Genomic DNA, 144,179 nt, shown 5'->3' on the forward strand with positions numbered 1-144,179 from the left:
CTCTCAAAGGGGCCACACACAATGATGCTCTGGCCATCCTTCGCCAAGCTCGGGACCCCAGGCAAGCCGTGATTGTCACAAGGAAGCCAACCCCGGAGACCACGCCCGACCTCAACTCTTCCACAGATTCTGCAGCCTCAGCCTCTGTGGCCAGTGACGTTTCCATAGATTCCAGTAAGTTCTCCCCACATGGTGGAAGCCCCGTGGGCCACATCACCTTTGGACAGGTGAGGCCCATGCCGGCAGGGCTGCGCAGTCGTTTGTGGCCCCCAGAACACGTGGCCTGCCTTGTATGCCGCCCGGCATGCATGGCTGGGTTTATCCGTACACATGCACAAGTTTGCCGGGAGCATCAGCCAGGCTCGCTTGAGAGCATCCCTAACAGTCCCCCTGTGTTTTCTCAGCAGCGGAGGCCACAGTCTGCACAGTGACCCTGGAGAAGACCTCTGCAGGCCTGGGCTTCAGTCTGGAAGGAGGGAAGGGCTCCCTGCAAGGGGACAAGCCTCTGACAGTTAACAGGATCTTCAAAGGTGCGGTGTGCGTCTGCCTCTCAGCCTTCGCTCCAGTTGCGGGTGTCCGGCCAGGCCCCCCAAAGGCTTCTGAGCACCTTCTAGGCCATGTCGGTTTTCCACAACCCCAGGCCCTTTTGGGAGGCAGGCAGGCCTGTTAAGGACTCCACTTTGCTTTTTCTCCCTGTTCTCCTTGGCTCGGACATCCCCTTAATCCCCCTATTTTACTGGGTCCTTGTACGTGACCCAGCCCTGGGCTTGGTTCAGCTTGGCAGGGCCGGGGCTAGGGTGAGGCAAGTGAGGCACTGCCCTGGGTGCAAAATTGAAGGCGGCACCGAAATATTCAGTAATCAAGATGCATACTGTTTCAGTGTAGTATTTTTAAAACTCGAAATTAATTCAAAAAGTCCACAATGAACAAAATATCAAGCTGTAAAACAAAGACAGAGTCTGACTTTCCAGGTGCACAACTCAGCCTTACTCACCTCACCCTAATCCTGGACCTGTCAGCTCCTACCTTTATTCAGAATTTTGAGATTTTGTTCATCATGGATTGGGGAGCAAGCCAGCCTCTAGTGGGGGGCCACTTGGGTTTTCCTGTGAAAATCATGAATGGTCTGCAGTTGTCACATGCAATCACCCTGATTCTTCACTGCCTCTCATGCTGGACCCCCCTGAGTCACAGAGCAAGGAACTGTGGACAGGGGGTCACGTGGCCTGGGCTCTGGTCTAGCTCTGCTTCTAACTTGCTGAGTGACTGTTGCCTTCTGGGCCTGAGGCTCCTTATCTATAAGAGGTGTGGGTGTGTGTCTGAGGGCTCTTGGTACTGGGACCCAGAGGCCCTCTCAGTTCTGCTCCCCGTCCCCCAGGAGCCCCCACTGCGGACTGGTTTTGTTAGCGGGAAATCTGTTACAGCTGCTGAAAGCCAGGGGGCGGACCAAGGCTCACGTGGAGCTTCCCCAGAAATCCATGTTGACTCCAATTCTGCGAAAGATTTTTTTAACTTCGAAGGTCAACTTGGAATGAGCGTAGGGCTCAAAGTCGAGAGACCTGGATTCCGGTGTTAGTTCTGCCCCTAACGGCAGCATGACCCTGGGCAAGTCCCTTCACCATCTTGGTCCCATTTGCTTACATGGGGATGTAAGGGACCAAGGGAGGTGGATTCGACAGCTGCACCACTCAGCAGCTTTGGAGCTTGTGTGAGCTACTTGAGTCCTTGGTTTCCTCCCACGTGAAAAGGGAATACTAACAGAGCATACATACCTTATAGGACTATTGCCATAAACGCCAAGTGTTAACACAACGCCTGTTATATATAATTGCCCAATATATTTTAGATAATGTTTTTTTTTGAGAAATGTGTTTAGATACTTGGCCCATTTTATTTAGTTATTTATTTATTTCTCGACTGCGCTGCACAGCACGTGGGATCATAGTTCCCCGACCAGGGATCAAACCCACGCCCCCCGCAATGGAAGCGCGGAGTCCTAACCACTGGACCGCCAGGGAAGTCCCTATTTTTTTATTATGATCATCATTACTATTATATTTATTTATTTATTTATTTATGGCTGTGTTGGGTCTTCGTTTCTGCGCGAGGGCTTTCTCTAGTTGCGGCAAACAGGGGCCACTCTTCATCGCGGTGCGTGGGCCTCTCACTATCGCAGCCTCTCTTGTTGCGGAGCACAGGCTCCAGACGCACAGGCTCAGTAGCTGTGGCTCACGGGCCTAGTTGCTCCGCGGCATGTGGGATCTTCCCAGACCAGGGCTCGAACCCGTGTCCCCTGCATTGGCAGGCAGATTCTCAACCACTGCAGCACCAGGGAAGCCCCTACTATTATCTTTTCCTCTTATTAAATATTTGCAGATATCATTGTATCAAACAGATGGGAAATTTTCTTTCAACATCAGCAGTAAAAGAGCACTCTTTCCCTACGTCACTCTGAAAGAGTGGGAGCCGTATGTGATTATGTCCTCTTTATGTGGACCCAGGGGTCTTCTCCAGGCCATTCAGAGCCAAAAGTACTGTGAAGATTGTTCCGTGGACGTCCCACCAGCTCCATTCCCACACCACCCAATGCCCGGCCATCCCATTAGGAGTAGAGAGACCACATGTGCGGGGGAGGGGTATTGGGGTGCTATCCAAGGAGGCTTAGAGGAGGACCCAGTTCCCCGGGGAAGTCTCCCCAGCCAGGCTCTGGCTTGGAGCTGCCCGAAATCTCCCTTCTCTGGGGACAGCATGGGCCTCACCTCTCCCAAGGGCCACGGAGAGCTGGAGCCTGGTGTGCCAGCCTTGAAGTCACCGTTTTAGGAGATGTCTCATTTCAGAACGACCACTGAGTTCCAGAGGGATGGGCGCCAGTTCCCTTCTGAGCTGTCCCAGCTCCTCAGAGACCAAGGGTAGGAAGTAACTGCTTGTTCCACTGTCACTTGTGGGACCCATTCTCTTCTCTCTCATCCCAGGGGCGGCCTCAGAACAAAGTGAGACGGTCCAGCCAGGAGATGAAATCTTACACTTGGCCAGCACTGCCGTGCAGGGCCTCACACGGTTTGAAGCCTGGAACATCATCAAGGCGCTGCCTGATGGACCTGTCACTATCGTCCTCAGGAGGAAGAGCCCCCGGTCCAAGGGGACCACAGCTGCTGGAGACCCCTAGGCCCAGCACCAGAGCTGACACCAGAGCCAACTGCATGCAGCTCCCCATAACCGCTAATTCTCAGGGTCACTGCTAACCCCACCCCGATGGGGGAAAGCACAGGCGTGCTTCCTGGTGGCTGCTTGCCCATGTCTGGACGGACCTTCTGGAACATCACCCAACAAGCGGGTTGTCCCAGAAAGTTAGGGCAGAGTCACACTGGGGTGGCTGATACAAACTACAGACTATGTCTAGAGAGAGCTTACTGATAATATTGTGGTGCTGTAAATAAAATGGATATATGACAATTGGATATGAAATCCATGTTTTGCTTTGCAGATTTTCTAAGGACTATCACTGTGTCTTGATCCACCCCAAACAGCACCCTTTGTTTCTCTCATGACTCTGCAGTGGTGGCAGATTTGCAGGGGGACAGTTCATCCTGCTCCACTTGACATCAGCTGGCCCAACTCAAAGGCCGGAGGCTGGAACCCCCCGAAGAGTCGCTCACTCACTCACACATCGGGCCGCTGATGTTGGCTGCTGGCTGGGAACTCAGCTGGAGCTGCAGGCCTACCCATTGCAGGAGGCCTCTCCCTGTGGCCTGGGCGTCCTCACAACATGGTAGCTGGGTGTCCCCCGGAGAGTGTGAGAGCCACGTAGGAGCTGCATCCTTTTTAAGACCTTGCCTCTGACATCAAATAGCATCGCTTCTCCTATGCTCTATCAGTTAGAGCTGGCACAAACCTGCCCCGGTTTAAGGGGAAGGGAAAGATTGCTGGGGCTGTTTTTGGAAAATACAATCTAGCACACAAAACATTTGCAAAACTGGATTTGGTTGGGTTAGAGAAGTGCTCCTAGCCAGGGTGGTACCCGGTGGCAGAGCGAGTAAGCAAACAACGGAAACTCCACGTGTGCTCAGCTGTGCCAACAGAATGGACTAGCGTGAGTCGGAGAGAGTACAACACAGTGGCTGCCGTTTAACTCCCACGAGCCAAGCACCGTGCTGGGTTAAGTGGACACTGTCTTTAGTAATCACAGCAGTGTCTACAGAGCGTGGTATTGTCCCACTGTATAGATGAGGGTACTGAGACCCAGAGATAAGAGGCAACTTGTCCAGCTGGTAAATGATACGGAGAGTGAGTCCTTTCTTCTGTGGTCTGGGAGAGACTAACAGGCCAAGGTGCTTTTAAGTTTGGTCACCGCTTAACGCCTGATTGTCAAGCTCGGGACAAGGAAATGCATTAGCAACACCCGGCAGCCCCTGACGAAGCCTGGACAGTGTGTCAGCCCTGCTCCTGCCCCTGCTCCTGTGAATAAGGGTGTGAGGGAGGACCCGGCAAGGACCACAGACACGACACAAAAAGTCCTTACTCCCAGGCCAGTATCAGAGGGGCCATCTTAATGTCATCCAATAGCTTCTCCAGGGTCCATAGGAAGCTAAGAATCTGTTTCCTGGCCGTGAACTCTTAGAAAACTCTCCTGGGGAATCATAATCTTCATGCAAGCCCCTTTAGTGACTTCACCACAGTGGGTGCCAGCTCAGTGCCCTATTCTTCCTGAGAAATAATGTGCTCAGAGTCATCTGTGTCGAGCTCTAGAGTAGACAAGAACTTGGAGATAACCATTTGTGTCAGCTCCTTAGACTTAAGAGAAATGCTGAAATTGAACATGGTCTGACAATGAAAAGTATGACCCCATTCAACACCCACCCTACCGGATCGTACTGTGTGCCTGTCCAGGGCTGGGCACCCAGGCCATGGGATTCAGCGGGCACAGCCCTCGCCCCCACAATCTCATGTCTGCACACAGTGATGTTTCCTATGATCGGGTTATTGTTCTGAGTCTTATCAAGCAGCCAGGTGATGAAGGTGGCCCAGCCAGGTGATGAAGGTGGACCAGCCTGGGGAAGGAGAAAGAGTCTTTCCATCAGGACTGGGAGGTGGTGACATGGATGAGCACAGTGCCAGCCATGGGCCTGGGACACGGAGAAAGCCTCCTTGGGAGCTCAGATGAATCAAGTGAGTGAGTGGGGTTGTATGAGGACTCACATGCAGCCAGGGCACGCCCAGGCCCTCCCAGGAACCCCTTCTGTCTCTGAAGACCCCCTTCTCCCCCAGCTCAAATAGAATCACTGAGGACGCTGCCACTGCCAGCTTTCCAGTTTCAAATCAAGAATCAGCAAGAAAGGGACTTCCCCGGTGGCGCAGTGGTTTAAGAATCCGCCTGCCAATGCAGGGGACGCGGGTTCGAGCCCTGGTCCGGGAAGATCCCACATGCCATGGTGCAACTAAGCCCGTGCACCAGAACTACTGAAGCCCGCACGCTGCAACTACTGTAGCCTGCGTGCCTAGAGCCCGTGCTCCGCAACAAGAGAAGCCACCGCAATGAGAAGCCTGTGCACTGCAACACTCGCTGCAACTAGAGAAAGCCTGCACACAGCAACGAAGACCCAACACAGCCAAAAAATACATAAATAAATTTATTAAAAAAAAAAAAAAAGAATCAGCAAGAAGGTCTTAAAACGAAAGCTCATCCATTTGAGCATCATGATGCTGCAGTTTACAGGTGAGGTTTAGTGCGCCTTGGCCACCTTCTTCAGAGCTGACAACAGGCAGAGAAAACAGTGCCTTTGCAAACAATGATTCCAGTCATCCCCAACACCGCAAACACACAAACAACAATCCCGGATCTACTTTAACTCTCCAGGGAAATAAGTCCATCCAAGAGTCTCTCCCAGGCAGCCCTTGTTCCTGGCTTTGTACAGCACCTCACTGATTCATCATCATCATCTCATTTGCATGGACTCTTAAGCAAGCTACCCCAGGATTGGTATTCACGCCCCCAGATTTTCTTTAAAGACAGGAAGCCAAAGCACAGGAGTGTTAAGTGACTGTCCGAGAGCATCATTTCTAACTGGCAGGGATGGGACCACTTGCACGTTTTCTGACTCTTGGTCCAGTGCTCAAACCAGTTTAACCCACTGCCGGCAGATGCACGTAGGAGCAGTGCAGGTGCACTCCATGCAGTGGGCCCAGTGAGACGTGTTCTTGGGAGGCTGACCTCCCCTCCTGGCCAGATGGGGCAGCACAGGTGGCTCCATCTTGGTAAGACCACCACCTTCCTGGGTCTCCTGGGCTGGCGTGCCCAGAATTGGCTGGGTTTGGGAGATCAAATTGTGATGAGTTGATACAGAACGACGTCTGGCACAAGGTAAGGACCCATTAAGTACTTGGCGAATGAATGAATGAAATCTAAGAACATGTAAGAGTCCTGTGAAGATTTCTTGATGAGAAGAGGGAGTTAGCTGGATGATCTTCATGGCATGATTGTGGGATCTGCAGCTGCATTAGAGCCCAGAAAGGCTTTCTAACCCCCTGACACTGAGCTTTCACGTTTTAAAGCTTACTCAGACCTCGGCACATTCAGAAGACAGGCACCCCAGGACTCAAAGGTGGGGAAGCAAGATACTCTGATACAAGGGGAATGTTTTCCATCTGGAGGCGCAAAGGCTGAGGACTCTGGAAATTTTCTGCTAGTAACCTGAGAAACTGCAATACGAGTGCACTCTGGTCAAACACACGTGGGGCCTCCCTCACCAGCAAGTTGGTGGGCCCATGGAGGAGCTTGTGAGGGAATGTTGGAGAATTCCACACAGGACTGTGTGGCCCTGACCGGAGAGAAGGAAAGGGAGTCGTGTGCCCGCTGAAGCCCCTTCCAGGTGGCAAGGCCATGCTCCCTGGTTCCGATGATGCACCGGGTTGGGCATAGCCCGTTCGGGGTCGTTTCATCTTGCAGCAGAGCCTTTGGGGGGGGGGAGATTTTAGCCAGCACTGCTGGGGGTGGGGCATCTGCTCTTCCGTCCTTCCCGCTGACAGCAGTACGGGCTCACCAGGTCCTGGAGGCCAGAGGACTCCTGCTCCATCTTCTATAAGAGAACACAAGAACAGGCAAATGCCCAGGGGAGAGGAGGCTCTCCTCCAAGTTCCCCTTGTAGGTGCCCTGAGCCCAGAATCAATTCCAGAGCGCTGCCTGGGCAGATTCAAACTGCCAGGTTTCACTGGGGCGCCTGAAATTTAACTCATGCAGGGGAAAAAGAGAGAAAAATGATTTGAATAGAAGTGACAACAAAAGGAGTACTGAAAGTGTTTTTTCCTGAATGCTTATCTCATTTTTTAAGCATCATTTTGCCAAGCTGACGTCTTTTAAGGGAGAAAGTCTGGCACGGTATCAGAAACACACATCCGGGGGTCTGTGGTACAGGACTGAGAGCTCCAATGCCACCAAGGGGCTGGGCCAGGTTTTCGGGATTGATGCTGATTCTTCTCGACAAGTGGGGAAACATGGTCTCTGAGAGCGATCGGCACAGAAAGGCTTTGAACCCGAGAGCATCGCACGGTGCCCAGGCAGAGTCCCTGTCCGGTGGCCGGGGGGGCTTGGGGGGCACCCTGCTCGAAGAGGGGTGCTTGGGTAACGGCAGCCCCGCTCAAGTGGAAGGAGGAGCAGGAGGGGCCGGGGCTGCCTCTGGCTGATGTCCCTGGAGATGAACTGGTCATTGGTGGGTTCCAAAGGTAGAGCGGTTCCAAAGGAGCCCGTGTTCTCCCAGGCTCTCCAGCTGCGTCCCAACAATGGCAGCTCCGCACGAGTCATGGCAGTTCTCGACCCACCAGCCAGGATGTCAGCCGTAGAATTTCTTCACTGCTTTCTGGAGGTTGGCGTAAAACCCGGCCATGCTGCGGGGAAAGAAGGAGTCCACCACGCCCTGCGGAAGGTAACCGCTGAGGTCGGTCTGGAAGAACGTGACCAGGCTGGTCTTGTCGGGCTCCCTGTGAAAGCAAGGCCAGGGCTGTTATGTGTCTGGAGCAGAGAGCCCACCCAGGGAAATGGTCCAGACACAGGGGTTTCGCTGGGTTCACTGCCCAGGGCGTCCCTCTGGACCTGCTTCTTTTCAGGATGGAAGCGGGTCCTCTCGTGGATGCTTCCATGGCCCCGCCAGGCCGTTGAGCGAGGACGACCCCCCACTTCCAGCCCAGGAAGGTCATTCGTTCCCTGTGCCCGATTCACTCGGCAAAGTCTTTCAGAGAACTCACTCCTGTACCGGGTCCTGGGAGGAACAGACACGATGCTGCCCTCTGTCCATTTAGGGCAGCGGTTCTCCAAATGGCCTGGCAGCTCCTGGGGGTTCCTGACACCCTTTTCAAGGGGTCTGCAAGGTCAGAGCTATTTTCATCACAGCACTAAGATGTGATTTGCCTTTTCCACTCCCATTCTCTCAGCGTGTACTTCATTCTCACAAGTTTTTTCTTGGCCAGGACCATGAAGGCATGGGCTTCGTGGAGACCACTGAGCATTTTATTTGAATGGAGCTGTCAACAGCTTCCGGGGGAGGTTTCCAGAGGCTACATGAGGTGTGATATCACAACAGACTGAATGCAGAAGCAGATATGAGCTTCTGTTAAACCTGACATTAAAGACATTTCCTAAAATGTCAAACAGGGCCACTCTTCACTATTTTTCCTCTTTTGAAAAATACGGTTACTTTTCACAAAAATATTTATGTGAACATATAATACACGTATTATCATTATTTTAAAATAAATGTTTTTTAAATGTCCCAGTTTTAATTTCAAATATAGTAAATACTGATGGATATAATCCACATGAACAAAAGCGCTTTGATGCCCTGAATAATATTTAAGAGTGTAATGGAGCCTCAGACCAAAAATGTGAGAATGGCTGACTTAGAGACCTGACACATAACTTGCGCACATGTGAAGGGGCTTCGGCTGGGGGTGGCAGAAGCCCCAAGGGAGGCCACAACATGGAACATGGCACAGACCTGTGCTGAAGTCGAGAGGCAGCGTCCGGTCATCAACCTTGCAACTCAGCGGACCTCCCTGGGCTGCAGACGTAGTGGCCTCATGCTCAGGGGCACAAGGGCAGTGAAGCCCACCAGCAAGAGTCAGATTCAGTGAGGGGCACGCACGGGACGAGATGGGACCCAACTTGGTAGGGACAAGGGGTCTTCAGTGTCACAAACTTCCCAATTGCCAGGACCACAAAGGCACAGGCTTTGCGGGGACCATTTGGCGTTTCATTTGAATGGAGCTGTCAGCAGCCTCAGAGTCTCATCAGGAACCCCACAGAGCATTGCACCTGCCCATCAAGTGTTTCCTGACATCCTGGAGGTCAAGGGCTGAGAAGTGAAGACCTTTTAGAACCTCGCCCTCCCTCCCAGATGCACAGACGGGGCCGGGGGCCAGCAGATGAACGACAGTGCAGGACGGTGCTGGCTGGGCAGGCTCCTCTCCTCTGCTCATGCCTTCTCTGCACAGAGCCTGAACTTGGGGGGCGGGGGCACAGACTGCCTTCCATCCCAAAGCCTCAGCATCATCGGACTCTATTCCTTGCTCACCAAGCCCCAGCCCCTCCACCTGTGCTGGGACCTTCTCTCTTCTCCCTGCTCCTCCTGCCCTGGGCTCACTCAAGCCCCCATACTTCTCAGTGCTGTCCTCTTTGGCCTGAACAGGTGAGGGAGAAAGTCTGCTAAGGGACCATGCTTTCCTCCGGGTGAGGACGGGGCTAGGTAGGAGGTAAACACGCAAGAGGCCGGGTGGAAGAGGCAAACTCGGTACCTTACAGAGTGGTCACGGTGAAGAGCGCTTCTCGCTTGGACGTCATGAACAGAGCGGGCAAAGGGGGGCTCAGAGAGATGTCGGAATCACCTGGTCTCCCCATGGAGAAGGCTGGGCTAGACAACGGCGTCCGCCACTGGTCCTTGTTGTAAGGATTCGTGAGATAATAGTGCAGAGCACGCAGCAGACTCGCTGGGCACAGAGCAGGGCTGCATTCACGATGTGATTATGCTGCCCCTGCTGCAAGCACCAGCCCCCCGCCCCCGCCCCGCCTGGAGAACAAGCAGAGCCCAACAGCTCTGCCCTATCCGCTGCAGCCACTCGACTCAGGCACCACCATCCCTCACCTCCAATTAGCCCCCTTGCTCTGGCTCACAACCTCGCCCACTCCAGAGGCATCACAGCACTGGGCACCCAGCTCAGAGCACATCCTGCTCCAGACTCCCCACCAGCTCCCCATTCGATTCCGACGACAGCGCCCATGACTCCAAGGTGTGGGCCCTGCTACCTCGGTGACCAGATCTCCTTGCCTTTCCCCCTGCTCACTGCCATCTGGCACAATGGCCTCCATGCCATTCCCTAAATGCCCCTTGCCTGCCCCCACCTCAGGGACTATGGACCTGCTTATCCCTCTGCCAGGAACACACTTCCCCCAGCCCCCTTCCATCCCCAAGGCTCCCTGTGCTGTGCTTTGGTCAAACGTCCTATCAGGGGGGCCTTTGGTGACCCCCCCAGATATCTAGCTCCCCCATCCCTCCCCGGCACCTTTATCTGGTTTCAGTTTTCTCCAAATCATTTAAAATCTGATCATTACAAGCGTGTACATCTGATATAATTATGGTGTTTGTGTTTTGTCTGTCTACCCTGCTCCCACTGGAATCTAAGTTCCAAGAAGGCTTATCTGTTTTGAGGGGTCAATATCTAGATTAAGAGCATAGATTTTGGAGTCAGATGCTATAGCTTGACCAGCTCCTGGCTGTGTGATCTTGAGTAAGTTAGACAACCTCTCTGTGCCCAGAGTCCTCATATAAAAAATGAAGGTAATAACAGTACCTTAGAATTGTTATAAGAATAAAAATGAGTTAAATTATAAAATATAAAGAATAGAAGAGTGCCTGACACACAGGAGTGATGTATAAACATTTGCTGCTGTTCCTGTCACGATTAGTATCATTTCTTGAATCCATAGCACCTAGAACAGGCCTATATTCATAGAGTGATGGGAACCATCTTTGTCACAGGTTTCAGATCCACATAAAATGCTTTCAAGCGAGCTGAGTCAAAACCTCCACACTAGGGACTTCCCTGGTGGTCCAGGGGTTAAGACCCCACGCTTCCACTGCAGCGGAGGCAGGTTCCATCCCTGGTCAGGGAACTAAGATCCTGCATGCTGTGCGGTGCGGCCAAAAGATAAAACAACAAGAAATATATATATATATATATGGAACATATTGGGAAGAAATATTTGTAACATACATAATAAAAAATGTTTTAAAAATGTCTTAAGAAAAGCACCTCCACACTAGCTGGGTTTTGTGGGATCTTTCTGGTGCTAAGTGACCCAGCTACAAAGTCTGTGCAATCAACTCTTGCTATCTGGAATGAGGCATAATGATACTCATCATATCGTGCGTTCTCCCCAAGGAAGATATCCATAGAATTCAGCCCCTAAGGGGAAAGTGCTCTGACTCTTATTCTGAAAATTCCTCTGTGTGTGTGTGTGTGTGTGTGGGTGGGTGGGTGGGTGGGTGTGCGTGCATGGTGAGGGGAGCTGTGTTGGATTGCAGCTATGCTATTATTTTCAAACTCATAAAGTTTTGCTACGTTTAAAGAAGTCTGCCACAAGATGTTTGAAAAGCCAGCTTAGTCAAAAGTGTTACGTGGAGGTGTGGGATGTGGGTTTTCGGTACAATGCCATGGCACCAAAACCCCTCTCCTGGGATTGTGCGGTGACAGCATCGATGTTTCCCCTGCTGGTGTCTGTTTGTGGGTTGCACGGTGACAGGGACATACCCTCAGGTACAGTTTCTTTCTTTGTCAACTTGAGTGGTTCCCAGGATAAACCAGTGACCTTCGGGTTATTACTACACGGAAAGCTCCTGGTAAAAACCTGGCCCTGGTGGTCCAGTGGTTAAGACTCCGTGCTTCCACTGCAAGGGGCGTGGGTTCGATCCCTGGTCAGAGAACTAAGATCCTGCACGCTGCTCGGTGAGGCCAAAAACAAAAACCCAAAAAACCAAAAAGAATCTGGCCATGACCTGCGAGAAAATGGGGCCAGAACCATTTCTGAGCTCAGTTCTGGGGCTGACTCACGGTGTGCTCTGAGAACCGCCCTTTAGCCCCGAGCATCTCCACCCCATTCCTCGGTGAGGCGTGAAGAGCACCGTGTGGGATGCGGGGTGAGGCCAGCTAAGCTCTTGGCTGCTCCAGGCTGGTGGAGGAGAAGACTGGGTGCCCAGGGCCCGCACGGCCTGCCTGGGACCCTGCACAGACCACCTAACTTCCCCAAGCCTCAGTTTCCTCATTTGCTAAATGCGACCGTGACATTTGCCCAGCTTGCCTGGGGCCGGAGGGAGGGTTCCCCACATCAGAAATAATGACACCTCCCCACAATTCTTTCCCAAGTGCCTAGAACTTTGGCGTGTTACGTCACCAATGCATATGTATAGGGTTCTGTAACATCAAGGCCTACAGAGTGGTGAGGCATTTTTATTACTGCGAATCATCACTAATGTTGCCATTGAGTAGAATGTCCTCAGTTAAGCCACAGTTAGGTCTGGGCACATCATTCAATCCAAGAGGTTATCCTTACCCTGGCAGAGGTCCACAGAAGCAACCGCAAGGATGGTTAAATCCTCTCACGTAACCTGGCTTTGGGGGACATAACAGATGCTCCACACTGGTAGCTGGAAGACAGAGAAAGACGGTCAGTGAGCTACAACTTCGGGCAGTTGGGCCACTGCCGCTGAAGGGCCTTACTGGGCACCCACGGTGGGTACAGACCAGTCACCTGGAGCCCAGGCGTCAGAGGACGACCCTGCCACTTGGCCCTGAGCTCTTCCTACTGCCACCCCCCCGTCCCTCACACTCACACACACGTTCACACATACTCGTGCTCACACACACACGCACACACTCATGTCCACAGCTTCCCCAAGCCTGCTGGAATATTAGAGAAAAGAACATTTCAGACTATGAGGCTTGGGGGCAGGAGAACGAAGGGACCCCTCTCAAATCGCAGCCGAGAGAGGTGTGGATGGACACACAACCTACCCCCATGTGGAAGATTCAGAGGAGTGGCAGGCGCTGTGGCTTTCAGCGGGAGGCACCATAGAAAGTGCAGAGGCAGGAACTCTGCTCCTCGCGGGAAGGAGGGGAGCGGACAGCCCCACAGCCCTCTCGGGAAGGTGCTCCGTGGGTGCAGGGAATCACCGCACCCTGGGGTTCCCTGAAGCCAAACCATACCCCGCATGTCTAGGGTACAAACTATGCGCCTCAGCAGGGATGAAAAAGGGGTGCTGACGAAATCTGTGATTTATAACTAAAATTACTAGTGTGTGGACTCCCCCACCTCAGACCTCCCTGGCACAGAATCTCCCCAAACCTGACAAGGGGAGGCTGGCACAGAAAAAGGGACCCAGGCTGTGAGTGCTCCAGGGATTTCCAGCTGGTCGTCTTTCCTTGAGGAGCTGGGCGGGTGTGGAGGAGACAGAGCCCAGCATCCCACGAAGGCTTTGCAGCAGCCCTGCCGTCACTCACCATTGGAACTGATGGTCCCATCCTCATACGTCTTGACCAGCACCAGGTCCACAAAGTCTCTGGGAGAGATGAGCTTCATGACGGCCGAGGGGGTCGTGGTTCTGCTGATGCACTGCGTCTGTCAGAGCAAAGGGGGATCCAGCTGCGTCTGATGGCCGCGCATCTGCTCCCCGCCCCAACTCGACTCGGAGCTCGTCCACTCTGTCCCAATACCCCAGGGTCTGGAAAATGGGAAGAGCACTGACAGCAGGGTGGCACTGTGACCTGGAGGGTCTAGAATGAACTTTCCTGGACGGGCCAAGGGTCATGGCAACACATCCAGCTCGTAGAATCTAGGGTTGTGACACGGGCTGCCCATGGCTGATCAGGACCACTCTGAGTTTATGTCTCAAAAGATCATGAGAGTTGCCATTAATTGAGCACGTAGTTAAGAGCCTGGCTGGACAAAGCTCTCAGTGGTCCTTTGCAACTGAGAAATAGGTTTCATGAACCCATTTGACAGGTGAGGAAACTGAGGCTTGGAGAGATGAAGGAATTCACCACAAAGCTCAGGGTGGAGATGAGGCTTGAACAGGGCCAGAAGTAGGGTGAGGCAAGAGAGGCCATTCCTTTCTAAGGCCGTCCCGGTACTTGCCTAACCCTGAGAGCAGTGCCTCCTTAAATGTGTGTCCTGGGCAGCTTTCTGGTTTCTCCCAGCCCCAGCCCTGGGAGGGAGCACCCCTTGAACTGCACCCCATCTCAGAATATCCCACCAAGTCCATTCTCCCACTTTACAAGCCAAGGGCCCTTCAAACCCACCCCATGCTTTACCCCATGATTCCCCTCCTCCAGCAGGACCCCAGTCCTTTCAAGGTCACAAGGTACAGGTGAGGCCCAAGGATGAGACAGTCCTGGGGAGACCTCTGGGGAGCAGGCGAGAAGGTCTCTTGCCTCTTTGGCTATTAAGACTAGGGGCACCGTGTGTGACTGAGAAAACTCTGACCCTGGGTATGAGTCTTCCAGGTGGGCGTGCAATCCCTGGGGGCACTTGAGAACTTTCCAGTGGGCTCTGGGAGCACTGGGAATCAGTTTCCAGATGGCTCATCCTCCACGTGTCCTTCCTAGAATGACCTGCCTGAGAACAGCCTGCACCTTCATGCAGGTTTCCCTTTCCCACTTGAAAAAGGTGCCACATACCCCACCCATCTGGAATCTTCCAATCATACACTGTCCTAGGGTGTAAAATCCCCCAGGGGGCCAAAGGGACACTGAGGGATGCTGATTTCAATATTTAACCAAGACACTGCACACTGGAGTTAGAATTTCTATGTTTTCCCCTCTCTTAAAGCATATATTCTTTTTAAAGGCCAAAGCTTGCTAGAAACAAGGTAATTTTGCCTTTTCTGAATTCCAGTAGTTCGTCGTAGGAATGGCAGAAGTGATGAGATTTAAAAAAAAATAACTATACAGCTTCCACTCCTGATTATTGCTACAAAACGCATCAATTCTGAAGGAGAGTGTCTGGAGAACAAGATGAAGAGGACATATTGGTAAGAAATGCTGACAGCGGCAGCACGTGTTGTAACTGCCACAAACTTGTGGCATGGCTCTGTATCTCATCCATCCATCCATCCATCTACTATCTATCAATCTTAGAATTAGGATATTTGAGATTTGTCAAAATCACGCTGTCATTCTGTTACTACATTTCCATTATGTTTCAAAGGGCATTAATCCATGTTTCCTCAACTTCAAGCATTTGTGTATAATTATTTGTATACTATCTTCACAATTTTTTCCTATCTCTGGTAGCACCTATCCTGTTATTCACTTAATATTTTTATCTAAATGTACTCACTTTTTAAAACTTAAACTTATTTTAAAAAGGAAGCTATTTAACTACTGGAAATGAAAAAAAGGTACCACTTGGCATAAATAAAAGACAACTGCAAATATATATATATATATATACACACACACACACACATATACACACACACAAGGGATTTTTGGGTTCTAATTCTGAGCCTGAGGCCAGCTGTCTGTTTGTTATAATGGAGATTCGCAAGTGTTAAACAGGTGTCAAGGGCACATTAGCACCTATCCCAGACTTTTCCCTTCAAGTTATCAGAGAGATTGAAGAAGATTTGAAATGGGGTGACCTCGCTATGTGTGATTCAATTTCAGCTTTGACTGTTAAAGACCTACTACACTGTATCACCTAGTGCCCCAACATTATGTGCCCCACCCTTCAGGAAACACTGACATAATTTGTGATAATGAACTGAAATGTGAATTCTTGGTCAAGGTTAAGAACACTTGGGTCCTACGGATTGACCAGTAAAGAACTATGGCTTGAGGTTTCACAGCACCATCTACAGAAACACCCAAGAGGGTATCATGTCCACAGATGTCAAAATCAAGGCACCATTCAAATCAAAAAAAGCTGGCAACATTTCCCCAGGGCAACTTTTTAATTTGTTTTGGCTATGTTTTGTTTGTTTTTTTCTCCTCAACTTCTATAATCAAAAGGAGGTGGATACTTAATACTACAGAGGATCCCAGGGCAGGACAAACTAGATCTTTGCTGCCCATTATGGTAGCCACTAGTTCCATGTGGCTATTTAAATTTACATCGAGTCATGAAAATTAAATAAAATTAGCAATTTATTTCTTCAAACTAGACACCTTTCAAATGCTCTGTGGCCACGTGGGGCTAGTGGCTACCGTATTGAACAGCGCTGTTGTAGAATATTTCCGTCATAGCAGAAAGTTCTCCTAGGCAGCGCCAGAGTAGATACCACACATTTTACCAGTGGAGCAACTGTCATCCGGCATCTGCCACCTGGCACAGCGTCACAGCTGGCAGAGAATCCTGACTCTTTGGCCAGGACTCAATTCATTACCATGGTCCCAGTAACGGGAAATACTTCAAACTAGAGCTGATGTGTCCAACCCAGGCACTGCTTCAGCATCCTCAGAGCTCACGTTCACTCTGCACTCCTGCTTTCATCATCCGCTGCTATGTTCTCTCAGCTCTGTTTAGGGCAGCTCTACCTCTCTGGGTCTCATCGTTACCTACCTGTACCTGGGCCGAGGCTGGGTTTGAGTGTCAAGCAGTGGGCAACCTGTTTGCTGGGCATCAGGGGCTCACAGTGTACTCCTCTTGCCTAAAGGTGTCATTGACCCCCCGCAGAGGGAACAGAGTCTAGCGATACTGTCTAGCGATAACAGTGCTTGGAAAGACTTACATCAGTGATGCTTTCGATAATTTCAAAACTGTTCACATTCTCATCCCACTTATCTCGTAGGGTCCCAGCAAGTGGCTTCACACAGTCCCACACCTGCTCTGGTGTCCCATTCACAATGCCTTCTCCTCGGTACCTGGAGCACAAAGAGGAATGTGACCCCAAGGCATCAAACTTGTTTATCCTGGGATTACATATAAGGACTAGAAGTCATGTCTGTCACTGTTAAGACAGCCTTGCAGAGAAGGGGCTGACGTTTACCAGCCCACCTCCCCTGAGGCCTGCAGAAATGGACGGACGGCAAGCTTTCATAAGAATATAGTTTGAGGAAATGATGTAGTTAAACACGGAAACTTTTCTGGAAGATAACTGGCAAGTTGATTCCAGGTGCTAGGGTTGACTGGAGTCTCTTAGGAAGCAAACCCACAGAAACAGCAGGAAAGGTGTGGCACCTTTGACAAGCTTTGAACAAGGGGTGCACTTACAGGTTCCCTGGAAACTCCACAGACGGCCTCCAGGAAACTGAAACTCCGTTCTGTCAAAAGGCACAGAATCGCAAATTTTTAGAGCTAGAAGGGCCCTTGGGAGATCACCAGGCCCAATCCCCTGTTTTATGGAAGAAAAGTCGAGAGCCCCAAGAGATGCAAATCTCCAAGGTACCCAACTGACATGTAGCAGAGTGGGGACTGGTCCAGGACAAAGCTGCCCCCAGGAGGATGTGATGGACAAAGGGATCTTATGTGGCTTACTTGAAGAGCGCTGGGGAGTTTTCAAACCACCTTAAAAACCACCGTGCATCTTGTTTCCTTGGGCAATTTTGGTCTGTTTGTTAAAAATCCTAAGTGTCCAGTGAGCAGCACCATCCCTCTGCCACCCTCCTGGGAACGCAGAGAGGGGCTCCTGCTCCGAGGAACGGAGTAAAGGCTTTGGAGCCTGGTGCTTCCGGTTCCATTCTAATCATTTACCAGCCAGGTGACCTTGGCCAAGTCTTTTAAAGAAAGGGACGGATACTTATCTCTCGGGGGTGGGGTGGGGGTGTCATTGTGTGCAAAACAGGCCGGAGGATGGAACGCAGAAAACCTCCAGGAGAGGGGCAGCCTGGGGGCTTTTGGAACCCCGGCCCCACGGAGCAAAGGCCCTTCGTCCCCTTCCTGCCCAGCTCCTCACTCACGCCTTCCCGGCAAATCTTCCATCCTGACTCGTCTCGCCGGTACTGGAACATCTTCTCCGCCACCGCCTCGCTTATCTGCGCGGCCAACGCCGGGTCCATTGCGCCGAGAGCTGCGCGAGGTTGCTGGGGAGCAGGTGCGGTGTGCGGTGGCTACCCGGGCACTCAGGTATGGGAGGCCGGAAAGCCCGGGCCAGCAGAGGAGCCCGGAGTCCCGCCCCAGCCCCGCCCCCGTTCTAGGATTGGCCTAAACCGTCAGACAGACCCCGCCCCGCTCTGAGATTGGCAGGGCCGGAGATCCACCGGCCGGTCACTGCAGGACGCCCTCCGCCCCGAGGGGTCCAAGGCGCGCCCCGTAGGTCCTGCAGGACCTGCTTTTCGCCTGTCCCAGCTCAAGGAGGGGCTTGGGACGCCGGAACTTGAGAAGGCCAGTGGTGGAGAGCCAAGTGGGCCGGGCCAGGTCGTGGGCAACGTCGTAGACTTGTATAAGGAGCGTGGAGCTCTGTTTTGAATGCACAGAGGCTTTCAGCCAGGCTGGACGATGGAGAAATTTCCATCCGAAATACCTTTCTAGGGCGGCTGTTGCAGGGGTTCAAGAGGAAATGAGCGTAGAGACTGGGTGGCCCGTTAGGAAGCTGCAGCGATAGTGGGAGAGATGGGGGTGGCCTGGAGCAGGGGCTGGGTGGTGGAGGTGGAGAGAAGAGGACCCCTCGTAAAGCGCTTAGAAGGTAGAACGTAGAGATCTCTGTGACAGATGGTGGAGGCCGGAGAAGCAGGAAGCATCGTGACTCCCACCTTCTGGCTTGAGCCACGGGTGGCTTAGCTGAGCTGGGGACAAGACAGGCTGGAGGGGGAACATGGTGCGTTCAGTTCTGGGCATGTTCAGTTGGAGGTGCCTGAAAGACCACTATGTGATGTCCGGGAGACAGTGGGATACGCTGGCATCTGGGAGAGAGCTGGGCTCCAGATAAGAGGTCGCAGGGTTCTGTGCCTCTGGGTGGCGTCTACCTTGGAGGGTGAGTGGGGGGGTCACATCCCTCCAGCCTCCTATCCTATCCTCCTCTTCAGCACTATAACCAACTAAATATTTGAAAAGGTCAACACTGAGATCAGTTTGTATTTTCTGTTGTGTGTGCTTATTATTTCATTTAAAGGTTTGAAACAAAATGGTGTAAAGAAAATGACTACTTGATACCCCTTTTTGGAAGATGTGATGGGCTGCCAGGTGTTAAGAAGCCGGATGGGGAATTAGGGAGTCCAAGTTTTAGACCTGGTTTCACCCACACTTTGCCGTGTGCTTTTGAGCAAGTCACTTAGCCTGTTTGCTTGTAGGTGAAATGGGACCATAATGAATGTCTCCCCATGCCACTGTGATAGGCAAGTGAAGAAATGCATGTGAATGTACCTTGGAGCCATTAAAAAAAAAAAAAAGGACCAATAAGTTAACCATGGTTAAAAAATTAAGCACATCAAAATCTCATAAAAAGTCAGATCATAGTCTGAGGGAAAAATCAGAGCATATTTTAACTAAAAGGAAGTTTTCTTAATGTACCAAGTGCTCTTACAAATCACTAAGTCATTTTCAAATAACCCAACAGACAAAAAGAACCCATCAGATATGAACAGACACTTTGCAGAAAAATAAATTAGCATGGCTAACAAGGATACGAGAAGATACAGAACCACCCTCATAGTTAGGGAATTACAAATTAAAACAAGGGGACACTTTTTACACCTATCTGAGGGACAGATTTGAAGAGGTTTGTCCCTCAGAGGACAAACAAAGGACAAACAAGAGGCTGACAAATCTGACAGCGGTTAATTCCATGTTGGTGAGTGTATGGAGAAACAGTTGTTTTTACACAACTTTATACAGTTGTTTTTACACTCTGTGGGTGAGAGTGTAAATTTATGTAACCTTCTGGGAGCAAAATAATATGTATTAAAATTTTAATTTACTTGTTTTCTGACCCAGCAACTCCTGCACAGAGATGTATAAGATTGATCTTGCAACTGGAAACAACCTAGTGTTTGTCAATAGATTAAACAAAGTTACAGGATATCCATTTATTAGATTATTATGTAGCCATTAATATAGTGTGGCCCAGATGAAAAAAGGTGGGGCTGGAACAGACAGGAAATGCTCAGTAGAGCCTAGGGAACTAGAAGTATGAACGGATATGAGTGGACGGTTTTAATCAAGAGCAATTCAGTGTCTATGAAGGAAACAAATGGTATTTTCAAACTTAACTTTAAAATAACTTAAAATTATTTAAATTCTTACCCCGCCAAATAAAATGTTTATATGTGTACTAACAGGAAAAATATACACTATATATATTTTAAAAATGTAAATTGAAGGACAGCAGTACTGTAGATAAGAATAAGAGTCAGGGCTCAAGTCAGAGTGCCCTGGTTCAAATCCCAGTGTCACCATTTACTAGCTGTGACCTTGGTGAATAACTGACCATTCCAGACCTTTGCATCCTCATTTGGAAAATGAGAAAAATAGTAGTACTAACTCATAGGGTTGACATGTGGGTTAAAGGATTTAATGAATGAATAGCAATGAGAATGGTGCTTGGTATACAGTAAATAAATATTTATATATAATATCATAGTATGATATATATCATATATCATAAATATATATCTTGAGTGAGAAAGAGAAATAACTAGAGATGTGCTTATATATGATTATATTTTTATGTTTACATATATGTTATGTATGTTTACATATATGTTATGTATAGGTTTGGAATATTCACTTCTAGAAAGGTATAGAATAAACTGTTAACAGGAGGGGGTAATGCCACAGGACACTTCTTTTTCATTTTATACCATCATATACTGCTTAATATATTAATTACTAACATGTAGGTTTTCTTAAATTTAAAAAGCGTTATTGGGACTTCCCTGGTGGCACGGTGGTTAAGAATCTGTCTGCCAATGCAGGAGACACGGGTTCGAGCCCTGGTCCAGGAAGATCCCACATGCCGTGCAGCAACTAAGCCCGTGCGCCGCAACTACTGAGCCTGTGCTCTAGAGCCCGCGAGCCACAACTGCTGAGCCCGTGTGCCACGACTACTGAAGCCCGCGCGCCTAGGGCCGGTACTCCGCAACAAGAGAAGCCACCACAATGAGAAGCCCGCGCACCTCAAGGAAGAGTGGCCCCCGCTTGCTGCAACTAGAGATAGCCCACATGCAGCAACGAAGACCCAATGTGCCCCAAAATTAAAAATATAAATAAATAAATTTTTTAAAAAATTATTAAAAAAATAAAAATAAAAAACGTCATTAAAAAATTCAATGTAGAATATTTCTAGAAAGCTGCAGCTCCGTACCCTCTCAGTCTGGAGCCTATTAGAATTTTGTTTGCGGATAAAACACTATGAAACAAAGCTGCGGGAAAGTCTTGCTGTAGAAAGCAACTTTTGTTAGACATCGAACGTTTAAGAGATTTTTATACTTACAAAATGGAGCATGGGTTTTAAAATTTTTCTAGCATTATAAGAGACTTTAATCTTTGCATATGAAATATTTGGAGAAGCAAACTGTTTACCCCTGAGGCCGGTACACACTGGCAGCAGGAGACGGGTGAAGTTGGGACAGCTGTAGGCAGGCCTCTGGTCTGTTTTGCTTCTGGAGGCCAGGACAGGGCAGGGTGAGCATCTGGCTAGAGCTGGGGAGGGTGGGAGCTGCCCACAGAGCTGCTCAGCCCAGCTTGGGGTCGCTCTTTATTTAGCAATCTCCTTGAGGCTGCAGTTCAGAGCTGACAGGGTAGAAGGAATAACTGACGTCTGTAGACTCTATTGATCAGACCCCACCCATGAGGTCCTCGGGCCTCCAAGTCAGCCAGTTGTCCAAAGCAGACCTCACTGAAGTCCTAGATGAATTTTAAATAGGTGTATATGTGGCAGGGGGCCCAGAGACTTCTAACCCAAACCACCGCCAGACCATCAAGGGGATGCGCCCAAGTGTCCAAGTGCTCCAATCCTGAAAGCTCCTGAATGGAGTATTTGCTTTCTACCTAGTCACTGATGAAGAACCGTACGTGTGCTTACTTAGTTAGCTCAGGCAGCTGCTAGGTGAATCGAGTCTGTAAGCATACATGTATTTATGTATTCACTGGCAAGCCACTGTCCTAAGCACTTTACCTGTATTGTGCCATTTAACCCGCACAGGTAGAGACATCTATTCCCACTTTATAGATTAAGAAACTGAGGATCACATGGGGTGTCCAAGGCCACACAGCTAGTAAGTGGCAGAACTATGGCAAACACCACGCCCAGTTTCTATTTCTGAAGGTCACATGTATACTCATGCTTTACCGATTCCTACTTCCTATAAGGATATGCAGTGGTTACCATGAAATGGGTAAAGATTAAAACACATACACAATAACCTACGAACTCTAAAAAGGAGGAAAACACAAAAACACATACATACAGAGTGGCAGGAAAACAGGACTACTACCTCAGACTAGGGGAGTTAGTCTTCTAGAGGCGTGTAGAAAACTTTTTTCTGAGTTTCCTGGCATTCACGAATTCAGAAACAGGAGTGACAGAGAGAATCATCCTTAAGTTGCTAAGATATTTACCAGACTGCTTTTTTTTGAGAAGTTTTGGGGTTTTTTTTGATTGTAGTATAGTTAATTTACAATGTTGTGTTAGTTTTGGGTGTACAGCAGAGTGATTCAGAATACTTTCCATTATAGGTTATTACAAGCTATTGAGTAGAGTTCCCTGTGCTATACAGTAGGTCCTTGTTGTTTATTTATTTTATGTATAGTAGTGTGTATCTGTTAATCCCAAATTCCTAATTTATCCCTCCCCCCTTACCCCCTGGTAACCATAAGTTTATTTTCTACATCTGTAACTCTATTTCTGTCTTGTAGATAAGTTCATTTGTAGACAGAGGCAGACAGAGAGGCAGACAGAGAAAGAAAAACATCATATGATATTGCTTATATGTGGAATCTAAAAAAATCATACAAATGAACTTATTTACAAAAGAGAAATAGACTCACAGATGTAGGAAAGAAACTTATGGTTACCATAAAGGGAAGGGGGTAGAGGGATAAATTAGGAGTTTGGGATTAAAATATACACACTACTACATATAAAATAGATAATCAAAAAGAACCTACTGTATAGCACAGGGAACTATACTCAATAGCTTGTAATAACCTATAATGGAAAAGAATCTAAAAAAGAATATATATGTATGTGTGTGTGTGTATAACTGAATCACATAGCTGTACACCTGAAACTAACACAACATTGTAAATCAACTATATTTCAATAAAAATTTTAAAAAGAAGAAAAAAATAAAAGTACCAGTATCCACTTCTAAGTCAACACGAGCACATGTGCCATAGAGCTGTATAAAAGATGTTTAGTGCAACATTACTTTTAGCTGCAAAGAAGTGGAAATGACTTCAACATCCATCAGTAAGAAATGGATAAATATCGGTTAGTTTATTCAAATGGTGAAATACTACATAGCAGATATAACAAGTGAGCTTGATCTGCATATTTCTTCAACAGACCTCCGAAACATAAATATGTACAATATGTGCAGTATAATAGCATTTACTTAAGTAAGACATACTTACATATTGTTTATGGATGCGTATACATACATATTTACACACATGCACACACACAACATGTATAGCTATAAACAGTTGGCTGAATGGACACACGCCGTGACGCGTGTCACGTGCCTTGGCAGCCTGAGGGGAATGAAACTAAGGGTGGGGATTAGAGTAGCTTCTGATGACATCTGTCATATTTTCTTTAATAATAATAACAAAATGACCAGATGGAAATAAAATTTCAATAGCTGTTGACACAGGGGGAGCATGGGTGCTTGTCACTCTAGCCTCTGGGCTCTTCTGCATCTTTTAAATTTCTCTAAATTAAAGACATAGCCCATCACTTTGTTGTGCAGCAGAAACTAACACAACATTGTAAAGCAACTATACTCCAATAAAAATTTTTTAAAAATAATAAAATAAATATATTTTCAACCCTACAGAAAAGTTTTAAGAACAGTACAATCCCATACCGTTATGATCTGTATACTTTTCTGTAATACTTCAATAAAAGAAAATTCAGACAAAAAAAAAAAGACATAGCCGAATATTAAGTGCTGGAGTGCATGTGAGCTATGTTGCTCACTGAAAGGTGATGAACATGTCTGCAGTTCTGGAGAAGTATTGGCAAAACTCGTGTTTTCTTAGGAATGCTGCGGCGCCTGCTGTCCCCTAATCCTAATGGAATCCTCTCTGCTCTCACACAGACACAAGTACTCCTGCGGGTGCCTGGAGGCAGGGCCAGGCTTTTCCAAAATATGTTTCAATGTCCCAGGGAGCTCTTGGCTACAGCCCCAGACTAAGCATGTAGAAGAGGGTACCCTCATCATGGAACTCCTGTGGGCACCTGTATCACAAAAGGACGTTCCCATGGCAGGTAGAGCATTTCATCTTGAACAAGCCACAACCTCCTGGATCTGTCATGGTCAGGAGGTCATGGCATGAAGTAATTAAGCACTGTCAAGCAATTGGAAAATACTGCACACTTTTTTATGAATTTGGGGAGGAGTGTTCATCTGCGTCTACTTTTAAATGGCATTACTTATACTGGATTTTTCTTTGGGGTTAGAATTAGCAGTAGATCTTGGAAGATAATCCCGTTACCATGTCATTCATGACTCACTCATTAGTACAGTCCATTTATTTATTCATCTATCCATTCACATTCAACAAACATTTATTAAGTACCTAGGATAGGCAGCATTCTGAGATGGCCCCCAGGATTCCTGCTCCTGGTGTACATTTCCTATAAAATCTCCTGTTGAGTGTGTTTGAACTTGTGAATCTGATAAGATTTCACTCCCATGATTAGGTTCTGTTATATGGTAAAGGTGAAGTTATTTAGAAGATGTAATTAAGGTCTCTGACCAATTAACTCTGAATTAATCAAAAGGAGATTATTCTGGGTGGGCCTGACCTAATCATGTGAGTCCTTTAAAACAAAGTCCACATCTTGCCGGGAGAAAGAGATTCAAAGCTCAGGAGCCCCTCTCTTGCTGGCCTTGAAGATGCAAGGAGCCACGTTATGGAGAGGGCCATGTGGGAGGGAAATGTGGGCAGCCTCTGGGAGCAAAGGGCCTCAGTCTTACAACCTCAAGGAAATGAATTCTGCCAATAGGCACATGAGCTTGGAAGGTGACCCCCTAGCCTCAGATGAGATGTCAGCTCTGGCCGACACCTTGATTGAGACGCTGAGCAGAGTACCCAGCTAAGCCATGGAAACTGAGATGATAAATGAGTGTTGTTTTAAGCCATTAAGTTTGTTATGCAGCAAGAGAAAGCAAGTACAATATCTGTTATATGTCAGGTACCGGGGCTGCAGAAATGAATAAACACCATCCCTCTCCCAAAGGCACTCACCGTCTGTTGGAGGAGACAGAAAACTTAAAAGACACAATTTAAAGCGAAAAGTTACTATGGAAATAGGAATAGGGGTGCACGTCTGGTTAACCACGGAAGGCTGGACACTCATGGCTGCCCAACCCCCGCATATGCCAGTGAAAGAGGCATTGACCATAAAGGTGAAGATAACATCAAGTGGGGAGGGGCAGCTCTGTTATTTCCCCGGGGCTCACTGGCTGGGTGCCATCAACCTGGAATTTTCTGTGGCTGTGCATTCCTCCTCCACCTACCACATGGAGGAAGCCTGTCAGCAGTAGGAGAAAACAAGGTCAACAAACAGAGTTGAGAGGTGAAAGAGAGAATCCTGAAGATGTTTGACACCCGGGTCCAACTGAGCCTGAAGCCAGCTTGATGCTCAACCCTCCCAGTTAAAGGAACCAGTACACCCTGGGGATTTTGTTACCTCCAACCCAAGTATCCTGACTAATTAATACAGATAGATAGTTGGGTAAACAGTATGGTAAGCTCTCAGTAAATTTTAGTTACTCTGGTCATTACTAAACTGATTATTGATATGAAGTAATTAAGCACTGTGAAATCTTTAAGGGCAGCCACCTCATTTCGGGGTGCTTAGCAGGGAGGACTGAGTTTTGTATGCTGAAAGAGAACATTACAATACAATCAGGCCACTCCTAAGATTCAGGACAAGGGCAGACACGTGGGGTGAGTCTTCTGTAATTGGATCAGCTGTCTGGCTTGCCTATGATTTGGGGTCACCCTGAATGGAGGTCAAGGACTGAGGGTTTTTGAAATGATGGCCTAAAGTGGCTGGACCCAAAGAGACCCCCCCGGAAACAGACCCCCCCCCAACTTGTGTATGGTTGCTGTAGATTAGGGAGTCATAGCCCTGTGGCTCTCAGGGCCACAGCCAGCAGGCCATGTGCCTGGATATGCCCCACGGATCTCACCTACTGGGTGTGTTTGTCTCTCTTCCCAGAAGGGGAGGGACCATACACTTGTCACGCTACACCGCATTCCAATAGGCCTCTGATCTCTATGAATGGGACGCCAGAAGAAGGCCCTAGACATTTGAACAGATCAGGTCATTCAGATCTGTGGTCAGCTCCTGCCTAGATATGGCCTTCCTCCTGCCAAACTGGCCCGTAGACCTCGGAAACTTGGGCTGGCTGCGGGTGACCTGGAGACACTGGTCGGTGCTGCTGTTCTGCTGGTCACTGCTGGATGCTGCCGACATGGAATCAGATTCTGTGACGGATGGCTCGAACTTGGCCTTAACTCTGGGCTTCAGAGGGTGCTGGGGGTGTTGGAAATTCCGGTAGCGTGGCTTTTTATGCACATACATTGGCCGGTCAAGCTGACCCTCAACGCCATCATTCCAAGATTTGTAATGCGTCCATCTCTGGAGCTCAGGAGTCAGGCCCTGACTTTCTAACCTTTTGCCAACATAAAAATGAGGAGCCCCGTGGAGGTCGGTCAGGGAGCGTGGGTAGAAAGCCCGCCTGCTCACTTTTCTCCTCTGCATCTCCTCCTCTTCTTCACTGAGCTGTGGAGAGGCCCAGGGCATACACTGTTGCATGTTCCTGGGGTACATCTCCACAGCGTCCCCAAAGATGTCTATCTTGAAATGTCTTTCTGGCCAGAAAGTTGAATGGTTTTTTTGGTGAGGGTCACGTTCATTAACCATATAGTATCTGGGGGCACGGGACCTATGACCCCGTGGCACCAAGGCTGAGACCCTTGATCCATGGTCGATTTGCTGAAGGTCTTTTGGGAAAAGAGGCTCCGAGTGAACGTCTTCGATGTGCTTTGTAAACATTCCAGGTGTGCAGGATCTCTTCCTGTAAAGATCACCTGTGCTTGCACACAGGCCACGTGGATACCTGAAAGACAGAGGTGGTTAAACACCTGCAGCCTTGGTGCTCACAGACCCCTATGCTGTCCCAGCACTGCGAGCCAGAACAGCAGTTCTCTGCATTTCCACTGAAACTTGTTCTGAAATGTTAATGGGTGTCCAGTGGAGAATTTCCCAGTGGTCCAGTGGTTAGAACTCTGTGCTTCCACTGAAGGGGGCATGGGTTTGATCCCTGCTCGGGGAACTAAGATCCCACGTGCCGTGCAGCGAGGACAAAAAAAAAGAAAAAATTTCCTAATGGGTGTCCAGTGGATTGCATGCACAGGAGGCTTCGGGGAACTGGGCTAAATAGATTTCTTTACTGCTGGAATTCTCAGAACCCTTAACGTAATGATGTGCACCGTGAATCTCCATGGAGGGCAAAGAGTGTTGTGCTGGTGTATTTCATCACGGAGACCTCCTTTTGTCCAGGAGCACATAGTGGGCCTAAGAACTGTGGAGCACATGCTGGGAACAGGGCCCCTCACTATCTCTGCCATGCAGCTGTCCAGGTTCTTGGACACTTCCTCCCCATAGCCTATGTGGACAAAGAATGCCACCTGCCATTTCAGAAAACAAAGGATGTAAAGCCATCGGTCACTGCGGCTGCCCTGATGGTGTACCCTAAGGGGAATTCGGGATGGAGAAAAACAAGACACTGGCCCTAGATAGTTAAGATGTGTATCAAAGGAATAACTTCAGTGAGCTCAGACTCTTGCATATTTCCCTAGAAGATAGAAAAGCACTAAAATCATTAACTTGAAATGTCTGTCTTTTTTGTGATTAGCAGTAAGGCTTTGATGTTCAACCACGTGGGTTTTTTTCAGCAAAAACTGCTGTATCAGATGGCTTCAGAGCCATCTGAGAGGCCGTGTCCCAGGCCAGAGTCCTCAGTAAGTCCACCAAATAAAACATAATTCTCAAATTTTAGGTTGTGCATTTTTTTTCAGTCGACACCTAGCCAGGACTATTGGAATCTCTCCTCCGTACCAAAGCCCAATAGATACATGAAGACATCTCCTAATATAGCAAGATTTTGAACTCTTTGTTCACTTAGTCATTGTCTTTAAAAACAAAACAACCTTACCCCTTACCCCTGCCAAACAACTCTCCTATATATTATCTATATTGCTTTCACTGTGTTACATTCAGGTCAGATATAATTCTCCATGTAAGTTAGGGTCAGTGCATCCTTCTAGATGTCCTACCTCCCTGAAAAGAATGCAGGGTTCTACTGCTTTCTTATGTGTAGGTACAACTGAAATAATTGACTCATACAATGATCTTGCCCATAACTTGGCCAGCCTGGAACTAAAATATAAAAGATCTTGCTGATAATATGGCCAGTCTGGAATGAAAAAATAAAAGATAAAAAAAAATTTAAACAACAAGGTCCTACTGTATAGTACAGGGAACTATTGATATATTCAGTATCTTGTAATAACCTATAATGGAAAAGAATATGCAAAAGAATATATATGTATACACATGTTTATATAACTGAATCACTGTGCTGTACACTTGAAACTAACACTGCTGTATAAATCAACTATACTTCAATTAAAAAAAAAAAAAAGAGATAAAGTCCCAACTCCAAAGAGACTCAAAGGCCTTAGTGGTCTGTATTACACTTCTTTCCAGCGTCATCTCTGGCTTCCCTCCAGGCTCCCTTTGCTGCAGTCATTTCCCAAAGATGCCTCACTTCTTCATAACATCATACCTTTGTTCATGCTTATTCTCCACTATGGTACAGTCTTTTTTTTTCTTTTTGGTTTTTATTTTTTTATTTTTAAATTTTTGTGTTTTCTTTATAACATTCTTTCTATATCCCCCCAAAAAAATATTAAATGGAGATTGGTTAAAGAAGTCATAGCGTATCTAGACAGTGGAATAGTAATTGACCTTTTCCTCCTCACCTTTATTGAAGTATAACTGACAAATAAAAATTGCATATGTTTAATGTGCACAACTTGATTTAATATATGTATCCACTGTGAAATGATTACCACAGTCAAGCTAATTAACACACATCATCTCACAGAGTAACCACTTTTTTTGGTTTTTATTACGACAAATGTCATCGTCTCCTTTTAACAGAGGGATTTAATTGACTAAGAACTGCAAACTTTTTTTTAAAAAACTGGTATATGGCTTAGGCAATACTGTCTATAAGCAGCCAAGAATGCTCCAGAACATATTCTAGTTTCTTTCTTAATAAATAAAAAGAATCGTACACTGTGACCAAGTGTCATTTATCCCAGAAATACAAGAATTGTTGTTGTTTTTTTAAGTCTTAATTTTAAAAAATGGCTTTTCATTAATACCAGTTTATTACTCAACACTATGGTACATTCTTGATTCTTCTCCATTTGGTGAGCTCTTACTTAGCTTTTAAGGTCCAAGTCCAATATGATTTCTCCTATGAAATATTTATGCATTCGCCATGTAGACTTTATCTCAACCCCCCTTGTCCTCTGAAAACATACTGTTTATCACAGAAGCATAGCATTGATCACATTATCTAATATTTAACTACATCCCTCTCTCACTATACTTTCAACTCTTGGAGGCAGAGATGTTTCTGATTAATCTGTAGTATCCACCACAGAGAGTACGATAGAGTTGATTCTCAATAAAAGTTTGTTGAATTAGATACTAGAGAATTCTTTACAATACAAACGTGTTTGGATTATGCTAATTTGGAATTTTTTGAGTTAGAGTGTTGTTGTCATTGACAAGCAAACAACTAATATTCTAATTAAAATTAATCCCTCTATTCATTAAACCAGGTCCCCAATGGAAAAAAAAAATTTTTTTTAAGGCATTTTCTTTTCTTAGGCTATAGAAATAAATACCCTAGGTTGGCAGGAAGGTTTGCTTATAGGTTATATGGCAGAAGGCCAAGGAGGAAGAATTTGTCCTGTTTGACAAACTTTGTCCCCTCACTTCTTCTCAATACCAGCTGTCAACAGGCAGAAATGGCCTTGTGGCCTTCAGGCAGAAATGGAATTTAATGGCTCTTACTTCCTGAACCTGTTAGGGCCTTTGAAGCCCTAATGGTTTTTTTGTTTTTGTTTTTTTTTTTGATGCACAAAAACTGAACTGTAACTTTATTTTATATTTGGAAAGAAACACAACAAAAATAAGAACTAATTTTTATCCTTCTAAAACGCTCCATCAGGTTTGGATGACTGGGACAGTCTCCTCTGCTCTGAAAGATCTGTGTTCTTCTCAATGGGAAAATAATGCTTTGGTCTCCTGCTCCTTTTCATCACCTAATCCTTCCTTATCCGTTGCTGTCCCTAACATTTCAGCGTCCCTAATGGCTTTTTATCCTGCTCTTAATGGCTCTGGGCCATCACTGGTAAGTATTACCCAGGAGGCAGATTTCCTGCCAAGCTGCAGTTAACTCACCTGGTCGAGTTGCGCCCGGATCTGGAGATGCCAGGAAGAGGCAAGCTGGGACTGCCTGGTCCTGGCTGGGGACTCGGGGGCGTGGGCTGGGTGATGGTCTCCACCCTGCTACTCTTGCTACTCGATGAGTCGAAATTGACCACATTGCCATTGTTTTGAGGTGTCGCCGAGTGAGCCGAGGACAGCTGGCTGCCGAAATCGCTGTCCTTTGGAAACCTCTTGGTGCTTTCGTCTTGGGTTTGGATGCGGGCTGCAGGAAGAGAGAGGGTGAGGGGAAGACAAGCTGAGGGGGGACACGCTCAGGTTGGTTTCACTGCAAGTGTCGTGACTTCCAACAGGTGGGTCTACAAACAGTTGTGTGCACTTGCAGATACTCCTGACCCCATGGGTGACAAACATTTCATAATTCAAATCATTTCTTCACTGAGAGTTGGAGCTGGAAAGGAGTGTAGGAGGAATCAAATGAACCCCGAGGCTTTACACATGCACCACCTGATGTCCCCATTAGCAAAGTGGGTTATTCACCAGCTTTGGGGCTCTGGTTCTTTATCTATACAATGGATGTGATGAAGCTTAGATGATAATTAGGATTTTTTGGAAACAGTTCACAGAGCATTCTGAAAAGAAGTGTGGTCTTAGGCATGAAAAACATTAGACGACAATATTGTTATCCTGAGAAAGTTTATAGAAATCCTAGTTTTTGAAGGCAACCTGAACTAAACTTAATTATGCTTCATTGGTAAATAATACTTGATAATGACAGTGGAATTTAATAACGTGAGCTGCAGTCTCTTTCCATAGCAGTTTTTTTTTAATTTTTTATTTGATATTGGAGTATAGTTGATTAACAGAGCTGTGTTAGCTTCAGGTGTACAGCACAGTGATTCAGTTACGCATGTACATGTATCTATTCTTTTTCAAATTCTTTTCCCATTTAGGTCATTATAGAACATTGAGCAGAGTTCCCTGTGCTATACAGTAGGTCTTTGTTGGTTATCTATTTTAAATATAGCAGCGTGCACATGTCACTTTCCATAGCAGTTTTCATCTGTAGGCTTTCTCTCTGAGGAAGTGGATGGAGCAAACACAACCCTTAGGCCTCATGACTCTTACTCAGGCATTTTCTTGGAAGGAAACACATCCCTCCCAATTAGCTCTGCATTAAAGCAGACAAAGGAGTTGGCCAACAAAGCCTTTTTGGGTCTCATTTTTGTTTATTTTCTGAGGAAGAATATGGACTACATACGCCATTTTGCCGTTGCCCACTGATCTTATTAGTGGCTCCAAGTGGCAGACATGTTTCCTTTGAGTTGCACCTGCCCACTTTCCCCTCCCTTCAGCCCACACCAGACTTGTGCTCCTTGTATTATCATTCTTTCTACAGGGAGGCTCTTTCCTTTTCCCTCGATGAGCCCAGATGGGAACAAGTGTGTCCAGGTGCTGCTGGGGAAGATGGGAAGAAGTGTGCCCATTGGGTTTGGATTTCATACTAGGGAATCTGTTTTCATGGCTGGACCTGCCCACCTGGCATTGCTCTGCAGGCAGGGACAGAGAGGACATGACCTAAGGGTCAGAGAACTGGGGAGGGGGGCTTGCAAGGAAAAAACGGGCCATTGAGAGGAAGTACACAAAAGTGAATAAGGCCAAGACGTTCTTACGGGTTTTCTTCAGATTTTTGTGCTTCTTTTTCTCTCCTACTTCAATATTTCCTTGTGATTTCAGACGTGTTTTGGGGTTATTCACAGGCCTGGGTCTGATGTAAAAATTGTAGATATAAACCAACATTTATATGCCTAGATTTTTATTGTGTCTAGTTAATTGTGAAAACCGCAGTTGAGTAGGAATTTTTATTCGTGATGAACCTTAAACTGCTGTTTTTTTAAAATGCTCACCACCTGAGGCATCGGGAATTTTTGTTTGTACTTACCTTCTACCATTTGGGCAACCTTTTTCTTATCTTCAGATCTTGCCTAAAAGATAAATGATAACCATATGTTTGTTTTGGATTTAGCAGGAAGGAGTAACAAATACAGTTAAGTCCCCTATATATGAACGGGTTCCATTCCGAGAGCGTGTTCGTAAGTCCAATTTGTTCGTAAGTCCAACAAAGTTAGCCTAGGTCCCCAACTAACACAGTGGGCTATATAGTACTGTATTGGAATAGGTTTATAATACTATTATAAAATAATACACAAAAACAAACACACACAAATAATACATAAAAAACAAACACAAAAAATAAAGAAAACATTTCTAATCTTACAGTACAGTACCTTGAAAAGTACAGTAATACAGTACAACAGCTGGCATACAGGGGCACGTTCACATCTTTGAAAGTTCTCAACTTGAAGGTTCGTGTGTAGGGGACTTACTGTACTATTCTTGGGGGTGGGGATGGGAAATGATGTAGGTATCACTGCTAATCCTTTGGGCCATGGCTGAGCTACTGCCATTACCTGGGGACGGTGTGCTCTGGTCCTAAGCCTGTTACTTGAATGAATAAATGCTGACACCTGAGAGCTGACGTTTTATCTCTGGCAAGTTTCATTTTTAGGGGCAGCTCTTTGATAGACCATGTTGAGATTCTGCTAAGCATGGTTTGGCTGAGACACAAAAGAGAAAATATGGATCAACCACACGGGAGATGTGTGTTTCCATAAAAATGCCCTTTGCAACTCCAGATGCATTTCTTTCCTTTTTCTTTTTTTTTTTTTTGTGGCCATGCCATGTGGCACGTGGGATCTTAGTAGTTCCCCGACCAGGGATCAAACCTGGGCCCCCTGCAGTGGGAGCACGGAGTCTTAACCACTGGACCGCCAGGGAAGTTCCTAGATGCATTTCTTATTTGACTATATATGAAATGAGTTGGTGTTTCTTTACATGAATTGATATTTGTGAGAGTTGTTTTTTTTAAAATGGAGAAAGGTGGAAGTTTTTTGCATGGGGTTCTGGGGTGGGTGAAGCAAGTGAGGTATCCAGGGGTCAAATTTAAGGAGGTGCTCACCCTTGGGGCTGTGGGAGTGCAGGGTCGGTGTGACCCTGAGAGTCTGTGCCTCTAAGTTTGGCAGCCTGGTGCCTCGCTTGCCTCGCCCCAGTCCTGGCCCTGGGGGAGCACCTGGGGTGTGCAGAGGAGGAGAAACTGTGGAAGGATTGGGGAGTGTTGGTTTCCCTCTGACTGTTCTGAGATCTATGGTTTGAGCCCCAGATGGGAGAGAAGGTATAGTAAGTCCCCCACATATGAACCTTCAAGTTACGAACTTTCAAAGATGTGAAAGTGCGTTCAACGTCAGGTGTGAGTGACATCGCAGCTTGCCCTCCGTCTCCTATTGCTGACGATCTTTCAGCTCTACCATCTCCCACCTCCTCTCCCTCCTCCAGTCAGTAACTCTTCTTGCCTGTTCACTCGATGCCAGCCCCTGGATGCCAGCTGTTGTACTGTACTACTGTACTTTTCAAGGTACTGTACTGTTAAGAGTCAAAATGTTTTCTTTATTTTTTGTGTTTGTTTTTTACATATTATTTGTGTGAAAAGTATTATAAACCTGTTACAGTACAGTACTATGTAGCTGATCGTGTTAGTTGGGTACCTAGGCGAACTTTGTTGGACTTAGGAACAAATTGGGCTTACGATTGTGCTCTCGGAGCGGAACTTGTTCGTATGTAGGGGACTAACTGTAATGACAACCAGAATTTAAAAGGTATGAAAAAGGTGGGTCTTTGGGTCCAAACAGTGTCTTTGGGCTCAGATGTCCAACTCGACATGGGATTAGGGAGGGACCCTTTCTCCCCGCCCAGTCAGTGCAGCCAGCAGAAGAGCCCAGTACATTGCAAGCTTGGTGTGGCCACAGGAGGGGGAGCTGAAGTGCTGAGGGCATGAGCAAGGCCTCTAGGAGAGGAGGCTCATTCTGGCAGTTGAGGGCCTGGGTATTCTTAGAAACAGCCCTGGGAGATCCTGGCCGGGGAGGGGTGGCCTTGCACTCTAGCAGGTGGCCAAGAGTCCTAGTAATTTGAAAATGTGACCTCACTGGTATTCCCTGGCCAGGGAAATCAGTCAGATGGTTGATGCACATTCACGATAGCAAAGGTTACGTAATACTTGCGTTTTGGATCTGCATTCTGAGCTGGTGGTTGCTGAGCTTTAAGGATCTTGCGATGCTCTGAAGATAATAGATGAGCATGCTAGGGCAGAACAGCACAGGGCGGTAAGTGTACTTCATCCCCTTTGTCGGGCTTTTGTGTCCCCTGCCGGATGTGGGCTACCCACTGACCGCCCCAACCACCCCCTGAGGACAAAATGTATCACTGAGTTTTCAAGCTGGCAAGTGCTGGGAAGGAGCTGCTTTCCTTTTCTCTCTCCTGATTTTCAAAGCAACCTCCACTGACCTGGAATTCTGCATGGATGACAGCAATAAGGAAGGAGTGAAGATGGGAGAGGCATTTTACAGTGTATCATGGTAGGAGTATTGGATCAACTACTTGATGTTATTTCCCCTTTAAGTTAAAACAGACGCAAGTTAGCTGCACTGTAAAATTCCACGTTGAGATTAAACTTCTGGAAAATAAGATAATGATAATCACATTCAACCCCATGATCATGGCCACAGCGATCGCCGAAATGCCGTTGATGAATCAGTCACGCTGTACCTCCCTGGCCCCTGTGTGATTCAGCGTCCCTGCTCAGATCATCAGGCTCCGTAAGTGACTTCTGAATGAACTCATTGAATTTATACAATTATTGGAAAGCAGTGCTTTCTTCTTGGCCAAACACGCAGAAGTCCCCCCAAAGCAGGCAGGAAAGTACTCACAAAAGAAGCAGCACAGCTGGCAGGATAACCACAGGGCTACTGATGTACCCAACCACAGAGCCAAACCATGCGGGAAAATCCTTCTCAATCGTTTCTGACACGATGTCATAAATTTTCTCTTGTCCGCTGTGAGAAAGAAGACCATAATTCCAGATTATACTACTTTTGGCACAAGGATCCTGCAAGCCATTAAAAAAAAGAAAAAAGGCTAGCTAGCTAGAGTCCAATCCTCAAAGTCAGTTTCAAAGCTAAAGTAAGTATCTGATGAATGTGAAAGATACATAACATTCCTGAAATGATTTCATCTGAAGTAGTCATTTAATTAACATGTAGCTTTGAAGATGGGGTCAATAACCACATGGGGTGTGTGTGTGTGTGTGTGTGTGTGTGTGTATAATGTAGACAAAGATAGACTCTAAATGTTACATATACGTTGTATCAAAACTGACGTAAAGCAAATGCTAGGTGAAGATAACTCAAGGGACTTCTGTCTTGATGCAGCTAGATAATGTAGAATCAAAAGTGACATGGACTATCTTTTAATAAAAGCTTTCTGAGTTCTGGAAGGGAAAGATTGACCAGGTACAATTTCCTTCTAGCCTTGGAGCAATGCCGTTTCCCGTTTTGATTTGGAGTGGGCTGTATCTTTTAAAGATGAGCACAGAGATGATCATACTTGAGGGCAGCCTGCTTAGCAAGGAAACGGCAATGGTCTTGGATTCAAAAGACATGAGTTTGAAGTTTTTCTCTGCTGTTGACCTGTTTTGTGAGCCAGAAGGAGAATTCAGTTCAATGCAGGGGTCCTTCTTCTATAGCTGTCAGTAGCTCCAGGCAGAGTGGACTGAACTAAGAGAACTTACCTAAATGGCCCGCAATTTAGAGATGGCTTGTACCGGACAATAGCAAAAATGGTTGGCAGCATGCATAGGAAGAGCATAAACAGGAGCATTGCCAGGTAGAAGTTGTTGGATCTGTAAAGAAACCAAATGCCAGGCGCTGAGTTCACTCTCTGGTCAGCTGCTGATGATGGATGTGCACCCCCCTGCCCCCCCCAAAAAAAACGACACAGAAACTGTAGCCCTGACTCTTTGCAAACAGAAAAATCCTCCTCCCATCACTGCCTAGGAAAGGGTCTGTTGTAGGATCACAGGCAATTTAGCAAACTAGAAATGGATGCTCAAAGGGAATTCGTGGATGACTCAGCCCAACCTGTTCATCTACTAAACGCTTGCTGAGCACCTGTCCGCCTCAAACCAAGACAGGGGTGACCCCGTGGCCATCGCACAATCAACTTAATTCATGGAAAAATCTTAGCACCTTTGCCCCACCCAGCTGAGTCCTTACCTAGTGGTTCCCTGTCCTGTTCCCAGCCTTGAACTTGTCCCCTATGTCTGAGGATGGTTTGACTCTTTTGTTACAGTTCTTGACTCTCTCACTTGGATGTCTCTCTCACTTGGATGTCTCTCTCACTTGGATGTCTCTCTCAACCTCTTATCTGCTCTGCTCCTGGCTGCTCCGGGTGACTGGTCTGCCTGAGTAAGCCCTGGACCCTGGGCCCTAAGCTGGTCTGAAAGCTCGGCTGCCCAGGCTTCCCCGGAGGGCAGCACAGGTCTGTTTGGTGTGCAAAGCCCTGTATACAGTCCTGAAAAGAGAATGAATGGTCTGTTAACCTTGAGACTCTCAGCCAGCATGCTCTCTCTCTCTCTAATGAAATAGACTGGACTAGCAGAGAACAGAAAATATCAGGGCACATACAATGTGGTTAAGTAGGTGAGTGTTAATTTGTGAAACCTTTCTCTATTTATATACACACATTCTCTTTATATATATGTATCGACACACACACACATATATACACTAAATATATGTGTGTATCCATTTATATGTATGTTTGTGTTATGTATATTTATGTGTGTGTATATATGTACACATGTATTTTTATATATAGGCATACATAAATGTCAATGAATATACACATTCATATATAAATTACATATAAAACATATATATGAATATATGCATCTACACTGGTCACTAGGTGAAAGATACATACACTGTCATGCTGGTTATTGTCAAAAAGTTTGAAAGACACTGATACACACCCACATGGATAACTATTATGTCAAAATAAAATAAATGAGTTCTAATCAAGGTGTTCAAAATGTGATATGAATTCACCAAAATGGCTAAAGTGAAAAATACAGAGAAGAACAAGTGTTGACAAGGTTGTGGGACAACTGGAACTCTCACATGATGCTGGTGCGAGTGGAAAGGGCGCCTCTGCTTTGGCAAAATAGTTGGCACTCTCTACTAGAGGAGAACACATGCGTGGCCTGTGAGCCAGCAAGCACAGTCCTAGGTATGTACCCAACAAAGGACGTGCGTGAGAATGTTCACGGCAGTGTTATTCATTATAGCTAACCACAGGAGGATGGATAAAGAAATTGGGGGGTGTGTCCTCAGTGAGGTGATTCTCACAAGCACAATATTGGGAAGAAGACAGGAATAAAAGAGGTCATACTGAATGTGACTCTATTTACATCAAGTAAAAAACGGTGTGGCGGGGGGAACGAATTACGCTGTTAGAAGCCGGTAGTGACCGGAATCGAGTACAAGGGGGCTTCTGGGCGTTGTTCTTGCTCTGTTTCTCCATCTGGGGGCTGGTTACAGAGTTGTGTTCAGTTTGTGAATATTCATCAAGCCGGATATTTGTGATGTGTGCCCTTTCTGGATGATTATTAAACTTCAGTAAAAAGTTGTAAAAGATGTGGCATGAGCTTAAGAAGAGTCACGATTCATTTGAAGGGTGGGGCATTGGCAACGGCTTCAGGGAGGAAAGGCAACTGGAGGGCGGACAAGATTTTGACAGGCAGGGAGTTGGGGAGACCCCCTTGCTGGAGGTCACTCTGGCTAAGGCGAGTGTGGGTGATGTGAGTTCTCTCTGCGAAGAGGACTTGACGCTCACTGACCTGGAGGCTCGGAAGACTTGCTGGTGGGGCACGTTGCAGGTCAGCACGGCCCAGCTGCGCAGGTACATGAGCCCAATGAGTTTGAGGACGTTGAAGGCAGGGAGACATGGCGAGAAGAAGGCCCCCATCCTGAAACCACAATGCGAGGCCAGTTAGCATCTTTTCTCCTCTGGTCTATCTTGGTTCTGAGAGCTTGAGATTTATACTCTGTGCTTAAAGAACTGAAGAAGCCCCTGGAGATCTGAGACCCCAACCTTCCACTTGCTGGAGATAAGACAAGTCACTTCTGCAGATGAGCAGGGAGCCTGTTTTAAAATATCCTCTTGGCACAAGGATGCTAAGTGTCTCCTGCCTCTTCACACTTAGCAAAGTAAAGGCCCTTTTCCGGTCAAGAGGCAAATAGATAACTGCGGTTTCGGGAAAGCTCTAGATTTTGCCTGTCTATGGGGTTGGTGGGGCTACGTTAATAAATTACCGACTTTCAGATTTGATCAACATTATGTGGAGCAGAGCTACTTTTGTTGGACCTTGTGCTAAGCATCCCCACACATTTTGGCCCATTTAACCTTCTGCAACCATAAAAGGAGGGGTAAATATCCAAAGTTTTTAGACATGAAAGGTGGGTCTGGGAAAATTAGGTGATTTGCCCAGAGACTAATAACAGGGTGACCCTATATCATCCAAACTGAGAGACCTTTGAGAGTGACAGATCTGGGATAACATCCCAGGAAAACAGAGGTATATCTCCCCTGCAAATAAGTGCCAAATATGGAATGAAACCCAGATCTTCTGTCTTTAAGGCTAAATCTGCTTATACTGGATGTTCATTCAATACAATACTTGTGAAGTTTGGATTTAGCAGCAGGAAAATTGATACAAAGAGAGGTTTAATAAGTAAAACTCTTTTTAAAAAAAACTTCTGGTTTCTCACATCAGGCAAGACACTTAGCTTCTCTTTTCCTCAGTTTCCTCATATTTAAAATGGAGAAAAGAATACTAATTACCTCATAGGGTTTCTATAAGGATTAAACCAGTTATTACAGGTAAAAACGTGCCCGACATTCTGGCAAACGTTAAGTAAATGTTTTGTATTATTTTTAGTACTGTATTTGTGAAAATATTTTTCAAAATAAGTGGACTCTAAGAATACAGAATTGGAGTAAAGTGATATTACTTTATATTCCATTCCTCCTGCGTTTTACTGAATGATTATGAAGAGAGATTGTGTCTTCTGAAGGTATGGGACACCCAGGTTCTTCTTCTTTTTCATCGTTTGCTTGTATTTTAACAAATAGCACTTTTTGTGGTCCAGTAGGGAAAGCCAGAGATGGAGGGATGGTTAGGGAGCTCTCAGCCGTGTCCCCATGGACACACATGTCCATGTCGATCAGATGATCCCTTTCAGCCTTTAGTATCTTTAGGAACATGATTGCCTTGGCTGGGAGTTGCCCTGGGTGAGCAGACCTCCCCTAGGATGGGTCTATCTGTCTGGGGGATGGTCATGCACTTGGGCTCAATGTCCAAGTGAGAGTACGGAAGGAGAGTGGGTAGCTGAAGGCAGGCTCCCCAGCTGTGACACAGCCACTGATGGAAGTCCTCCTCGGGGGTCAGCAGCCTCCCCTCCTAACCTCCCCGCAATCTTCCCCAGCAGCTTATTCTACTGGTTCTTGTGCAGTTTTGTTTGTTTTTCAGTGACCAATAGTGACCTAAAAATGGACTATTTCCTTCCTCATTCCTTTCTGCAAAATGCTTAGAAAACCATTACTGAAATTACTATCTATGTGAAATAGTTCAATTAGAAACTTTTTATGTCCTTTCTTGACTCTTATGACTGTGTTTATTATGGTCATGTCCCATCCAGACTCGGTCACTTAAAATCTTAGCCCAGACTAGATGTAAGTACAGCAAGAAGAAGCTTTGCTACGTACCAAATCATTCCTTGGTTGTAGACTAAATGTAACACGTTCTCTGCTATTTTGAATTCCCCGTATTCAGGCTACAAGAGAAAACGAACTTCTGCATTAAAAAACGTTCCAAATTTCTTTGCATAAACCAGTTCATTATAGTCAAATACACAGAATTCTTTGCTCGCCTAGATACGTAGAGATCATTGTCTGTGAGGCCATCCCAGCAAATGGTAAATGTAAGAAAGAAATGGAAACTCAGCTTTGTACAGCCTTTCCCTCTTCCCTCACGTATTTTCTCTCAGCCATGTCAGTTTCCCAGCCTGGCCATCAGGAAAGGATGGATCTGGCCATACGGAATTCCCCAATGGACACGGCATCTTACTTACAAACTTGCTCTCCAGGTCCCAACACCAGTAGTCACTTAAGTACCGAACGAAAAGTCCTCGGAAGAAGTCTATGAGCAGAATGCTGGCCACAGTGAAGAGCATGTCAATGATGGAGAGCTTCAGCATCTCCTGCAACACAAGGTGTCCTTGGATGCCACCACGGCCTGCCCTCCCCACTGTCCACCTCTTCCTTGGGGTCCTCCCTTCTCTCTTCATTCCCACGGCTTGAGCCACTGGGTCCCCTCCAATGGCGACTTCATTTTTGGCACATAATGGCTGCTCAACAAATATTTGTTAATTTGTATTTTGATATCTGAGGCCAGCTTTACACAAAGCCAGGGAAAAAGTCTATGGTTCTGAGCCACAGGAGTCTACTTGAGGTGTTATCATGGGATATAGAGAAGGTGAAAGGCAGAGGGGTTCAGAGCACAGAGTTTGGAGCAGATGCCTGGGTTTAGGGCTTCATTCTGCCTTTTTTTTTTTTTTAATGTGGATCATTTTTAAAATCTTTATTGAATTTGTTACAATATTGCTTCTGTTTTATATTTTGGTTTTTTGGTGCGAGGCATGTGGGATCTTAGCTCCCGGAACAGGGCTCGAACCCTCATCCCCTGAATTGGAAGGCTAAGTCTTAACAACTGGACCACCAGGGAAGTCCCCTTCATTCTGCTTTTACTATCTGTGTTTTGGGGCAAGTTACTTAAACTCTTGTGCTTCAGTTTCCTCATCTCTGCTTCTAAGGATGATAATAAGATTCTAGACTAAGCACTTAGAACAGGGCCAAGCACATCGTTAATACTGCCTGAGTCTTTACACTGATTATGATAATTCATTTTGAGACCTGGAAAATCCTACTCCCCACTGAACTTTATTTTCCTTTTCTATAAAATAGATAATGACACTTCAGAGATTCGCTAGAATTAAGTGATGAAATGGGCACGGAAGGGCTTTATAAGGGAACGAGGGAGCCACCTGTCCAACGTATGTCTCCCAGCATTGGCCTTGCGGACTCTGGGTGGAAGCAGTGGTCTTGTTGGCCTCTGAGAGAGGCGAGGTGTAAGTCAGAACATTGGCTTGTTCCAGGGCCCAAGTGCTGTTTCTCCTGAGCCCTATCCCAGGCCCAGGCGTGGACCACTTCTCTTCTCCAGGGGCTGCCCTGGTGACAAAGAAGATGGTAGAATCTATCCAATGACTTGTGCTATTTGGGGGAGCAGTTTCCTGTGGAGAGAGGGAAGGAAAAAGAAAAGGTTGTCCAGTTATGTGTAAATAAGAATCCATCATGAACACCAAGGATATCACTGCATTGCTTGGGAATAATCTCTCTTTCTTTATCTCTGTTTCTCTCTGTCTCCAACTCTCTGTCTCTCTCTCTCTCATTATCTCTAGCTTGGTTGATAGCCACTTGACTAGAGTTGGTCCAGTAATGAACATAGAGTTGTAATGAATAGCATTGATTGGTCCCTGGTAAAGTGTCAAAGCCTGTCCTAGGTTACAGCATGTTATATTTCTCATTCTCACAAGAGTGTCAGGTAAGAATGATTATTCCATGTTACAGATGAAGGGACTGAAGCTCAGCTAGTTGAAGTCAAACGCTCGAGGTCATGTTGCTAGTAAGTGGCAGGTAAGGATCCAGTCTATGTAACATCAAAGCCCTGATGCAGAACCATTTCTCCCTGTGGCCTCTTCTGTCTTATAAGTAGCAGGATTTGATGCTAGGAAGGTATGGCTTGGGCAAACAACCCTGAAGAAACCTCGTACTCCCTGCCTCCTCTTCCCCTACCATTTTGGGATAACCTCACAGGTGGGGCAGGTTTAAAATGACCTCCAAAACTACCCTAGGCTGGAATGGTGGGGCCTGCTCTGAAATGCTCTCCATAAGATATTTATCTTCTCCTGATTTTCTAAGTGAAAATTAGTCCCATGGTCTGCCATTCTCCTGGGATCATTTACAATAGCTGTTGATAACCTTTCCTGATGGAATTCCAGGAAAGAGAGTCAAGAGACCCAGGTTCTCATTCCAGCACTGTCACTGACTAGCCATAAATTCTGGCCTCAGTTTCTTCATCTTGGAAATGAGACCATATTTCCTATCCTTTGTTGAGAAGCCCACAAATGAACTGATTTTTGAACATGATGAACAGAGTGCAAATACTAGCAGTGATACTGACAACACTGATGATGACTCTGTATTTGTGTGTGTATATATGTGTGTATGTGCGTATGTGTGTGTATTTGTGTGTGCATGTGTATATATGTGTGTATGTCTATATGTGTGTATTTGTGTGTGCATGTGTATATATGTGTGTATGTGTGTGTATTTGTGTGTGCATGTGTATATATGTGTGTATGTCTATATGTGTGTATTTGTGTGTGCATGTGTATATATGTGTGTATGTGTGTGTATTTGTGTGTGCATGTGTATATATGTGTGTATGTCTATATGTGTGTATTTGTGTATATGCGTGTATGTGTGCGTATGTGTATGTGTGTTTATATGTGTGTATGTGTGTATGTATTCAATATGTATGTGTATGTATATATGTGTATGTGTGTATATGTTTGTGCACACGTGTGTGCATGTGTATGCATGTGTGTATGTGTATGTGTATATGTGTGTATTTGTGCATATGTGTGTATGTGTATATATGTGTGTATGTATTCAATATGTATGTGTATATATGTGTATGTGTTTGTGTGTATGTGCGTGTGCATGTGTATATATATGTGTATGTGTGTGTATGTATATATGTGTGTATGTGCGTGCGTTTGTGTATGTGTGTATGTGTGTGTATGTGTATATATGTGTGTATGTGTGTATGCCTATATATGTGTGTATGTGCGTGTGTTTGTGTATATGTATGTGTGTATGTGCATGTGTGTATGTGTGTGTATGTGTATATATGTATGCGTGTATGCCTGTATGTGTGTGTATGTGCATGTGTTTGTGTATATGTATGTGTGTATGTGTATATATGTGTGTATGTGCGTGTGTGTATGTGTGTGTATGTGTATATATGTATGCGTGTATGCCTGTATGTGTGTGTATGTGCATGTGTTTGTGTATATGTATGTGTGTATGTGTATATATGTGTGTATGTGCGTGTGCATGTGTATATATATGTGTATGTGTATGTGTGTGTATGTGCATGTGTTTGTGTATATGTATGTGTGTATGTGTATATATGTGTGTATGTGTTTGTGTGTATGTGCGTGTGCATGTGTATATATATGTGTATGTGTGTGTATGTGCGTGTGTTTGTGTATATGTATGTGTGTATGTGTATATATATGTGTATGTGTGTGTATGTGCATGTGTTTGTGTATATGTATGTGTGTATGTGTATATATGTGTGTATGTATTCAATATGTATGTGTATATATGTGTGTATGTGTTTGTGTGTATGTGCGTGTGCATGTGTATATATATGTGTATGTGTGTGTATGTGCATGTGTTTGTGTATATGTATGTGTATATATGTGTGTATGTGCGTGTGTGTATGTGTGTGTATGTGTATATATGTATGCGTGTATGCCTGTATGTGTGTGTATGTGCATGTGTTTGTGTATATGTATGTGTGTATGTGTATATATGTGTGTATGTGCGTGTGTTTGTGTATATGTATGTGTGTATGTGCGTGTGTGTATGTGTGTGTATGTGTATATATGTATGCGTGTATGCCTGTATGTGTGTGTATGTGCATGTGTTTGTGTATATGTATGTGTGTATGTGCGTGTGTGTGTGGGGGGGGGGCAGTGGTTGGCTGGGCACGTCCCCAGGACGGAGCACTCACCTCAGTGCTCATGCTGTTAACTTTGTCCAAGAGGGCGATGATCAGACTGTAGAGGTTTCCCAGGTACAGCACAAGGACCCTGAAAGCCACAAGCCCACCTTGAATGACCAGACCACCACTCCATGCTTCTAGACTGACCACGATTTGGGAGTGACCACCATGTTTTGGCTAAGACAGTTGTTGGTTGCCACACTTGGTTTCCTTCAGAATCAGACTGTGGGCATTAAAAAAAAAAAAAATACAGAATTCCAGAATCTACACTGTTTCAAGAGGTCTTGATGGGGTCTGGGAGTCCTTTTATCGCTTTACCAGGTGATTCCACTATAGCCGATCCCTGGCTCAGTATTTCAGAACCACTAATATAGCAGACAGTGTGTGAGCTTAGGAAGCAGGGCTCTGAAGTGTAGTGTGAATTATACGTGTCCTTGTGTCATGCCTTCTGGTTTATAAAGTGATTTTCCAGGCATTATCTCATTTGAGTCTCACAGCTCTGTGAGGTCCATATTATTATAACCCCCACTTAAGGGACAAGGGTATTGAACATGGGGAGGGCTTAAGTCACCTGCTCGGGTTCACACAGTTAAAAAGAGGCAGGGTGAGATCTCAGGATCTCAGTGGTCTGGTTCCAAAATACAGGCTGACCCTGTCAGACGGGCTGAAGCAGTGAGGGGCTGTGGGCACATCTACACCTGCTCACAGGTGGGCAACCTTGAGCAGATGGCACCTGCCCGCAGCAGCCTGGATCAGCCAGTGATCCAAGACTTGATGCCCGTTTCCCCGGAGTTGGAAGGTTTTGGGAAACACGTCGTGGAGTTTCCCAGGCTGCAGCCTTGGGTCTTAACAGAAACATGTCTGGGAAAATGAGATGAGAAAGGAAAATGGCAGGTTTACAAATCTCTCATAGGACAGTGGTTGGCACTTGGGGAATCATGAAGCCAGTGCCAGCTGGTGAAAAAGAGAAAGCAGATTTAACATGAGGAAAAGACTCCAGATTGGAACTTTGCATCGCCCATCCCCACAGGCCTTCATCTCCTCAGGTGTAGAGTTTACCACCTGTGGCCACCAGTGTGCAGGAGTGACCAGGGAAATAGGGGCTAGGACACCTCCGGGGGCATCATTCTGACTCATCTTGGCTTTCCCTGTGCACTGTGGAAGGATTCCCTTCAGCTTCCCTTTCTATCTCTGCCTTCACCTAACACAGGGCAGGACCCTCAGAGTCAACTTGGCACTTGTTGGCTGAAGGAAGGACCGAGCGAATTTAACCTTCTGCCGTCTTCGTATCGCATGGCTCTGGTTCTCACTGTGCCCTGAATAAAAGGTAACTTCGTCTGCTGGTGAGTTAGTGGAACTAAAGTAATATATCCTACTCTTATTTCTAGAATTAGCCGGAATTCATCAGGGGCAAGTCTCTTGAAGCCTCTGTTTCTCTAGTTTTGAACGAGAATAACGAGGCCAATCTGTATAATAGGACTGTTGTTAGACCAAATGCAATCATAGAAATGATCCTCCCCAATGCCTGCCGTGAGGGAGTTGCTGAGGACGGCACTTCTCTCTCCTAGGTCAACAGAGGAGGTGCCCAGCAGAGCACAGAGACCAGGGTTCAAGCCTGGGGGGCTGGGAGTCTCTTCCAGAGCTACCCTGGGTGAGGGGCTTCCACACACCCCTTGATCTTTCGAGTGACGTTTTTCTATCTCTGAAATGACAGTTCGACTTCAAGATCGTGGCAAACTACAGCCTTTTAGCCAAACCCTACCCTCTTCTATTTTTGTAACAAAGTTGCAAGGAACTCGGCCACACCCTTTGGATGATGTATTGTCTGTGGCTGCTTTCGTGCTACAACCTCAGAGTTGAGCCACAGAGACCGTGTGACCCGCACAACCAAAAATATTTACTATTTGGTCCTTTATGGAAAACATTTGCCGACTCCTGAATGACAGCCGTTCTTCCCAAAGTGATCTGTGGGAAATTTGTTCTGTGGCATGTGATCAAGCATTACAAGAGAAAGCACAATCCAAACACTGTAGACCCGGGAGGGATGGGAGGTAAATCAGCGGGGCTCGGGCAGTGCCACCCTCTGCGACAGTCACCCTAACAGAGACGGGGATTTTTCGGGAAGACAGTGATGCTGCCAGCGCTAGAGAAGAAGTGTGGTTTCAGGGGGCTGGCCCCTCTGACCTCCCCCTCCCCTGCCCCTACTCCCTGCCTGCTGTGCTCACGTCTGCATTAACCACCTGTATTCACACCCACTGACCATCCCAGCACAGCCCCGATGCGCCTGATGCTCCCTGACTTACTCACAAGAACCGCTTTGAGTCTACGCTTTGGGGAATTACTAGCAAAGCGTGATGTTCATCTCACGTCTGGAAAGACAGCATGGGTCTCTCACCTCTCACGGTCAGTCCACTGAGGGACCCAACGTGAGCAAAACAGGGCACACTTTCCATCATCTTCTTGGTCCTCTTTCTCTTGTATCTGCTTTTCCTGCCTGCTCTCCCCTCTTCTCCTCGTCTTCCCCCTCCCTCTCTCCCACCTCCTCTTCCTCCTCTTGTTCTCATCACCACCTTTCCACCCGTTTCTTCTGTCCTGTCCTCTTGGTCCATCCTCTCCAGCCCCCTCTTCTCTCCCTGCTTCCTCTTCCCCCTTCTTCCCACCATTCTCTCCTGTGGTATCCTGCTTTTCTTGAGATGCAGCCATAGGGGAAGTCCTGTGCTAAGTTTTGAGGGGAACGAAGCAAGCCCTGGCTCCTGAGGGACTGAGTTCCCACAGTGGGTGGCCGGACGGGTAACCCACAACAAGCCATTTCCCAGCGGGGTGGCGGTACCTTGCCAGCTGGAAGCGCAGTGTGGTCCGTGGGTGGTACATCTCCAAGGCGGCGATGAGGTCAAAGGCTGATGGTGCCAGCATGGTGACGAGGGAGACCACCACGCTCACCTACCAAGAGAGGGTGTGCCCCACTGAGCTCCTCAGGGCCCCGCATGCCAGCCTCCCTCACCTCATAGTTGGTCTGTAGCCTAATGTTTGGTCGGGGAGGTGGGTATTCAGAGGGTCATGCAGTTCTTACATGGAAAACCTCCCCCAAATCTTGGCTAATTAGCTGTTTTCAAAAGGCCACTTTGCCATGGGTTTATTCCTTCTAGGAACACTCCTTAATCTGAAGACACTCATACATGCCTTTTGGGATTTACTGGTGTTTCTGCCACCTTCTCCAATTACCATTTCATTCTATTTCTACTTCCCTTACCTTGGATGGAAGAAGGAAATAACTGTAACTGTTAAGAATAGAAAAGGGAAGGCTGAGAGGTAATTTAATATTCTTTCTGCACATGGAAGATTAATTATCTAGAGAAATATGCCTGGCTCTTGTTTCTCTGTACTTATGTACTTTCTCTGCAAATGAAAAAGGAGGCTTAGCTGGTACACAACAGGTGTGAGCTAAAGGAAGAAATAATTTCTGAATTTATCTTTAAAATATCTATCTACACACAAGCCCATATTTATCAATATATAACCCACTTAATTGACATAAAACACAAAGAGGTATGGGAAGAGATTACCTAATGCAGTCTCAGATTTTGAAAAATTATTGTACATTGAAGATAAATTGATAAGTATCATCTTGCCTGCACACTTTGTTTTTTAAATCCCAAGGATGATAATCATTTTCATACAAGTGATCTGAGAGGTAGCATTTGTGCTACTTCTACCACTCAAATCTTCACAGGTAAATTGAGCCAAGTGTTCAGGACAAGAGTCTTGCAATAAATATTAAGAATTATAAAATTGTTTATAACCTTCCTCTTGGTAATTTTCTATTCATGGGAATATTCCCATAAATGGAGGGGAAAGAGCTTTTTAAAAAATAAGCCATTGGTGTGGGGCTGTTTGGGAAGCATTATTTGTGATTTAGAAATATGGAAAGCACCTAAATGTTTGATAATCCCCACATGGTCAACTTTGACACATGCAATGAAAGACAGTGCAGTTGCTAATGCAAGTCTAGGGGAGGTCAGTTTCTGGAAACGTGTGTATAAAGAAACACGAAGCCAGGAAAGCCAAGCAGAGTCAGCAGCAAAACTCAAAGGTAAAGACTGTGCAAATGCCTAAAGGTGTTTTTGAATCCAAATCTTCCTCATTAAGACCAGTGAAATCATTTAGCCAAGCCTGGGTGTTGCCACTGTGGCTCCAAGCTCTTGCAGTCCGTGCTCTAGAAGAAGAGGACTACAATTTTTCCGTGGAGATGTTTCCAGGGAACCCACTTAAGAAACACCCAGGAAACAGAGGGGCAGCTCCTGTTGTGTGGGTACCTCGTTCTTCTCCCAGAGCGTCAGCTCCTTCTTGGCCTGTGCCAGCTTCTGGGACCGGTCCACCACGAAGTAGATGAGATAGATGCTCCCAGCCAGCGAGAGAAGCACCAAGATGTTGGCGACGACCCTCAGGCAGATGGTCACTGCCCTGCGGGGAGAGGCAGGTATGAGGACGATATACCGGGCTCTGCACAGGGCACCCTGATGCACAGAAAAGGCCAGTGAAGGATGGGAAGACATTTACTGCCAAGTGGATTCTCTACCCTGAAGAATCAATGTTCTTCCCCCACCCCCAGAATCCCTCATTTCCTAAGAGATCAACAGTGAGTTATAAATCTAAGCCACCAGCATCAGTGGGGTTTTAAACACACACACACACACACACACACACACACACACACACACACGTTCTGGAGTCTGAGTATTTGGGCTTCAGTCTTTGCTTTGCCACTTAAAATTGGAGTCCTGTGGCATATGCACATTTCAGTTATAGGAGCTCAAGTACGGGTGTTCAGGAGAGGGAGGGGGAGAGGAAGAAAGGAGGGGAGGTAACGATCCTGCCTCCCATTTCACACCATGATTTTGATATTACACCACGTATTTACTTGGAATTTGTTATCTGTCTTTTCCCTCTAGAAAGCAAGTGCTCAATTGTTAAAGTCTTCTTCACGGCTGTATTCTCAGCTCTTAGAACAGGTCCAGTACATAGAAGCACTTCATAAATATTTGCTGGAGGAAGAAGTAAAGAAAGGAGCTGGGACACGGGCTCCTCTTTCCTCGCCAGGTCTCACTTCCCGAAGGCCTCTTACAATCAACCGTGATGCTACTACAGTAAGTCCCCTACATATGAACCTTCAAGTTGCAAACTCTCAAAGATGCGAGCATGCATCTGGTTCCAGCAAGGAACCTGTGCCATCACCGTCAGGCGTGAGTGACATTGCAGCTTGCCCTCCGTCTCCTATTGCTGACGGTCCTTCAGCTCTACCATCTCCCACCTCCTCTCCCTCCTCCAGTCAGTAACTCTTCTTGCCTGTTCACTCGATGCCAGCCCCTGGATGCCAGCTGTTGTACTGTACTACTGTACTTTCCAAGGTACTGTACTGTAAGAGTCAAAATGTTCTATTTTTTGTGTTTGTTTTTTATGTGTTATTTGTGTGAAAAGTATTATAAACCTATTCCAGTACGGTACTATAGAGCTGATTGTGTTAGTTGGGGACCTAGGCTAACTCTGTTGGACTTACGAACAAATTCGACTTACGAACGTGTTCTCGGGACGGAACTCGTTCGTAGGTAGGGGACTTACTGCATTTACAGTAAGTTTCCAGTTTTAACTGAAAAAACCCCACTCTTCCTGGAGGAAAACTCACTGACTCCAATTGGCTTATCTTTAAGGCATCTGCTTCCGACTTTGGGGTCAGTCTTAGTCCGTTTTCCCTGAAAGCAGAACCTCAGGCAAAGGTGTGTTTGCGAGGAGTTTTTTTTTGGAAGTGATGCCAGGAAGTGTGCGTGAAGTTCTGGGGACTGAGACCGGAGAGAAGGGCAGGCAGTACGAGGTGTGAGTGGAGCCGGCCACAGCTGGAGGCAACTGCAGGGCCTTCTGAGGGGCCTGCGAAATGGCATCTCAGAAATGCCCGGCCGGGGTGAAAATGAGAAGCGTTTACCATCAACTCCTGTTCCCTGGCGGTCAAGGGCCACTCCAGAGCACTGACTCCCAGCGTTGCACCCAGTCTTTTGGTTGCATGCATACACGTGGATGGGATCTTGTGGGTGCCCCACACTGCAGCCTCAGAGGAGCCCTGGGCAGCGAGCAATGGGTACCACTGGAGGCTCTGAGGGGCATGTGTGCAGCCGGTGGCAGCCTGCACAGCCTGCCTGGCGTCAAGGGCTGGAGAAAGAGGTGTGGCCAGGAGGATTTGGAGGGGCACGCGAGGGGTGTACCACCCCCTCCCCACCCTCTGGGTGACCTTGGGCAGGTCACAACATCTCCTTCTGCATGCATCTTAGCCTTTCCTCTGCGCAATGAGGAAACTCACTCCCAAATGCAATGGTAAGTGTCACCTTGTCTTCTGGCAGAGGAGAGCTTTAGATAAGGTGTCATAGAGCACCAGAGATGGAAGACTTGAGAGTGAGGTCCATTAACACCACCTTAGTGCTTCTTCACTTCCTCCTGTCCCCAGATCACGCTGTCATCATTTGTAGGGTCATGCTGCCCACGTGGTCCCTGAGGCAGGTCCTGCATTTCTGGTCCCCCCTCCCCGCCTCCAGCACTGTTGGTGCTTGTGGCAATTACACCAGAAAATGCACGTGATGGGCTTGCGGAGGAAGTAGGCTGTCACATGCTAGTTTTCCCCTGTCTCCACCCTCTTCCTTCCACCTCCTGTTATAATATCCTGGATATCCCAGAATACCTCTTACACATCTATTTTCCTCAAGTTTTGACAGAATCAGGAGGACTCAGAGTTTGTGTGTGGAAGAGAGATGAGAATTCGGTTTCTTGTTGATTTGTTTGCTGGTAATAATGAATCATTGAATGAGACATTTTTTTAACTGGAATGCATTTAGCACGGCAGGAGCTTCCAAATTTGAGGGAACATAAAAACCACCTGTGAGCTTTGCTTTGCGAGACCTGTTAAGAATGTGGAGCCTTGTCTCTCACTCCCAGAGACGTGAATTCAGTCAATCAGAGTGGGCGCCAAAGGGGTCTGCGTCTGCAGTGCCCGCGGGTGATTCTGATGTGGGTGGGTTCTCTCTTTCCTCTGAGAAGCACGGATGGAGTCCCATCCTTTCACTTCATAAGTGAGGAAGTGGAGGCCCGGAAAAGTCAAGGGAGTTTCGGGGTCATAGAAGTTAATGACAAAGAGAGGGCTAGAATCCATCTTCTGACACCCTATGGAGAGTCCTTCCCACCACGACACCCTGCTTCCTCTCAGGGGCTGGGTGTTTCCTCCACCCCCCCAGGTCTCCAGCACTCCCCAGGACAGGCTTTCTGCATTGTAGGTACTAATCGTGGGGCTTAAGGAACCAGTGAGGATGGACCTAGAGACTGTCATACAGAGTGAAGTAAGTCAGAAAGAGAAAAACAAATACCGTATAATATCGCTTATATGTAGAATCCAGAAAAATGGTAGAGATGAACTTATTTGCAAAGCAGAAATAGAGTCACAGATGTAGAGAACAAACTTATGGTTACCAAGGGGGCAGGGAGGGTAGGATGAATTGGGAGATTGGGATTGACTTACGTACACTACTGTATATAAAATAGATAGCTAATGAGAACCTGCTATATAGCACATGGAACTCTACTCAGTGCTCTGTGGTGATCTAAATGGGAAGGAAATCTAAAAAAGAGGGGATATATGTATACATATAACTAATTCACTTTGCTGTACAGCAGAAACTAATGCAACATTGTAAAGCAACTATACTCCAATAGAAATTAATTAAAAAAAAGAACCAGTGAGGATATTGGATGAGCAGGTGTGTCTGGCCCAGGAGGAGAGGGTCATTGCCTTTCTGTGTCGTCCATTCTGTGGCCGAAGGGCCTCACCCTCACCAAGGAAGCCCTCACAACCTTGAGAAGAACTCCAAACCCGAGAGGTCACCTTAGAAGTTTTGTCAACAAGCACTGGATACTATTTGTGTCCTAGGACTTCAGAGATTTGTTGCTAAATAAAACTAGTCTTTGCTTAGTTTAACAAACTAGAAATTGGTGCTAAAAATATCTTTTATTATCTAAGTAAAAGAATAGGAAGCTGGTCAGCCTCAGACCTCTCACCCTACTGCCAGATCCATGGAAGGAGGAACAACTCCAAAATACTGCTATTGAAAAATTATGGGGTTCCCACATTCCACATTACCAGAAGGACAGATTTTAAGGAGAACTGCCTGAAAAGGTGTGAAAATGAGATATAGTCTGGTGATTTTTCTACTAAATTAAAACAGCTTATCAATGAATTCAAGATGGGGAGTCTTCATACATACAGGTTTTTGTTCTTTTTCTTCTCCTGTTCTTCCAGTATAGCCTCCTTTAAAGAAAGACACATATGGTATCAAAAGCTTAGCATCATCGTTAATCATAAATATTTAGAAATAGCTTATGAAAGAAATGACTTTTCCAGTATTTTTAATCATAACTTCAATGTCTAGACTTCATCCAATAAGATTCTATTGATATCAGTGCTTTGTATGATAATAAATAGATAAAAAAGGAAATTGGGGAAAGGGAAGAAGAGGGGTAGGAGTAAATTATTTAGGTCACTGAAATGATCTAAATAATTTTTTCTCAAAAGAGGGCACCCTTTAACTGTCTGTGTTGTTCAGTAGATCCAGGTCTCCGAATGCCTTTGACTGCATTATCTTCTAAGGTAACACTAAAAGCTTATATCCCTCACATATATGTATTTATTCATTTACAAGTTATGTACACGCAACACGGTAGTAATCCATTATGCAAATGAACAAAGATACACACACTGAAATTTTAGAAGGATGAAATTAAAAAAAAAAAAGAGACGTTCCCATATTTTTCTCCAGTACACCATCAGATTGTTTGGTGCGTGTTGGAGGCACATTACGTCACGTCTCGGTGGAGACTGTGGCTGCCCTGGTCTGTGAGCACCGTGGGAAGGAGACCACGCTGACTCTCCCAGCAGAGGGCCAGCGGCTCACGCTGTGAAGGCTGTGATCTGCAGAGCCCTGACTCCTGGCAGGCTGAAGAGGCTCGCTTACTCACCCTGATGCTGTTCACGATGGCAGCGGTTTTGCTCTCTGCCGCCTCTGGGTTTCCAATGAGGTAATCCCAGGCGCAGAACACCCGCCAGCAGAAAGTGTAGTTTTCATTGGACGCGCTGGCAAGGCTCATGCGGGAATTCTTAGCCATCCTGCAAAAAAAGGCCAGAGAAAACCATAATTTGAAAACTTACATGCACCTCAATGTTCCTCGCAGCACTACAATAGCCAGGACATGGAAGCAACCTAAATGTCCATCAACAGATGAATGGATAAAGAAGATGTGGCACATATATACAATGGAATATTACTCAGCCATAAAAAAGAACGAAATAATGCCATTTGCAGCAACAGAGATGCAAATAGAGATTATCATACTCAGTGAAGTAAGTCAGACAGAGAAAGACAAATACCATGATATCACTTGTATGTGGAATCTAAAAAAAGGCTACAAATGAACTTATCTACAAAACTGAAATAGAGTTACAGATGTAGAAAATAGATTTATGGTTATGGGGGGATAAGGGGGGGAGGAATAAATTGGGAGATTGGGATTGACATATACACACTACTATGTATAAAATAGATAACTAATAAGGACCTACTGTATAGCACAGGGAACTCTACTCAGTACTCTGTAATGACCTATATGGGAAAAGAATCTAAAAAAGAGTGGATATATGTATATGTATAACTGATTCACTTTGCTGTACACCTGAAACTAACACAACATTGTAAATCAATTATACCCCAATAAAAATTTTTTAAAAAAGGACCAGAAAGGGTCACGTAAGAACAGTGTCAGGAGCAGGCTCAGCCACTAGGGGACTGCCGCGAGTCCACGCAGAGCAAGAGTCCCATCTGGACGTGGGCAAGCAGAGCGCCGGCTGGGTTCAGCCCCTCTCGTGGCTTGTGTTCTCAGCCAACCCCTTTGAACAGTGTGAAAACAGCAAATTCTTGGGTGAGTCCTGTGCACAAGCTCTCCCATCACTGGTGGTCAGGAGGTCCCTGAAGGTGTGTGCATCCACTGCATCTCTGTGCAACTGTGATTGCGAAACCAAATTCTTTACTCTGAGCTGAATCCATCTCCTCGGAGCCCCTGCCCATTGAAGTAACTACCCCACCTCACCAAGCAGGAGCAACTCGGATCCCTCCCTAACACGACTTTCCCTCAGAGGTATGGGAAGGCAGGGGTCACGATCCCTCCTTGGGTGCAAGTTCCCTGTCTTTTAGACCATCTCTCCTGTTAGAAGCTTTTACCACTCTGTCCATCCATACTTCCTGCTCCCGAGTTGACATCAATTTGTCTCTTAAATTGTAACATCTAGCCAAGAGCCTGTGCTCTAGGTGGGGTCATGGGGTCTTGAGGCCATCCACAGGCTAAGCTGGAAAGCTTCATGTGAACTGAAGGTCCTCAAGTCACTGTGCATCTCCCTAGGTTTTTGTTTGATGATGATGATAATGGTGATGATGATTGTTTTATCTTTTTTTAATCCCAATCCCTTCTACCTGCACTTTGCAAAGATGCCACAAGGGGCAGTGTGATGAAGACGTACTGGTACACACGCATCAGAGCGAAGTAGCAGGTGAGCCAAGAGGGTGGGGGCCAGCTTCTCCTTGGGCTCAGAGCCTCTCTGTCACTCTGCATTTATCTAGCTCCTACACAGAAGCACAGAATGTAACAGCCGTAAGGGAACCTGGTGATATTCTGAGCCAACCTGCCCATTTTACAGATGAGGCCCCAGCCAGTCTGCTTTCTTTGCACTGCGCCCTCCTTTCAATAACCAACTACATGTTTGAACTGCATCACAACACAGACGAGACTGGCCTTTGCGTAATTTGTAACTAGGTCACAGGAAAACATATAGTCAAAGGAGGATGCTTTGCTTTCTGCAACCTCTGGTCACCTAACCCATCTTGTTCACCTCCCTTCTAGTGCAGTTCTTATGAGACAGGCTGGGACCTGGGACCCTTTGCTGCAGTGCTGCAATGCTTGCACATGGACACACCTCCCCATGAACAACAAAATACAAAGAAACTGTATGGGACTAAAAATAACTGCGTGCATGTGCAGCTGGGGCAAATTCTGGACCCAAAAGATACAAAGAAACCAACAAAACCCAACTGCCACTTTTGAAGAGCCTGGAGCAAAAACAGGGTGTCCGGAGCAAAAGCAGGGGGCTGCGCATGCCCCCTGCACACAACACCACCTAAGGGGCGGGCAAAACACCTAAGCCACCCCTCCGGCCTGACCCGTGGACACACCCCTACCCTCACCCCATATAAGGAACAAGCTTGCCCCCCGTCGGGGAGCGAGCAAGAAAGGGAACCTGTTGTTTGTTCTCACTCCCCCTGCTGCAGCAGGGACCCCAATAAAGCCTTGCCTGAATTTCTTGTCTGGCCTCTAGTCAATTTCTATTGGTTGGGGAAGGCCAAGAACCCTGGTTGGTAACACCTACATTGTCTAAAATGACATTAACTGGTAAGTCTATTTGATTCTTGTCTCTCCAGACCCAACACAGAACCTGGCACAAAGCTTTAAGTGTTCAATCAGTGTTGGTTAAAATGAGCATATATCTCTTTTCTCTGTGGTCTCCTCATCTGTAAAATGGGTAGATTTATGCCTTGACTTTACAGGCTGAGTGACAAGATGAAATGAGATCATATGCATCATTTTGGCATGTATTTTGAGAAACTGAACAGACATACTTTTTTAAGAGAATGATGAAGCTGTAAGCAAACACTGCCATCCCCACCAGGAAATAGGCCAAGGGCAGCCGGTAGCCAGCCCTCCCGATCCTTCTCTCACTGCCATAGTAGCCATAGAAGAGGACTGAGTATTGGAGGTAACCCTGCAAAGAGAGCACTCAGTGTCATTTCTGACTCCCAGGTCCCAGAACATTCACCACCCCCCTCGAAACAAAAGTGGCCAAGCCTGAACCTCACCCCCAGGGACCAGACGGTGTCCAGATCCTGGGCAGATGCAATGTGCTCCTTGGGGATGGTCTTGCTGGCTGTGCTTCCAAAGGGTTGGCCTGCAATGAGCTGGTGAGAGAGGAAAGGATGTCACACGGTCCTCTGGGTGGGAAGGGACCAGAAGAAAAAGGGCCACTGATCTCCATGCACCTCTGAAGATGCTGCACATATGAGATCCCTAGGGGGTGGATTCTGCTTGATACTCATTGATGGGAAATTAATCATGAGTGACCAGATTTTCTTTTTGCCTGATCGGGGCCTGTCTGGGTGTACTCTCTCTAGGCTGGACATGGCTTCTATGGGTGGATGACTGAAGCCACTGGGTTTCTATAATGGCATGGGACATGGCCCCATTTACTTTACAAGGATAAATTTTAGTTGAGAAGTGGTTTTTATTTTAACACAATGTCTGCAAACTGTCCCATAAGCCAAATCTAGCCTGTCGCCACTTTTTGTGTGGCCCGAGAGCTAAGGTTGGTTTGTGCATTTTTAAATGGTTGGGGAAAAAAATCCAAAGAAGAGTAGTATTTTGTGACACATAATAACGATAGGAAATTCAAATTTCTGTATCTATAAATAAAATTTTATTAGAATACAGCCACACTTATTAGTTACCTAACGTCTATGGCTGCTTTTGTACTACACAGTAGATTTGAGAAGTTGTGACAAACCATACAGCCCTCAAAGCCTAAAATATTTACTTTCTGGCCCTTTGCTGAAAAAGTTTGCCAGGCCCTATTTTAACACACAGATTATCCTTCCCATGAGGACAACGAGTGCGGTTGTCTAATGCTATGGCTCTAAACGTCTCTACTTTTTAACAAATGGCACTTTTAAACTCACCTGAAATAGTTCTTACCTCTGGAATGACAATAAAAGCACCTGTCATAATCGTGAGCACAATATTAATTCCAAATAACCATCTCAAGAATATGAAATAAGAGGCAACACCAGATCCAAAATGACCTAAAGAAAGACAAGATAATGAGAATGGTTTATAGAAAATCATCCCAGTGTAAGAAGTTCTCTGTAAAGCAACACTGTAATTTTTCTTATAGCAGCAGGACATAGACTAAGAATGCCATAATTGTACCTATCAGGGTGTTGTCCCACGATGATCATTTAGAAGGATTAAGATGTTCATTAATGTCTACCAGTCATATACACAAATCCTTAATCCCTAATGGATTACTTTCCCTAATGTCATATTGATCGAAAATGCTTTTATCAAATTTACATTTCACCTATGTTCAGAAGTATCAGCATCTTTTGAGAATTTAATATATTTCTTTTCCATTTTGCATAGTTCTGAAAATTCCAAGGATATTCTAAGGATTCTTTTGTCTTAATTTCAAAAGAAATAACAGTATGTTAGATGTTAACATTAACATCGAATATAGTGTTAGATGGGCGAAGGGGTTATGAGAATTCTCTTTGTCACTTTTCCATACATCTAAACTTATTCTAAAATAAAAAGTGTAGTTAAAAACAAATTTATATTGAGAAAACAAGGGGGCATAGAAGAAGTTGGATTGGGATATGGGTGATACTTGTGATGACTTTCTGGAGCGAGTGGACTTGTATCATACTTTGGAAGAATAACATCTTGAAATTTTATTTCAAAACTAGCTTGTTTCATAATAGGTAGGAAAACACAAAACATCATAAAGAAAACCAAAAAATTACCTATTGCAAGGTTACTAAATTAAAATCACTACCAGAATTACTTTCTAGTAAATTTTTAGGGGAACCCTCCATTTTCATTCTATATGTGTATATTTTTTGTATAAAATTGGCATATCTCCATAATATGCATCTTGAGCTATCAATATATTATGAGCATTTTCTCATACAAAATATCTCCCTATAAAATGAATTTTATTTTTCCAGCAAACCAATTTTACATAGTTGATTTAACTTATCCCCCACTACTTGACCCTTAGGAAGTTTCTAACTTTTCACTAGGGTAAATAATTCTGCAAGAATCAATTTCTGTCTAAGGTCAGATTTCCTGGAAGCAGAGCCTGAGAAAAGGGTTCAGCTAACATGCTATATTGAGGAAGTGCTCTCAGGATAAAGGGGGTGAGGGGGTCAAGGGAGGTCAGGGGAAAGAGCTAAGCAAAGATGTCATCTCAGCTGGAGCCCAGCTTAGTCTTATCCCATGGGGAGCTCTGGAGGGCAAGTTGCATCATAGAGTTGGTTCCACTTTGAACAAAAAGCTGGACTTGAATACCCCTTAGTCATTGCCTCTAGGCTACCCAGTGGGGCTGGGGGAGCAGGTGATGAGTGTCCAACATCTGGAACAATGTGGGCCAAGGCTCATCCTCTAGAGAAGGAGACAGCTATGAGTCATAGCAGCCAACACTCAGAGCAGCTGAGAAAAGGTGGACCAGCCAAGTAAAGGGATCTGGGCTGGGCACCAAGTGTGTCCACACAGCCTAGTGCATTGATTTTGTTGTGGCTGTTGTTTTCTCTGGTTGTTAAGGAGTGGAAGAGTTCTATCAAAGAGTATAAACATTTTGAAGACGTTAGGTCCAAATTATAACTTTCCCCTAGAAATATCATCCCAATTGACATTTCCACCAGCTGGTATTTAATTCCACTTAAATGTTGAAATTTTTTTTCCCCTCTCAATTTGTCATCTTTTAGATCTGTTTATTTTTTATGTATGTAAAATTTCTTTTATGTATAGTTAAATACAACAGTACTTTCCTTGATGATTCCTTCTTTACTTTTATAATTTGACAGGCTTCCATTCTGAGATCACATTATTTATATTTCTTTTAATTCTCTCATGGCTTCCTATTTTCTATTTAAATATTTAATGGAACTTTAAAATGAAAGATCTAATGTTATTCTTTAAAACAGTTGAATTGTTCCAGCATCATTTATGGTGCTATGCTACACTGTTTCAATTCTTGTAGCTTTTATAATGTATTTTAACATTTTGGTTATACAAGTTCATTTGAGTTTTTCCTTTTAAAAAAGTTTTCAATTCGTTTTTTTTTTCATATGAGTTCATTGTGTTGAATACAAAAAACATTGCATTGAGAATTTTATTGGAATTGCATTAAAACATAAACTGATATTGAGAAAATCAACACCTTCCAAATATTAAATCATTCTATGTCTCTTCACAAGACTTTTAAAAAATCCCATGGTCCAATTTTACAGTTTCTTTATTTCAGACTTCTGGTTATATTTATTCCTGGTCTTGTGTGTTGCATTTGTGTGTTTGTACTATGTGTGTGTTTTTAAATGTGACTGTGATTGATTTATTTTTTAGGATATTTTCTAAATGATTACAATCACTTCTCTCAAAATGCAAATTTCTGCATTTTTGTTTTGCAATTGCCCATGTTATCCTTTTATTCATCTACACAGTTTTCCCCTCTATCCTTTTGAGTTTGTGTTGTGTCTAAGGCATGAACTGACAGAGAACTGCAGAGCCACAGTGGAACGTGGGACTGTTTTTATCCTGGGAGGTGGTGGGGACAGGCACCATGTCTTCCATCTCCACAGACCCATGTCCAGCCTAGGTCGGCACTACGTGTGCAGTGGCCCCTGGCTGCTCAGTGTAAGGTCTGGGACGTACCAGACCCATCTCAGGCCTCACCGTTGTCTGGCTACTGGCCCCGCATCCCCACCCCACTCCTCCAAGTGCCAACACTTACTCTCGATTTTCTTTATCCTCATTTCCCAGGGGATGAAGATGACCACAAAGTTACAGGCCAGACGAGCAAACTTCCGCCACAGCTAGACAGGAGGGAGAAGGGTTAGAGGACTTGACATTCATGAAGACGGCAATGCCTTGGTGGAACCAGGGTCCTAAACGGAGGCAAGGCCCGCGGACACACCAGTTGATACCTTTCATTAGGATTTCACAGGCCTTTAGGGAGCCCTAGGACCAAAGCAGCTGCTTGTCTTCTCTGGGCTCCTGCCCAGGTGAAGGCTCCTGTTTAGGGCTCTGAGCTGCGGTGTCTGTACTGAAGTGCATATTCTCTAGGGTTTCAGCCTGCCTTATCCACACCATTCCTGCTGCGAGGACTAAGAACAGGTAAAACTACTTGAGGAATGATGTCCAAATACACCCCCTTGGTCCCCTTCGTGAGTGGGGCTCAGGAATCCACATGGCTCACAAACTCCCCAGTAATTACAGTTCCCGACCCTATTTAAGGACCAAGAGTCTAGAACATACCCTGAAAATGAGCCCCATTGTGTGCCTCCCATCCTGCATCTGGAGCTCATCTCCCAGCCTCTCTCCTGGCCAAAGTTGCCAAAATAAGGTCTGGAAATTTGTCTTGGATGTTTAAGACACAATCGCCAAAAGTTCAAAAATCTATTTTTTTTTTTTTCTCAAAGGAGAATAAAGCAAAATGTGAAAATGTGCCCTGACACTGGGCTTTCTCTCCCACAACATTAGCAGGTTGTTCATTTTAACACACAAACAATGTGGGTTTGTGTTGGAAGCAAATGATATCATTGCAGAAAGAAGGGTTACAAATGTAATTACAACCTTCTGAACTACAAGACAGCATGTGGTCCTGATGCAGACATGCATGATTATGTTATCCTGAATATGTCTGCTAAGGCCAAAACGGCTGCTTGTAAATGAAAATCTATTTGAATGTTATCAGAAGTTGGAATTGTTCACTTTCTGCTCATGATTTAAGACCCAACTCAAATACAGCTACTCCCACGGAGACCTCACACAGATTCTCTGTAGCCAGAAATACATTCTTCCATCTGTAAACTTCTCCAGCTATCATTCTGGTCTCTGATAATGCTTATCACATCCTAGCTTATATTGCCTTTATATTGTTCACCTGGCTTTTTCTCCTCCAGCATTGAGAAGAAGACCATGGCTTTCTGATTTTTCATCCCCTACAGCATACAGAGGCAGAATGCCCAATATCCTTTGGGGAGGGCTTGGTGTTGAAAGCATTTGAGTTTCTGGTCTATTGTAAAGTCGTTAAGAGGAAGAAGCACTGGGTGGAAGGCCAGAGACCTGAGTTCTAGCTCAACCTCTATCTTACTGTGTGCCCTGGCAAAGTTATTTTCTTTCTTTGCGATTCAATTTCCTCATCTGTACAAAAAGAAGTAGGATTCAATCAGTGGGTTTCAGGGTGCTCTTTGAATTTAAATTTCGATTGAATTTCAGTGGGAACTTCAATACACAGAACCCACTAAAGCAGAGTAACTCTTGTAGGTAAGAGATGCAAAGCCTCCTTCCCCAGCCTCTGGTGCTCATTTGAGAACCCAGGGATCCCAAACTCAGTTTAAAGGGCACTGGACTGAATGACGGCCACCCCAACACTCACTCTGATGAGGAGAATCTACACTAGCAAGGAGCTTCCTAGAGGCAAATGTCATTGAAAAACACGATTTATTGATGACCAAGATTCGGTAAGGCATGGGGAAAAACACCACACTTCTCTGACGATTTGCACTGAATCTCTATGGCAAAAGCCTTGAAACTTTGGAATGAATCACGATTTTAAGAGCAAAGTGCTCAGCCATAAAAAGGAACAAAACTGGGTCATTTGCAGAGACGTGGATGGACCTAGAGAGTGTCATGCAGAGTGAAGTAAGTCAGAAAGAGAAAAACAAATACCGTATATTAACGCATATATGTGGAATCTAGAAAAGTGGTATAGATGATCCTTTTTGCAAAGCAGAAATAGAGACACAGACGTAGAGAACAAACGTGTATGGATACCAAGAGGGAAGGGGAGGGTGGGACGAATTGGGAGATTGGGATTGACACATATACACTATTGATACTATGTATAAAATAGATAACTAATGAGAACCTACTGTATAACACAGGGAACTCTACTCAGTGCTCTGTGGTGACCTAAATGGGAAGGAAATCTAAAAAAGAGGGGATATGTGTATAACTGATTCAATTTGCTTACAGTAGAAACTAACATAACATTGTAAAGCAACTATACTCCAATAGAAACTAATTAAAAGAAAGAAAAAAAATAAGAGCAAAGTGAACACAAAATAAGGCAAAACCAAAGACCAAACTTGGAAGAGAACAGGTCCTAATGGTTATGGCCTGAGTTATTGAGTTTTGGTAAGGGCTTCTAACAGCACCTGGAGCAGACGTGTTCTAACAACGTGTGCGACCATTTATGAAAAGCGTGTTCATCCAGAGTGTGTGCTGAGCACCTACGCTGTGTTTCCAGTACCGTGGATGCAAATCGTGAACAAGACGTGTGAGATGTCAGCTGGTGCGGAGTTCGCATTCATGTCGAGGGGAGGCAGCCACAAAGAGTTCAATGCCACATGGGACACAGTCTATTAGGACTGGGGGGATGGCTCTTTGAAACGAAGGGTCAAGGAAGGTCTATCTGGGGAGGTCATACTTGAGCTGAGACTTGAATGAAAATGAGTCAATATTTCAAAAAAATAATAAATTGGTAGACGAGCTGTCTAGGAGGGGAGAATGGCCAGTAGGAGCCTGTGGATTAGCATGAGCTGGGCATTTTATAGAAGAGAATAAAGGAGAGAGGAGTGAGATGAGGTGCAATAGTTAGGTCACGGCCAGATCAGGTGGGTCAGAGGAAGGAGTTTGGATTTGATTCTAAGTGTAATGAAACTCTGTCTATCTATCTATCTATCTATCTACCATTCATTATTATTATTATTTTTAAAAATAAGTTTATTTTATTTATTTATTTTTGGCTGCATTGGGTCTTTGCTGCTGTGTGCAGGCTTTCTCTAGTTGCCTCAAGCAGGGGCTACTCTTTGTCGCGGTGCGTGGGCTTCTCATTGTGGTGGCTTCTCTTGTTGCAGAGCATGGGCTCTAGGCGCGTGGGCTTCAGTAGTTGTGTCTTACGGGCTCTATAGCGCAGGCTCAGTAGTTGTGGCACACGGGCTTAGTTGCTCCGTGGCATGTGGGATCTTCCCGGACCAGGGATTGAACCCGTGTCCTCTGCATTGGCAGGTGGATTCTTAACCACTGCACCACCATGGAAGTCCCTATCATTCATTTTTTTAATTAAAGGATGGCATGAGTAGTTTACTGTTTCAAAGATTTCCCTGGCTCCTATGTGGAAGAGAATGGAAGATGGTGGGACATGAGTGGAAACAGGAAGATCTGTTATGAGGCGAGTCAGTCTATATACCATCCTGGGCAGGTACCTTTAGCTTCTGCACAGAGGAAGCGTTCTTGCCAAATCACGCCATGAAGGCTCTCAGGAAGGATGACGTCCCTTGCTGGTATCATGTGAGAAACCAAGGGCATAGACTATTAGAACTAGAAGACATCTTAAGAAACAAACATGAAAACCTCATCAGGTTCCAGGTCATTACCCAGAGCAGGGAAACAATGGCAGAAGGACCTAGGTGTCCTGACTTTTGGTGTTTGGTGTTCCATGTGCCCAGGGTAGCATTTCTGCCTATGCGACTCCTTGGTTCCTGGTGGTCTCACATGCTCAGACCTTGCTTTCTTATGAAACATAGAAATAAACTGGTGCTAAAGGCAGATTGTCTGTAACAAGGTGTTTTCCTGCTGGAATCAAGGAGAAACCCATGTGCACAGAGGATGCAGGTGGGAAACAGTGGGAGGGGCTCCAGGGGATGACCTGTGTTCTGGAACAGTGCTTCCCAAGAGAGGATAGAGTGGCAGCCCTGGGGAGTGGAGATCAGGATCTCAGTCGTGGGAATCATGGGAGAAAGTGTACAGTAGTTATATTATACAAAATTTACTATTTGAAAAACGAAGTTATCATTTTTCTAAGAGAAACCAGAGACTGTAAATAGAGACAAAACTCACTGGGCTGCAGGCAATAGCTAGATAGCTTCTGTTTTCTCTACTTTGGAGTGGTTGCTGATCCTCAGGGGTCCGTATTAAAATTTCCAGTGTAAAAAAATTCTAAATATAAAAAGGTAGAGGAATGATGTTCAGAATGAGGAGGGGGGAAACCAAAGTGTTCGGAAGACAAGGTGGGAGGATGATTTGCTTTGACATTTTGCTGTGTCTCCAGAGGGCAGAAGACACTGTGTCTCAGCCATCTCTTTACCCTGAGTGCCCAGCACAAAGCTTGGCACATGGATTAAGCTGAACTGGGTTGAACTGCTTTCTGCAGGGCCATTGGTAAAATGGAAAGGACTGGGGCAGCTGCGTCTGTTAAGTGCAGGCTGAAAACTTTGGGACAATCTGTAGGTAAGACTGAACATTTGGATCACCTTTCTCATTTTAAAAACTCTGACTCTAAGAATTCAATCCATTATTAACTTACACCTTTAATCCACTTTGAGCCCACTGTCACTAAATGCCCCAGGACTTTTTCATTGTTATATATATTACAGGTTGTCTGAATCCAAGTGAGAGACCTTACATTATTTCAGATATTTTTCCGTAGCATTTCATACAGTTTATTTAGAGAAAATGAGAGAGCTTGGTAGCACATATGCTTATAAAAAGATAATTTTGTTTTATATATTTATTCCATAAGCTCCATCATAGTGTGACAGGCATAAAGAGTTATGGATAATTTTGATCATAGGAGTGGATTAGCGTCTTCAGGCAGATTCTGTGAAAAGTAAGAAGAAAGAAAGCCAAGGCAGAACCTTGGGAATTCTTTGATATTTTATAATTATTCAGTTATGCAAAATTTATGACCAGCTTTAATTTAAACTTTACTAAGAATATTTTTTGTTTCCGAGAATCTAAAAAGAGTGTGTCTGTCAGTTTTTGTCTGTTAAAATAATAAACTTGAAACAACTACAATATTCAGCATTAGTGGAGATACTATGAAGACAGCAAATTCTTTCATTGTGGATGGCAAAGCTTTTGGAAAATAACTGATTAGTATTTATCAAGAGCCAAAAAACATGAATCATACTCTTTTCTACAGAGGTCATAGTTTTGACATTTATCCTAGAAAAAGAATTTTAAAAGATAGGAAAAGCCATCTGTGCAAAGACAGTCTTTGCAGAGCTGTTAATACTAACGAAAAATTAGAAGCTATTTAAGGATCACCAGCAGGCACGTAACTAACTAAATTAAAAGACATTTTTCTGATGGAATATTACACAGTCATAGAAAACAATAGGTATAAAAACTACATAGCAACATGGAGAAATATCCTTGTTATGGTGTTAAGTGAAAAAAAAAGCAAGACAAAAATATTTGTATACTATATTTACTCCGATGTGAAAATGATATATACAATGGCTGAAATGTGCAATTTTAAAAAAGATGCTATCTTGGGAAGTAGGGGATTATAGTAGGAGAAATGATTTTTTTCTTTGTCTTGGAAACATTTATGAAAATTATTAGAATGTCTATAAACAGATAATTTCAATGTATACTAAAATTTAACTGCAAGTAACTGAATGGGAAAAATAAACAAAAATCTTAGCATTGTATTATAAAATGAGCATAGGAATATGCCTGTAACTTTCTCATTATAAGAAATACAGTAAGTCCCCTACATACGAACGAGTTCAGTCCCGAGAGCACGTTCCTAAGTCCAATTTTTTCGTAAGTCCAACAAAGTTAGCCTAGGTACCCAACTAACACAATCGGCTATATAGTACTGTATCATAATAGGTTCATAATACTTTTCACACAAATAATACATAAAAAACAAACAAACACAAAAAATAAAGAAAATGTTTAATCTTACAGTACAGTACCTTGAAAAGTACAGTAGTACAGTACAACAGCTGGCATACAGGGGCTGGCATCGAGTGAACAGGCAAGAAATAAAGATACTGTACTACTTTGCTCTATACAGCACTGTATAGTAAAGTACACAAAAGCACAACCACCTGTAGAGGAAGCACGCACATGACGGTATATGCCAGATACGTAAACTAACTTATGTGGTTGGACATGTGAACGCCCATTCGCATCTTTGAAAGTTCTCAACTTGAAGGTTCGTATGTAGGGGACTTACTGTACAGTGAATGAAACCTACACACATGGGTGGGCTTAACTCAGGAAAGAGGCTAGATGATTCTCCCAAGGGCAGATATAACCTTTTTCTGATGAGTTGGGCTTACCCAGGGTCACACAATTTGGTAAGTGACAGCATCGGGAACTAAAATCCAAGTTTGGGGACATGCAGACCTTCAAGCTCACCATACTGTTCTACAGCTATTAATGATGGATGTTCACAACCTATGTAGTACAGCAACTGCAAGGACAAGTACAACTTCCCAGGCCCGGAGACCACAGGAAGGGTGGGCATGTCCATGTGTGGGCTCTTTACCTCTGCACCTGCTGCTTGGTAGCCTCGGGTCCTGGTCAGCCTCCCCTCAAACTTCAGCACAATGTCCTTCGCTCGCCTGAGAGAAGAAAAACTTGGTGGTGAGCGCAATTTTATCACCTTGATAATCTTGGCAAAACATGTGGAAGTGCAGCAGGAATAGATAGTCAAACAGTGGTAACCAGAAAACTCCCTTAAAATATTTTCTATAACGTTTAAATGCATGAATTCATAGGAAATGATGAGTGAATACTAAAATCAGTTGCAACTGAATTTAACGCCCTGCCCTGATTCTGGCTGTTGGCTGGGTATTATGGGCTTTGGAAATCCTGGTATCAGGTACCAGCATCTCAGCTCCTCCACTTAATCTCAGCAGCCTCCCTCCTGCAATTAATTCTTTGGAAGTGAAAGTCAGACCTAGCTCAGAGAATCTGCTTTGAGAAAAGGGTAGTGTCTGGTTAATGTGAGCAAGAAAGTTGTGTCTATGTAGCCATGAACAACCTGATTTAGCCCAGACTAACTACTGGCACACTAGCTGACCACTTTGGTGAGTTGAACTGATGGGTCACCTAAATGGCTAATCCTTGAAAAGAGACTGAATTCATTAGGATAGATGGTTAAATTCACACTTAAAGAACCACAGGATTAGAAAAAAAATGTTAATTCCATGGAACGGACTGAAGTCAAAAACTCTTAGCAAAGCATGTCACCTTCAAGGTGACCTCATCTGTGACTACACCGATGAGATCTTCATTAATCCATGGTTGACCACTTAATTATGCTTAGTTTTGAAGAACTGCTGAATCATTCAGTTTGTTAGTTGGACCAGAGTACTGGGTAGGGAGTTCATGCGTGTATATCCCAAGTAACACCCATAGGTTCCTAGTCTTTCGTGGATTGACACAAGGAACTAGCTGACTTCCTTTTCCACAAACAGCGTGATCACTTCAGAACATGGCTAACCAGAGTGCTGAGCTTTGCCCCTCCCTGCCCTCACTGCAAATACTCCACCTTCATAGCCCCGCCAATGTGCTGGCTTCATTCTGGTCAGAACCAGAAATGCAGGCAAGGGTGAGGGTTGATGTTATACCTTATATAGCACCTAAAAGATAGGGGCCTATATAAGTGAAATAATAATTCATTTAATTTCATTCATTATAATTTTTTTCCCTGCAAACATTTTCTGCACACTTGTTTGGGTCAAGTATAGTGGAATACAGAGGTGCATAAAATAGAGTTGTTGCCCTGGAAAAGCCCACTAGCTAATAGGGATGATAGAGACCTGAAACAACAATAGGAGTGGGTGGGTGTGTAAGTGTTGGGATGGGGAGCTGAGTAGGGGGCTGAGGCGGCAGTGAGACAGGCTGGGGGCTGGGACCTGGGACCTGGGACCTGGGACCCTTTGCTGCAGTGCTTGCACCTGGACAAACATCTCCTTGAGCAACAAAATACAAAGAAACTATAAGGGACTAAAAACAACTGCATGCAAGTGCAGTTGGGGCAAATTATGGACAGCAAGATACAAAAAAACCAAAAAGCCCAACTGCCACTTCTGAATGGTCAGGAGCAAAAGCAGGGTACTGCGCATGCGCCCTGCACACACCACCACCTAAGGGGTGGGCAAAACACCTAAGCCACCCCTCCGGCCCGACCCCTGGACCCGCCCCTACCCTCACCCCAGATAAGGAACATGCTCGCCTCCCCCTTAGCAAGTGAGTGAGCCAGGAAACTTGTTGTTTGTTCTCACTACCCCCTGCTGCAGTCGGGGCTCCAATGAAGCCTTGCCTGAACTCCTTGTCTGACCTCTGATTAATTTCTATTGATTAAGGAGGCCAAGAACCCTGGTCGGTAACAGCAGTGGGGACAGTACCTAACCCAGGCCCCATCATAGACCAATGCTGACTCCACGGCACTGACCACTTGCCTCCCTACAGGGGAAACAAATATATGCTCTGTCCCCCCATAGACGGAGCTCGCTGCTTTATCTGTGTCAGCAATGCTCCCTTGAGCCCCAAGCAGTCAGGGTCCCGTGCTCTGCGCCTTCCACAGACCTGATGAGTCTCGCAGGCCCAATTAGTGAAGCACTGCTCCAGTAGCTTCTCAAGGTGACGGGGAGGAGAAGTGTGACGCGGGGATGACAAATGCAGGTCTCAGAGGGTGAGCTGTTCCCTGAGAGCTGGACCACTGGCCTGTGCCTCGCTGGTGCTGGTGTCTTGGAGCCCTGGCTGAGGTCCCTGGCTTATGCTTGTGGAGGAAGGCCTGGTTTGTTCTTTTGATTCTAACAGAAAAGTTATCATTTGCTTTGCTCTGCCCGCAGGTTAAAAAGACTCACTCTCTTACAGTTCAGAGAGTCATTAATCATCAGCATTTCTGTATGATTTTTAAAATTCTGATAGAATACATGACTTTTTTATTGCAGTACAGTTGATTTACAATGTTGTGTTAATTTCTGCCGTACAGCAAAGTGATTCAGTTATACATATATGTACATTCTTTTTTATATTGTTTTCCAGTATGGTTTATCACAGGATATTAAAGATAGTTCCTTGTGCTATATAGTTACATGCCCTTTTTTTTTTTTTCTTTTAGGATAAATTGGTAGAGTTCCTCTGTTTCAATAGAATAGAATACTGGAGTTGAGGTCAGGAAGCCCAGCTTTAAAGCTCAATTCCAGCACTCAGAAGCTGTGTGTCCTGGGGGAAGCCACTTAATATCTCTGAGTATCAGTCTTCTCATTTGAAAAATGTCATCCTTACTCAAAGAAATGGAAGTGATGAGAACTGATATCGGACATGGAGAATTAACTGGAAACTTCTGGGAGTGGAAACTATGGATGGCCTTAGCTATCTGCCGCGGCCACCTGGGGGGCAGGCTGGATCTTTGGCCAGACTGGAGGAACAATGCCTGGAGTGGAAATCTAATGAAGGCATGATTTGATGGGAAAGCAATGCAAACCTAATGGTGGATTGGAGAGACAGGGCAATGTGCTTGGCATCTGGAAAGGGGCACTAAAATATAAGATACGACAGTGGTTCTAATCCTGTCCACACAGTAGATGCCCGATGATTACGTGTAATGTCTGTTTCTCTAGGAAGGTCCACTTCATGGGTCAGAGTAGCTCAGTGGCACTGGTCATTAAGAGCCATTCTACTCACTCCCCTTGCTGTGATCCCAGGGATCCACATCATCAATTACTACCCGCTCATAGGGAGTGACTACTATAGCCCAGATACAAGGCTTAATATCATATGGTTCACCTCATTTAATCCTTGAACTGCTATCAAGGGATTTCAAACTCTAGTTTGCAAAAGAATCAACCTGAATGCATGCTAAAAATGCTGGAGCCCTCTGCTGTAGTTTCTGATTAAGTCCGAGGGCAACCAGGAATTTTTGTCTTTAGCAGCACCCTGATTGTGTAACAGCTTAACAGTGCCACAGGAGGTAGGTGCTATCCTTCACCTTCACTTCAACTTTACAGAGAAAGGAACTGGTCTTTAGAGAAACTATGAAAAGAACCTAATATGACATGGCAAGGCAATGTCTTCCAACTTTCAGCTCTTCATTATTATCTAAACAGACTCTCCAATATGACTCTAAGTGTCCCAGTAATCTAGTTTCCCACAGAGATCCCCCCCGCCAAGAGGTAGGTAATAGCCAAGCAGGTAAAACTAATATTTATTTTCATTCTAGATTGCATACCTAGTGAGTTTAGTTATTTTGTTCATCTCTAGGCATAGTGCTAAAATCTAGTATTTGAAAAGGAGGTAGAAACCCAAAAACTCTCTACCAAGACACACACCCAACTCAGACACACGTACACAGACACACACACTGAGGCCCTGCCTGGACCAGGTGGATCCCTCAGACATGTCTGTGACTTCTCTAAGTCAGATCAAGAGCATCCGACCCACTACTCCAATGTGGATTTTTATGCTCGTTTCCCAGGACAGGGCAGGGTGGGTGGTTTAGTGGGAAGCATACTTGCAATAACCCATAACCCTTACCTCAGTGCCCTCAGCTTCTGTCCCATGGTCCAGGGTCGGCAGCGAATGTTTGCCATGAGATCTTTCTGGAACTGTATATTCTGGAAGATTTGTTCTGGATCATGGCTGTCCCCTGTTTCATCAGCAGTAAAGCTGTCATCCAAGTTGCTGAAATGATCAGGGCATTAAGGAGGAAATCTGATTAGTAGAATTGCTTCCATCCCAGTACTTGCCCTGGGTTAAGTTTAGCATCTTGCTGCCTTGGGGTCATCTGTATGAAGTTAGTGTGTGTAGAAGGAGAGGGGAGGGATCCAGGGAGTCAGAGAGAGAATTCAGCAGTTGTTAGCAGCCACTGGAACACATTCACTGGGTTCTGTTACTTTGATGGGTCAGTGAAAGAGAAAGGCTTCAAAGGATAAAAGATACTATCAGAAGACATCATAAAAGGTACCAAGAGAGTGCTTATGTAGGATTGCTGAATAGCAGCATCTTTGGTGGCAAAACCATTTCTTTTTCAGGCTCATTGAAATAATCAGCTAATTCCAAAGAAAGGACGCCTCCTGTCCCCTAACTCTGGATGTAAAATAAATAAAAACCAAACTCTCTCATCCAGAGATCCCCCGCTCCCTGAACTCCTGCTTTGATTCATTTGAAATCAGAGATAACAGAGGCAAACAGGCAGCAGTTTCTATGAACAAGAAATTAGCTAAGCAAATTTACATGCACAAATGTTTCAGGGAAATAGTTACTCTCTAGGAGAACAACTTTTCAACACATAGCAACACTTATTCCCAGTGAAAATGAATACACTAATCCTAATGCAACTTTTCAGGAGGAGTTAAGGGTATTTTGCTGTGGCTATTTCATCAATGATGCACTTAAATGTAAGGGAAAATAATTCCTTTGCTTTTCTCTAATTCAGCTTGTTTTTACTTACTCAAAGGAGAATTTTCTCCAGTTTCTCCAAATTAATGGAGATTTTAAGATACCTTTATAAATATTTAACAAATTTGAATAATACTCCCCCACTTCTAACCAGCCTGTAGCCTTTTCCAACAGAAACCTCATTTATTACGACAGATGTATTGTCGGCTCTCTCTTGACACTGCTGATTGAGTAAACAGAGAGAAAACAGATAAAGCACGTCTGTAGGTTTGGCCAGCAATAAAGCCAGGTTGGGGTACAGGCTTTTGGATTCTGATCAGAGGCAGGTAGAGCCATCAATGTCTGTGTACATCGCTGAGGTTGCCACCCTTGTTGTACGGTGACCTGGAAAAAGGAGTTTCAGAGTTCATCCTGAAGGAGAACCAAGCAGGATGGGGACTTGGTCCTCTGGTCAGATGCAAGCAAGGGTGACCCAGGCTTTCCCTCCTCACAAACCTGCCCCAGTGGATGGATGGGACTGGCTCACCTGAGCAGCAGGGACTCCTGGTAGAAGTAGTGCTGGCTGGCATTTCTCCGGATGCTCCTATAACGCTGGGATGCCTTTGATGGTTTCATGGGAGCAGACTGGCTGCCAGTGATTAGTACTGGTGGGCAGGGCGCTGGGAAGCCGGCAGGCAGGAGTCTGCTCCAGCGGAGGTTTCTGAACTGGATCTGCGAGGTGCTCTGCCCTCCAGTTCTCAGGAGCTGGACTGCACGTCTGTAGCCGATGCTCAGAGCTGGGGAGAAGCCAGGAAGCCAATCATGCATATGTATGTTAAGGTGGCTGTGGCAGCAGAGATTGGCTGGAGTCAAGACAGACAAAGGCAAGAGGCTTGGCCAGGTGATCTAAGAGCACTTGGTGCTGCCCAAATAATCACATTGGTGACCCTTGTGCCCAGAAAGGGCTCTGTGGTTTGCAAAGCACTTTGCATCTATTACCATGACTGGTGTTCACAAAATACTTAGGGAGAATGCAAGGCATAGGTTTTTGGTTTTTTGTTTTTAACTATCAAGAAAGAAGCTTAGAAAGGGTAAGAATCTTGTGCGTGTTCATGTAACCGGGAAGAATAAATTTAACTCCATATTAGATCTGTTTCTTTTACTTTAACCTTTGTATTCTATTGCTTTGGGTTAAGAATGTTGCCTATAGCCTGAAATATACAGGAAAGCCTATTCTCAAGGCTCTGACCTTTAAGGGTATAACACTTTTCCATTCGTATAGAGATAAAAAGTTGCAGAACAGAGAATAACAGTTGTCTTGTTGGAGGTTTACAGCTAGGTGGACAGCTTCAGGAACGAAGGATTCCTACACCAAGAAGTTTGCAATAACCAACTACGCCCCTTCCTCACCTTGCCTTTAAAAATGCTTTGCTGAAACCCTTTGGGGAGTTCTGGGTTTTTGGGGGCACAAGCCATCTGTCTCCTTGCATGGCCCTGCAATAAACCTTTCTCTGCTCCAGACTCTGACATTTCGGTATTGTTTGGTCTCACTGTGCATCAGGCACACAAACGTGCATTTGGTAACAACCACACAGCAGAGCCCCAGGAGAGGCACCGTCATAACACTTTGTTTTTATTTATCTATTCTCAGCTTTTTTTCTGTTTTGAAAAAAGTCAAACCTACAGAAATGATAGAACAATACAACAAATATTGTATACTCCTAACATAGATCCACCAATTGCTAACATTTTGCCACATTTGCTTTATTTCTATCTATACACTTTTCCCCCTACACCATTTAAAAGTAACTATCAAGAAAAAAGCTTAGAGAGGGTAAGAATCCTGTCCGTGTTCATGTAATAGGGAAAAATAAATCTGACTCCATGTTAGATGTGTTTCTTTTACTTTAACCTTTGAATTCATCCCCAAGTCCAGGACTTTCCCATAGCTTCACCATATAAACCTCCATTTGTAAATTAACACAAGAAACAATTTGCTTGCAGCAAGGTTGATTGTACATTAACTGAATGGGCAGGTGCAGGACTGAAACAGAAACGGCCTTTGCTACTGAAGACACCTCCTAGTCAGTACACTAGAGATGCCACAAAGGGGTGAGTCAGTGAATGGGGCAGGCACCAGACAACAGGACAGAAAGGAAATCTATTAGCAACTCCACGTGTGGGGCTTAGGAGGGGGACTTCATTCATGCACTCATTCATTCCTCTGTTAATTCATTAGCAAATCATTAGATCCCTCTTACTGTCTGCCATGCACTAGACTGACAAAGGAAGCCAGAGCCCTAGCCTGGGGCATTGAGGTTCAGGGACTACCAGACAGGTATTCAGACTTAGGGCTCTGGGCATGAGAACAAAGCAGAGGCCGGGCCGCCAGAGCTGGCCTTTGCTCAGAGATGGACTGGGGCCTGTGACGTCAGGTCACCTGTCTGCCAATTTGCCTGAGGCTATTTGACCTGATAGTCTGTCTTAATACTAGATAAAATTTGTGTTTATCAAATGAACAAAATGGCATAGTAGCAGAATTATTTCTAGCCTCCTGAGGTTAGTTTTTTTTTTTTTGTAGCATTCTTTTAGAGATCTTTACGTACATGAACTATATCTGAGCATTTCAAAGATTTTTTTATCCTACTTTTTTTGAAGACCTCTTTGCCTTATTTTGAAATATTTATTCATAAATTGAAATATTTTATGTTAATTTTATGCAATCAACTATTTTGAGCATTTTTGTCTCTTCTTTGCTTATATATATTATATACACGTACATGTATATATACACGTGTATACATATATATATGCTTGTGTTTTTCAAAGGGTAGGAAAAGATAATAGCAAGTTTTGAAGTATACTACAGGGATTTATTAAAACAAATTATGATATGATGTATTTTTATTAACATTGGTAAAATGAGTTTTAATGTGCTCAAATTTGTCTGTGTGTGTTTTTTTTTTTTTTATGGCTCCTTGGTCTGATTTTTTAAAATTCTTTTTGAAGTCCACCTGGCATTCATTGTGGTGATGAGTGCAAAGTGAGGGGGTCATTGCTACTCCTTGTTCCCAGCGCGAGGGACTCAGATTCATTTCCCCAATTCCCCTCTGGGCCCCCTGCTTCTTTGGGCTCCCAAGGGCCGGGCAGAAAGAGGAAGTGCAGGCAGGGGATGTCGCTTTCTGAATGCAAGGGATAAATTACTGAGCGTGCATCTGACTTCCTCTGACAATTTGATTAGAGGTTTTAGATGTGCTGGGTGGTTTTAACTTAAGCCAGCATGTGTATATAGATAAAAGACTAAAAATCCCTTAAATGCGAACAATTTAAACACTTTAAAAAATCAGAAAGGATCCAATGTCAAAATGGGCTAAACTATTATTTCCTAGATGAACTGCTTACAGGTTCTGGGTGGTGGGAGAAGGAAGAAGATAATAAAGGTTGAAAAGGAGAGAAGTAGCAAGGGAAGCTCTATTTGTATAACACACAAATCCCTTTCAGTTGGAAAAAAAAAGAATAAAATTTTGTTATAAATCCCAGGAGGTTTTAACAGAAATCATCAAATGGCTTAGCTTACAGGAACAATAAGATTCATTCCCTTCCTCATCAATTAAAGACATTTCCCCCTGCTGCTAAGTGAATAGAATTCTGAGACACGAATATCCCCGAGAGGGTACTGAGTCCCATCAGCAGCGCCAAGCTCCCTTTTCTAAGTTATCAAGTGTTTAGCTCTGGATTTTACAAGAGAGACTTTTCCATTTCTGGGATATATTTACATGCCTGTTATATTGTTTGAGTGACTCTAAAAGCTTTTGTTTGAAGTTTAGAAATACACTTTGGGTCCAGAAAATGTTATTGAGGGAAGACATTCAAGAATTGTTTCCAATTTTCTAAATGACAACGGAATTTGTTGAGACATGAGAGCAAATTGTTATTGAGTTCCTCCTGAAATCACCAGCTGCAAATAAGTTTGAAACTGAGCAGACACTCTGAGATTTCCATGAGGAAAATCGTGATACTCTGTTACTCATTTTAAGAGTTGTGAGAGGTTGACCACAGAGCTGGAGGGTGGGGTGGTCCTTTGCTACACTTGCTCCCTGCAATGAGTGAAGACAGATTGTCACCACCCCAACAGAATCCTGTGGAAGGAGGAAGTGATCATCATCAGATGGGTGGCAACTGGGGTACGAATTATAGATCTTTCCTGTCCTGCTCTGCAGTTATGCTTCCTCAAAAAAAGAAATTCTTTTTCCTAGGTGATTACATCTAAACACATAAACTGTCCTAGGAAACAGGGAAAAATCGAACATTCTCAAAAACTGGGGTAAAGGAAAGCAGTTGAATTCCTTGTCAAGCAACCATTTAGTAGCTGGCTGCGGTTTTTCTTTAACGATTTTTAGATTGTATTTTCCGTAGTTCGGGGGGGACTTTTAGACAGTACAGCAGTGTTGTCTCTTGGGAGTGGTGGCCTCATCTCGGCATTTCCTTCACATCCTTCACAGAAACGTTATGTCTCCAAAAGCTGATGGAAGCCAAAAACATCTACGGATCGGCTGAGTGAACAGAACAAAGCAGATTCCGCAGAAGACATCTTTATAATATGTTGACCTACCACCTAACCATGAAGTTTACCACGTTCTTGCTTTAGTCTAAGTGTGATATTTTAAAATCCTCTCTTTTAAAAAAATTATATTCGTTTTTCCTTCAATTTTTACTGACATCTCTTTTCATCTTGTTTTTTTTTGACGTATCATTTTCACTTCTTGCTTTATTGTGACCTTTCAAAATCCTTTTTCTCAAAGTGCAAAGCAATTTTTCCCTTAAAATTTACTTTACTCTCCTCAAGCAAGACTTTTAAACAATTAAATGCCTTTCTCTCTTTATTTTCCTTTAGAACCATATCTTCTTTTAGGTTAAAGCATATTTTCGTAGGTCCGTTCATATTTGTTGGTTTTCAAATGAGGAGAGGTCTATTCTGACCCATTTATGCTCAAAACTAGTTCATGTACAAATTCAATTCTCATCTTAAGTATTGTACCTATGAATGCCGTGAGGATCTTCCTTATAAATCTTCTGGGATTTTTATACTACTTGTTTAGAGATTTAATAGCCCGAAGCAGGGGCAGCTAGGACTGGAGAAAAAGCAGGCAAAAGTAAAATTTCTTACTGTGTTTCTCTTTCTTTTGCCAACCTCTGGCATCACCGTTTGTTTCCAAAGTCACTTTCGTTCCAGCAGCTTCCAGTGTGGCTGTGGCTGACTGGCTGCCTTCCTGTTGCTACCTTCTGCTGGGTCTGGGATGGGGGTGGGGAGTCCCGCTGGACCACAAAGGAGTAGGTTGAGCGCTTCTGTGTGGAGGTTGAAACTTGTAGCATCAGTGAGAAGCCCATCAGCAGCACCCTTTGGTATTTGGTAGTGAAACATGGTCTTGAATCTCCTGGGCAGACATAGAGGAGGGTTATGCATCTGTAGTGACAAAAGAGATTCTAAACATAGGGTCTTCCTGTCTCTTGAGGGAGGCTCTGTACGGTGGTAACATGGCTAAGCTGGAAAGGTGTTTCCCAGTGGCCCCTTTTCTGTGTGGTTCTGGGCTGTGGTTGGCTACAAGAGATACGTGAACGATCTGGAAGATGGAGGAGAAGGAGCTGCCGTTTTCTGTGCTCTCAAGGTTGGCGACGAGCGGCAGGTGCTGCGCGGCTCACACACGTTGTCTCTGAGTTGCTAGCCTGCCCTGTTGGCGGGGGGTTGTAGCCCAACGCTCAACTTCTGCTCCTCTCGGATCTCTTTTTTCAGCTTCTCTGAGCGCTGGACCAGGTGTACGTGCACCTCTGTGTGATAGGCACCAACCACCTCTGTGTGATAGGCACCAACCACCCCTGTGTGTCATCTGCATCTTTGAGGTTGGAGATGATGGGGGACACAGGTGGGTTCTAGTTTGCCCAGGTGGGTTCCGGTCATTCGGCGGGGGTGGGGAAGGGAGGAATCTCTCTTGTCCTCACTCTCCTCCATTTCACACTCAGCTCTCCTTCCTCACTCCCAGGCCAGGCGACCTAGAGCAGCTTCAGCCCAAGAGCAGAGGCAAAAGCAGCACCTTTGCATCGACTTCAGCAGCTGCCATGACTGAAGACCTTCTAACCCCTATTACAGATCCCAGATATTGACTCTGCTTCTCTGGTTGAACCCTGACGGAAAAAGCTCTCATGGCTGCTCTTGCCTCTGGAGTTTTTCTCTTAAATTAGGAGATGGTTGCATTGCTCTGCCAGAATTATTCGACTTTCTCCCCAATCCCTGCCTCCCCCACTCCTTTCTTGGAAAGGGCAAAGAGCCAAGTGGGAATTGTGATTAGATTCTTTTTATTTATTTATTTATTATTTATTTATTTATGGCTGCATTGGGTCTTCGTTGCTGCACGCTAGGGCTTTTCTCTAGTTGCAGCAAGCGGGGGTTACTCTTTGTTGCGGTGCGCGGGCTTCTCATTATGGTGGCTTCTCTTGTTGCAGAGCACGGACTCTAGGCACGCGGGCCTCAGTAGTTGTGGTTCACGGGCTCTAGAGCACAGGCTCAGTAGTTGTGGCGCACGGGCTTAGCTGCTCCGCAGCATGTGGAATCTTCCCGGACCAGGGCTCGAACCCGTGTCACCTGAATTAGCAGGTGTATTCTTAACCACTGCGCCACCAGGGAAGCCCTTGTGATTAGATTCTTGATGACCTACTTTGAGTTAGTAGTTTGATCTGTCTATGATGTATCTTTAAAAAGCTCATTGAAACATGTATTATATGACTGATATCCTTGCTTTTACCATGTTTAAAGTTTTCCCTTATTTTTATAATCCTTGACCTTAACCTTTCTTTCAAGGCTATTGAGGGGCTCGGATTACCCTTATCCTATTTCTTGGAATTCTGCTAATCCTGTTTTCATTTTGCCATGTCAATTTCCACTCACATTTTCTTAACTCTTCCGGTTTCCTTTATAACTCACTATCTTTTCTTGTTACCTCAATTTGCCTCTCGTTTCAGAAAGAATCATTTGATTTTATTTCATTGGGAGAAGTAAATATGGTCTAAGATTTACGTTTTGTTTTCTGCAGGAAATCCTTTTTCTGAAATATGCTTTTTCTCTGCCTCTTGCATGCTTCATGTTCATTTCCTTTTTTATGTGGCAGAATTTTTAGTTAATTCTTTTTCTATTCATGCTCCTTGAATAAGCAGTGTTCTGAACGTTTGGTATTTGCTCCCCCACAATGTTCTTTGGCTTTCCTCGCCGTTTCAGGGATGCCATTGGATTCCTTCTCTCAGCTCGTCACTGGGGGAGACTGCTGGGTGATGACTTTGTGGGGTGAGGCAGTGGAGGGGGAGGCAAGGTGGGGAGCATCCTGAAAAGAAGAATTGGGTGTTCGTTCAGTTAACTCCTCCCTTCTTGCACCAGAAGGCAGTTCTCTCCTTGTGTTCTTTTGTCATCGTGGCCTCTTCCTCAGATCCTTATGTGGCTCAGTCTGCCCCCCTTCCTGCTCTGTTAGGAACTTTTCCACAGCAGGAAGATCTCACCACATTGGAGAGAGTCAGAATCTGTGGAAAATACCCATGCTGGAGACTTCCTGTTTGGAATGGCCACTCTTGTTTTGGTCACCTCCGTCCCTACAATCTAATTCTGAATATTCCTAATTTTTGTCATTGTAAAACCATTTTAAGTGTGCAATTCAGTGGTATTTACATTCACACTGTTGTGCAACCATCACCACCATGCATCTTTCTTCATGGTGCAAAACTGAAGCTCCATACCCATTAAACAATAACTCCCCACCCCCCTCTTCCCCTTGATACTGACCAGAGTTCTTGGCCTTCCCCAATCAATAGAAATTGACTAGAGGCCAGACCAGAAATTCAGGCAAGGGTTTTTTGGGGCCCCTGCTGCAGCAGGGGGGAGCAAGAAAAACAACTTGCTCCCTTGCTTGCTCGCTCCCCGAGGGGGGCAAACTTGTTCCTAATATGGGGTGAGGGTAAGGGTGTGTCCAGGGGTTGGGCCGGAGGGGTGGCTTAGGTGATGGTGTGTGCAGGGAGCATGCGAAGTACCCTGCTTTTGCTCCCGACCCCCTGCTTTGCTCGCGGCTCTTCAGAAGTGGCAGTTGAGTTTTTTGGTCTTTTGTATCTTTTTGTCCAGAATTTGCCCCAACTGCGCATGCACGCAGTTATTTTTAGTCCCATATAGTTTCTTTGTATTTTGTTGCTGGAGGAGAGGTTTGCCCAGGTGCAAGCACTGCAGCAAAGGGTCCCAGGTCCTCAGCCTCTGGCAACCATCGTTCTGCCTTCTGTCTCAATGAATGTGACCACTCCAGGGACCTCAAAGAATTGGAATCATACAGTATTTGTCTTTTTGTGACTGGCTCATTTCACTTAGCAAAAGGACCCCAAGGTTTATGCATGTTGTAGCCTGTGTCAGAATTTCCTTCCTTTTTAAAGCTGACTCATACTCCATTGTATGTATTTACTGCATATTGTTTATCATTCTGAATGTTTTTAATCTACAGCAGGGAAAGGGGCAGAATAAAAAATGCTCCCATCTCTTGCACTATCCGTGTTCATATCTAGCCCCTGCTCTTTCATAATAGTGGTGTTTGTGGGGCTCTAGCAACTTCCTGTGAATGCACCTCAACTTGTAACAGGGAAGAGCCAAATGGGACTACATGTTGGATCTGTTTCTTTTACTTTAACCTTTGCTTCCCGTTGCTTTTGTTCACTAAAAGGATACTGTCTATGCATAATGGCCTGCCTTGGGGAACCCTGCCCCTCTGCCTGAATGTTAAACCACAGCGCCTTTGTTCAGGGAAACCACCGGACCCTGTTCTACCTGTGGATGGCTGCAAGAAAGAAGAAATTAACACATCCCCTCCCCGAGGCTGGCCATTCCAGGGGATATTTGCAAAACTTATGGCCTTTTTATTTTACTTCCTCATCTCCTCCCCCTCTCTGTGCTATAAAAGAAACTGGCATCCAAACTCCAATAAAGTCATATTCCTTTGCCTCAACGGCTGTCTCTGAATTTGGCCTGTTGTGTGGCGAGCAGAGCGAGCTTGGACTCGGTAACAAACTTTCCTATGGACAGGAGTTCTAAAGTGGTCATCAGAGCTTTCCTTAATCTTCTTCCATTTTACCTTATCTTCTAGAAACTTCTTGAAGCACTTAATATGTGGAAGCGTCTCTTTCCCAGTTCCTAGTGCTACTGCAGATTTCCCCCTAATTAAAAAAAAAAAAAAGAAAGAAACCTAATATTCTCCGCTTCTGCTGGGTGGAATTCCTGCTACCTTTTCTCCTTCAAATCTTTTGTCAAAGGTTAGAGGCTTAGGAGAGAGTTCTCAATATTAACAGTCACTGACTATCCTGGAGGCTTTCTTTTCTTACCTGCAGAGTGGCAATCACCTTGCAAAGTTGTTGTATGAATTAGTGATAATATGCATGTTGAGCTTAGCACAGTGCCTGGAGCATGGTGGAAACCTAACAACTGGCAACTACCTTTTACTGTTGTGTTTCTAATGGTAGTATTATTTAAACCTCACCATGAAAGCACGGCTAGAATGGCTTGAGTTTAGCAATTATATACGAACTATTGTTATGACCACTATCATCACCATTACTAACATTATTTCAACTTCAACCTGAAAGCTAGATTAGAATGGTTTTGAAATTATTTATTTCTCGAGACCTGACCTGATTCATGTAGAGAATTTGCAAAGAAAGTATATTGCAAATCTGCTTACTAACTACATGACAGACACACACTGTGTGCTCTTTAAACTTTTTTAAAAAATGTTTAAATTTTTGGCTGCGTTGGGTCTTTGTTACTGTGCGCGGGCTTTCTCCAGTTGCGGCGAGTGGGGGCTACTCTTCATTGTGGTGCACGGGCTTCTCATTGCGGTGGCTTCTCTTGTTGCAGAGCACGGGCTCTAGGCGCACAGGCTTCAGTAGTTGTGGCGCGTGGGCTCGGTAGTTGTGGTTCACAGGCTCTAGAGCCCAGGCTCAGTAGTTGTGGCACGCGGGCTTAGTTGCTCCGCGGCATGTGGGATCTTCCCGGACCAGGGCTCGAACCCGTGTCCCCTGCATTGGTAGGTGGATTCTTAACCACTGTGCCACCAGGGAAGCCCACACTGTGTGCTCCTTTATCTGGCTACAAATACAAATACAATTTTGAAAATACCTTCCCCTTTCTAAAAAGCGTACGAATCTAATAAACAAGCCCAAACAGTAGCCAGTTACCAGTGTAGAATTTAACTCTGGGTGTTTGCATTTACTGCAGTCGGCCATGGAAGAGGGAAGCAGCCTGCCAAGGTGGAGAAACACAGGGATTCAGTCTCAGAGCTCCCAGGGAAGCAGGCTGATTGCTGAGAGAGGCCTCACTGCGTCCTTGAACACGTGGTCCCAGCCAATCACAGGAAGGAGGAAATCTGTTAAGTGACATCTTTCGTGAGATTTAAAAAGGAAGACGAACTAGGCCTAATTATGATTGGGTCTTATTAAATTTCTACCCTGCAAATTTGGAAACTGTGATAATGCAGACTTGGCATATGTTAAAGAGAATAAAGATGTACGTACGATTCAATGCTGTCACGTGGAAATTTTATATTAACAGCACACCGCTAGACAATGCAGGCCAATCATTTATGGGAGTTTATTGTATCTCAATTTTGTGTACTTATTTTTGACCCCTAGGTGCCATCTGCTTGAATGTTATTGAAGTTCACTTCCAGTGTAATGCTTGGGCTGCAGGAATAATACCCAAGTGCCAGGAAAGCATCTGAGTGGTTGCAAGATGGAGAGAAAAGGTTCATGAAGGCACAGGCAAGGAAGCATCAGGGGTGAGTTGCAGGAGAGGTGTCAGTCCGTGCTGTACACATCAATCCTAGGAAGAGGACCAAAATCCCAGAGCAGAGAGCTGAGCTAGTGTAACAGAGCAGCACCGTGGTGAGAATGATATGGGAGCCACTCTCAAAAGAATGGCTCTAGGGTGTGTCTGGATGGCCACGGTTCAAAACAGAGAGCCCGTGCTGAGCTCGCGGGGACCCTGGAAGCATCGCCTGCCTGTGACCTCACTGGGCAGTGGCTTAGCGCAGCTGAGAAAGAGAGCCGTCTGTTCTTCCTTGTTGGTTTAACCATATGATACACAATCCTGTAAACAAATTAATTTCCCCTGGGACTTTTGAAAGCATCCTAACTGTATTATCATTTTTTCTGCATAAAGGAAGCTTAGCAAGAAAACAATTACAGAATGGACTTCAAATGATGTCCAAATGGCCATCAAGTAGAGATGGCAGTCAACAGACATGCCGGGGTCGGGGGGGGAGAGTGGGGTGAGGGGCAGGAATAAAGTGTCGCTTGCTAAATCCAGACTTGTTTATTTTGAAAGCTGGGTTGACCCTTTCCTGTTCTTTCTCCCTTCAGGGAGAAATTCTTTGGCACCCTCATTGAAGAAAATTCTGTTCCTCTCCTACTGTCCATAGCCGTTCGGCTCTGTCCCCGAGTAGAATTCTCAAACTTGGCCTGTTCTGGGATGAGCTGACATGGCCGAAGCCAGGAGGACGAGCTGATGCGTCAGGATGTAAGATGTAAACAAGCACATTTATTCCTGTGTTTGCTCACCAGGCATTTACCAACTGTCCGGTTTGTGCCTGGTTCTGCGCACTTCCTTAGGGATGAAATGGAAAACAATACATGATCCTCTCCTTAAAGCAACTTGATGCTTCGTGGCATGACAGACAAACAAAGCAAGAATCACCAGGCAGTGAGGGAACTGCTGTGTTATGCGGGGGAGGAAAAACTCTCCTCTACCCAATTTGCGTCTCTGGCTGGGCTTCAGAATTACATGGATATGAAACAGATTAACAGGAGTAAAGCATTCCAATTTTACTGAATTTTCACATGTACACTGAAGCCTTCTCAAGAGAATGAAGATCCAGAGAAGTGACCAGAGAAGGAAGCTTTTGTATTTTGTAGACAAGGAAACAATAAATTTGTGAACAATTGACAAGACAAAGGGATTTCAGCCAAAGGTAGTAAATGGGGAATAGGTAACAAGGTTTGTTAATACAGCCTTCTCAGCCCTAAATTCCCTGTCTCTGCTGAAAAGGATGCCTTCTATCATCCTGGTACAGGGAGGGTACCTTTCACATGGGAGACTTGTCTCCTGTTTTAAGAGGGACAAAGGAGGGCCAGAGTGTCTTTCTTGTACTGGCTGTTTCTTAAGTGCCTTTAATCCAAAATAATCAATATGCCAAAGTGACATATTTTGGGGTGACATGTTCTAGTCAAAAGAAATGATGACTAAATATAATGTGGGATCCTGGGTGGGATTCCTGAACAGAAAAAGGTCACTAGGTAATAGCTAAGAAAATCTGAATAAAGTATGGTCTTTAATGAATGATAATGTATCTGCAATGGTTCATTAATTGTGACCAATGTACCATACGAATGTAAGATATTAATAATGGGGGAAACTGGGTGTGGGGTATTATCTTTACAATTTTTCTTTAAATATAAAAGTATTATAAAATTAAAGTTTATTTTAAAAAACGTGGTACTGTCAAGCACTGGGGGGAAAAAAAAGCTCTAAGCTGCCTTTCCAAATGTCATTTCCTCCTTTTATTTTTATGCTATTTCTTTTGTGCAAACCACATATTTACTGTAATGAGTAATGACATGGAATAATAAATGATGACAAAATCTAGCTTTTGCTGAGTACCTCCTGTGTGCTATTTACATCTATTAAATATAATAGTATACCTCTAATATAACCCTGAGAATAAGGACAGTTATGAGGCAAAAAGGAAGGGACAACCAGGTCTCACCCATATCTGATTTTTCTGTCCTTCATGGACACACGGGGGAGACTATATTTCCCAACACCTTTGTGATGAGTCCAGGTCCTGTGCCTGGTTCTAATGACATGTGAACCAAAGTAAAATGTGTTATATATATAGACCATTTAAGAGCTGTTATAACCCATCTACATGTCTTATCTCCTTTGGCAGTGACCATGGAGGTTATGGGCTGAGATGGCAGAGCCACAGATGGAAGTAAGCTGCATCTCTGAGTCACTACACGGAGAAGAGCTTCCCTGGAACATCACCGGAACCACATAAGTCTCGGATATGAGCCAGATACTAATTTTTATTGTGTTGAGCACGGCTTCTTTAATGATGATGCTCACAGACCCGAGACTTAATGTATAATATCTACTATGTAATCACAATGTAATTATGTAGTAGTCTTTATTGATATGATTGATGATCTATTTTGTAATAAAAATCTCCTGAAGAATAATGGCTGAAGGAATGACAATCCCTGAGAGAATTACAGCCTTGTTTCAGACCTTTTTGTAAGTCCTTGAAGCAGACCTTTCTGGTTTTTCTAATTCCAATGGCCAGCCTAAAACTTTCAGTGTCATTCTCACATATTCTGACCTCCGTTCTTTCCTGTTGCTCGATGATCTTCCTATAAATTGTATAGGAAATGAAGCAAATGCAATTACAGTGTCCGCCAGCCCTGATGCAGATAAATAGGTGGAAGTCTAGCCAAGTGTCTTCCCGACGCAGCCCTCGGTGTCTGTTACTCAGAACAGAAAGAAGTAGACTATCTATCGCAGCACTACCTTGTCCCAAAGGTATCATTAGCTCCTGGAGATCAGGGATCACGAGAAAGCCATTTCTAAATGAAAAACACAAGTCAACACACACAAAGCTTCTTTGGGAATAGAGCTATAAATTTGCATTAGAATTCTGACTTCCCAGTGAATAATCTATTGACTCTTTAGGCCACAGCTAACCTTTCATTATAACCTTCCTCATCTCTGTGTCACAGGATACCTCATCTCCAGGCTGGGGCTGGGTCCCTTCATATGGTAGAGGCATGACCAGGCGTATTGGGAGGGCTGGTTGCATGGACCAGTCCGAGATTTATCTACATGGGAAACTGAATGATTAGATGGTTTGGAACAGACTGCTGGTCTTTCAGAATGACATCTCCAAGCTACTCTTTAAGTTTACAGGTTGTAGAAATGAACTCTTCTCAAGGGAGGAGTTGAAATAAAGAGTAAGCGAACTAACTCCTTTGTTTTTATGTTTTTTGTCTAATAATATGAGAATAAAAGCAAGGCCTTTCTTTGACCTAGCCCATGACAAAATGCAAGTGAAGAAAGGATTCTCCCCAATGTCTTCACTTTTAAGGCAAGAGGAATGAAAAACAAAGAACTTTCCCATCTAGGCTGGGTAGGTACAAAGAAGAGTTTTAATGTGTGTTTGGACAGCAGGTCAGTACTTGAAGACCGAGGTACTCCAGGAAAATCTGGGAGCCACTATAGAGATGTCAGTGCCAGAAGGCCACACAGGAACATTGGAAGATGACAGCTTTTGAAAGAGTCCAAGGATTCCAATCCTTTAAGCCAGAAGGCAGGATTCTCCCCATCCTTCTTTCACACTTTGAGACTTTGTTATGCGTTAGCCCCCTATTTCCTAGCCCCACCTCCTGGGCCCTTTGATCCTCACACACTCTGACTTTACCAACCGTCACTCTCCTTGTAACTATGATCTGTCATCGAAAATGGGCACCTCCTACAACCAATTCTTGTCATGATCCTTATTATTTTAGCTGGTGTGTAATAAACAGTACGGCTGACCCTTGCCCCTATAGGTCTAAACGTTTGGAATTTCTTGCATAATAGGAGTGTCTTTGTTATTAAGGTAGGTAGACTCTAAACCTTTGGAATTTCTTGCATGATAGAAGTATCTTTGGGGACTTTCCCGGTGGCGCAGTGGTTAAGACTCCGTGCTGCCAATGCAGGGGGTCTAGGTTCGATCCCTGGTCAGGGAACTAGATCCCACATGCATGCGGCAACTAAGAGTTCGCATACCACAACTAAGGAGCCCTCAAGCCACAACTAAGGAGCACTCCTGCCACAACTAAGACCTGGCACAACCAAATAAATAAATGAGTGACTGACTGAAAGAATGAATAAATAAATAAATAAGTATCTTTGTTATTCATGGGGCCACATTTGATAGTTTATGCTAAGCAGATGACTCAGGAAGGGGGCTGGTCCTGTAAGAAAGACCAGCTGTGTGATTAAGTGGGGTGAAGCTTTGAGGCAGGTAATATCAGCCCAATCTCTCAGGAGGGCAGCGGGGCTGGAGGTTCAGTTCAACCGTATGGCCAATGATTCAATCAATCATGCCTACATAATGAAACCCCAATAAACACTCTGGGCACCAAAGCTGGGGTAAGCTCTCCTTGTTGATAGTATCCTGCATAATGTCACACATTGATGTGCTAAGAGGGTAACTCATTTAGACCCCACCATTCTGTAGGCATCCAGGATCCCATCCTGTGTATGTGGCACAGCTGAAATGGGTTCTGTACCAGAGGAGGGGGGATATCCACATGGCATGGTTTGGATGGAGGCTAGGGCAAAGTCTCACAACATAGACAGATGTTCTTCTCCTTGGATAATTGAAAGCAGTGATGGCTGTTCTCCATTTCTGGTCTTCCCTTGATGATAAAATGAAAGACAAACGGGCTCTAAGATGATGCTGACTTGTGAGACCTGCTCGCTGTGCTGCTGGAGATCTTTGGATCTTATTCTCTCTTGTCTACCTTGTCCCTTCCTTCTCTGGCTCTCCCCCCCGCTCCTGGTATCTAAAGGCAGGAAATAGCAACCCTCCCTATCATTTACTTAGACAAGTTGCCCATCTCAATGCCATTGAGCTTTTGAATTTCACAGTCAAGTATCTGCAGCCTTTGTCTTCTGGTTCTGTAGTGAAGGACTGATGTCTCATTGTCTGGCCTTGTCGGGGGCGGGGGGTATGCAGGAAGGTACAATACAGTCTAGGATACAAGTGATGGAAACTAGGTGATCCCAGTGTGTGTGTGTGTGTGTGTGTGTGTGTGTGTGTGTGTGTGTGTAGGATGTACACAGACTCATTTTCCTTTCCAGATGCTGAAGCCCAGTGATGACAAGGCCACATTGAGAAGACAACTCCTGCCACCTTGGACTTGGAGAGACTTACATCAGAATACTGAAGCTAGGACTTCCCTGGTGGCACAGTGGTTAAGAATCCGCCTGCCAATGCAGGGGACACAGGTTTGAGCCCTGGTCTGGGAAGATCCCACATGCCACGGAGCAGCTAAGCCTGTGCACCACAACTACTGAGCCTGCGCTCTAGAGCCTGCGAGCCACAACTACTGAAGCCCGCATGCCTAGAATCCGTGCTCTGCAACAAGAGAAGCCACCGCAATGAGAAGCCTGCGCACCGCAACAAAGAGTAGCCTACGCTCGCCGCAACTAGAGAAAGCCCGTGCACAGCAACGAAGACCCAACGCACCCAAAAATCATCCAAAAAAAAGAATACTGAAACTAGACTTTCCCTCTTCACATTCACAATCCCCGATTGGGAAGATCTTTCCCTGTGGTAATCAACTGATACCAGACCTTGTCCTACTCAGCGGGTGTGGGTAGGTAGGAGGGATACCTGAAACTTTTAGGGGTTCCCATCCTGAAGACATGACCTTTAAGGCCAGAAAGAAAGCTATGCTCCCCACCCTTTTGCTGCACGCTGGCCCTACTGCTCAGCCCATTACCCCATCCCATTCAGTGGGATGTCCAGGACATGTTGAGTTACCTTGTTAAGGAGACTAAATGGTGTTGTCACCTTCATCCCATAAGAAACTACTCAATTTGAATTCTTCCACATCCAGTCTAAACTCCTGAATAAGTCTGGCCCTACGTGGTCCCCTGCTCTGTGGCCCTCTTCATAGGCAGTTCACATCACAGCTGTTTATTTCTTCAAGATCAGCAGGAGAATCTCTCCTTCCTGTCTGCTGAAAACAGGCTCTATGACCTCTATGTGACCCCTCCATTTTATAGATGGGGCCAGAGGCGGGACTAGAAGTGAATTAAGGTATTGATCCTAAAATTGTTGAGCACAGAAATTCCAGGAGCTGGGATGCTTTCCAGGACTAGGATAAAGTCTCCATCTTGTGGCTAAATTCAGCTCTGCAATCACTCTTAGTACTGTGAACATCAAGCATCCTAAAAGTCAACTTGGAGGAGCAGCTTACCTGTCAATGTCTTCCACGAGAAACATAAACACAGCTTGTTAGCTTCAATTGAGCAGGGCAGGTTTCATTCGCCCATTTGGAAGCGGATTTCGACTTGTACAGTGAACTATGCAGAGATATCTATTCATTCTTTTACTCAGGGGAGGGCCTACTATGTGCTGGGAAGTGAAGATACACCGGTACACGGCACAGTCCCTGCCCCCAGTGAGTTCACAGTCTAGTGGGGCAGTTGTGCAGACAGGGACATACAGGGTGTTAGATGCTATGCAAGTAGGGTGTGCCCTGGAACACCTGGGATACCTGGGGACTCCAGTGGGTATTGTAGAACAGGAGGCATCTGAGCTGATACCTCAAGGAGGTGTAGGTGTTAATCAGGGGAAGTGCACTGGGACGGAGGAGAGAGTAGCTGATCATTACATACGAGGTAAGAGTGGGTAGAATTTTAAAAAGGAACAAAATCTTAGACCACAATGTAAATTACTACCAGGAGCTTTGATTTTTGTCCTGAGCATCAACATTTAAGTCATATGCGTTTAGAAAGAGCACCCTGGTGTCCTAGGAAATGGATTGGGAGGGCAGAGGTAGGTTCAAAGCTAACATGGGCCCAACTAAGATAGTGACAGGCGGGATGGAGAGAAGGATACAGAGGTGGATTAGATCTAGGCCATGACAAGGTCCTAGGTGCTATTACGATAGTGGTAGCTAAAGTGGAATAAAGAATTTAAAAATTTATGGAAATTGAGATGGTCTGAGAATCTAAAAGGTCAGGACAATGGCTGGGTGGTTCTTGTGCAGGTTGGCATCCAAGCTGCTAAATTGGGTGTCAATTAGCCACAAATCTAGTCTGTGTGTGTGGGTGTCTTCCACCACAAATCTAGTGGATTAAAACAACACCCATTATTTATCTCATAATTTCTGTAGGTCAGAAGTCAACTGGGCATTCTGAGCTCAACTGAGTTTCTTGCTCAGGGCATCACAAGACTGAAATCGAGTGTCATTTGCGGCTGTGGTCTCATCTGCATCTTGGGGTGCTTTGCAAAGCTCATGTGGTTGTTGGCAGAATATAATTCCTTGTCGTTGTAGGAAAGAGGCCCTCCACTCCTCCGGTTCCCCTGCTGTGTGGCCCTCTCTGTAGGCTGTTCACATCACAGCTGCTTATTTCTTCAGGGTCAGCAGGGGAGTCCCTCCCTCCTGTCTGCTAAGATGGAGTTTTACATAATGTAATGCCATCATGGCGGGGCCATCCCATCACCCTTGCTGTAGAACATGACATATCATCAGGAGAGTGTAATCCCATCCTAGCCACAAGTTCTGCCCACACTCAGGGGAAGGGTTACCCAGGGTGTGTGCACCAGGAGGTGGGATTCTTAGGAGCCATCTCAAGAATTCTGCCCACCACAGACATCTTCGAGGGAGAGGGTAGTGAGGAGGGCAAGTCCTGAGGTAACAGCTGGGAAGAAGAGAGGAAGCTCCAGGGCTTTCTGGTCTACCTGGGAGAAACAGCAGGCCCACTGTGTGTGAAGGGCCCAAGCTCATTCACAATGGTGTAACTGTAAGACAATTACCACTGTACCTCTGGGAGATGGGAGCTCAGTGGTTGAAAGCTGTAGCTCTTTTAAAGACTCTCAAATATCACGGTATCAGAATTGCAGGAAAAGTTAGAAGGCTGTGCAGACCTGCCCGTCTTCCCTGGCTGTTCACGCCAGCATCTCTCCACTATTAGGGGTGACCTTTGTCCTCAAGTCAGGTTATTCTCTGTTTCCATATCTCTCTTTCCAAAGGGAAAGTAACCTCCTATGTAACCATCTGTGTCTTTGACTTGGAAGTTTTCTACATCCAAATGTGAAATGAAGCTTTAAACCACATTAAGGAAATTTCTAGCATTAAAAGCTAGGTATGACGTTTTAGGATTTGGGAGCCTCTGAAATGAAAGATTCACAGTCTTTCTTCCTTTCCCTCTCTGTTGCCCAATTCCCTTTCTGTTTATAGCCAGGATTCATTATCACCTGCAGCAACAGTGACTGGAGACAGGAAATATGAGGACCTGGGACACTTAGCTAGCTCATGAAATCAGTCGGATTATTCTTTGACTGGACAATCAGATTCCAAGGACTGAGCTCCTGCTTTGTTCCTTGTGAAACGGCCCTTGCCTCCCATGTGCAATATCACATCTCCATCAAGGTCTCCTGTGCCTGCTGCCCTCCTAGGCTCTCTTTACCCCAGCACAAGGTCTTGCTGTGTCCCAAAGAATCCAAGCGCATGATGGGGACCCCTGTAGCTCACCAGACTCGTCTGGGGTTAGGTTGTGCCCCTAGGGGAGGAAGCTGTCCTCAGGCACTCTGAGGATCATCTCCCACCAGATATGCAGAGCATCAATGTCAAGGGCAAATAGGTCAAGTGATGTATGAGAGAAACATTTTAGATCAGGGCTTCCTAACTTCCACACTATAGTTTATTAGGGGCAGTTGTGGGACAAGGGGAAATATTACAGTAAGTGTTGGAGACTGACAAATCCAATAGCATACAAAAGGATCTGAGACTGTCCTATACTAAAGAAGTCTTTACTAGTTTAATCCAATATTTTCCGAACTTTTCCATTATTTTGAGTAACTCTTTTTCCTATAAAGTAGTGGTCTCTCGAATACACTATTAGAAATGCTGCTTTGGACAAAATAACAATTTTTTAAAAACCACATTTCCTCCCAAATAACCCCCATGAAACAAGGAAAATTGGGGTGGGGGGGAATTTACTGTCTCCATTTTTAGGGAACCTAGAAAGCAGTTGAGACTGGACAGAAAACACACATACTGAAGAAAGAGAAAAAATGCAGAGTAAAGAGACAGTCCAGTGCCAGCAGATCTCAGAAAGGAGCAGCAAGACCTCCCTCCTGAAAGTCAAAGGTGTGCCCTGAAGGGGGACACCATAGACACCTCGTCTTCAGTAACAGGTGCAGGAACTGCAGTGAGCAAGGCTGGTGGCAGAAACCCTCCTGGGCCTGATATGGTTTGGAGAAGCAGAGGGAATGGGAATTTCAAGGAATCACACAGGAGAACCATACGCACATGATGCAGGCAATTTCTAAGGTAGCAGAAAAGGTGGAAGAAGTAGTAAGTCGTAATAGATAAATAAATAAATAAATAAATAAATAAATAAGTAAATAAAAGAGCTGGTCTTAAAAAATGATTTCATGATGAAGAAAAAGCAAACGGGTGGAGCAGCCATATAACATATTTTTTTAAAAAGAAAAATATGGAAGAAAACAGGAGTAAAACTGTCAAAAGATGGAGAACACACACCATAACAATGTTGACTCAAAAGAGATGAAAATAGTGACCAAGTAATTTGTCAAGAATTTTTTTTTAAGCCTTCATGAGCATCAAGAAGTCTCAGGAGCAGAAACACAAGGGAGATGGAGAGAGGACAGAGACAAACATCACAGGTAAGAGGATAAAACTGGAAGGAGCACAGGGAAAAATAGGCATTGTGGAAAACACAGTGAAGACACGAGATGGAAATGCAAACAGTGAACACAAAGAAGAAAAAATTAAAGGATTGGGGAGAAAATGATGAGTAAAGAGACTCCAACGTATCTCCAGTGAGGAAACTAAATCAATGGAACAGAATTGGTATTTAAAGTTATAATCCAAGAAAGCATTCCTGAAACAAAATATGTGAAAGACACATCTTGTATCAGGGAAAAATGACCTATGGCCCAAAACACAAGATATATCTGAATAAAAGTATTGCACCTTATAGATAAAGAAGGACTCTTTCAAGTGTCCAAGCAAAATAAAATCTCTTATAGGTGGAAAAAAATTCAGGCTGGCTTCAGATTTGTCCATCGCAACCTTCAAAGCCAGAAGAGAGCATAACGAGACTTGTAGATGCTCAAAAAAAGAAAGGAAAATCCAAGGATTTTATTTCCAAGTGAATTGTAATGCAAGTGTAAGGGCTACAGACATGCTTTTGGGTAATTAAGAACTCAGACTCTTTTGAGGAAACCACCAAAGGATGCATCTCAATGAAAAAAGAAATGGCCGAGGATACTATGACAGAAGGACCAGTGATGAGCAAGAAATATATTTAATTATAGAACTAAGAGTAAAATAATGCAGAAGTAAGGGTTTAGAGAAGAATAGAAATATTGTATTTGCTGATATATAATATTTGATATAAGCAACAGAATTGGATGAGAGAAATCGATTCAAGGTGGGGAGATAAAACAAGAATACTCAGCACCTAGTCTGTGAGAGTTGGGAACCAAAGCAATTAAGTTAAAACTTAATTTAAATCAAGTAATCACATTATTTAGTAGTTCAAAAGCAACAGGGAGAGATATAATATTATAAACTAAAATGGGGTTGTAGGAAAGGGAGTGGGGGAAAGGAAGAAGAAACTTGCTAATTTATCACTTTTTGTTCTCATTGAATCTAAAGAAATCAAGACATGATGGTATTCAATGATGTCATATAGGTAACCACTAGAGCTCACATACAAACCTTTAGAAATACAGGTTTCCCCTGTTACCTGAAAGCACCAAGTAGAGCCTTCCTATGAAACCTTTCTCAAGCTGAAGTGGTGTAAAGTGAAGAGTGTCCCCCACTTTCCAAAAGTTCAAGTTAGGTCACTTACTTTTAGGAAAGACCTACATTAGTATGGCAATGGCTTTTTCGGTAAAAGTAAAAATCCTCTTCGAATTTCTCTCCAGGTACTCATGCAAGATCTTTCGTAAAAGCCAAGTGGCGTAAAGCAAACTTTCAGAAAGAGGGATATACCTGTATTAGAAAACCAAACACACACTCACACTCCGCATAGCAAAAGACTTTTCAAATGATGAAACAGGAACTATAACAGAAAAGAATATGACAGAACTGAGACAAAACATGTCATATAAATAACTACTAATGGGTTTAACTAATCTATAAGGAGAAAAATACTTTGTTGGATCAAAAGCAAAATGCAGCTCTTTTCTGTTTATAAGAGACATACCCAAAATGACGCAATGGAGAAGGGTTGAAAGGAAAAGATGGGCAAATGTATACAAGGCAAATTTAAACAAAACCAAACAGGAGTTGCAGTCACAAGACCAGAAAAGGTGGTATTTAGTCCATAAAACATTCCATGGGAGGGAGAAGTGCATATTAGAACTCTGAAGTTGAGCAGGGTTAATGCAGGAAACCATTCTCACACCTCACGAGTGAGGCCAGCAGAATCCTGTTTCAGGACGGCTGTTTACCTTGAGCTGTGAGGAGTGTAGATCTCTTGAAGTGATAAAACACCTTCTTTGTGATATACAGTTTTGGCAAGAAAGCAGATCATTAAAGCTGGTGATGGAAGACAAGAAAAAGAGTCTCAAGAAAGTGTTAAAATGTGGCGGGCCCAGGGGTAGGGCTGAACCAGGTGGTTTTTACCTTTCTTAGGAGATAAAAGTTTTGAATTTTATTAAATTGTGGCTAGATTTTTGGCTAGAAGATGAAAGTTGGAGAACTAAGATATTAAGACTAATATAAAACAGACCTATGCAAAGGACAGAGAGGTAAATGATGCTATCTTGCCATTTGGCAAAAAGGACTTAAATAATATACTGTATGGATGGAGCATAAATTATTTCACCCATATATTATTTCTACAATTTAATTTTTTTTTGCTGTTATAAAAATTCTACTGAGGACATTTTTGTGGCTAAAGTTGAATGTTACACGTGTTCATGATTATTTCCTAAGGATAAATTCCTAAAGGTAGGATAGCTGATTCAACAGAACGCATATTTTAAAGAGATTTGATATTGAATCACAAGCTGTACTCCAAAAAGTCTGCACCAGGACTTCCCTGTGGTCCAGTGGTTAAGACTTTGCCTTCCAATGCAGGGGGTGTGGGTTTGATCCCTGGTCGGGGAGCTAAGATCCCACATGCCTCACTGACAAAAAAACCAAAACATAAAACAGAAGCAATACTGTAACACATTCAATAAAGACTTTAAAAATGGTCCACATCAAAAAAAAAAAAAAAATCTTAAAAAAAGTCTGCACCAATTTACTTCTCAGTAAGCAATTTATGAGAGTGAACATTTATTTCCGAAATATCAGGCAACGATTTTAATCTCAGACGGACAATTTGTTAGGTGAAAATGCAATCATGGTGTGGTTTAAATTTGCATTTGTTTGATTATTAGTAGGTAAACTAACCATATAATGTCTTATATATTCATTAGCCAATTATGTTTCTTCATTGTGTATTTCCTTTTATTATTGGGGCAATTGTTTTTTAAATTTATTCTTACTTGGTTGACTATCTTTGGCAGGACTTAACTATTAATGCTTAATTGTCCACAGTCTCTCCACGCCTGTGACTCACCTCAGTCTACAAAGAGAATCCTCAGTGGCAAAGCCAATTTTCTCCCTTCCTACACTCAGCCTCTTCTAGCTCTTAGAGCCTCTCTCTTTTTGACCAGTTCCTAGATTTTTGTGTGTGTGCTGCAGAATAAAATATTACATGGAGACGGATGTCCTGGAGCATAGAGGAGCAGGGAGAAGTACTGAGGGATGGGTTTGGGCAATCTACATGTTGAAGATAGTGGGTAGGATAGGAAGTTGCAGCAGAGATTTGAGTGTGTTTTGGTTAAAATAATCAGGGAATTGGGGAGTGTATTAGTTTCCTATGGCTACTGTAACAAATTACCACACACTTGATGGCTTAAAAAAAACACATTTATTCTCTTACAGTTCTGGAGGTCAGAAGTCCAAAATCAGTTTCACTGAACCTAAATCAAGGTGTTGGCATGTCCACCCTCCCTCCAGAGCATCTGCGGGAGAATTTTCTCCTTATCTTTTCCAGCTTCTAGAGCTGTGTTCCTTTATTCCTTGGCTTATGTCCACTTCTTTCATGTTCAAAGCCAGCGGGGTAGCATCTAGCTTCAGTCCTTACCTTGCCTTATTCTTCTGTGTCTAATCCCCCTCTGCCTCACTCCTATAAGGATACCTGTTGTTACATTGGACTCACCTGAACAATCCAGAATAATCTCCCCATCTCAACGTCCTTTAGGTAATGACATCTGCAAAATCCCTTTTGCCATATAAAGTCCAGGGATTTGCCATCCACATATTCCAGTGACTAGGACCTGGATATCTTTGGGGATTATGATTCAGTCTACTACAGGGGGGGGAAAGAAGAGGGCTTGGGAAAAATGTCACCAAGAGTATAGTGGACACTGGTCTGTCCAGCATCACTGCCACCACTGGAGAGCAGCCATGAGGTGTCATTCAGAGGGACCTTTGTTCAGTTCCAGGAGCGGGTGCTGACTGGCATAAGCCGCTCACTATGACAATCTCCCTGATTTTAGTGATGTATTCAGGAAAGGTCACTTGAACAAATTCAGACCAACTCAGGGCCCTCCCAGCCCTCTTCCATGGTGGTGGACGGAGAATTTTTTTTCCTACTTGGATTTTGTGTCAGCTATCCTGGAGGTTAGGAAAATAAGCCCAAGTGATTGCAGTCTTTATTTTATTTTATTTTTTACTATAAACCTCGCAGTGATATTTGACTTATCAAATTATTCGATTGAATTATATGAAGATTTTTTTGAATTGAAGTGGGAAAAATAATTTGATTTAAAAGAGAGAGAGCTAACAAATATAATGTAATTTCAGAGTATTGCTTATTATTCTCCAGAAAATCATTTGTTTTATTATTATTACTATTTATTTAACTTCAGTGTTTATTGTCCAAGAAGTGTGTTGACGCCAAGAAATATTTTTTAAATGGAATATTCTGAGGACGTCACTGTGGGAAAATGTTGAGTTTCCTTGGTCTTTTCTGCTCATTGTAGATGTTTTCTAGAAGATGGCTCATCTTAGATACACTTCAGGCTTCTTATAAATTAGCAGTCAATCCTTTACAATACTGTATTTCTTAACTCTCTTGGTTTTTCTTGGGTAACTCTTGTTGGAGAGAGAGCTCCTGTAATCACCTGTGACATGAAATTCTTTATTGGCCATTTCCCAGCACTAAGAGTACGGTGTGAGTGGCTTCTGTTCAGTCCAGCCTCCAGGTAAGAGCATAAGGATGTCCTCTCTGAACAGGTGTTTTGGGGAAGCTGCCATAACTTCCAGGGCTCAAATCCAGAATCTCTTGCAGGATGTGCTTCATGCAGTAGTAGTCAGATCATCACCTGCTGTGCTTCATTGAACTTGGTGCTGAGTATGTCTGAGGGAGACTTCTCTGCCTCTATTGTCATCCTGGACCACAATCCCTCTCCTAGTTCTTGCCCTCTTGTCCCTTTGTTCTGACCCTGTGGAGTGACAGATTCTCCTGGGGAGGACAGTGGTGTCTCCATGTGTCAGCTCCTTTCTTTCCAGGGACACTAGTGGTCCCAGGTAAAGAATGTTCATGAGCTGTGCACAATGAACGGACACATTTTAAAAATGGGACAGGGTTTTAAAGATTGATGAGTTCAATGTCTCATCAAGTGCGGAAACAACTGCCAGAAAATCCCTGACGTGCTGTCATCTTGTATCAGACAAAGTCCTTCCAGTGACAGGACAGTCATATGAAATTCGTGGAATCAGATTTTAGGATTCAGAGAGGTCTTAAACATGATCTAAGGTAGTATTTCTCAAGGTCAGGTCCATGGATCACTTGTATCAGTCATTTGGGATGTTTGTTGAAGATTCAGGTCCTTGGACCCTACTACCTACTGAATCATACGCTATGGGGGTAAAGTCCATGCACCTGGCTGGAAGAGATGATTCTCTCTCTCTCTCTTTTTTTACATTTATTCAACAAATAGAAGAGCTGATTCTTAACTACACTGACATCAGAGATGAACTATACTAGACTAACTCCCCTATCCAATTCTCAAACAACCTTGACGTTTATGCATGTTACAGATTTTCCCCAGAAAGAGATATATATGCCCTACTCCCCCACCCCATATATCCTATTATATTATTCTTCTTGGGCTGCTATAACAAAATACCATAAGCTGGGCTGCTTAAACAACAGATATTTATTTCTCACAGTTCTGAGAAGTCCAAGATCAATGTGCCAGCGGATTCGATGTCTGATTAAGTTTCCTGTCTTGGGTTGTAGACAGCGATCTTCTTGCTGTAGCTTCATGTGGCAGAGAGAGAGTGAGCTCTGTTCTCTTCCTCTTCTTATAAGAGAGCTAATGTTATCATGAGAGCTCTACCCTCATGACCTCAGCTCAACTGAATTACCTCCTAAAGGTCCCACTTCCAAATACCATCACACTGGGGATTAAGGCTTCAACATGAATTTGGGGGAAACACAAACATTCAGTTGATAACATTGTGTTCCTGTTCCCCCTGCCCAACCACCACCAAATTCCTGTCCTTCCTACCTCAAAGTACATTCATTCTATCTTCCCGTGAAAGTCGTGTCCCCAAGGCTCTGAGTGGCCCTGCCCCCTGGCTTTGGGAGATCCCACTCCCATGGCTCTGGGCAGAGACTGGCTGGCTTATTGAAGCTGAGGTGATGGCCTTGATGACCATCGAAGACCCAACGAAGACCCATGAAGACCCATGAATTGCTTTCATGGTCAATCTCCCCTTTGTGCTGAAGAATAGTGCATGTTTGAAGCCTATCTTCATTCTGTCCTATTGTCTCTGTTTCCTTTAGTCCCAGCTGGCCATGTGTCTGCTGGTATAATCCCATTGCTACTCCAGGATTCCACTGAGATGACCAATTAGGTCTTTGGTTCACATCCACACTAATTTTTTTTAGCAAATGATTGATCAGCCACATTAAAGGCTTCTTCGCCAAAGACCATCATAGTGGGGATTAGAATTTCAGCATATGAATTTGGGGAGGTATAAACATTCAGTTCATACAACTATCATTTATCTAGTTGGAGGAGTCAATGTCATGGACTTTTTAAAGCCAAGAGCCTCCTTGAGTTAGGCTTCTCACATTGTGACCTACACATTGCTCTTGGTGTATCAAGGGGTCCTCGTGTAGTTTGGCAGTTTTAGAGAAAAAATGATGAAACAATTCTACTTACATATGTTTTATAAATTCAAAGTGTAATATTATTCATAAATTTAAAATTTCATTGCACTCCTAGTTATTCTATTTTAAAGGTTGTTTAAGCGATCCAAGAAATGCTTGGGTGAGTTAGTCTCAGTTCCCATTCAGCTAACAGCTCCGCGTTTCCCCATGTTGTTTGTATTTGACAGGTGGTTAGCCCTTTTGTATTTTTACATTACTACATTGAAACTAATGTCTAGTGGTGGAAATCAGAGGTTAGGAGGGCTGAATGCAAAGGGCCTGCCCAGGAACTGCCAAGAGATGGAAGAACTGGCCTAGGTACCCACCGTCTAACACATCTTTCAGTGTAGTTGAGAATAGGACTGAGGAAGGGAGGGGACCCTGCAGAGTCATAGCCAAAGCCTGGGGCTTTGCACACTTCTCCCCCAGGCAAAACGAGAAGTGCTCTAAGAATCACTTACAGAGATTTGGACATTCAGTAATGTCTGTTTGACTTCCCTGGTGACACAGTGGTTAAGAATCCGCCTGCCAATGCAGAGGACACGGGTTTGATCCCTGGTCCGGGAAGATCCCACATGCCACAGAGCAACTAAGCCATTGTGCCACAACTACTGAGCCTGTGTTCTAGAGCCCGCAAGTCACGACTACTGAACCTGTGAGCCACAACTACTGAGCCTGCACGCCTAGAGCCCGTACTCCGCAACAAGAGAAGCCACAGCAGTGAGAAGCCCGTGCACCTCAATGAAGAGTAACCCCGCTCACCGCAACTAGAGAAAGCCCGTGCGCAGCAACGAAGACCCAACGCAGTGAAAAATAAAATAACTAAATAAATAAATTAAAAAAAAATATTTTTAAAAAGTCACATCTATATGCTGCAACACGCTATGAAGAAATTCTGTTTAGATCCAAGTGTAACTGGAGACCATTTTCCTCTAAAGATAACAATAACGATGGCAACAATAATAATAAATTTAGCACTGCCTGCGTGCTAAGTTCTGTCTAAGGTGCTTTGTGTTTATCAACTCAGTATATATAAAATATATATACTTTTATAAAGATAAAAGTTTCTGATGTTCCTGTTTTTGAAAATTCTTTACAGACTACAAAGGCTGCATGATTATCAGAGGGTATTACTGATATTGCAAGAATAACAATCACTAATATAATAAGAATGTTTCCTTGTTTCAGAAGTTGACTTGTGCGTTATGTTAATGTGAGTTTAAGAAAAAAGAAAAAAACATTGTGTGCAGCATGTTTTTAAATCACAGCCTATCTTGTTGCTTCTTCATCAGGCAGCCCGTTGGAGACCATGGCCCTCTCTTCCATCCCATCCATATCTGGGGATTCTGGGTTCCTTCTGTGTGTGTCCAGACATTTTTTCTTGTGCACCTATGATGGCATTCTCCATACTAAACCTGAATCCTGCCTGTGTTGGTATAATGTCCTCAACTCTACTGTGAAACATGAAAATACTTCTCCTTGGGAGGGATCAGATCTTGTTCACCCTCCAGCTCCATCCGACACATTAAGTCCCATGGGCTGACTTCTCTAGAATTGCATTGGGTGTCATTTCCAGTTGCAAATAAGAACTCCAACGATTTGTTTTCAGAAGCAAAGCCATCTGCCTATGTCCAGCCTGACCTCATGCCTTGATGATACCCCTCCACACGTGGCCAGTGTGGTCAGCTGAACACTTCACCCTTTCGGGAAGTACTCACTACTCAGGGCTCCCTGTCTTCACTGGCATAGAACCTGCTCCCACCAGCTAGATTAGAAACCTTCATTATTCAGAAGCCTTTGGGTAGAGGGCTCAGAAGGTTCTGGTGCCACCTAATACATCTTAGTGTTTGTTGAGCACTGCACTCCAGGCTCTGTGGTAAGCACTTTACACACATTATATCATTTAATTCTCACAATGACCCTTTAGGGTACAGACTATTAAACTCATTTTGGAGAGAAAAAAATAATGTATATAACTCATTTAAGATCACCCAGTTTGTAAGTGGTGGCGGTGGTATTTGAACTAGTGCAAACTGTCTTCAGAACTCACACTCTTAAATAAAAATGCTTTACATATTTTCCTATTGTCCTCCTTACACTTGAACTTGGGCTAATGAAGTTTAAACCCGAGTCTACTCAAGCCCTAAACGGTTGCCTACGAGAATTTCAGTGCAGGCAGTGCACCTGTATAGCTCATTCTTTCTCACACTTGGAACAAACGATAAACCATGCTATTTGATTTTACATCAGGAAGGACGTGTGGTCAAAAGTATCTAAATAATGTCCTCAGCCCAGTGCTTCGCTTCACCTTTACGGATACAACAAAGAGTCTGAACTGATGAATTACGTACTCATCCCTCTTCGCCACACTTTTGGACCTGTTTCGTAGAAATAAATAATTGGATGTGAATTTAGCATCAGACCTCCAGATGGCACCAGAGAACCAGAAAAACCAGGATTCCATTTCCAAAGATCCTTTGTGTTGTTTACAGGAGTCAGGCAGGCCGACGGAAACCGCCCTGTTTGTCACTAGTCACCATACGTGACACCCTCCCAGGAAGGGAGGTGATGAGGCTCTTTGCTAATGCCCGTTGCTGTTATAGATTCGTGACCGTGGAAATCTGATGCAAAAAAACCGCAAGCTTTGTCTTCTTGCAGGACCCCTAGAGATGCATTCTCTGGGCTCTCTTTGGAACAAATTTGCAGAGTGCTCAAAGATGTGTCACTACAGAGCTGACTTATGAAAGTTCTTGTTGCAAAGTCATCAGATATACAAAAATATCTGCTAGAAAAGCAGGAACATAAAAGGTCTACACAACCTTAGACTTTGTGGTTTATTCTCTTTTAAGATAGCAAGTCCTGCTATGGTTTTCATCAAGCGGCAGAAAAAGACCAGATTGAAAACTGTAGCAAAGAGTCTGGGGGATGATTCACTAACTACAGGGTGAATTTGCATCAACCTGCAATCAGAGACCTGCACACACTTTGTCTTCAAACCAATGAAGGAGAAGGCCTGGCTCAGCTGACAGGGGAACTGGCAGTTCTAACAGACAGTTGCTACCCACCTTACCTTCCTCCTTCTGTTATTAGCTGATCTTGCAGACACAGGTTCTACCCAAGAAACCAAAGAGGCACCCCGACCTGCACCCTGCCCCTGCTATACAGTAAGTCTCCTATATACGGACGAGTTCCGTCCCGAGAGCATGTTCATAAGTCCAATTTGTTCGTAAGTCCAACAAAGTTAGCCTAGGTACCCAGCTAACACAATTGGCTATATAGTACTGTACTGGAATAGGTTTATAATACTTTTCACACAAATAATGCATAAAAAACAAACACAAAATAAAGAAAACATTTTGACTCTTACAGTACAGTACCTTGAAAAGTACAGTAGTACAGTACAACAGCTGGCATCCAGGGGCTGGCATCGAGTGAACCGGCAAGAAGAGTTATTGACTGGAGGAGGGAGAGGAGGTGGGAGATGGTAGAGCTAAAGATCATCAGCAATAGGAGACGGAGGGCAAGCTGCAATTTCACTCACGCCTGACGTTGACGGAACGCACGTTCGCATCTTTGAAAGTTTGCAACTTGAAGGTTTGTATGTAGGGGACTTACTGTACTGCACGTCTAGCCTTCCACAAGGAAGCCACACACTAGGGAAGCATGGGTCATAGTCAACCTCCTCACCCCCCAGCAGCATCAGCACCTTTGATCCTACATTCATGGTTGAATTCTGCAACACCAAGACACTCGCCATAGCCAGACTCCAGTGTGCAAGGGGAGGCCTGGAAGGTTCTTTCCCTGCCTCACCACCTGGCTCTGTCTCATCATTCAGTTCATACGTCACCTCGCTGGAGAGATCTCTCTTCGCTGTTCTGTCTACAGTGATTCCCAGTCACGCTCTCCATCTCCCTTCTTACTTTCATCTAGCCCTTTCCAAAGTAAGAATCATCTCATTTTCTATTTTCCTGCCCCCGCCCCTGCCAGAGTTTATGGTTGAAGCAGGCAGGAACATTTTCAGTCTGGCTCCTTCTGTATATCCAGCCTTGGCACGTTGGAGAAAGCTCAGGATGGATTGAATGAAGGATTGAATGATGACTGATAAGCTGGTTCATTTCTTTATTTTCTTCTGGTTATGAAATTGGTTTAAAATATGGTTTGGGATCAAAGCCATTGCCAGAGACTAATTTATCAACATAAATAACTGAATTATGCCGTAGCAAAAGGCAGTGTATAACAAGAGGAGATTGTAGATAACCTAAAAGAATATATTCACTCCAGTGATGGAGCCATGAGACATGTTTTGAATAGTGATGAAAAAGAGAATCCAAAGGCATAAGAGTCCTGCTGATGAATAGTTGCACAAAAGGCTGTACATTTCTATGAAAATATGTATATCTGGGCTCAAAAAAGAGCAGAGTAACATTGTCACTATCTCAGGTTTATTTTGCTATTTTATCTAGAGTTGCACAATCACATGAAACCTCCACTAACTCCCCGATCCAGAATGGGGTGAGGAACGCCTTGGATTCTGCCTGTATTTACAGTCTTGTACTTCGCAGATTGCATTCTAACAGCCTTCCAGATGAGCTGGAAAAGATCATCTGTCAGTATCTCCAGAAAGTTTTCTTAGACTCTTAGCTCTGGTTCCCAGGCCATCTCACTCTGTATGTCTCTTTCATTGCACTGATCACAATTGTAATTAAGAAGGGAGTTGTGGAATTTGTGATCTAACCTCTTTCACCTCCCTTGGAATGTAAGCCCCTTGAAGGCAGCGACTGTGTCTGTTCCTGTTCAGTGTTACCTTCCCAACCCTGAGCCCAATGCCTGGGAAATCAAAAGTCATCAATTAAATATTGGTTGAATAAATGAATAGATACATTGAGCACTTTTTACGCTCCAAGTACTTTACTACATTCTTACCCACTTTTTTCGCCATTTCATCTCATACAATTCTGTCTAGCAGATGTCAGTTTTACCCTCTTTCGACAGATGAGAAACTGAGGCTTAAAAAGATGAAGCAGTATAATTAAACAACAGCTGGACAATAACATTTACAACAAGTCACCCGTTTTAAATGCTACTTCACTGAGTTGTGTGGATTATTTTGGAAAAAGGAGGTCTTGGCAAAGAAATGCCTGGAAGCGCATCCCATCTCGAGAGAGTAACGATCTGTGTCACCTTTCAAGGTGTTGAGGATTTGAGGATTAGATAGGATAGAGCACATAAAACACATAGCACAGTGCCTTGCATATTGTAAATTCTCTACAAATATTACAAATTAGTAAATGGAAGGGGAGGAAACATCTCTCAATAGGGGATAAAAATGCATTTGATCAAATTTAATATTCAACCTGATGAAAAGTGCTTTTTATACTTCTGCATCCATCAGTATGGTGGTCTAGGGATTCTGAAAACTTCTGCCACTGCAAAATAAATAGTTGCTGGATAAATTAGAACAAGCATATCGTATAAGCGTTGCTGAACTTTCCAGAAAGTAAAGTGCTAAACTACCCTAGTGGGGACTGAATCCAGGATGTAAAAATGCACAGACCTGGGAGTGTCACTGAGGACAGCAAATGGGAGAACAAGAGATTAAGGCTTTGCCTGAGGAGGAGAGGGGATGAACTTGAGACACTCCATCACATCAGGACACTTAAAAGGGATACTCCCTCAAAAAGGGAGTTAAAACATTTACACCTGCTGTTGCAGAGCATCAACAAGGAAATCTGCTAATCTCCACAAGGCTCTGGACTGGGGAGAACAAACAGACAGACAGACAAGAAACCAAAAAAAGTAAAACAAAACAAAACAAAATTTTTCACTCAGAAAAACTGTAACCCAAAGTGAGACCTCATTTGAGCTTGGAGTGTGACTAGTTGTTGCCTGCAGGGCCATGACAATCCCCAGCTAAGGAAATGAAATTAAAATGGTATTGGGTTGGTAGTGCCCTTGACACTAAACAGAAGCAAATGCAGATCCTCTATGGAGAAAACGATCCTCTACCCAGAGTCCTCGGGGTTCCCAGAGAATAAATTTAGCCAAGTACAAACTCACAAACAAAAAATTTCCAAACCAACTGCTATGAATTTGAGGATTGGCAGAACTCTTAAAAGAATAAAAATAGTGGGTATATTTTCCAATAGTAGACAAAAGATGGTAGAATAAGAGTGCACATGTGGGCAATTAATCACAAGTAAGCAAAAAGAGAGAGAAAAGAATATAAAAATATTAAAATAACATAAAATAATTTCAGATAAATACAACTAAATAATTGAGAACACAAAAAGATGAAGGATCTAAACACATCTGTTAAGAGGCGCAAATTGTGTTATTAAAAAGACACCAAATTTAGCTATCCGCTGACAATAAGAGACTGAAATACCATATAAGGACATTGAAATGACAGAAATATCAAAAGCAAAAGGTGAAAAGAGATACACCAGGAAAATGTTAACCAAAAGGAAGCTGATGTCTATCAATATCAAACAAAATCGTTTTTGAGACAAAACATCAATGAGTGTAGAACATTACTAACTAATAATGAAAGTGTCACTTCATCAGAGAGAGAGAGAATTCTAAACACAGTTACCTAAAATTGCATCAAAATATATAAAACTAATTACAAGGAAACGGTGACAAATTCATCAGTATATTAAGAAATTTCACTGCCCATATCAGTAGTAATTGTAGGCCGAACACACACACAGACACACAAATTGGAAACTTTGATAACACGGTTAATAAGGTAGATTTTAATGGACATATATAGCATCTAACAAGGAACACAATTTTTCTCGAATACACATGGAACAGTTATAAAATTTAGACAAGTCTTAAGCCATAAAGCAAGCCTCAACACGTTTAAAATAATTATTTTCATACACGACACATTGTCTCACCATAGTGCAATGAAACTTGAAAGCAATAACACAATGATAATGAAAAGTACACCATGTGCTTAGGCATTTAAAAACTCACGAATCAAATACCCCAAAATGGAACTTTATAAACACATTAGCATTGAATGCTAATAAATGCACTACAATCATATTACAATATGATGTTTTGATTATTTAGCCTATGAGATTATGAAGAATAAAAACAGATTTGGGGCAATTTAGGCAACTCTTATGGACACATTCTTAAAGTCTTGAGTGCTTCCAGATGAGTCTATTTTATCATGAACTGATGCCCATCTTGGCATGATTTTTATTTCAGTATAGCAGCTCTAGTATCACCATCTCTAACTTCCCCTCCAAGTTCTTATGTTGAAGTCCCAACCCCCAATACCTCAAAATGTGGCTGGATTTGGAGATAAGCCAAGTTAATTAATTTAAAGAGGCAATTAAAGTAAAATGAGAATGAGGCCATTGTGTGGACGCTAACCTAACCTGACTGATGTTCTCATGAAAAAAAAAACACACATCCACAAACCATGTGAGGCCATAGCAAGAAGGCGGCCGTCTGCAAACCAAGGAGAGAGGCCTTGGAAGCAATTGAACCTGCCAACACCTTGATCTGGTTCACAGTTTCCAGAATTGTGAGAAAATAAATCTCTGCTTTTTAAGCCACCCAGTCTGTGGAATTTTGTTGTGGCTGCCCCAGCTGACTCATACACTTACTAAGTATGTGCGAGTCCTAGCTCTCCAGGTGGTTTCCATATGTTACGTCATTGAAAAATTAAATATTTTCATGTCCACGTTCTAAGAAAGAAAGGGCATCAACAAGTGCTTCAATGGATCCACTTTAATCCTTATTTCCTTGGATGTACCCTCCTGGCTGGGCAGAGTCTGAGAGACATAAGAAAAAGACTTTGCTCTGCTAATCTGCCCTTTTCTGCTCAGCTTTTGGCTTCAAACTGTAACCTGAGACTCTGAAATTGCTGAGTCCCTTGACCTCTCCTTACTCTTCTGAGTCTGAGAATGATCTCAGCAAGACTGTTCCTGGCGTTTGCTGTCATGTTTCTGAACATGACCAAGACCAAGAAGAGAAAACATTTGTTCCTGTTGCCGTGCAGCTCAGAGTTCAGACAGTTCACCCTGGTCACGGAAAACTGAGGGCGTGGGCTTCCCTGGTGGCGCCGTGGTTGAGAATCTGCCTGCCAATGCAGGGGACACGGGTTCGAGCCCTGGTCTGGGAAGATCCCACATGCCGTGGAGCATTAGGCCCGTGAGCCACAATTACTGAGCCTGCGCTCCGCAACAAGAGAGCCAGCGATAGTGAGAGGCCCGCACACCGCGATGAAGAGTGGCCCCCGCTTGCCGCAACTAGAGAAAGCCCTCGCACAGAAACGAAGACCCAACACAGCCAAAAATAAATAAATAAATAAATAAATATAAAAAAAAAACAAAAAAACTGAGGGCATGTCTGTTTTCTTGCAACTGCCCCATCATCCATAACATTAATTCCTCAACCGTGGATCTGACACATTGGAAGTAACCAATGTTGGGACGATTTTGATTGAGGAGATGATTATGGATATTTTAATTAGGTAATTTAAATAATAAAAGTGAAAACTGAGGTATCAGATAGGTGAGAGGCTAGAGAGGAAATACAAGATACTGTAATGTTTCAGGCTTGTAAAAAATACTTAAGGTTTGATCTAGAATTTGGTAATGAAAAGGACTGAAAAATGGTGCAAAGCATTTCAAAAGAAATTGGCAGGATTTGAAAACCTTTTGTGATATAACTGGTGCATTTTGGGAGGAGTAAGCTTGTGTATCTGGAAGAATTGACAGAGTTGGCCCTTTTACCCTATTGCTCTTATTTGATAATTCTAGCTATATTTTCCATTATCATTTTTTTTTTTTTTTTTGCAAACGGGCTATGTTCAATGTATCAATTTTACATTAAATCTCTTCTTTAACATGTGATAAAAGTAAGTTCCCTTTGATGCCTGTATCTTTGGATGACAGTAGGAGTTCAATTTCCAGGAAAGGAAGCCAAGTTTAGAAATTTTAAAAAGCTGAAATAACATCATACAACCATGTCCTCCTTGTAGAATCACAAGTGTGTTGAGTTTAAGCAAATGTAATTAGACCTGGAAATCAAATTAAAATATGGAGGACATGCTTTCTGTCCTGAGACTTTTTCCTCTCTGCAAATCAGATAGAAAACATGTGTAATTTATGAGAATGCTGATTAAATTACCCTGCAGCAACCACCTTTTCATGGCATTGCTTCTCCAAAACCCACAAGAGCTGTAATGATCATGGAAGAAAAGTTTTTCATATAAGACTTTAAGAAAATAAAATTAAATAAAATTTGATAATTGATACAGAGAACACTGGAGTCACTGGATGGTATAATCTTGGGGAAACTTGCTGATTTACATTCACAAACCTTTAAGTCAGACTATGCATCCAAAATAGGTTGAAAATTTGGTTTCTCTTGTGTCTTTGGACACCAATTAATCAATTGTATATATGCTTCTATCGCTGGCTAAATATGGCCTTTGTGGCAAAAGATGTTTGCTAGTGTATCTTTGGTTTCATTGGTTTCTCAGCTTTACACATATTAGAAAAAAAAGGGACCCTGGTTTGGTGAGATAGCAGTAGAGAGAGTGGCAAAAACAAGTGTACGTGATCCCCCTAAAATGATAATCTGCTGTTTCTCCTCTGTTCTCTTCCTGCTGGTATGTGAGGGAACTTGGCAGATAGGAGATGTGGAGAGGCCCTGCTACTAGGGTACCGTGTGCAAATGTGACCTGGGCTCAGCAAATTGATTCCACCTCTCCTGCATTCCCACTTGAATCATGAAAAGAACCTAAGAGGGAAGTATTTTACCAGCACAAGTCTCAGGGAAGCATGCTTCCAACTTCAAGACATTTCAGTGCAATTTCTGCAGCCAAGGTCAGATGAAGGGAAAAGCCAATCAGTATACGTAAGTCACATGAGAAAGAGAATCCAGTACAAGAGTGGTTGTGAGAGTCTCCCAGGAGAACCCTGCAAACATCCCCAAGCTTAGAGAGATAGACTCAGGGGTCCATGAAAATTGCCAGGCTTGGTTTGAAAGCAACTGTCATTATACTGCAGCCCAGAAATTTCCCTGGATTTCTTGGGGATTGTACAATTTGTAACGATAAAAGTTCCAACATTTCACAATGTGTACGTATATCAAAACATCACATTGTACACCTTAAATATATATAATTATTATTTGTCAGTCATACCTCAATAAAGCTGGGGGAAAAAAGTAATACATATTCATTGTGGATATTTTGAAAATAATCATCTATCATCGGACCTCTCTGAGAAAACCATTATTAACCTTTTAGCTTTCTACTTCCTGTTATTTGCATGCATAGGCATGTTTATGCATGTAAAGTTGTTTTATCATGCTTTTCGAACTCATTATTTATATCACAATCATTTTATAATCACAAAAGTTATTACCAAATATGGTTTTAAGGACACCATAAATGTTTGTACCATAATATTTTTAACCATTTTGCTGTCATTGGATATTTATATTGTTTCTAATTTTCCTTTATTATTACTGCAATTAATGATTTTTTAATGTAAATCTAGCTCATAGTTGATTATTGTCTTAGAATATTTTCCAAGAGGTAGAATTGCTGGAGAAAGTGTATAGTATGAAGGTGAATGAAGATAAATTTTCAAATCGCCCTTTCGAGTGTTTGGATTCTTTTGCAGTTTACTATTGGGATGTGAGGGTGGTTCTTTAACCATCCTTGATAATCCTGATATATATCATTTAAAAGTCTTTGATAATTGGACAAACCAAAATGACAGTTTTTGTTTGTAACTTTTCACTTATTTATTATTTTTGGAGTTAAACATATTTTGCACTGTGTTGGGACACTTGTTTGGCTGCTATAGTGAATTTTTGATATTGTGTATCAATTTTTCCATTATAGGAAAGGAGATGAGGAGAGCAGGGGTTCTATTTTGTCCCAGTATTCATCTCTGATTCCTCCCTGACCTCACACCCTATATTTCATCCATCATCAAATCCTAATCACTCCACCACAAAAATGTAAACAGAATCTGCCATTTCCTGCCTTGCACACTGATAAACCCAGTCACAACCACCATCATCTTGCATCTGCACCAACTCAACAAATTCCCCATCTCCCTGCTTCTACTCTTACTCCTTTACCATGCATTCCCCAGAGGGATCTTTGAAAAATGAATCAGAAACATGATTCTCCTACTTAAACCCTCAAATGGGCTTTTCATCTCTCCTCATTTTCATCTTCATCCAATATGACTGCTGGACTTCTTTCTGAGTCTCTCAATGTGCCAAATTCCATTCAGTTCTATTCAGCAAGTTCAAAGCCTTTGCACTTACTGTTTTCTTTGCCCAGAAAGCTCTTCCCCAAGTCATCTCATGGGACCTCCTCAGAGAGGCCTTTGACCATCTGGCCAAAATAGTCCTCCTTTGACCCACTCCAGTTACCTCTGTATTTGATTAGCCTATTTTCTTTAAGGTATGTTTCAGGTTATAAAATTATATACATACATATGTGTGTTGACAAGGGTGAACCAATAATCAAGGGTACCAAGAATACACAATGGAGAAAGGAGAGCCTCTTCAATAAATGGTGTTGGGAAAACTAAATACTTCACTTGCAGAAGAATGAAATTGGACCCCTATCTTACACCATGCACAAAAGTTAAGTCAAAATGCATTAGGGACTTAAACATAAGATCTGAAACCATAAAACTTCTGGAAGAAAATATAGGGGGAAATTTTTGACACTGGTCTTGACGATGATTTCTTGGATGTGACACCGAAAGCACATACAACAAAAGCAAAAATGGACAAGTGGGACTATAACAAACTAAAAAGCTCCTGCACAGCAAAGGGAACAACTAACGAAATGAAAAGACAAATTCTGGGATAGGAGAAAATATTTGTAAACCATATCTGACAAAGGGTTAATATTCAAATATATAGGGAACTACTACAACTCAATAGCAAAAAACAAATAACATGATTAAAAATGAGCAAAGAAATGGAGTAGACATTTCTCCAAAGAAGACATGGAAATAGCCAACAGGTATATGGTAAGATGATTAAAATCACTAATCACCAGAAAAATGCAAGTCAAAACCACAATTAGGTATTACCTCACATTTTTTAGGATGACTATTAACAAAAAAAACAAAAGATAAGTGTGTTGGTGAGAATGTGGAGAAAAGGGAATGCTTGTACACTGTTGGTGGAAAAGTGAATTGGTGCAACCACTATGGAAAATAGTATGGAGGTTCCTCAAAAAAATAGACATACTACATGACCCAGCAATTCCACTTCTGGCTATATATATCTAAAGGAATTGAAATCAGGATCTCAAAGAGTTATCTGCACTCCCATGTTCATTGCAGCATTTTTCACAATAGCCAACACATGGAAACAACCTAAATGTTCATCAATGGACAAATGGATAAAGAAAATATGGTATACAGGCAATGGAATATTATTCAGCCTTTAAAAAGAGGAAATCTTGCCATTTGCATCAACATGTATGGACCTTGAGAGTATTATGCTAAGTGAAATAAGCTAGATACAGAAGGACAAATACAGCATGAGTCCTCAGTTATATGAGGAATCTAAAATAGTCAAACCCACAGAAGCAGAGAGTAGAAAGCTGGGCTGGGGGAGAGGGGAAGTTGGGAGGTATTAGTCAAAAGGTACAAACCTGCAGTTATGTAAGATAAATAAATCCTAGAGATTTAAATATATATATATATTTATTTATTTATTTGGCCGCGTTGTGTCTTAGTTGCAGCATGTGGGATCTTCGTTGAGGCATGCAGGATCTTTCATTGTGGTGCGCGGGCTTCTCTCTAGTTGTGGTGCATGGGCTTTCTCTTCTCTAGCTGTGGAACGTGGGCTCCAGTGCATGGGCTCTGTAGTTTGTGGCATGCAGCCTGTCTCGTTGAGGTGCGGGAGCTCAGTAGTTGTGGCTTGTGGGCTCTAGAGCGCAGGCTCAGTAGTTGTGGAGCATGGGCTTAGTTGTCCCACGACACGTGGGATCTTAGTTCTCTGACCAGGGATCGAACCCGTGCCCCCTGCATTGGAAGGTGGATTCTTTACCACTGTGCCACCAGGGAAGTCCCAATCCTAGAGATTTGATGTGCAGCATAGTGCCTGTGGTTAACAATACTGTAGTATATACTTAAAAATTTGTTAAGAAGATAGATCTTACGTTAAGTGTTCTTATCACAAATAATAATAATAATAATGGCAGGAGGAAACTTGAAGGTGATGGATATGTTTATGGCATTGATTGTGGTGATGGTTTCATGGGCGTATGCTTATCTCCAACTTCATGAAATTGTATACATTGAATAGGTACAGTATTTTTTTTAAATAAATTTATTTATTTATTTATTTATTTATTTATTTAGGCTGCGTTGGGTCTTCGTTGCTGCGTGCGGGCTTTCTCTAGTTGTGGCAAGTGGAGACTACTCTTCGTTGCGGTGAGCGGGCTTCAGTAGTTGCAGCACGCAGGCTCAGTAGTTGTGGCGCACGGGCTTAGTTGCTCCACGGCATGTGGAATCCTCCCCGACCAGGGATCGGACCCGTGTACCCTGCGTTGGCAGGCGGATTCTTAACCACTGAGCCACCAGGGAAGTCCTGAATAGGTACAGTATTTTGTATGTCAGTCATACCTCGATAAAGTGTGTGTGTATATGTGTATTTGTATTTCTTTCTGTGTTTATGGTCTCTCCTCTCTTTAGCATTATTAAACATGATGAGGGCAGAAACTTTATATTTTATAGGCTAGGGCACATAGACAGTGCTTGACTCATAACAAGCATTTAATAAATAGTTGTTAGATAAATGAACGACTAAATATGTCAGGCATAGAGCACAATGATCGCCACATATTAATTGTTCAGTAAATGGCACCTGCTATTATTATTGTTACACCATGAAATGTTATTTATCCATCATTGGAGAGAGATTGAAATCTTTCTTTGTGTCGCTTTTATCTTTCCTATCAAATTTTTGGCCCCTGTAATGTTAATCCTCCTATTCAAATAAGAAAAAAATAGTAAAAATTGTGTCTCAGAGTGTATTTAAATATAAAGCTTATTATAGGCACAATTCATTCAGTAACCAGGAACCCTAGTCTCTAATTAAAATAAAATTTGTGAGTTGAAAGAAGCCTTTAATGGCTTTGCTTGAGGCATTTGTTAGGGATTGACCAAAAGACAACACAGGCTGATGGATTGTTCCTGCCTTGAGAAGGATTTTGGACTTTTATTTCATAGCTTACATAGGAAATCTAACCTTACCATCAATTACTCTTGGTATCTTGGAATAGCTTTACGTTAAATATATATTCACATAATGTAAATGATAAGTTAGAGTGTGTTCGAATTCTTAGCAAAGCTAGGCTGCAAATAAAATTTAGAACAGAAGGAATTACAATAACAAATGAGCAGCGCTTCATCAACAGCAGGGCTTTTTGGGTTGTTTGTTTGTTTGTTTTCAAAATATAACAGCCAAGAATACGGCACTTTTGTGTTTCTTTACCTTTTTTGCAGTGTTACTCTGCGCATGTCTGGATTGGTGCTGTGGAGCATTATGGGTACCTTTTTTCCCCATAGGAAGGAGAGAGCTGCTCACAGGCTGGTGGACAGGAGGGATGCGACTAAAACCAGCGTTTATAACCAGTGATTCTAAAGAAGGCAGTAGGACATGCATAAAGAAAAGGCACCCTGCAATATGGTGGCTAATTTCATGGAAATATTAGTTGCAGAAGCCCCACTTGGCAGTGTTTCTTAACCCTCTGTGGTGATGGAAATTTGTTTCCTTTTTTTAAGCAAAATGCACATGTGTGCCTATACCAATAATCTGAACACAATTTTAGGAGACTGATGGGCATATGCTCTCTCCATGGACACTTGAAGATGGGAGGTTTCTTACATCTTGCAAAGCATCAATGGCTTCAACAAAAGAGAACTGACCTTTTGTGAGCTTTGAGATAATGCAAAGTAGAACTGAGTTGTCCTTAGGAAGAAAACAACATTTTTCTATGTAGTGACTTAGATTTTACAATGCAATCTACCTAAGTCTTTCAGCATTTTTGAAATAGCAAAAGACAGACCCAGTAAGTTTTTTCAGGGCCACAGAAAAAGTGTGGTTAGAAAAACATCCAACACTTGGAAATAAAGCCAAAGGATGACCCCATGTCCTTTAAAATGTCATACTGGGGCACTATTTCACAATCCTTCCCCTAAAGGTTATTTATCGTCTAGCCGAATACACCTACACTTGACTTTGTTACCCCTTGATTAGAACCCACACACTGTGAAGTTACATGGTCATCAGTGTATTTCTGTGTTTGGTAAAAAAATAATTCCAAATATTACTTTTGTTTAATCACCCTGTATGACTCTACAAAGTTTTATATCTATTAGCAAATTCATTTCAGCCTTTCTTGGACTGACTGACTCCATCAATCTTTATTCCTTGAATTGTCCTCTAAACAGTTTTACCACCTTACTGGTCTCTTATTAACTGAGTTGAAAAAAATATTTGGCACACACTCATTCTATATTTGTATGAGTCATGTACGCTGTAATTTGACAGTGGGGATGGCACTGCATTGTGGTTTTAAGAGTACTCTGCGGAGTGGAGGTTGCCTGGAAGCCACAGGCTACAAATCTCAGATGCAGAAGCTCCTTCATTATCAGGAGTGCTATGGATATGGTCCTGAACGTTGATGCATGTATGTAACTAGGAGGGAGCAGAACCAAGCTCACTGCATAACCTGGGCTTGTAATGAGAGATCGTGAGCCTGCTTGAGAGGAAGATAGAAATGCCTTGGAGGGAGAGGGGGTAGCTCACATATCCAAGGACAGAATCAGAATTCAGAAAGGCCTTGGAAACCTGGAACACTGGGTTGAAATAAACCACATGTAACGTAAAAAAGGAAAACTACATTTGAGGGCTCATAGTATCAGTTGCAAAATATTTGAATCCTTTGACTCTGTAGTCCCACATATGTAAATCTATCCCAAGTTAATAGTAAAAAATATGGGAGGAGATTTTTGCACAAAAATGTTAATTGCAGTGTTGTTAAGAATAATGAAAAATTGGAAGCAATTGAAATGTCAACAATATGGGAATGATTAAGTAAATTGTAGAGCATCTAATTCATGGGTTTTTTTCCCCTAACAAATCAAAAAGAACATGTATTATGAAATATAGCACATAATAGAAAAGTGTATACTACATAAATGTGCAATTTACTGAATTACCATAAAAGGAACAGCCAGATAACCACCGCCCACACCAAAAAATGAAGCACCACCAGCACCCCGTTAGTTCTCTTCATGTGTTCCCCCCAAACCAAAAACCTCCTAAAATAATCATTAGTCTGAATTTTATAATAATCACTTAAATTTTTGTTGTTGTAGTTTTACCATGTAAGTATGTATTCCTCAACACTATAGTTTAGCTTTGCCTTTTGAAATTTATTTAAATGGGATTTTTTTTTTGGTTTGGATACTTTTGCTTAACACGATTTTTTTCCTTTCTTAAAAAATTGAGAAATAATAAAGATGCCATACAATTCGTCCATTTAAAGTGTACAATTCAGTGTTTTTTAGTATCATCACAAAGTTGTGCAGCCATCATTACTAATTCCAGAACATTTTTATTATCCCCCCAAAACCCTCTACCCATTAGTGGTCATTCCCTACTTCTCCTTTCCTCCAGCTCCTGGCAATTACTAATCTACCTTCTGTCCTTGTGGATTTGCCTCTTCTGGATATTTCTAGATATAAAAGGAATTATACAGTATGTGGCTTTTGTATCTGGCTTCTTTCACTTCACATACTGTTTTCAAGGTCATCCACTTTACAGCGTATTTTGGGACTTCATTTCTTTTTATGACTGAGTAACATGCCAATGTAAGGATATACCACATTTTACTTATCCATTCATGAGGTGATGGACATTTGGGTTGCTTCCATTTTGGGGGTTATCAGAAATAATGCTGCTATAAACGTTTGCGTGCAAGTTTTTGTATACATATATGTTTACATTTCTCTTAGGTATATACCAAAGTGCGTAACAGCTGGATCCCATGGAACTCTGTATTTAACCATTTGAAGAACTGCCTAAACTGGTTTTCAAAGCAACTGCACCATATTACATTCCCACCAGCAAAGTGCGGTGGTTCCAGTTTTTCCACATCCTCGCCAACCCCTGTTATCGTCCATCTTTTTGATTATAACCATCCTGGTGATTGTGAAGTGGTATCTCATTGGGGCATTGGATTTGCCTTTCTGTAACTTTGAGCATCTTTTCATGGACTCGTTGCCCATTTGTATATCTTCCTTGGAGAAATGTCTATTCAAATCTTTTGTCCATTTTTTTTCACCCCAAACTCCTGGCAACTAGTGATCTGTTTACTGTCTCCACAGTTTTGTCTTTTCCAGATTGCCATGTAGTCAGAATCCTACAGTATGTAGCCTTTTCATATTGGCTTCTTTCACTTAGTGGTATGCATTTAAGTGTCCTCCATGTCTTTTCATGACTGTATAGCTCATTTCTTTTTTTAAATATTCTTTCTTTCTTTAATTTATTTTTGGCTGCGTCGTATCTTAGTTGCGGCACACGGGATCCTAGTTGAGGCATGGGGGCTCTTCGTTGTGGTGTGCAGGCTTCTCTCTAGTTGTGGCGTGCGGGCTCCAGAGTGCGTGGACTCTGTAGTTTGCGGCACACAGGCTCTCCAGTTGAGGCATGCGAGCTCAGTAGTTGTGGCGCTCAGGCTTAGTTGCCCCGCAGCATGTGCGATCTTAGTTCCCTGACCAGGGATCAAACCTGCATCCCCTGCATTGTAAGGCATATTCTTTACCACGGGACCACCAGGGAAGTCCCTCTCATTTCTTTTTATTATTGAATAGTATGCCATTGTATGGGTATACCACAGTCTGTTTATTTAAGTTAATTGCTTCCAAGTTTTGACCATTATAAATAAAGCTTCTCTAAAAATTAGTGTGCAGTGTTTTGTGTGGACATACAGTTTCAGCTTGAGTAAATACCAAAGAGCATTTTTGCTGGATCATATGGTAAGACTATGTTTAGTTTTGTAAGCAACTGCCAAACTGTCTTCCAAAATGACTGTACCATTTTGTATTCCCATCAGCAATGAGTGAGAGTTCCTGTTGCTCTACGTTCTTGCCAGTTTGAAAATACTCTCAGTGTTTTGGATTTTTGCTGTTCTGATAGATGTGTAATGGTATCGCCTTGTCTGAATTTGCATTTCCCTGATGACATGATGTTTGAGCACCTTTTTATATGCTTATTTGCCGTCTAGGTATTTTCTTTGGTGACGTGTCTGGTCAGATCTTTTGCCCACATTTTAATTGGGTTGTTTTCTTGTTGTTGAGCTTTAATAATTGTTTTATATTTTGGATACCAGTCCTTTCAAAGATATGTATTTTGAAAATATTTTCCCCCATCTGTGACTTTTCATTCTCTCCATGGTATATTTCATGCAGGAGAAGTTTTTAAATTTAATGAAGTTCAACTTATCATTATTTTCTTTCATGGATCATGTTTTGGTGTCCTCTAGTTTTTCAAACATATTTAGATAATGGATTTAAAGTCTTTGTTTAACAAGTCCAACATATGGACTTCCTCAGGGGCAATATCTGCTGACTGGTTCTTTTCCTACGTATATATGTCATACTTTCTGGTTTCTCCACACATCTCGTAAATATTTTTGTTGAAAACTGAACATTTTAAATAATATAATGTGGCAACTCTTGAAATCAGATTCTCTCCATCTGTAGGATTTATTATTATTGCTGTTTGTTGTTATTGTTGCTGCTGCTTTTAAAAAAATCTCTTTCCTCAACTAATTCTGTAGATTCTGTATATTTTTCTTGTGTGACCTCTGACGTCTTTGCATGGTTAGTTTAATGGTCAGGTAATGATTGGACACCGATGTACTTAAATTCATGGAATCATTAAGTCTCCCTGTCTTTACTGAGAGCTCTGTATATGTTGGGGGCATGCTTTCAACATTCAGCCACCTAACTTACTATTCTGCCTTAGCCTTCTCTCTTTACTGGCACGGAACCTCAAGGTTGGTCAGATGTGAGAGCTTTAGAGCCTTCTTAGGTTTTTCCTGAGCCTGTGCACAACCCCACATATGTGTGTGTTCTTCTAGATTCCTAGGAAAGTGATTCCACCCCCTCCCCCCTTTTTGAATAAACATTCACTTTGTTGCAAGTCTTTGGTTAATTTCTCGAATTTTGAAAAAGTTAATTTTGTCAATTTTTGGTATGTTTTTATTGCTTTTATGGAGAGGATTTTCAGAGGTCTTTAGTGCATCATTCTCACTCATATCTTAATATTATAATTTTAAGATTCATCCATGTTTTTGATTGGTTTCAATCTTAATATTCTGGTCCAGTGAACCATCCTCCCCTAAGTGGGAAGCACCCCTTTATCCTGCAACTAAGCACTTGATTATGCAGAAAAATTCCACCTGTCTGGCCAATCCGGTGGATGTCCTATCTAGATAATTTCTGTACCCACAATCGAAACTGATATTCTTTATAGCTACTAAAAATAGCCCAAACAGTATCACATACCTATTGCTTTATCCTAAGAGGTAATGGTACACATTACTAAGACCCTATCTGACCACAGGATGATTTGAGGACATCTCAGTTTTCTCCAAATCATGAATTTGTTAAGGAAAAACCTACTCAGTTTTTCTACCTGTGTTTCTCTGCTGGGTATCTCCTCTACTTTTACATAGAAACTTCATTTCTGGCACTTCTGGTCACCAAAGGTGTGGAAGTTTTCCCCCACATTAAGCCATTCAGCAACACCATCTGGGCGTGCTACAGTTTAGCTCAGTTTTGACACTACTTGCCTGGAGAGGGCATCAGATCCCACAGGTTAAGGGCTCAGTCCCGCAAGACTGCCCAGCCTGGCCACCCACACACGCTTCGGATACCAGTTGCAAGCCCTGGTTTTCGTCTGTGTTTCTGACCAACTGGCTGTAAATTGGAGGTTTCCACAAACTCCTCCTTGGGTTTGATTAATTTGCTTCATTCGGCAGATTTGCTGAGGATTTAGGCTCAGAAGACAGCCTCTCAGATCACTCTGAGGGATGCTCTGAAGAGGTCAGGGAGGAGCCAGGATACATAGGAGTTTTGTAACAAAAACCAGGTAGTTGGAGCATCAAAAGATTGCTGTTAATTAAAGAAAACCAGACATCTCAAGTAAATGAATTTAGTGCTTTTCTAGGTATGGCAGGGTGCAAGAAGCTGGGCTCATTGAAAGCATTCCTTTGATAGACACCTCAGCTATCTAGGGCCAGTATCCTGCTTTTCTCCATCCTGAATCCCCTCAGGGAGCATCGTCTGGGGAGGCTGCAGTGGCTGAGGGCTGGATAGCCGCAACTTCTTTTGTTTACTGATACAGCAGGAGACATTTTTCATCCACAAGTGGCTCACAGAACTCAGGGAAATACTTACTTACATTTGCCAGTTTGTAAAAGGATATGATAAAGGATACAGATGAACAGCCAGATGGAAGAGATGCATAGGGCAAGGTATGGTGGAAGGGGTGTGGAGTGTCCAGGCCCTCTCTGGGCACCTCCACGTGTTCACCAACATGGAAGCTCTCCAACCCCCATACTTTGGGATTTTTATGGAGGCCTCATCACGTAGTCATGATGGATCATAAACTCCATTTTCAGGCCTCCTCCCTTCTCAAGAGAATGGGGGGCAGGGCCGAAAATTCTAAGCGTCTAATCATGGATTGGTCTTTCCAGCGACCAGCCCTCATCCAGGAGCCCACCCAGAGTCACCTCATTAGAACAAAAGACACTCCTATCACCCAGGAAATTATAAGGGTTTCAGGAGCCCTGTGTCAGGAACCAGGGGCAGAGACCAACATAACTTTTCTATTAACTCTCAGGACTGTATGAGTCCATGAAGAATTCTAATCATGCTAATAATTCATTACTCACTCCAAACCACAAAACTCTTATCAGAAGAGGAATGATATGGAAACCAAGGGAGCCTTCACCCGTGCTCCTCAAGGTTTGATAATATGGACCCAGCTGTTCTCTTCTGTAGGAATTTTGTAATGAGAGTTAAGTCACTGGGGGTAGTTCAGGAAGATCTAGTTTTTCCTTAGATTTAGGTCACTGGGTTACACACTTGGGTCTGATGCTTACAAGTTCATCTGAACTTTAATCTCCTCATTTGTAAAACTGGGAGAGTATGACCCACCACACAGCTTGTGGTAAGGATTAAATGAGATAATATTTATGAGAGAAGTGAAAGCTATTCTAACATAAGGGCTTATCAGGATGACCTAGAAAATACCCCTGAATCTGGGTCCCAAGACAATGTTGCTGCCAGGGGGCATCGACTTCTGCCATGCCTTGTGCACACCTCACAAGGTTCAGATTTAATTGGCCTTGAATGTGTCCCGAGTATCTGGGGTTTTTGAAAAGCTCCCCAGGTGACCTATCATGCAGGCAGGGTAGCTTCATCCTGCTAAGAATAGTTAAAAGTGAAGAAGGCTTCAAAATGATGGCTTACAGATCTCTGTTTATCTCCATGGCTGCAACTGACAGCTTGGGTTTTGCTTCCAGAAAGCTTAAAAAAAGAAACAAAATGAGGGAATGTGTGAAAACAGTTCTTGAAATAACTCTCAGGGATGCTTGAATCAACGCAGGAGAATAAAGATGAAAAGACCAGCAGGCTTCTTTCACTGTTCTGGATTTTTTGTGCTGAAAATGAAATGATCACCTAACCTAGATATGGTTTTTTAAATTCTCTTTTCAAGGTTTTATTTCCTGTAGCAGTTTCTCCTACTGTTGTAAAATACTTCAGCAATAATGAACGTCTGAACACGTTTCAATAATGCAAAACAGGGCTATGTTTGTGGCTATTCCTAAAGGCAATGTGTGTCTTCTACACAGAGGATCCACCTGCCTGCACCACACACCTCCTCCTCCCCCACCACTGAATCCAACATGATTCTTTGTTTCTTTCTTCCTTTGACTACTTCTGACTCATTTCAGAACTGTTGGTGTTCTGACCTAACAGTGTCACCTCATTGCTGGTGAAGTGAATTGCAGACCCAACAATTCTTCCTTATCATCTCCTTTCTTCCTATTCAGAAAAATAATATAGAAGACATGAAGCCCGTGTTTACTGTATTCAATGATTGATTGATTGAGTCCACCTAGGGCAGACTCATTCCAAAAAAAAAAAAACATATATTTTGACACCTGTTGTTAGTATCTGGAGGAGGAAATAAGGGTCCTCTCCAACACTTGGATATAAACTGGTAAGAGCCACACACACACACTGGTTATAATTAGTCATCTAAGGGATCAAATTAAAAGATTACCTGTGATCCCGTGATTGCAATTTGAGAGACATCCACAACTCCAAACAAGATGACTGGAGAGTCATCTTAAGGAGGATGAACATGAAAGTGATTTTATTTAATTCAAAGATACATAAATATCACATCTTCATTTCCAAGTTTATCTTAGAAAATTAAAATCATCTTCTTTGTTCCACTCAGTGCCTTTTCTCTTGAAATCTTTTTTTATCTAGTTTTATATTGCTGGCCTTATCCTTTATTTTATTTTATATTTTTTATTTATATTTGCTTATGAAAGGTTTCTCAATTCCTTTAATTTAAAATTTCTGTACTCTTTTTGTTGCATTGTTAAAATGTCATAATTCTTTTGCTTTTTAAAAAACTTTTGTATCCAGCCTTCCTACAATTCTCTCCTCCATCCCTATCCCCTCGCCCCACCCCCAAAAATAATACCTGGGAATATGACTGGAGTTGCACTGAACTAAGAGATTATTTTTTAAGAAAGAACAGGAATTGATTAAGGATATTGACTTTCCCCACATAGGAATACGGTATGTCTTTCCATATCTGTATCAAAATCTTTCCTTTTTTTCCCCCAGATCTTTCATGTCCTCCAGTCTTAAAAATTTCCACTCTAAATCCTGTATGATTTTTAAATTCTGTGAAGTGTTGCCTTTTACTTTGATCCATTTACATTTGTTGTTATGAGCTGGCTCTGAGGACTCTGGCTGCAAGACTATCACAGAACTAGCCAAAGCCACAGCGATGATTCTAGACAAGGGTTTTCAAGGAAACTCTTTTTTTGTTGTAAAATTTGACAGCTTGCGAAACAGGTCCAAGATAAAGTGGGACTATTCCTGTACCAGGAAGGATGCCCTGCTACATCAGGCATAACATGAAGCACTTGCCCAAAATGAGGGAAAACTGACCAAAGGAAGGACTGTTACAGGGGTCTCCATGGGCTCCAGGTCCATCACCTCCCTCGGGGCTGGTCAAATGGCATAGGGTCTGGGTATCTGTAGGGAGATCCCCAACTGTGCTTAAGTGATCCAGCGAGAATCCATTCACTTCTGGAGAAAACAGAGGGGCAGGATCTAAGGCTAAACACATTTAAGGACCGAAGGTGGAAATAACAAAAACATTCCAGGGTATAAATATATAAATAGCATGCAAGTGTCAGGAAAAAAACATACTTTGGGAATTTTTTTTTTTCAGGAAGAAAAGTAAAATCAAGACATCAAATTTTGCTGTGAGTTTTTTATAAAATTAATAAAAAATTTGCTTTATTTATTTTGAGGATATATCATTCACTGCATAAAAGTTTATGACAATAGTTCCTCATTTCAATTGATGTCTTTCCAATACGTGACTTGTTTATATCATTGAATGTTTTTCACATTTATTTTCAAATGTAATACACATCTGTCTAACACAAATTTGTTTTCCTTGATTTTAAATATTCTTTTTTAAACAGCATAAACTTAGGCTTATATTTTTGACCCAGTCTATGAGGTTTTGTCTTTTACATAAATGTTTAAATCTATTTATGTTTGTTATTTTGATATTTTTTGAAAAGGTTGGCTAGGTAGGTATATATGTGTTATTAGGTCTCTAAATTACTCAATTATATTCAGATTTGAAGTGAAAAAATTTAACTTCTTTAGTTTTTAATCTAGTTTTTCTGGCTCCTGCACTTTCACTGAATAGCTGGGGGCAAGTAAGGAATTTAATAAAATTTCATGCATTTTCCCATTTCTTTTGGTTAAATGTTTACTCTTTCAGATTTCCTACCTACCCATTTATATGAATGTGGGGGAGGAAATATCCTTCTTAGATGGTCTTTGATACTTTTCAAAATGCATAAAAGTAATTTGGAAGTAAGTTTCTCAAATAAAGCAATATTTCTAAAACAAAAGCAAAGGAAAAAGCAAAGATGCATTCAAAATAAATATAGAACGATTTAAAAACCTTAAACTAAATGTTCATATTTTAAATAATTATTTCACTTGAAGATGTAAGCACTGCTTTTAAACTCTGATAATATGATATTAGATACAGTTAAGAATGCATGCTCTTCATTTTTCTTTCTGTTTCTATTCTACAAATATAGGCACTGTTGACAATTTGGACTGCAGTGGATTTTCTGCTTATACATATGAAAATATACCATATATAATATTATTTAAATGTGTTCATATGCTGATATCTGTTGTATTTCCTTTTATATGACTTCATGTGACTTAAGTGTTTCATGGTTTCCTTTCGTTTGTCTTTTAGTTCATGGTATTTATTTTTGTCTTCTCCAGTGATTACTCACTTTAAATTCTTTAAATGTTTTAAATTACTTGCTTTATATTCTGCAAGTGATGGGAATGGAGTCACATCATTTGAGTATCCAATTTGGGCAAATTCAACTCTGAGACTGGAGAGAAAGAGGCTGAGAGAATCCTTTCATCTTCTCATTTGCCTTCCCAAGGACTTTTCCTCAAATGCCAGAAGGAAAAGAAAGGCATCACTTTAAATGTACAGAACAATGAAGGGAAAAAAAGATCACATCTTTTGAACTTCAAGGGCCTGATTCCTAGTAATCTAAAGGAGACAATGATTTTTTTTCCAGGGTAGATTTGGCTACACGCTTTTTCTTTTAACCGTTTGCACTGATTTTAGATTCGAACTCCAGCATCAGAGCCAATCCATTGTAGTCTCGAATTCCTCAGAAGCCTTTTAAAAACCTGTTTCTCTGATTTTTGGAGCCAAGACTGAAAAATAACCTTTACTACCCCACCTAATTGAGGCGCACCTTTACGAAGGAAAGAGATGCCATGGGCTGGGATCAGAGGGCCAGGCCAGGGCCATACCGTGTCTGCCTCCCTCTGCCTGGAGAAACAGGCTCCCTCTTCGAGGACAGGTGGCATGCACTGTCTTCACTAGTGCTTTCCAGTCTCCCCAGAAAAATAGGAATTGTGCTAATCTCTCTGCTCCTATAATATTTCCTGTTCCTCTGATCTAACAGGAAAATACGGTGTTGTAGTTAGTTATATAGATTGATAGCTCCGCTTTTCTGAAGGCAGAGAATCCATTCTTATATCTTTACATTCCAGCTCTAAACAGTACCCCGACTATGAGGAGCTTGGAAAATATTTCTGAATTATATACTGAATTATATACTGAATAAATGGGTAATTAAATAAATTAATCAGAAGAAGTGAACACTATACTTTCTTTCATTAAGTCTAAGATACAAATATTTCTACATTTTGATGTTGGAAAGCAGGATGCATTTCATAGTCCATGACGTGTCATGGTTTCTTGGGAAGCTTTTCTTATTTCTTAGTGTTCCAGGGCTGGTATGGCCCAAAGGTTACTGCAGGACAAGGTTGGCCTTGAAAATAGTTGGCCACTGACTTCCCGTGTCTGAAGTCCCCTCTAGAATGAAGGTTGTTCTCTGATAATGTTCTGCACCAGATTAAACAACAATTAAGTGTAAAAATGCTTTAATCCAGTTTTTAAAGTCTATAGTACCTACTACTGAAAGAGGAGTAGGAAGATGAGCACACTTGTCACAAAGGCAATATGACAATAAATGTGCAGAGTCTTACAACTTTTGTATCTTTTATTTCAGGATATCTGGACTATTTCCTAAGAGAATGATTGCTTGGAAAAAGATCAACATACAAAGAAGTTCAATGCAGCATTATTTATAACAGCAACGTAGTAGAAATAATACAAATGACTGAAAGATAGGAATTGTAAATACAGTAAGAAATAATTACATATATATATCTATATATGTCTAATAGGGCCCTCTGAAGTCATTAAAATAATATTGTAGAAGAATATTCAATGATATGCAAAATACTTATGATGTACCGTTAAGTACAAATGGCTGAATGAGAACATTATGTATAGAATTGCCCCTTTTAAAGATAAAATTAGATATGAATTATATGTAATTATTATATGTGTATATTTATACATGCACATAGAAAAATACTAGCTATAAAGTTACACGTAGTGATTACTTTGGAGCCTGAAATTATAGATGATTTAATGAAAAAATATTTAATTATGAGAATTCAAACACAATATTACAAAGAATAGAATAATGAACCCCCATGGACTCAACACCTAGTTTCAGTTATTAACTCATGGTCAATCGAGTTTCATTTATATTCCCATATTAACCCTTCCACCTACCCCAACTGGTTTATTCTGAAGCAAATCTAGGCATTGCATAATTTCATTTGTGGCATTTCAGTGTGCATATCTAAAACATAAAGGGTCTTAAAAAACTAGCCACACTACCACTATCAAACTAACATAATTGTTAGTACTCCTCAATATCAGTATTAAGGGTTCAAATTTTCTCAATTCATTCACTAATATATTAATATACAAAATATTAATATATGTATAATGTAAATATATATAATGAGTAATAAGCATATATATTGTTTGGTTTATTCAAATCAAAATCCAAAGTCTAAAAATGACATTTGGTTGATACATCATCTGAGTGTACTATAATCTATAGATTCCAACTCCCTGTCTCTATTTTTCCCCTGCCATTTATTTGTTGGAGAAACTGGGTTGTTCATCCTGTAAAATTCCCATACTCTGGATTTTCTCAGTTGCATCCCCATAGTATGCATAGTATATTTCACTACCTTCTGTATTTCCTGAAACTTGTAGCTGGATCTAGAGGCTTGATTAGATGCAGGTTAAATTTTTTAGCAAGAATACTCCCATTGCTGATCATCACCTACATCTATTATTCCATTAGGGGCTGCAAACTGCTGATATTCTGTCTTCTTTAGCTGGAATAATTCTATATAGAAAAACTTCCCCTCATCAATTATTTGATTGTCTGAGGTATAGTTTGTATAGCAAAGGCAGGATAAATGCTTGTGTCTTTTCTTTATACACCTGCTTACGGAACAATGAGTTCATCCCCAGCATCTTCCAAAGATGATCAACAAGTTTTTAAAGTGTTATTATGAACACATGGATTTAAATAATTTAGCATGTCTGATCTATTGCAGTTATTACTCCTATTGTTGCTTAAATTTCCCCATCTCTGTCTGGTAAGAGCCACTTGAAGTTGGCTTGTGAGTTTTTCTGACCTGACCTTGTTTTCTGGGAGTGTTGAGAGAGTGACAGAGGAGATGCCGGGGAGAGAAAGACAATTATGTATGCCATGGTCTGCCATCTTGATATCATCTTGAGGGGGATGGGAAGCCACAGAAGGGACTTAAACAAGGAATGACTTGGAAGGTACCCAAAGTGGAACTGCAGATGGATTTTTGCAGATGTTCAGATCAAATGATGGCAGTGGGGAGGGAGCAGAGTGGGGCAGATTTGAGAGATGTTCTTCTTGCACTCTAAGAGCACCCATTCTCAGGAAGCTTTTTCATAAATTCTGGTTCTTTAACGGGGTCTCAAAGAGATTTATTCACACCTTCAGATGGTTATCCAAACATGATTTGGAAGAAAATCCTGAACCCAGGGGCTCTCTGATCTCATTTAGCTCATCAGAAATATAGTCGAGGGCACATTATCAGCTCCCATAAATCTGCGGGGTTTAGACAGAGATGGGGACACTTTTATTAACTCTCAAAGTATCTCCTAACAGAGGAGACCTTGAAAGTGGCACATGATCCTTTATCAATCATTATCTGGAGCAGTGCTTCTCAAAATAGGGCTTGTGAACAGGAGCCCCTCCTGAACTATTTGTCACTGGTCTGCAATGAGATAAATATAGGAACTGAGAGTAAGCATTAGAACTTTTACAGCAATTGGACAGAGTCAGTAATTTTATGTCTGTTTAATCTAAACATTAAAACAAATCCCTGAGGATTATATTTGGTACCTTTTAAATTTCATCTTTATAACAATTCACTTTCATTATCTTTTCCAAGATGATTGGTCAATGGTGAGTTGGGGGGACGGGGGGGCGGAAACTTGTTACTTTCCACACAGAATTTGAGAAATGCTGGTGCAGAAAACATTGTAATATCTCCTGACTGCGGCGAAGAGGGAGCTCATAATTGTAAACGGTGACCTTAAATACTCATTTGGAAGTCTTTTGGGAAGAAATCCACACATAGAGAAGTTTATGCTAGCAAAAAAGAGACAAAATGTAAAAGCAATTATCTTTGCCATGTAGCACACGTTTATAGTCATTGTTAAGCAGTTGTGTTTTCGATTACAAACTTGAAATTGCAGGAGAGGAAAATGCCTCATACGTGATGTCCTGATTGTATCCATTCCCCTAACAATTCAACCTGCTAGATTTTCGTACGGAAAATGTATGCCATTAGCATAAATTATGTATGCAGATGAAAACGTGCACTAGCTCTTCTTAATAGCCATTTTAAGCCATTTCTGACACACCCCTACCTAAGTTTCCGAAAGATACATGTGGTAGGAACATAATTAATCAGGGTCTGTTTTTGTCAGCCTCCAAGAGTCAGAGCGAAGGCAAGCCATTGATTTTGCTGCTTTTGAAAAGCCTTGTTTGGTAAGTCATCCTTGTTAACAGGATAAATGTTGACTGGCTTCAGGAAAAACTAGAAGATTTAACAGTGCTGGAATAGAGCCGTCAGACCGCCTGTGATAGAAAAATTCACTTTGAGGAAAAGCCGTGTAACTTTGCCCCAATTTCTCCTCTTAGATTATGTTCGACAACGCACAGATGGTGAAGGCTCAGGAAAAAGTGTGCTCAGGACACATTCTGATTTCCTTACCCACCAGACAGAAAATGCATTGGAGAGATTTTTATTCTCCCCCAGATTAAATTTGATACGACTACTTGAAGACTCACTATATTGGTGAAATGAAACATGGCAATGTTTCTCAAGTTTACAGGATTGAGTATTCTTCCCAGGAGAGACACAGCACAGGACAATTTCAGTGGGAAGATGGAGAAGAACACAGAGAGCATCTCTTAAAGGGACACTGGATCCCCTGGTTAGTGCTGTGTACTCTTCCCTTATTGAGTTAGATTATAGGATACCACAAAATTTACCTATTTATTAAATGTCATGATATAGGATACCACAAAATTTACATATTTATTAAATGTCATGATAAAAAAGTAGTGGAATGGCTTCATTTTGCATACTGTGGGAAAGTATAGATGATTTAATATTCAATAAATTTGGAGCAATTTGCTATTCATCTGAAAAAAAAGAATTGTATCTCTACGTCATATCTATAAAAAATTAATTCCCAACATTGTAAAAACCCTTGAGTGTAAAACAACAGCAGCAACCATTCTATAACCTGGGAATTTGGGACACCATTAAACTAATACAGGAAATTGCACATCTTTAAAGAAAAATATAGCCCTATTTAAAAATAGTAAAATTTTTTTTGCATCACAAAAGATACGAACAAAATCAAAGTTTATTGATAACTGAGAAAATATTTGTAGTGACTGTAATTGAAGTATCCGATAGGATAATTTCAGCTGCAAATAATACAGTATCCCCACCCCCAAAATGGCCTAATGCTATTTTCATCAGTTTTTTGGGAGAGTGGCATATCTCTTTCGGAAGGCCTCCACTCCCATAAACTTTTTCTTATATCTTATTGGACATATTAGGACATGAAGCCACTTTCATACCAGTTTCTGGAAAATGGGAGTGAGATTTTCATCCTGGGTTAGGGATTGATACTACTTCTTTACCTGGGCCTGAGCACGTTGTCACCTGATACTTAAGAAATTCAGGGTTTTGTTATCAAGGCAGAGAGGTATGTGCAGGGTTGGGGGGGTATCATTGTCACGTAGTAGTAAATAGTTTTAATATGAAAAAGAGCTCCTTCAAATTGGTAAGTGAAAAAGCCCAGTGGAAATTTGGGTAAAGAAGATGAATTAGGCAATTCCAACCAGAGAGAATTTTAATGGCCCCTAAGGCAGAAGAGACTGTCAACCTTGCCAGTAGGTTGCCACAAAAACAAACTGCAAAAATTAAAAAAAAAAAGAGAGAGAGAGAGAGAGAGAGAGAATACCAAATGAGTGGAAATAGAAAATTGCCAGAGCCTTCCCAGAAAGTGATTTTATTAAAATGTAAAACATTTATTCTTTGAATAATTTAACTTGAGGAATCAACAATATCAATAGACAAGGGTATATGAATGAGCATGTCTATTGAAAAGTTGTTTGTAGTAGCCAAATAAAACATTGAAATAACCTAACTTTTCATCCAAAGGAAGATGGCTGAATAAATTGTGGTACAACTGTGACATGGGATATTATTAGCTAATAAAAGGAATAAGTCGGATCTGTAGTTGGGAAGGAGTTGGGACGTCAGGGGAAAAAATAAGTAAACAAATTAAGAAAGCCATGGAAAAAGTGTACAAAAACATACATCACTGATTCTGTTTATAAGGATAAAAATTTGGAACAGAGTTGCAACGTCCAGGAAGTATTCAGTTAACCTGAAGAAGGAAACACTCTAGGACCTAGAACCCCACATTTAGAGACATGCACCAAAGTGCGCACTGTTCTCATGGCCAAAATTGGAAACAGCCTCAAGGCCCAACAGTAGTAGAATAAACAAATTAACTTGTAGCATAATGTATAAATATACTACATTTTGTATGGATATTATAATACAGTAAAAAGTGAATATATTACAATTATATATAAAACATATTAACTGTAAAAGATATTGAACAAATGAAAGCAAGTTGTAGAATATGTACAGTATGATAGTTTATATGAAATTTAAAGTCAAGGAAACAATTATTTCTAACAAGAGAGAGCCGGACAAAGATGCATACCAACTTCAAGATGGGGTTATTGCTACTGGGGAAGAAAAGTAGAATGGACAATGAGATTAAGGCTTCAACTCTACCAGTAAAGCTTTGCTTCTTAAAAAATATGGAAAATTGTTGGCAGGTGTCAAATCTGGGTATAGGTGCATGAGATGTCACAATACTATTTTCTGTATCTTTTGAATATTTTAAACCTTTTATAATAAGAATATATTTTAAAGGGGAAGTTTCGATTCACTTGGCTTGTTTATTAATCCATGAGGTTTGTTCCTTTCACCCACGATTTTCCACATTTACTTTAAAAACTCGCATCTTTATTAAAGCGGAAAAAACAATATTCAGACAGAAATTGAACTTAGTACCTAATAAATTAATCCATATCTAGGCATTGCTTCATTTTGAAATAAATTCTCTGGATCACCTGAAACATAATTCAGCCTCATGTAGTGAAAAATCCCAATTGTTTCTGAAATAGACCCAGATTTAAACTGTGATCCCCAAATTTCCTAACTGTATAATCGAGGAAATTATTTACCAAATTGAGCCTGGCTCACTGAATGTTAACGTGATTTGGCATAATTTGGTGGTTATTGTCAAGACCAAATAAAATGTAGGTTAAATGCCTAGCACAATACTTAGTAGGTATTTGGTATTCAAAGACAATGGTGAGTATAATCACAGATAATATTCACTGAGATCTTAACTATTTCCTACCTCTTTGTGTGCATTTAATCACCTCAACAACCCTGTAGATACATTTATGATGCTCTTTATTTTCTGATGCAATTAAATAACTTGCCAACAGTTAGTAAGTATTTAGAACTTAAACCCAAGTTTGTCTGACACCAAATTCTGTGTGCATAAACACTAAGCTACAGGATGAGAAAGCTATATATATTTACATATATATTTTTAGAAGACGTCTGTAAATTTCGTGATTCTGACCTGGATCTCAATGAACATACCCAATGCTACACCAGATGGCTCAGAATCCAGTCTTAATGAGACCTGACTCCTGACTGATGTTGAGCCAACCCTGGTTTCTGCATCCTATTTCTTAAGGAGTGAGCAGAGTTTTTGAAAGTTCAAAGCCAAACAAATAATGAGATAGTCCAGGATCCCCCAGACTTCACCTGTGAGGGTGGGTATTCAGGGGCTTTGAGGTAGAAAATATTGGTGATTCTTACCAGAGGGACTGTTGCTCCAGCTCCACGGGCTGCTTCCTCTCTGTCCTACTTTCCAAGATGACCACCGCTTACCTTGGAGAACAAGACAGTATCTTCTGCAGCTGCTATTTCTTCTCCAACTCTCTGTAGTAACTTATCAGTTACTCTGCCTACAGCTGACGTGGTCTGAGAGTGGGGCGATGCTCAAGAAGGCTGCTCTCTGTCCTTGTTTCTGTGCAACCGTCTCTTCTCCTGTCTGGTCACCAACAATCTAATGGTCAGGCTTTCCACTGTGTCTTTGCTTCCCCACGTCTTCTTCTGAGGCTGGCTGTATTCTCTTTACAGCTATTACAGTGCTTTCGTTAGGCACTAACAGGAGCTTCCCACAATGAGAAAGCAAAACACATATTGACTATAATGTAAGTACAAGGTTTAACTTTTAATGGAACCACTAGAATTACAGCTCCCTCCTTCTCTTCCTGCTCCTCCCCTTCCTCCTCCTCTTCCTTCTCCTCTTCTTTCTTCTGCTTCCTTTTAACTTTTCAAAATTTCAAAAATACACAAAAGTGTAGAGAAAGAGAAGTAGAACTAGCCCCCATGAAGAACTCATTCCATGGCTTTAAACACCTTGCCAATATTGTTTCATCTATCTCTCCTTTTTTTTTGCTGATTTTAAAGAACATCTAAAGGATCTTTTCATTTTTGCCTGTGGTGCAGCATGTCATCTGTTTGTTCCTTCAAATGCACTCCCTACCTTTTAGCTCCTTGTTCTTGTCCAAAGAAACTTAGCTTTGTCTATATCATGGATTCCTTTCCTTCTGGCTTCCCATCAGGTTTGGCAAATGAGGAGCATTACCAAGAGATTGGAAGGTAGGAGAAGAGTGAGGTTGGACATGTATATCCCTAGCTGCATCTATTGGGTCCCAATGGCTTGGCCACATCCCTTGACCAAAGATGCAGCTCTTGTCAGGCAATCCTCACCATACAGCTCTCCCTGGATTCAGCAAATTATCCAGTTTGTGTGCCATCTTTTCCTACTGGGATCCTGGCTGGTCTACCCCCACCCTCATCCTCTGAGCCTGTTTTTATTCCTGTACATCCACGTCTTTGTTCCTTCAGGCTGCTATAACAAAAATACCATAGACTGAGTTGCTTATCAACAACAAAAATTCATTTTTCACAGTTCTGGAGGCTGGCAAGTCCAAGAGCAGAGTGTTAGCAGGTTTGGTGTCTGGGGAGAGGTAGATGGCTGCCTTTTGATTGTGTCCTCACATGGCAGAAGGGGCAAGGGAGCTCTCTGGGGTCTCTTTTATAAGGGCACTAATCCCTTTCATGAGGACTTTGCCTTCATGACCTAATCATGTCTCAAAGGTTCCACCTCCAAATACCATCACATTGGGTATTAGGTTTCAAAATATGAATTTTAAGGGGGGGGAGGTGGGACACAGACTTCAGTTTATTGCACTCCCTGTGCCAATTAAGAGTCACTAACCGTATAATATACTAAGATTGAAACTGAATATTAACCCATTCTCTGGCATCCCTCATACCTGATAAGACCTGGTTAAAGCCTCCTCTCAACTACCTATTCTCAGTGACATCGTTCAGAATTCCATGATCTCATCGACTTCAGCCAGAGTTACATTTTTATTTTTTATTTATTTATTTTTTAAAAGTAATTAATTAATTAATTTATTTTTGGCTGTGTTGGGTCTTCGTTGCTGCATGCGGGCTTTCTCTAGTTCTGACGAGCGGGGGCTACTCTTTGTTGTGGTGTGTGGGTTTCTCATTGCGGTGGCTTCTCTTGTTGCGGAGCACGGGCTCTAGGTGCAAGGGCTTCTGTAGTTGTGGCTTGCGGGCTCTAGAGCGCAGGCTCAGTAGTTGTGGTGCACGGGCTTACTTGCTCTGCGGCATGTAGGATCTTCCCGGACTAGGGCTTAAACCCGTGTCCCCTGCATTGGCAGGCGGATTCTTAACCACTGTGCCACCAGGGAAGCCCAGAGTTATATTTTTAAAATGTAGTTCTGGCCACTAAAAGCGTTGGTAGATTTTGGTAATTCTCCAAGGTCTGAAGAATTAAGTGAGGTGTTCTGGTCGATACATGTAGGTGTACTAAGAAAGCGCTTTTATATCCTCTAAACAAATGACTACTGTGAAACTTGAAAATTTTCTATTTATGTATAGGTTCATTTTTATCTTAATATGCTTAGGATCATCAATGTTTATACCAGATAGAAGGAGAGATTAATGAAGTAGAAATAAAGCATGTAATAGAGAGGATGAACAAGGTCAAAAGTTAGTTCTTCAATAGATGAAGCCTTAAATGTAGAAGACAAAGCTATAAAACTTTTAGAAGAAAATACAAAAGAATATGCTTATGACTTTGGCATATGGGAAGAATTCTTAAGCAAGACACATAAAGCACACTCCAGAGAACAAGACTGATAAATTTCACTACATTAATATAAGAATTTATGTTTAACAAAAGGCCCATAAATAAAGTGACGTGGCAATGTATAATATCCAGAATATATAAATAATTTTAACTGATGAATTAGAAAAAAAAATGGCTCATAGAAAAATAGGCAAAATCTTGAACAGGTATCATATAGAAGAAGAAATGAATGACCAAAAAATCTTATGAAAAGACTCCCAATATTATTTGAACTCAGAAAAGGCAAAGCAAAACTACAATGATATTTCATTTCACACCCACCACATTGGCAAAAATATTCAAATGTGTAAAATCTAATGTTGACAAGGACGTGGAGAAACAGGAGCTCTTATAACTGTACCGGAGGAAGTGTGAATTGGTATAGCACGACTTGAATACAATTTGTCATTCTCTAATGCAGCTGAAGATAAACATCCCTCTATACTTCCTGTTTCCATTTTTAGATATCTAGTTATACATTTAGAAATAAGTCCTTGCAAATGTGCATCAGGAGACAGAATCAAAATGTTCATAGCTTAGTAACGAACAAAACAAAAAAACCTAACAAAAATCCAAATATACATTATGAATAGACTGGATAAATGTATTGGGTGTATTTGCACAATGGAATATGACACAGCAATAAAAACATAAACCACAGCTATAGACAGCAACAAGGATGCCTCTTAGCTCGGTGAATTAAAGGTAGTCATCAAATAATGCATACAATATAAATCCATTTACAAAAAGTTGTTTTTAAAGTGAAAAAACCAAATAATGTACTGTTTAAGAATGCATAAGTATATGGCAGACCATGAAGAAAATGGAAGGACCAATGAACTCCAAATTCCCGGTGGGACTTCCTCTGAAGGAAAAAGGAAAAAGATGGCGGTCTCCACTTTCTGACAGACGGGTTCCCGGCCCTTGACTGGTAGCCGGTCCTCACCAGGCAGCCTTGGAGGTTGTGGGAGGCCAGAATTGGTTCTGATTGGTTGATGCCTGTGCCTGAGTCTATTCTGATAGTTAAATAGGCTTAATACTCATCTTGGTATGTGGATATTTGCTGTCTAGTTATTCTTTTCATGTTACAAATATTTTTGTGACTGTTTGTACTAGTAGAATTCAATGGAATAGGAGAATCTATGGAGGAGAACGTGAAGAGGACTTATTTTTGGTTTTCCAACCTCTCCTAAATCACAGACTTAGAAGCCAGATTTAATGACTGGTAAAAAATGAGTACATAAGAAGATGAGACAGTATGGTAACTTGGAAAAGGAAAGAAACTAAAAGCTTAAGGAAAACAGAATTTAGAAGTTAAATATAAGGAAATGAAGGGGGGGCAAAAGAATGATATATCAGGACTTTGACAGGTAATATTAAAAGTTTAAAACATATTAACAATCTATGGAGAAATTAAAACAATCACAAGAGAAGAAACCAGTGGCTCAGAACTTACAGTGATCTAATTATGTCAAACTACCAAAGGGTGATAATGAAAATTAATAGAAGATAAATAATTAAAAAGAAACTTATAAATCAGATTAACAAATGAAAATTAAGAAAGCTGGAAGCTCACTCATTATTCAAAAAATATGAATTTTTCTATGTGCCAGGAAAAGTGCTCACCACTGGAAATTAAAGCTCAGACATCAACGGACATAAAAATTATGTTGATGTTAAATTATTAAAGGGTAAATAATAAGAGATATAAAATATTTAAAGGACAAATAGACACAAATTTTAAAGGATTGTAAAAATGAGAGATAAAAGAGATTATGAAATCCTGAAAGCTTAAAAGGTTGAAATGAGATGAAACAAATTAAGGTACTTTAAGAGAAATGTATTAGTCCAATATTAAGAAACCAAAAAGCTTAGTGGTAATAGCACACGTTGGGAGTGATCACTTGCTGGTGGTGTGGCCATGAGCACGTGGCAAGTCTGCCTCCTACTTGCCTGGTTTGTAAAAAGTGGATAATAATGGTTCCTACTTGGGGGGTTTGTGGGGATCAAATGAGGTCACGAGTATAAAGCAATTAACGCAGTGCCTGGCTGAGGTCAGCTCTCAACAGCAGTTAATCATTCCCTAAAATAAGCCCCAAATGACTAATTTTGGAAACTATAGGACTGAGGAAAGGAAAGGAAAGACAGGATCCATAGGAAGGCAGTTAAGTCTCGTTTTTCCTGCTCAGCCAGGCCTGTGGCTGAGCTGTCTTAGGACCAGGTCGGGGGGAGGGGTCTTAAGAGCTGACCCCAGTGAGAGGGTCATAACCTCTGACCTCTTGCTCTTGCCTTTGACCTTTTCCAAGTTTGGGCCTCTGGTGTCTGCCGCCAGATTCTGGAGCACACAGAGGTGGGAAGGAGGCCCTCCCAGAAGGCAGCCGTCTTGCCCTGCTGGTGTCCCTGCCCCTCTCCACACCCCCCCCAGTGGCAGTCAGCCCTGTTTAGATCCACAATTAATTCCCCAATCCCTCAAACCTGCTAGGAATCTCTTCAGTTTCCTTTGGGGTATGTTCTTGACGGGTGTAGAAAAGAGTACCAATCTTAACATCCCAACTCAATGATGACCAGGCCACCCTGGCTTTTTAGTCATTCGTGACAACACTTAAAAATCTTCCTCTGGATGTCCTGTTCGGTGTCAGCCTGTGAGGAGTTTCACCATGTAGTCAGGGCGCACTGCAGAAACCGCCTCTTGTGATAATAAGCAAGCAGAGACAAATGAAAACAATCTGTCTGGGCTTGGGTTTTTCTTTTCCTTTTTCCTAAACTTTACTTTCAGCTTTACAATCTCACGGGGAAAGAAAAGGAGCTTTATTTTAGGATATGAATACTTCTGGATGATTTGCACACTGGCATTTGTATATTGCATGGAAATACGTTAAAAGTGAAAAAAAAAGAGAGCAAATTGGCAAAGGTCTGTATCAAATCATAGAGGAGAACAACTTTCAGGGATTGCTAAGTGGGAAAGTAATATCTGAAGTGATCTTACAGTCAGGAATATTGGCAATGTCAAAAGTGTTCCATTTTATCCTCCAGCAGAAGCGGACTTTGCAAGCAAATTTGGCAGAGTGAAAGATCCTAAAGTGCGTTCTTAACTCTGCACATTTCCTTTCATGTAAAGTGCCAATAAAGAAAATGAAAGAATTGAAGGAGGTACAAAGGGGGAATGAATTCTCGTTTGCTGGCCACACAGCACTGGAGAGAATGAAGAAGGCAGTTGTATGCATTGGCATTACACAAGAGAATGCCTTTTCTTTTCTTTATTTTAATAGTTTTATTAGTTCTTGTCGATGTCAAAATTCTCTAGAGATCATCTATAAGCCATGTCTAAAACAGCCGAAATAATCCCAGAACAGAGATTCTGTCCACTCTGTCAACTTAGAGCTAAATGTAATGTAAAAGAATGTAAAAGAAATCTCTTGAATCTGGTAAAAACATGGCAGTCGGGGGCCACATATTCATAAATGTATTCTTCTCACATATCCCCCTTAAAATGACCACGGATGAGGAAGGGTTTGTACCATCACTCGAATTCCAGAAACTTCAAAAACATTTCACGAACCATGATGAAGTTAAGCTGACATGGGAGAAACTTAATGCACAGTTGAATTTCAAGAGAAGGAATTTAGTCCACCTGCGTAAAGCCTCTCCCTTTCGAAGTTCCATTGACATGACCAAAGAAATATGGAAATAGGAGAGGAAAATCAGTCTCAGTACTTAAAAAGGGAAAATGTCCTCAGTATGCCAGAAATTTTGGGGAACTTCTACATGATATACACACGTAGGACCAGATTGAGGGGTGCACCAACCACCCTGCAACTTCTGGGAGCCTCAAGTTCACAGCAGCTTAGACTGGGAATGATGATGACAATGGGCCATTGGAGAGACAAGGTGAGTTTCTTCCAGTACCTCAGTGAAATGCCTGACGCTGACAGGAAGAAGAGGGGCGGCAGCCATTTTACAGAAGGCACAGAACATCAGGCTATGAGTAGCCATCTGCGACCTTAAGAAGGAGAGTTCATTTCTACTTCTTGCCCTGGACTGAGTTTGCGTAACCCAGCTCTGAGGCTCTCCTTTGCATAGCATCCCTAGCCTCACTGAACTTGGTGACCAGAGTCATGGGCTTTGGTGGACTTGTAAGTGTCCTGGGATGTTGCCACGGGTTTTAAGGGATCAAGCGCAAAAGGGCATCCTTCTTGCTCAATTACCTATGGGCAAAGTGTTGCCTGCTGTCAGAGGGACACTTGCTAGAAAGGCAACAGACATTGCCTCTGGGCTCATACGGTGGACAGGCTCCCTGCTTAAGGGCAGCTCAGGCAGACTGTAAAAGTGACCTAGTTCCTACTCTTAGTGTGCTCCCTGCCCCAGACCCTGCTGGCTTCTCTGTCCCATCACCTCCCTCCTGGTGTTCCCTGAATCCTTCAGGCCCAGGGTGAATGTGTGTGTGTGTGTGTGTGTGTGTGTGTGTGTGTGCGTGTGTGTGTGTATGTAGAGGGTGGGGTCAAAGGGGAAAGAGTTGCCTTCCCTCTCCTATTTTTTTTCTAAAGTCTTTGTCTAATCTTTCATTCTTTCGCTTTTCTCTCAAGACCTGTGTCTTTGATATCAAAGCCAGATAGGAGCTACTTTTATCTCTTTCTGCTGTCACATTCTCCTTCAGAAATAATGAGCAGAGAATAATCCAGCTCTTGCATAGAAAGAGTTGGGGGTGAAACACAAAGATGAAATAAATATTGGCAGGGTGGGGATACTTCTATCAATATTTCAAAAATATCATTCTGCCACATATTTGTTTGAAAAATACCTATTCTGTCCCCTACATTGACTCTTCTTTATGGGTTTGAAAGCCTAAGTTAAAATCCTATCTATTTTAGTCTGGGGTCACCAGAGAAACAGAATCAATAACCAATTCCTTATAATAAATATCTTTATTATATAATATATATATACTAACTATCTGCTCTCCTGGTCCTCCAGCTTGCCAACTACAGATCTCTCTCTCCCGCTCTCTCTCTCTCTCTCTGTGTGTGTGTATATATATATATATATATACACACACACAGTTGGCCCTCTGTATCCATGGGTTCCACATCCATGGATTCAACTAACCATGAATAGAAAATATTTGAAAAAAAATTCCAGAGAGTTCCAAAAGGCAAAACCTGAATTTTCCATGTGCTATTTATATGGAATTTACATTGTTTTCACAGCTATTTACATAGCGTTTATGTTGTGTTAAGTATTATAAATAATTCAGAGATGATTTAAAGTATGCAGGTAGATGTGTGTAGGTTTTATGCAAATACTGCACCATTTTATATAAGGGACTTGAGCATCCTTGAATTTTTTTTTAAATAAATTTATTTATTCTATTTATTTATTTTTGGCTGTGTTGGGTCCTCGTTGCTGTGCACGGGCTTTCTCTAGTTGCAGTGAGCAGGGGCTACTCTTTGTTGCGGTGCGCAGGCTGCTCATTGCAGTGGCTTCTTTTGTTGCAGAGCACGGGTTCTAGGTGCGCGGGCTTCAGTAGTTGTGGCACGCAGGCTCTAGAGCGCAGGCTCAGTAGTTGTGGCGCATGGGCTTAGTTGCTCCGTGGCATGTGGGATCTTCCTGGACCAGGGCTCGAACCCATGTCCCCTGCATTGGCAGGCGGATTCTTAACAACTGTGCCACCAGGGAAACCCAACATCCTTGAATTTTTGTATCTGCAGGTGTCCTGGAACTAATCCCCCCATGAATTCTGAGGGACAAATCTGTATGTGTGCGTGTGTGTATGTATGTATATAAAATATATATGTAACATATTAAATATTATAATATACACAAATATGTTATATATTATTATATAAAAATATGTATTATATTAATACTTAAATATGTATCATATGTTATAGATAATAGATATTTATTTTATATGTATATGTGTGTATATATGTATATATGTACATATATAGTATAATAAAGAGATCATAGAGGCTAATCATAGAGGCTAAGTCTCAAGATCCACAGTCAGCAAGCTGGCAGCCCAGAAGAGACGATAGTACAGTTCTAGTCCAAGTCCAAAGACCTGAAAAGCAAGAGAGCTGACGCTATAAGTTCCAATCTCAGTCTGAGTCTGAAGGCAGAAGAAGCTGATGTCCCAGCTTAAGGACAGTCAGGAAGAGAGTTTTCCTCTACTTGGCCAGAGAGTCTTCCTGTTCTTTTCAGGTCTTCAACTGATTGGATGGGGTCCACCCACCTTGGGGAGGGCCAACTTCTTGACTTCGTATTCTGACTCAGATGTGAATCTCTCCAGAAACTCCCTCACAGCCACACCCAGAATAATGTCTGGGTACTTGGTGACTCAGTCAAGATGACACATAAACTTTACCATCACACTAACCATGTACCAATTAAATAAAATATTGGTTTCAACCCAAAGAACATTGCCACAGTGAGAAGACCAGCCAGAGAGGGGCCCTCTTCTCTTGCTATGGTTGTACAGTCATGCATTATCTGATGCAAGGTATCTCACAGTGCTACCAAGCAACAGAGATCAAGCTGGCCTTCTGAGGGTGTGGATTAGAGTCTCTGACTCAGGCCACATCAGTAGATTCTTTATGTGGGTCAGTTTTATAGTTTCTGATAAAATGTAAGGGTACCAGCCAAAATTCATTGGTTAGTACAATCGTCCCCCAACTGCAGGTAAGTAAAGTGGGGAAAATCAAGTCAGCCATTGGACATTGAGAAACTATGCAACTAGCTGCTATGATTGCTAGCAGTTGGAGTCACAGATTGGCGTGGGTTGATATTATGACATTGAAGTTAAAGAATAGGATAGTCCAGTACAATGCTTCTCAACCAGGGGAGACTCGGTCCACAGGGGATATTTGGAAATATTTGGAGATAATTTTAAGTTGTTGCAACTAGAACGATGCTACCAGAATCTAGTGGGTAGAGGCCAGGGATGTTGCAAAACATCCTAAAGTGCACAGGGACATTCCCCACCGCTAACAAAGAATTATCTGACTCAAAATGATAATAGTCCAAGTTTGAGAAACTCTAGTCTACCAGAATAATATTCTGCATTCTTACTTTTTTTTGGCTGCTTTGGCTCTTCATTGCTGTGTGTGGACTTTCTCTAGTCGCAGTGAGTGGGGGCTATTCTTCATTGCGGTGAGCAGGCCCCTCATTGCGGTGGCTCCTCTTGCTGCGGAGCACGGGCTCTGGGAGCATGGGCTTCAGTAGTTGCAGCTCATGGGCTCTAGAACGCAGGCTCAGTAGTTGTGCCTCGCAGGCTCTAGAACGCAGGCTCAGTAGTTGTGGTGCACGGGCTTAGTTGCTCCGCGGCATGTGGAATCTTCCCAGACCAGGGACTGAACCCGTGTCCCCTGCATTGGCAGGCGGGTTCTTAACCACTGCACCACTAGAGAAGTCCCTTCTGCATTCTTTATTGTTGCCAAGACAGTCTCTCTCTTAAGGCTCTCCCCTACACTTGTCTTGCCATAAGTTCAGGTTCTTCCCATGCTTCATGAAGTGCTTGAAGCCCATTCATGGTTTGGTACTTTGCCCTTGCTCTTCCTTCTTACTCCTGTCTTTGAATGGCTAGTTTCCTTCCTTTATCCTTCAGATCTTGATGCAATGGCATGTTCTCGGAAAGGCTTTCCTTGACCATTTAATCTAAAATAGAATCCCTTTCCCCAATGCATCCATAAGATGTTAAATTTCTTGGTTATTATCATCTTTTATTGTCAACCATTAGAACGTACGCTCCATGAGAACAAGACCTTGGAGTGGTTATCACTCGCCTAAAAGAATGCCCTGCACAACAGAACAAATATCCATTGAATTAATGACGTCTCCCAAGTATTTCCTAGTAATGGGAGCTGGAACCATTTCCATGGTTCTATAGCCTCTTATTAGAGCAAAGGTCAAGATATATTTTACAGTCTAAAATGTTATAATGGTAAACTCTTTAAGATGTTTGAATCTGTGTATAAGTATTTCCATAATTAAAAAAAACTTATGTGATCAAATATGCCCATTGTTTTCCTTTATTCACTCTGGATTTCTTGTCTGAGTCAGAAAGATCTCTCATAATTTTTGTAATCTTGTTATTTAAATATTTTAAATCATTTATTTTTCAATATGAACTTTATTTTATTAATCCAAACTGAAGGATTTCTGTTTGGAACTTTATTATATTCACATATCAATTTCACTCAGTAGGAGAACAGTATGGAGGTTCCTAAAAAACTAAAAATAGAAATACCATATGACCCAGCAATCCCACTCCTGGGCATATACCCGGAGAAAACCATAATTCAAAATGATACATGCACCCCAAGTTCACTGCAACACTATTTACAATAGCCAGGACATGGAAGCAAAATAAATGTCCATCAATGGAAGAATGGACAAAGAAGATGTGGTACATATATACAATGGAATATTACTCAGCCATAAAAAGGAATGAAACTGTGCAATTTGCAGAGATGTGGATGGACCTTGAGACTGTCATACAGAGTAAAGTAAGTCAGAAAGAGAAAAACAAATATTGTATAATATCACTTATATGTGGAATCTAGAAAATGATTCAGATGAACTTAATTGCAAAGCAGAAATAGAGACACAGATGTAGAGAACAAATGTATGGTTACTGGCGGGTGGGGGAAGAGGGGGGTGGGATGAATTGGGAGATTGGGATTGACATACATAGACTACTATGTATAAAATAGATAACTAATGAGAACCTACTGTATAGCACAGGGAACTCTACTCAGTGCTGTGTGGTGAACTAAATGGGAAGTAAATCCAAAAAAGAGGGGACATATGTATACGTATAGCTGATTCACTTTGCTGTACAGCAGAAAATAACACAACATTGTAAAGCAACTATACTCCAATAAAAATTAATAAAAAATTTCACCCAATGAGTTAAGAACTTAATGCATTCTCCTCCTCATGGCCTCCAAGACCCTATGTGACCTGTCATTGCCCATCACTCCATTTCACTTCCTGTCCTCCTCCTTTCTCACTGGGCTCAAGCCTCACTGGAATTTGTTGATTTCCTCAATTACTCCACGCTTCTTACTGCTTGGAGCCTTCACATTTTCTACTCCCTTTGCCCAGAACACTCTTCTGCAATCCATCACCTGCAGGCTCCTTCTCATCATTCATGTTTCATTTGAAATATCACAGCAGAGAGAAGTTCCCTCTGGCCCCAAGCTGTGAGAGACACTCCATAAATCTCCTCTCTATTAACTGATTCTTGTTAACTTTTCACTGCACTTACTACCATCTGAAATTATTCTATGTGTCATTTGTTTACTTGACTATGGCCTGTCTCCTCTGAACAGAATAAAAGCATCAAGCAAAGAAGAGTTGTTTCTGACTAGTTCACTGTGTGTTTCTAGCATTTAGAAAAAAGACCTGGAGTTAGCAGGAACCCATATACTTGTTCATGAGTGAATGAATAAAGGAAGGCATAAATGGAATCTCAGCAAATATACTCAAAAGATACAAAGTGAAACTTTAGAAAATTCTATTTTTAAATTTAAAATGGTATTCTGAAGACATTGTATCTCTGAAAAGGAATCATCTTTTCTCCACCACCTTTCTCTTCCCATTCTCCACTGTACTGAGATTGTCTAGTTAAAGAATTCTCTAATAGGATACTCTGCAACAATGGAAATGCCTTAGATCTGCACTGTCCAACAGAGTAGCTACTAGTCTTATGTATTTATTGAGCACTTGGAATGTGGATAGTTTGATTGAGGAATTGAACTTAAAATTTTATTTTATCTAAATTTAAATAACCTTGTGTGGTTATGGCTACTATACTGGATAGTTCAGATCTAGAATTTTCATTCTAAGTTAATACAAATGTGCTTTTCTTTTTCCCTTGCTTTTTTTTTGTAGACAAAAATAAACATTACAATCTATACGTTTAAACTTTCTCCTTTATCTTTTATAATAACTTTTTAGATTTTTTTGAAATGAAAAGGTCTTTATTATCTAACATTTATTTTATTTTTTAATTTTTAATTAAAATTTTTTTTTTTTTTTGCTGCACCGTGCAGTATGTGGGAACCTAATTCCATGACCAGGGATCAAACCCACGCCCCTTGCATTGGAAGCGTGGAGTCTTAACCACTGGACCACCAGGGAAGTCCCTAATGTTGATTTTGAAAGTAAGGAACATAATAAGATCTACAACCTCATATCATTTACGTAAATTAATTAGAAGCAACTTTATGCGTAATTAGTCTAACATTTTATAAGAATGTCTTTGATATATATTTGTCTTAGATATGTATAGTGTCTTTGAGATCTATATCTCTATATATCTAACCTATGGATATAGATATACAACTTTGATACACAACATGGCAAACATGTAGATGACAGTATCATCTGCAAAACTGGTAGTTTTTTCATCTCTTAAATATTTTAATCTCATTTACTTTTCTTGTCTGATCATAAGGGACTGAAGTTCCAAACCAATGTTAAATAATAATAGTAACAGGAGATATTTGTAACTTAAAGTATATATATATCAGAGAAATTAGTCAAACACATTAGTTTCTGTGTCTGTAGGAGTGAAGAATTGACACAAAAAGTAAGGAAAAAGGAAAATCAGAAAGTTGCCTTGCACAGACTGGTGATGACAGCTTGTCATGAACTGAGGAGTCTGGTTAACTCAATTCTTCATGCTTTA

At 42.8% G+C, this 144,179-nt stretch overlaps 3 protein-coding genes across 5 annotated transcripts in view; 1 reads left to right on the plus strand and 2 right to left on the minus strand.

Annotated features, from left to right (window-relative positions):
- The window catches only part of IL16 (interleukin 16), a 71,670-nt gene extending 68,232 nt beyond the window's left edge, over positions 1-3,438 (plus strand). The window contains exons 16-18 of one of the 2 annotated variants that reach the window (XM_061179811.1): positions 1-174; positions 405-530; positions 2,973-3,438. The exon at positions 1-174 is cut by the window's left edge and continues 85 nt beyond it. In XM_061179811.1, the coding sequence (XP_061035794.1) occupies positions 1-174; positions 405-530; positions 2,973-3,166 (494 nt within the window). In that variant the 3' untranslated portion in view covers positions 3,167-3,438. The remainder of the gene's footprint in view (positions 175-404; positions 531-2,972) is intronic. The other variant, XM_061179814.1, reaches the window with a different exon arrangement.
- A 2,222-nt stretch (positions 3,439-5,660) lies between these two features.
- Positions 5,661-18,098, minus strand: STARD5 (StAR related lipid transfer domain containing 5). 2 transcript variants are annotated; one of them, XM_061179823.1, is made up of 6 exons: positions 17,938-18,098; positions 17,252-17,301; positions 16,770-16,902; positions 13,540-13,657; positions 12,593-12,686; positions 5,661-7,971 (listed from the first exon to the last, which is right to left on the minus strand). In XM_061179823.1, exons 1-6 carry the CDS (start codon positions 18,034-18,036, stop codon positions 7,824-7,826), a joined length of 642 nt encoding a protein of 213 aa, XP_061035806.1. In that variant the 5' UTR covers positions 18,037-18,098; the 3' UTR covers positions 5,661-7,823. The 2 variants fall into 2 exon arrangements, with proteins under 2 accessions (XP_061035806.1, XP_061035807.1); XM_061179824.1 differs by lacking the exon at positions 5,661-7,971 and adding an exon at positions 9,378-9,972.
- An 8,358-nt stretch (positions 18,099-26,456) lies between these two features.
- Positions 26,457-72,279, minus strand: TMC3 (transmembrane channel like 3). The gene is made up of 22 exons (XM_061181730.1): positions 72,191-72,279; positions 70,801-70,947; positions 66,800-66,875; positions 60,242-60,323; positions 57,427-57,533; positions 56,538-56,636; positions 56,301-56,443; positions 53,596-53,743; positions 52,845-52,888; positions 48,864-49,011; positions 47,381-47,490; positions 44,560-44,638; positions 41,741-41,986; positions 40,769-40,897; positions 40,404-40,471; positions 38,476-38,604; positions 36,367-36,477; positions 35,507-35,632; positions 34,802-34,880; positions 32,629-32,671; positions 30,702-30,951; positions 26,457-27,276 (listed from the first exon to the last, which is right to left on the minus strand). Exons 1-22 carry the CDS (start codon positions 72,277-72,279, stop codon positions 26,457-26,459), a joined length of 3,273 nt encoding a protein of 1,090 aa, XP_061037713.1.
- Between the last annotated feature and the right edge of the window lie 71,900 nt (positions 72,280-144,179).

Source organism: Eubalaena glacialis, chromosome 2 (genome assembly GCF_028564815.1).
Source record: "Eubalaena glacialis isolate mEubGla1 chromosome 2, mEubGla1.1.hap2.+ XY, whole genome shotgun sequence".
NCBI classification, from domain to species: Eukaryota; Metazoa; Chordata; class Mammalia; order Artiodactyla; family Balaenidae; genus Eubalaena; species Eubalaena glacialis.

Excerpts from the sequence above, each read along its gene's own strand:
- STARD5 (XM_061179823.1), bottom strand. The coding sequence starts at position 18,036 with ATGGACCCGGCGTTGGCCGCGCAGATAAGCGAGGCGGTGGCGGAGAAG. Across the intron at positions 17,302-17,937 it reads GGAAGATTTGCCGGGAAGGC|AACGGAGTTTCAGTTTCCTG; the intron begins GTGAGTGAGGAG and ends GCCTTTTGACAG. Across the intron at positions 16,903-17,251 it reads GTGGAGTTTCCAGGGAACCT|GTACCGAGGAGAAGGCATTG; the intron begins GTAAGTGCACCC and ends TTTGTGCTCCAG.
- TMC3 (XM_061181730.1), bottom strand. The coding sequence starts at position 72,279 with ATGAAACCATCAAAGGCATCCCAGCGTTATAGGAGCATCCGGAGAAAT. Across the intron at positions 60,324-66,799 it reads ACCAAGCAGCAGGTGCAGAG|CTGTGGCGGAAGTTTGCTCG; the intron begins GTAAAGAGCCCA and ends CCTCCTGTCTAG. Across the intron at positions 32,672-34,801 it reads TCAGAATGCAGATCCAAAAC|GCAAGATCTGAAGATAAGAA; the intron begins GCAAGTATTACG and ends TTTATCTTTTAG.